This window comes from Oncorhynchus clarkii, chromosome 13 (genome assembly GCF_045791955.1).
Source record: "Oncorhynchus clarkii lewisi isolate Uvic-CL-2024 chromosome 13, UVic_Ocla_1.0, whole genome shotgun sequence".
NCBI classification, from domain to species: Eukaryota; Metazoa; Chordata; class Actinopteri; order Salmoniformes; family Salmonidae; genus Oncorhynchus; species Oncorhynchus clarkii.
The window spans coordinates 50288827-50431679 of NC_092159.1; the positions used below are offsets into that span (position 1 = coordinate 50288827).

At 46.4% G+C, this 142853-nt stretch overlaps 9 protein-coding genes across 11 annotated transcripts; 2 read left to right on the forward strand and 7 right to left on the reverse strand.

The window, feature by feature from the left end:
• The first annotated feature begins 8685 nt into the window (after positions 1-8685).
• On the forward strand, positions 8686-10607 carry LOC139423577 (neurotrophin-4-like). The gene has a single exon (XM_071175168.1). It carries the CDS (start codon positions 8686-8688, stop codon positions 9469-9471), a length of 786 nt encoding a protein of 261 aa, XP_071031269.1. The 3' UTR covers positions 9472-10607.
• A 1207-nt stretch (positions 10608-11814) lies between these two features.
• On the reverse strand, positions 11815-12987 carry LOC139423578 (uncharacterized PE-PGRS family protein PE_PGRS20-like). The gene has a single exon (XM_071175169.1). The coding sequence runs from the start codon at positions 12985-12987 to the stop codon at positions 11815-11817; it is 1173 nt and encodes a 390-aa protein (XP_071031270.1).
• Position 12988: 1 nt separating this feature from the next.
• On the reverse strand, positions 12989-71828 carry LOC139364989 (liprin-alpha-3-like). Its single transcript, XM_071102284.1, has 31 exons — positions 71436-71828; positions 63744-63845; positions 60150-60317; positions 59863-59937; positions 59713-59772; positions 56426-56560; positions 56192-56284; positions 55160-55212; positions 54925-55018; positions 54609-54743; positions 48725-48808; positions 48212-48343; positions 47862-47924; positions 47691-47773; positions 47128-47293; positions 46761-46957; positions 46264-46504; positions 45479-45612; positions 45230-45381; positions 44986-45082; positions 44749-44830; positions 44433-44633; positions 42988-43050; positions 40747-40773; positions 40398-40573; positions 39827-39924; positions 39388-39563; positions 15401-15469; positions 15036-15198; positions 13897-13960; positions 12989-13593 (listed from the first exon to the last, which is right to left on the reverse strand). The coding sequence occupies exons 1-30, from the start codon at positions 71763-71765 to the stop codon at positions 13908-13910; spliced, it is 3702 nt and encodes a 1233-aa protein (XP_070958385.1). The 5' UTR covers positions 71766-71828; the 3' UTR covers positions 12989-13593; positions 13897-13907.
• A 7650-nt stretch (positions 71829-79478) lies between these two features.
• LOC139364990 (nucleobindin-2-like) lies at positions 79479-91920 on the reverse strand. Its single transcript, XM_071102285.1, has 13 exons — positions 91392-91920; positions 90739-90871; positions 89789-89896; positions 89030-89162; positions 88842-88945; positions 83576-83761; positions 83367-83457; positions 83229-83287; positions 83048-83140; positions 81634-81723; positions 81381-81554; positions 81102-81216; positions 79479-80981 (listed from the first exon to the last, which is right to left on the reverse strand). Exons 2-13 carry the CDS (start codon positions 90865-90867, stop codon positions 80893-80895), a joined length of 1371 nt encoding a protein of 456 aa, XP_070958386.1. The 5' UTR covers positions 90868-90871; positions 91392-91920; the 3' UTR covers positions 79479-80892.
• A 735-nt stretch (positions 91921-92655) lies between these two features.
• Positions 92656-94154, reverse strand: LOC139424026 (G1/S-specific cyclin-D2-like). The gene is made up of 4 exons (XM_071175710.1): positions 93909-94154; positions 93579-93794; positions 93066-93386; positions 92656-92805 (listed from the first exon to the last, which is right to left on the reverse strand). Exons 1-4 carry the CDS (start codon positions 94152-94154, stop codon positions 92656-92658), a joined length of 933 nt encoding a protein of 310 aa, XP_071031811.1.
• Positions 94155-96879: 2725 nt separating this feature from the next.
• Positions 96880-106306, reverse strand: LOC139364991 (TBC1 domain family member 17-like). The gene is made up of 17 exons (XM_071102286.1): positions 106173-106306; positions 105003-105098; positions 103194-103271; positions 102996-103113; positions 102720-102903; positions 102346-102457; positions 102092-102262; positions 101252-101377; positions 101022-101125; positions 100808-100902; positions 100592-100708; positions 100351-100451; positions 100146-100245; positions 99820-99917; positions 99570-99686; positions 99385-99471; positions 96880-99267 (listed from the first exon to the last, which is right to left on the reverse strand). Exons 1-17 carry the CDS (start codon positions 106200-106202, stop codon positions 99169-99171), a joined length of 1833 nt encoding a protein of 610 aa, XP_070958387.1. The 5' UTR covers positions 106203-106306; the 3' UTR covers positions 96880-99168.
• A 291-nt stretch (positions 106307-106597) lies between these two features.
• LOC139364992 (proline-rich AKT1 substrate 1-like) lies at positions 106598-112800 on the forward strand. 2 transcript variants are annotated; one of them, XM_071102288.1, is made up of 6 exons: positions 106598-106857; positions 110044-110854; positions 110952-111216; positions 111301-111384; positions 111459-111631; positions 111757-112800. In XM_071102288.1, exons 2-6 carry the CDS (start codon positions 110471-110473, stop codon positions 111892-111894), a joined length of 1044 nt encoding a protein of 347 aa, XP_070958389.1. In that variant the 5' UTR covers positions 106598-106857; positions 110044-110470; the 3' UTR covers positions 111895-112800. The 2 variants fall into 2 exon arrangements, with proteins under 2 accessions (XP_070958389.1, XP_070958388.1); XM_071102287.1 differs by lacking the exon at positions 106598-106857 and adding an exon at positions 109169-109304.
• Positions 112801-114129: 1329 nt separating this feature from the next.
• On the reverse strand, positions 114130-124313 carry LOC139364993 (tripartite motif-containing protein 16-like). The gene is made up of 5 exons (XM_071102289.1): positions 124101-124313; positions 115810-115836; positions 115574-115636; positions 115143-115282; positions 114130-114990 (listed from the first exon to the last, which is right to left on the reverse strand). Exons 1-5 carry the CDS (start codon positions 124159-124161, stop codon positions 114583-114585), a joined length of 699 nt encoding a protein of 232 aa, XP_070958390.1. The 5' UTR covers positions 124162-124313; the 3' UTR covers positions 114130-114582.
• A 3694-nt stretch (positions 124314-128007) lies between these two features.
• On the reverse strand, positions 128008-138687 carry LOC139364995 (ER membrane protein complex subunit 10-like). Of its 2 annotated transcripts, XM_071102291.1 has the most exons (8): positions 138561-138687; positions 136287-136353; positions 136051-136163; positions 135843-135953; positions 135555-135739; positions 135311-135401; positions 131575-131675; positions 130642-130928 (listed from the first exon to the last, which is right to left on the reverse strand). In XM_071102291.1, exons 1-7 carry the CDS (start codon positions 138654-138656, stop codon positions 131586-131588), a joined length of 753 nt encoding a protein of 250 aa, XP_070958392.1. In that variant the 5' UTR covers positions 138657-138687; the 3' UTR covers positions 130642-130928; positions 131575-131585. The 2 variants fall into 2 exon arrangements, with proteins under 2 accessions (XP_070958391.1, XP_070958392.1); XM_071102290.1 differs by lacking the exon at positions 131575-131675 and having other exon boundaries at positions 128008-130928.
• Between the last annotated feature and the right edge of the window lie 4166 nt (positions 138688-142853).

Here is a 142853-nt window from a genome sequence, read left to right on the forward strand (position 1 = left end):
TTGAGTTTTACCACTTCGCCAACTCTCTCGGACCATTAGTCTATAACCAATGTGGTGTCAACTGGAAGGACGCGTGGTCCGGATCTCACCTAAACGGTACACATTTACTTATCGTGTCCATTTTACAAACTGCAGTTCATGTATATGTTCATTTGTTTGCATATGTATTAACACGAGCTATGGACACTTTCGGTTAATACATCTACTGTTGGGTTTGCCACAGCGCATTATTGGATAGCCTAATTTAATTCCCCATCACTGTTTTTTTTTTCTTTCACAAGTATTCAGATATGATAATAGGCTACATATAACCTAATCCTAATCTGCAGGTGTATGCTCGAGATCACAGAAATTGACAGGTCATCAGGCCAATTGATCCATAATCTACTGAAATCTTGCCTATAGTCTACTTTGTGGCAATTTTGGAGATTTAGGTTGTTGTTTACCTCTTGTGTTAAAAGTAATTAATGGCATTAAGTGCATAATGTCCCTGAAAAATTAGACTACTATGATTATGTCCCTTTACCAGTAGCAGAGTGCATTAAAGCCACAATCCTGAGTATGTGTTTCAGCCCAACAGCAGACCCTCACTTGGTTTGGTAGGAAGCTGAGAGATGGGGTTTAGGAAATGTAACCACTCTCGTATTCATAGTAGGGCTTTGAATGCAAGTACTGACAATCTATTGCATGCATGATAGTTTAAAACATTTTGCAGCAATACATTGTTTGTTTACTGAAGTAAATAAGGCCTACAACCCTATATTTTCTGTTGTGAGGCAGTAAGAAGACAGTTATATTAAACTCATGAGGAATAATACATTATATACAAGAATCAATGGTTATATCATTCATTTAAATAAAAATAACCAAAGAACAGCAGAATTTGCCGTGCAAACGTGGCCCTTTGCGCACCTTCAGTTGGTTAAATGCTTAAGGAAAACGTTGTTGGTTTTTCAACGCCGATTAGGTAAGAACATGGTACCATATGGAATGTTTCCTTCATGGAGGCTCCCTTCTGGTAGACAGCTTAATTCACACTGCACTGCTGCTCTCCTTTCTTCCTATGGACAGATTGACTGTCATTTATCCTTTGGATCAGTGCCTGATTAGATTGGACAGGTCCTTGCATATTCATGTTTATGCTGTGTATGTGTGCTTTTTTGTGTGTGGGGTGTGTGTGTCCTAACCAAAAATGTATCAACCCCTACAAAAATGTTTCCATTATTTATAATCCACCTAATAATTCGCATTTTGTGTTTCTACAGCATTATTTTCCTGCTACAGCAAACTGGCTCAAATTAAGATTCTGTGTGTGTGTGTGTGTATGTGTGTGTGTGTGTGTGTGTGTGTGTGTGTGTGTGTGTGTGTGTGTGTGTGTGTGTGTGTGTGTGTGTGTGTGTGTGTGTGTGTGTGTGTGTGTGTGTGTGTGTGTGTGTGTGTGTGTGTGTGTGTGTGTGTGTGTGTGTGTGTGTGCGTGCGTGTGTGTGTGTGTGAACTGAATGTGAACTGTGAACTGAAAAAGCTGTAAACAGAGCCAAGGCCAGAGAGAGCCCAGGGTAGATACCCAGTTAGACTAAAGCGTGGAATGACACAATCATAGAATCCTAATTAATGGGCTGTTTGCACAGAAGGACCGCTAACCACTGTTACGTGTTCAAAACTCATGAGCACAAGGCTTTTACTCCGTCTCAGGCCATACAGAGACAGAGAAAAACAAAGACAAACAACCTGCTGTAGTGTTTCCTCTGCTCTAGGCACAGCAGGTGTCACAGACGTGAAGTTGACCTCTGTCACAGTTAGGCTATGAAGAAGTCCACACATTGCACTGACTAATCTGGTCTATGGACGGATGATTTCAGTACACACACACATGTCCATAAGGTTACGTGTTGACTCCAAAGAGATATGATTATCCCGACTGGTCTGGGCCTTGACATAATGAATCATCTCAGACGGACAAATGGACACCTGGCCCATTACCCACACATGAAGCGGATTAGTTGTTAACAGGATAATTGCACAGTAGCCACTGCCAGGTGTGGAGCCAGCTTAATGGAATTCTCTTCTCACTGTTTCCTAACAGAGCCTCCCAGACTAATTCTAGCTTCCCAGTCTCATTCCTCTCCATCCTCTCTCACTCCTCCTTCTCTGTCATTTCATACCAACAATATACTTCTCAGGTAACCATCTAAAAGATGTCAAACCAACAACCTTAAGGCACCTATCCCTAATCACCAGGTTTATTTGTGAGATTTAGGCCTAGCTGTAAGTTGTACGTGTGACTTTGTTGTAGCAGTGTTATGTTGTGTCTGTTTATTTGAAGATCATTTTAAAAAATGGTGTGTTTTTGAACTGTTGGGCAGTTTGGTTTTCTGTAGGAACTTGGGGGAGTGTTTTGGTTTGGAGTCAGAAGGTTTGTTTTGACAGGGTTTGGATTGTTCGTTTGGATAATGTTTGGAGGTTTTGTAAATTAGTTGGGAAAGTCTTATGTTTTCTTATAGTTTTGAATCTGTGGTTTTGGGATGTTTTTTCTATAGACCGAGTGTGTTCGTTTCGGGGATTGGGTTGTCTATTGATTTGTGAGATTGTTTGAGATTTGCTGGTTGGGACAGTGTTTTGGTCTTATCCATACAGCTGAGGAGTGAGGAGGTCCTTGTCTGGCCATGCAGGGAGTGTAAATGGCGCGTGTCATTGTAGCAAATGGAGCATGATGATGAAAAGCTCCTGTACCACAGAGTACACTGATATGGTCTCCAGCGCGTGTGTCTGCCTGCCTGTCTGGTGTGTGTTCTCAGAAAACCTTACAACCAGCTCTTCCACTAAACACACACACAGCCTTAAAATGTTTTTTTATATACATGATGCCCATTTATAAAAATACATGGGGATCGTAATGCCACTGATTGAATAATTGACTGTTGTTCACCTCTCTCTGTCTCTGTCTTTGTCTTTGTCTCTGTTTGTCTATGTCTCTGTCTCTGTCTCTATCTCTGTCTGTGTTGTCTGTTGCCACGTCTGTTGCCACATGGCACAGTGCATGTTCATCTATAATTGACAGTGCTCTTCTGCAGCTCACCATCTGTCTGGGCTGGAACTAACCAGAACCCAGAATGGCACTACAGGACACTTTATTTGCATACAGCACACAGCACACCTGTGTTTACGAACTTACGGATGGATGGCCCTGTGCCAAAAAGAGAAAACAGGAAACGAGTCCTTTGATGTGATTTGTGTATCACCAGGGAACGAGGCCCACAGCATATGCAAGCATAAATACATGACTGATGTGTCATCTAATGTCCCTGGTTCTTTTACTAATCACTACTGCATTGTGTCCCAGGTGTGGTCAGGTGTAGTGAATCTCCTGTCATTTCTCTTTCTCTCACTGTATCTTTCTTTCTCCCACTCTGTCTTTCTCTCTCAACCTCCTATCTACCAACCTCTATCTATCTATCTATCTATCTATCTATCTATCTATCTATCTATCTATCTATCTATCTATCTATCTATCTATCTATCTATCTATCTATCTATCTATCTATCTATCTATCTATCTATCTGTCTGTCTGTCTGTCTGTCTGTCTGTCTGTCTGTCTGTCTGTCTGTCTGTCTGTCTGTCTGTCTGTCTGTCTGTCTGTCTCTCTATCCGTCTGTCTGTCTGTCTCTCTATCCATCTCTCTATCTATCTCTCTATCTATCTCTCCCTTTCTCAATCTCCCCCTCTCCCTCCCTTTCTCAGTCTCCCTTCCCCTTTCTCAGTCTGTTGTCTGGTCTGGGGACACCTGAAGGTAGCAGTAAACCCAAATCACAGACATTCTGAGCATTCTACCTTTTTAAACTCTTTCTAAATGTCCTCCTCCCCTTTTTCACACAATAACAGATAAATAGAAGTGACACATGACTCAGTCTTGGAAGTGGGTTCATCTTTTTCTGGGTGGCCATATGTTCTCCCAGAGGAATCCTCATAATCATGGTTGACTAGTCCTACATGATGTGTGACACCATCATGATATGCCACATATGTAGCAGGCCTCTTCAGACAAAACGCGAACCAGAGGAAGGCATGTGTTGTTGCTGTACTGATCAGTGTTTCCCTTTATTCCTTTAACAGTGGCGCATAGCCGCTGCTAAATTGTTGGCGCCAAGTTCAGAGTGACAAGTTCAGTGCGACAAGTTATAACAAGTTACATATCTTCCTCAGATTCTCATCAGATCTTCTAAGAAACCTCCCAGGTAACTAGCTAGCTAGTTTGTAATCCTGGAAGTGCAGCCAACCATAGAAATAGAGGACTCTAGTGCCCAAAATTATCAACCCTTACAAAAATGTCCATTAATTATAATCCACATAATAATTTAAATGTCCTGTTGCTGCAGGATAATTAGAATCAACATAATAATTTACATTTCCTGTTGCTGCAGGATTATTTTCCTGCTGTAGCAAATTGGCTCAAATTAAGATTCTACATATGTAGATGTATGTAATAATTATACAGTAACTTTACGCTAGCTAAATTATTTTTAGGGTTCATATATAATTGGCTGGTGATGTCATTGAGGTCATGAGATAAAAGGAAACTGTCCTCGATTTTCAGAAGAGTTCTAAAGGAAGTGAACATAATTACATTTTGGAGTAGAATGTCCTTTCAAAAAATCCTTAATGTTACACTTTTACATGAAACTGCTAATCCAATGCCATAGTTGACATACTGATATGACATTAAAGCTCAGTCAATAGATTATTATTGTACTACCATATTATCTTGAAAACGTATCAAGTTGAATATGATGGTCTGCTTTGCCCTCTGGTGGCAGGTGTGAGTGAGAGGACAGAGGATCAGGCAATTGGTTAAAACCACATTTTATTGGTCACATACACGTGTTCGACAGATGTTATTGCAGGTGTAGCGAAATGCTTGTGTATCTAGCTACAACAGTGCAGTAATATCTAACAAGTAATATCTAACCATTTCGCAACAATACAAACAATACACACAAATCCAAAGAAATGGAATTAATAATAAATAAATATTTGGACAAGCAATGTCAGAGCGGCATCGACTAAGATACAGCAGAGTAGAATAGAATACAGTATATACATATGAGATGAGTAATGCAATATGTAAACATTATTAAAGTGACCAGTGTTCCCGTATTAAAGTGGCCAGGGATTTCAAGTCTATGTATATAGGGCAGCAGCCTCTAAGGTGCTACTGATTGGCTACAGTATTTAACAGTCTGATGGCCTTGAGATAGAAGCTGTTTTTCAGTCTCCCGGTCCCAGCTTTGATGCACATGTACTGACCTCGCCATCTGGATGATAGCAGGGTGAACAGGCAGTGACTCGGGTGGTTGTTGTCTTTGATTATCATCTGGTGCTGTAAGGCAGGTAGTTTGCCCCTGGTGATGCGTTGGGCAGACCGCACCACCCTCTGAAGAGACCTGCGGTTGCATGCGGTGCAGTTGCCGTACCAGGTGATGATACAGCCAGACAGGATGCATCTGTAAAGGTTTGTGAGGGTTTTAGGTATCAAGCCAAATTTGTTCAGCCTCCTGAGGTTGAAGAGGCGCTGTTGTGCCTTCTTCACTACAATGTCTGTGTGGGTGGACCAATTCAGTTTGTCAGTGACGTGTACGCCGAGGAACTTGAAGCTTTCCACCTTCTCCACTGCGGTCCCGTCAATGTGGATAGGGGGTGCTCCCACTGCTGTTTCCTAAATTCCACAATCAGCTTTGTTTTGTAGACGTTACGTGAGAGGTTATTTTCCTGGCACCACCCTCCCAGGGCCAACACCTACTCCCTTTAGGCTGTCTCGTCATTGTTGGTAATCAGTCCTACTACTGTTGTGTTGTCTGCAAACTTGATGATTGAGTTGGAGGTGTGCATGGCCACGCAGTCATGTGTGAACATGGAGTATAAGAGGGGGCTGAGCACACACCCTTTTGGGGCCCCTGTGTTGAGGATCAGCGAAGTGGAGGTGTTGTTTCCTACCTTCAGACCTGGGGCCCCAAGCTTAATGATGAGCTTGGAGGGTACTATGGTGTTGAATGTTGAGCTATAGTTAATGAACAGCATTCTTATGTAGGTATTCCTCTTGTCCAGATGTTATAGGGCAGTGCGATGGCGATTGCATCATCTGTGGATCTATTGTGGCGGTAAGCAAATTTAAGTGGGTCTAGGGTGTCAGGTAAGGTAGAGGTGATATGATCCTTGACTAGTCTCTCAAAGCACTTCATGATGACATAATTGAGTTAGTTCAGTTACCTTTGCTTTCTTGGGTACAGGAACAATGGTGGACATCTTGAAGGAAGTGGGGACAGCCGACTGGGATAGGGAGAGTTTGAATATGTCCGTAAACACTCCAGCCAGCTGGTCTGCACATGCTCTGAGGACACGGCTTGGGATGCGGTCTGGGCCGGCAGCCTTGCAAGGGTTAACATGCTTAAAGGTCTTACTCAAGTTGGCCACGGAGAAGGAGAGCCCACAGTCCTTGGTAGCGGGCCACGTCGGTGGCACTGTGTTATCCTCAAAGTGGGCAAAGAAGGTGTTTAGCTTCTCTGGAAGTACTAGGGAAGCGGTTAAAGGTTTCTCTGGTATCACTCATCATTCATCATTGTGTTCAAAGGAGGTTGTGATGCAAACCTTCAGAGAATTGGCCAAGGGCCAGGATATTCTGGAGCTTTTGAGAAGAAAAACTCTTCTTCAAGTATTTCTGGTTTCACTTTTTTTATGTTTCCAAGTCTAAGTTCAGCATCTGTCACAACAACAATTAAATGATTAGTTCAGTTATTACTGTGAAATGCCTTATTTTCTGCCACAAGGCAAAACATTTATTGGATCAAAGCTTGCGTGTTTACTCGTATGCACATGTATGTTTTTGCAAACTGACATGCACCAAACCAAATCTGTTTATAGAATTGACCAAAGGGACTACTTCGCACACAACCATAGATTGGGCACAGAGGACCAACTGCAACTACAAACATTTGATGTTTTACGCCCTTAAAAGTTGAAAAAAGCCTTTCGAAACCCTAAGGCCTCATTATGACTGCTTGAGTTGTAATTCATTTCCTTTGTGAGATGAATGACCCACAGTCGACACACATAGCAGGATTATAGAGGCTCCATTTGAAGGCCAACAACTGGGCAGCCAACCAGGCAGCCAACCAGGCAGCCAACCGGGCAGGCAGGGGATCTGTTCTGCTGCATGTCCATTGTTCCACAGTCTCCTCACATGGATAAACTGATCTTTCTGCAGTTTTCCCTGTTTTCCATGAGTTCTGCTAAGATTATAAAGCTACCTCTACACTTCTAGAGTTAACAGTTAAGCTACAGGTTAGCACCAGTAAAAAGGCTTGTTTTACCTTTTCATGAGAGTTCCACATTTACTGTATTGAACACTGTTTTAACCCCATTTCTCTTCTCTCTCTCTCTCTCTCTCCATACCCGTCTCTCTCCTCTCTCTCTCTCCCCATACCCGTCTCTCCTCTCTCTCTCTCTCCCCATACCCGTCTCTCCTCTCTCTCTCTCCCCATACCCGTCTCTCCTCTCCTCACTCTCTCCCCATACCCGTCTCTCCTCTCTCCCTATTTCTCTCCCCATACCCGTCTCTCCTCTTTCTCTCTCTCCCCATACCCGTCTCTCCTCTCTCTCTCTCTCCATACCCATCTCTCCTCTCTCTCCATACCCGTCTCTCCTCTCTCTCTCTCTCCCCATACCCCTCTCCTCTCTCTCTCTCTCTCTCTCCCCATACCCGTCTCTCCTCTCTCTCGCTCTCCCCATACCCGTCTCTCCTCTCTCTCTCTCTCTCTCTCTCTCTCTCATACCCGTCTCTCCTCTCTCTCTCTCCATACCCGTCTCTCCTCTCTCTCTCTCTCCCCATACCCGTCTCTCCTCTCTCTCTCTCTCCCCATACCCGTCTCTCCAACCTCAGTTGATACGTGTTGGGAGTGATGCACTGGCTTCCCCTGGTTGCCATGGTGATCGCCTCGGCCCTGCCCTTCCCTCACAGCCCTGTGACCAGTACTGTTGCTGCGATGACGGAGCCTGGCAGTAGCCTGGACGACCACACAGAGGACATTGATGACTCTTCCAGTCACTCCCCCGGATCTTACTCCACACTTCCAGCTCCTGAGGCCTACAATGTGGACTACAAGGACTACAATAACCCCTCCATAATTAAAGAGGAGGTGCAAACTTTGAAAGGGAAGCGAAAACAACAAAGTTATTTGTCAAAAAGCAATTTTCATACAGAAAACACGAACAGCGTTGGTTTAAATAAATATTCTAACACTGATGGAGGAAAACTCAGGAGCACCAATGGCAGCAGTCATCAGGACTACCCCTCCCAGGAGAGCTATGTACTAGGGGACTATAAACCAGACAGCAGCAGAGCTGGTGATGACAGCAGCTTTAGAGACATGGCTCAGAAGGAAAACCATCATCACTCTCTAGACCCCAGGACCGATGAACAGGATCTCAGACCTCCCAACATGTATGTGGTGGAAACTTACAAACCTTCCACTAATGCTGGACACCACAGTAAAACTGGGCCAGATCCCTCCAGTCAGAGGACCCCGCAGAGAGCAGAGGCTAGGACAGAGAGCAGTGATAACAGGGGAGAGGAGGGGAGGGAGGGTGGGCCTGGGGCAGTGGCTGAGAAAGGTCCGGATCTGTCAGAGGAAGGAATGGAAGTAGGACTAGGGTTAGGGCTGGGTCAGGGGCTGGGAGGTGTAAAGGAGAAGCAAGAGCTGCTGTTTTTAGATGCACACCCACGGGTCCTTTTCTCTTCCTCTCCTCCAGAGCACCCGCCCCTCCTTCTCATGCTGGAGTCAGGCATGTTGCCCATAGAAGGAGAGGACAAGGAGGAAGAGGAGGAGGAGGAGGAAGTGTCGGACGCAGACGGACACATGGAGGGTCATGGGGACCGAGAGACGGACGGGAGTGTGCCGCTGAGCTGGGTGGACACTCTAAGGGGGGCCAGGGAGCCCCCTCGCCCCGCCCCCAGGCACAAGCGCTCGCACTTGCCCCACACCGGGCGGGGTGAGATGCCGGTGTGTGAGTCGGAGAGCGTGTGGGTAACGGACAAGACGACGGTATTCGACGATAGGGGTAAAACAGTCAACATCGTGCCAGAGATCAAGACAGTCAAGGGGGCGCTGAAGCAGTACTTCTATGAGACTCGCTGCCGCCAGGAGGGGCAGCAGAGGAGCGGTGGGCCGCAGCGGGAGGCAGGGGGGGCAGGGGCCTCGGCAGCAGGAACAGTGACAGGACCCGTAGGTGTGTCCGGGGCCAGCTGCCGGGGCGTGGACATCAGACAGTGGGTGAGTCAGTGTAAGGCCAAGGACACATATGTCCGAGCCCTCACTGTTGACAACAACGGTCTGCAGGGCTGGAGGTGGGTCCGCATCAACTCGTCCTGCGTGTGTGTCCTACTGTCCAGAGTAACCAGGAAAAACAGAGGAAGGGAGTGAGGGCAGGAGATGGAGGAAAGGTGGAGAGGATAATGTGGAAGAAATGTTAACACAGATAATGCTTGGAACATTGGATGTAATGTCAATTAGACAGTAGGTGTTACTTTATAGGCCAGGGTGCCTCTTATCCAGAGCGACTTACATTAGTGCATTCTTCTTATGATAGCTGCACTCTTACAAAAAAAAGGGTTCCAAACGGGTTCTTTGGCTGTCCCCATAGGATAACCTTTTTGGTTCTAGGTAGAACCCTTTTTGAGGTTCTATGTAGAACCCTCTGTGGAAAGGGTTCTACATGGAAGTCAAAAGTGTTCTACCTGAAACCAAAATGGGTTCTTCAAAGGGTTCTCCTATGGGGATAGCCAAAGAACCCTTAGGTTCTAGATAGCACTTTTTTTTAAAGAGTGTAGGCAAGACAACCCCTCCACCCATCACGGGCTCAGTGAGAGTGACTACACAAAAACAATAAAACCTCAACAATACAACTTAGGGAAAACTATCAAATCAAAACAGTGATTTAAAAAAAGTACTGTTTGTTTCACAATTGTTTCATATCATACATGTTATTGCTGAGTAATACTGTATGTAAGCATGAGTTTTAAATTAATATATTTCTTTATATATGTGTACAATATGTGATCAGTATGCTTTTATGTATGAAAGTATGTATATTTATAGAGAAAGGTATGTGGAATGATAGGTTTGTTGTTGTTACATGATTCCAGCCTCTGGCGTCTGGCCTCTGCTCTGAATGGGAGAGGAAGGGACTGGCAGCACCTAGTGATTTAGCCTGATACTGCTCAACACTCCATACTGAGCACTGACCATCCCCAGTCCTCCTTTGTGAAGTCTCACAGAGAACATTATCACTGAGTGCTTTAATAGTAAGATAGAGAGGAGAATTGAGCCATGTATACTGTGAGCACAATGCTGGGTGTCATCATGATGCCCATACTGTTGTCATGAGAGCAACAGTCCATTTACAGTGTAGCCAGTCATATGTGATCAGAACATTTGAGTGACCAATAGAAACCATGCAGCAGTGTGACAACCACAGAAGCATTTTTATCTCTATCTCTCCCTGTAGTTAGATCATTAGATGATTGAAGAATTCCATTCGCCGCAGTTTGCAGTTTGAACTCTGCACTCAACAGTATATGCAGTACAACATATTTATACATCTGGCTTTTTGTAATACATGTATGTATATTGTAAAGGCCTGTTTCTTATTCCATAAGTAAAAGATAAACTATTATAACTTATTTTATCATGATTTTTATGCATAATGGTCTTTCCCGGCAAGTGTCAATGGTGTGATCTATCGGTGTGTGTTGTCTCTCTTTCTGTCATATACACATACAGTATACACATGCTGAACATTCTTCTCACAAATACACAAACCACTGCCTCTCCTCCCCTTACACACTCTCCTGTTGTCTACACACGTGCCAACCCCAGGTACACAAAGTGAGAACACACACATTGGGATGTGTTGTACAACGAGTCCACTTTATTTTGTCTTTTTATCACCATCATCTTCATCACTGTTTATTTTGCAGGTGTTATTTTCAATTTGTGTTATCATCTTCGTCATTCATATTATTTTTTTTCAATCATAACACAATTTGTTTTCAAAATGTACACATACAGTAGCATATCTTAATGACCATTTTTAATGTTTCATATTTACTTTTCAAATGAGGTCAAATTAAATGAGTAAGAATTAAGTATTAAATGAACATGTACATACAATTATTCAATACATACATACATAATGAAAATAAATATAGTTATCATAAAAACATACAAATAAAAATACACACATTTTACAAATTGTTCCCCAGGCTTTCATCCTCATAGGTTAGATTTCTACAGATATATGTGTATCATCTTCACCCCCCAAAGTTGACTTCATTGTCATCTTGGTTGTTTGACATGCATCGTAACACAGAAGCTAAAGGTTTTTCTTGACTTCCAACAGTCTCTTCTCTCACCTGGATCTCCTAATCATCCTTCCTCTCTTGGTTTCTGTTATGGCTTGCGTGCAGTAAATGAACCGTCTCCATCCTCTTTTCTTCTGGTCACTTTGACTGTTTTATCTCACCTTCGTCACACCTCCATCTTTCCCCTCGTCTTCCAGGGGCACCCAATGAACCTGAGCTGATGATGAGAGCCGTAAAGTTCACCACATCTAGAAAGCCATTACCCTGGGCTTTGTACTAGACCTGCAGTATGTAACCTGGCTTCAACAACATGTCCCCACACTCTAATTTAACTGGCTTTAGTGGATTCCTACAAATGACTAAATGACATCACAGCCATTTAACACAATGCCTGTGTGGCCCCCTATCCCATCGTATCCCCACTGCTGGGTCCGCCCATCCCATCGTATCCTCGCTGCTGTGGCCCCCCATCCCAACGTATCCCCGCTGCTGTGGCCCCCCCATCCCATCGTATCCTTGCTGCTGTGGCCCCCCATCCCATCGTATCCTTGCTGCTGTGGCCCCCCCATCCCATCGTATCCTTGCTGCTGTGGCCCCCCATCCCATCGTATCCTTGCTGCTGTGGCCCCCCATCCCATCGTATCCTTGCTGCTGTGGCCCCCCATCCCATCGTATCCTTGCTGCTGTGGCCCCCCATCCCATCGTATCCTTGCTGCTGTGGCCCCCGCATCCCATCGTATCCTTGCTGCTGTGGCCCCCGCATCCCATCGTATCCTTGCTGCTGTGGCCCCCCATCCCATCGTATCCTTGCTGCTGTGGCCCCCCCATCCCATCGTATCTTTGCTGCTGTGGCCCCCCATCCCATCCTTGCTGCTGTGGCCCCCCCATCCCATCGTATCCTTGCTGCTGTGGCCCCCCCATCCCATCGTATCCTTGCTGCTGTGGCCCCACCATCCCATCGTATCCTTGCTGCTGTGGCCCCCCCATCCCATCGTATCCTTGCTGCTGTGGCCCCCCCATCCCATCGTATCCTTGCTGCTGTGGCCCCCCCATCCCATCGTATCCTTGCTGCTGTGGCCCCCCATCCTATCGTATCCTTGCTGCTGTGGCCCACCATCCCATCGTATCCTTGCTGCTGTGGCCCCCCCATCCCATCGTATCCTTGCTGCTGTGGCCCCCCCATCCCATCGTATCCTTGCTGCTGTGGCCCCCCCATCCCATCGTATCCTTGCTGCTGTGGCCCCCCCATCCCATCGTATCCTTGCTGCTGTGGCCCCCCCATCCCATCGTATCCTTGCTGGTGTGGCCCCCCCATCCCATCGTATCCTTGCTGCTGTGGCCCCCCCATCCCATCGTATCCTTGCTGCTGTGGCCCACCATCCCATCGTATCCTTGCTGCTGTGGCCCCCCCATCCCATCGTATCCTTGCTGCTGTGGCCCCCCATCCCATCGTATCCTTGCTGCTGTGGCCCCCCATCCCATCGTATCCTTGCTGCTGTGGCCCCCCCATCCCATCGTATCCCCGCTGCTGTGGCCCCCCCATCCCATCGTATCCTTGCTGCTGTGGCCCCCCCATCCCATCGTATCCTTGCTGCTGTGGCCCGGCCTTTGATCTCCACAATAGATTCCATTCAAAAGAGATTACACTAGAGCCTCTCAGCTTTCAAGGTGCCAATGGACAAACCATGAGTAGAGGAGCGGCTTGCTGCCACTCTGATGTGGCTGGAGCCAAGATGAAGGCCTAAATGGGGACATGGTTTTACTGCAGCACTCTAACCAACTTAGGAGAACATCTGACAGCACCATAGAAGCTAACAGATAGAGAGCCACAATGGGTGACATTGGATATCAGTCTCCTCCTCCTCAGCACACAACTCCACATCGCACAATCACATATTGAGACAGAACAAAGAGAGATAAAACAGTCGTCCTGCCTCATCCTACCCCTCTATCCATGTACGTACAGTATATATCCTGTCAATATTTCATACATTCTTCATGTTCTTTTCCCTTTGTTGTTTCTCCATCTCCGTCATTTCTTCATTATCTCTGTTATTGCAGAATGGTCAGACCAATAGATTTATATTTAATAAATGTATATATTCATTGCTTCTCTGCTGATTTCCCCTCCTGTGAATGAATGAGAGGAGGGCAGTCCAGTCGTGATCCAGTCACCATGGCCCTGAGGAGAAACACAGGATTACTCTCACGCACACTACAGTCCTCCTGACTTCACTCAAACCAAATCCCCACCAACCAATGAACCAAGCCCACCGCTAAAGACCTCACCCACAAACAATGATATAACCAAAGCTCAGAACACAGCACCACAACAAACAATGTAGCTTGAAAACAAGTCAAACCACTTCAATATGCACACATGCAAGCTATCTGGCATGCCTGAAGGTTTTGTTGCAAATCAAACCATGAGAAAACTCTAACTAGCTACTACATGTGTTTAATGTGTTGATTGAGGGCTTCTCACCTCCGTGTCCTTCAGCAAGAGTATGTCCTGACTGAGGCTGCCTCACCGCGAGGCCCAGAGTTCACTAAGAGAGAAGGAGAGAGAAATATTATCAAAATAACAACTAAATAGCATTGAACTTTTCCATGATGTACTATTATAAAGGTATGGGAGGGGGAATTTGTGGTAGCCTTGCCCTCTGAACCTGCTGTGTCCTGTAGGAACGAGCCACTGGAGGTTCTGCATATGAATATCCAAGCTAATGCCATCAGTGTTGGAACAAGCCCAATAATGGACTGAAGGAGCCTAATGTTACTCCTTATAGTCCTAGGACCTTACATGTTCTGTTTATAGGCAAAATACTTCATCTAAACGTGATTCGACTCTCAATTGTGATAAGATTTTAGAAACACAACGCCCTCTACTTTCATGTCACATCAAAATAATTTCACAAAGGCAAAATATACACTTACTGTAGACTATTTTAACTGGTATTAAAACAGTTGAGCCGACAGTATCTTTCAGTGACAACACATTTGTGGCGTCCGTCTTCCTTTTACACACAGTTGTTCTGAGACGCCGAATGCTAATTAGCACAGGTAGTCTACTCAGTCTTCTCTGTCAAGCGCTGTAACATTGGAAATATGGCCGTGTGGGAACCCTATAAATGTGTGTAGTAATTTAACCTTTTGTTTTTAGAAAATGATTTCTCGCTGATATGAAAGACAAGTTCCTTATGTTTCCAAAACTGTACCGCAAACGATGTTAACGTTTAGAGCAAGCGTCAGGGCTTTTAACAACACTTCCCCAGACAGAAAATACTATCATCAATCGGCGCAAAAGTTAGTAAGCTTCTATGAATGGGGTACATCTGAACATACTCGCATGTGACACTGGTCTTACACTTCTTCTCTAATGTAACATGCAACCCGCTTCTAGACAAATTCAGTTGTTTTTCTCGATGAATAAATCAGTATGACTAGCCCATAGTAAATATGTGTTATCCAGGGTTTTAAGGGGTCATAAATTGTCCAACGCGTGACCTTCTGAGTGATAATAGAAGAACAGCCCTGGAGGTGTAAGAAGCGGAACAAATAGGAATCTGAGAGCGTGGCCAAAGGGAAGGGTCAGAGGTTAGGGGGAGAGGTCATCCTTCTCACCGTCACTCTGAACCTTTCTCAGGGTCACAGAGGGCGTGGAGATAGCGGAGGCACGGAAGTTAGCAGGGAGGTTCTCCGATGAGTCTGAGGTCACCCCCCTAAGGTCCTTCTCCCTGAACATCTTCCTCCAGGAAGGGGAGCGGGTAAACGTCTTAGTCCCATCCTAATGGAGGGGGTGTAGAGAGAAGGGTGGAAATGGGGAGAGAAAATAGGGGGAGGGGAGAGAGAAAGAGAGAGAAAGAAAGAAAAAAAGGTTGTGTCTGTCAACATTGTCAAACTGTCAAGTTAGAAAGAATGACTTGTATGAGGTGGAAAATGCAGTCTTCACATAGTCTCTGAACTAAGCCTACTGTGTTCTTTAATACCTCATCTGGTCTTCTCTCTGTTCCCATAGAGATGAGGGAGTTGTATTCCTTCTCTAGGAGTTGTCTGGCCTAGAGGAGAGATGTGAGAGGAGGGAGTACAGATTAGAATTCATTTGATATACACTACTATCAGTTTCACCTGCATGCCTGAGACACAACTGTCATCTACCAGCCAGCAGTTAGCCTGGGGACGCTGTTACTGAGATACAACTGTCATCCACCCGCCAGCAGTTAGCCTAGGGACGATGTTACTGAGATACAACTGTCATCCACCAGCCAGCAGTTAGCCTGGGGACGATGTTACTGAGATACAACTGTCATCCACCAGCCAGCAGTCAAGCTGGGGACGATGTTACTGAGATACAACTGTCATCCACCAGCCAGCAGTTAGCCTGGGGACGATGTTACTGAGATACAACTTTCATCCACCAGCCAGCAGTTAGCCTGGGGACACTGTTACTGAGATACAACTGTCATCCACCAGCCAGCAGTTAGCCTGGGGACGATGTTACTGAGATACAACGGTCATCCACCAGCCAGCAGTTAGCCTGGGGACGATGTTACTGAGATACAACTGTCATCCACCAGCCAGCAGTCAAGCTGGGGACGATGTTACTGAGATACAACTGTTATCCACCAGCCAGCAGTCAAGCTGGGGACGATGTTACTGAGATACAACGGTCATCTACCAGCCACTGGGGACGTTGTTACTGAGATACAACTGTCATCTACCAGCCAGCAGTTAGCCTGGGGACGCTGTTACTGAGATACAACTGTTATCCACCAGCCAGCAGTCAAGCTGGGGACGATGTTACTGAGATACAACTTTCAACCACCAGCCAGCAGTTAGCCTGGGGACGATGTTACTGAGATACAACTGTCATCCACCAGCCAGCAGTTAGCCTGGGGACGATGTTACTGAGATACAACTGTTATCCACCATCCAGCAGTTAGCCTAGGGACGATGTTACTGAGATACAACGGTCATCTACCAGCCACTGGGGACGATGTTACTGAGATACAACTGTTATCCACCAGCCAGCAGTCAAGCTGGGAACGATGTTACTGAGATACAACTGTTATCCACCAGCCAGCAGTCAAGCTGGGGACGATGTTACTGAGATACAACTTTCATCCACCAGCCAGCAGTTAGCCTGGGGACGATGTTACTGAGATACAACTGTCATCCACCAGCCAGCAGTTAGCCTGGGGACGATGTTACTGAGATACAACTGTCATCCACCAGCCAGCAGTTAGCCTAGGGACGATGTTACTGAGATACAACGGTCATCTACCAGCCACTGGGGACGATGTTACTGAGATACAACTGTTATCCACCAGCCAGCAGTCAAGCTGGGAACGATGTTACTGAGATACAACTGTTATCCACCAGCCAGCAGTCAAGCTGGGAACGATGTTACTGAGATACAACTGTTATCCACCAGCCAGCAGTTAGCCTGGGGACGATGTTACTGAGATACAACGGTCATCCACCAGCCAGCAGTTAGCCTGGGGACGATGTTACTGAGATACAACTGTCATCCACCAGCCAGCAGTTAGCCTGGGGACGATGTTACTGAGATACAACTGTCATCCACCAGCCAGCAGTTAGCCTGGGGACGATGTTACTGAGATACAACTGTCATCCACCAGCCAGCAGTTAGCCTGGGGACACTGTTACTGAGATACAACTGTCATCCACCAGCCAGCAGTCAGCATGGGGACACTGTTACTGAGATACAACTGTCATCCACCAGCCAGCAGTTAGCCTGGGGACACTGTTACTGAGATACAACTGTCATCCACCAGCAGGCAGTCAAGCTGGGGACGATGTTACTGAGATACAACTGTCATCCACCAGCCAGCAGTTAGCCTGGGGACGATGTTACTGAGATACAACTGTCATCCACCAGCCAGCAGTCAAGCTGGGGACGATGTTACTGAGATACAACTTTCATCCACCAGCCAGCAGTTAGCCTAGGGACGATGTTACTGAGATACAACTGTCATCCACCAGCCAGCAGTTAGCCTGGGGACACTGTTACTGAGATACAACTGTCATCTACCAGCCACTGGGGACGATGTTACTGAGATACAACTTTCATCCACCAGCCAGCAGGTAGCCTAGGGACGATGTTACTGAGATACAACTGTCATCCACCAGCCAGCAGTTAGCCTGGGGACGATGTTACTGAGATACAACTGTCATCTACCAGCCACTGGGGACGATGTTACTGAGATACAACTGTCATCCACCAGCCAGCAGTTAGCCTGGGGACGTTGTTACTGAGATACAACTGTCATCTACCAGCCACTGGGGACGATGTTACTGAGATACAACTGTCATCCACCAGCCAGCAGTCAAGCTGGGGACGATGTTACTGAGATACAACTTTCATCCACCAGCCAGCAGTTAGCCTGGGGATGATGTTACTGAGATACAACTGTCATCCACCAGCCAGCAGTTAGCCTGGGGACGCTGTTACTGAGATACAACTGTCATCCACCAGCCAGCAGTCAAGCTGGGAACGATGTTACTGAGATACAACTGTTATCCACCAGCCAGCAGTCAAGCTGGGGACGATGTTACTGAGATACAACTTTCATCCACCAGCCAGCAGTTAGCCTGGGGACGATGTTACTGAGATACAACTGTCATCCACCAGCCAGCAGTTAGCCTGGGGACGATGTTACTGAGATACAACTGTCATCCACCAGCCAGCAGTTAGCCTAGGGACGATGTTACTGAGATACAACGGTCATCTACCAGCCACTGGGGACGATGTTACTGAGATACAACTGTTATCCACCAGCCAGCAGTCAAGCTGGGAACGATGTTACTGAGATACAACTGTTATCCACCAGCCAGCAGTCAAGCTGGGGACGATGTTACTGAGATACAACTTTCATCCACCAGCCAGCAGTTAGCCTGGGGACGATGTTACTGAGATACAACTGTCATCCACCAGCCAGCAGTTAGCCTGGGGACGATGTTACTGAGATACAACTGTCATCCACCAGCCAGCAGTTAGCCTGGGGACGATGTTACTGAGATACAACTGTCATCCACCAGCCAGCAGTTAGCCTGGGGACGATGTTACTGAGATACAACTGTCATCCACCAGCCAGCAGTTAGCCTGGGGACACTGTTACTGAGATACAACTGTCATCCACCAGCCAGCAGTCAGCATGGGGACACTGTTACTGAGATACAACTGTCATCCACCAGCCAGCAGTTAGCCTGGGGACACTGTTACTGAGATACAACTGTCATCCACCAGCCAGCAGTCAAGCTGGGGACGATGTTACTGAGATACAACTTTCATCCACCAGCCAGCAGTTAGCCTAGGGACGATGTTACTGAGATACAACTGTCATCCACCAGCCAGCAGTTAGCCTGGGGACACTGTTACTGAGATACAACTGTCATCTACCAGCCACTGGGGACGATGTTACTGAGATACAACTGTCATCTACCAGCCAGCAGTTAGCCTGGGGACGTTGTTACTGAGATACAACTGTCATCTACCAGCCACTGGGGACGATGTTACTGAGATACAACTGTCATCCACCAGCCAGCAGTCAAGCTGGGGACGATGTTACTGAGATACAACTTTCATCCACCAGCCAGCAGTTAGCCTGGGGATGATGTTACTGAGATACAACTGTCATCCACCAGCCAGCAGTTAGCCTGGGGACGCTGTTACTGAGATACAACTGTCATCCACCAGCCAGCAGTCAAGCTGGGAACGATGTTACTGAGATACAACTGTTATCCACCAGCCAGCAGTCAAGCTGGGGACGATGTTACTGAGATACAACTTTCATCCACCAGCCAGCAGTTAGCCTGGGGACGATGTTACTGAGATACAACTGTCATCCACCAGCCAGCAGTTAGCCTGGGGACGATGTTACTGAGATACAACTGTCATCCACCAGCCAGCAGTTAGCCTAGGGACGATGTTACTGAGATACAACGGTCATCTACCAGCCACTGGGGACGATGTTACTGAGATACAACTGTTATCCACCAGCCAGCAGTCAAGCTGGGAACGATGTTACTGAGATACAACTGTTATCCACCAGCCAGCAGTCAAGCTGGGAACGATGTTACTGAGATACAACTGTTATCCACCAGCCAGCAGTTAGCCTGGGGACGATGTTACTGAGATACAACGGTCATCCACCAGCCAGCAGTTAGCCTGGGGACGATGTTACTGAGATACAACTGTCATCCACCAGCCAGCAGTTAGCCTGGGGACGATGTTACTGAGATACAACTGTCATCCACCAGCCAGCAGTTAGCCTGGGGACGATGTTACTGAGATACAACTGTCATCCACCAGCCAGCAGTTAGCCTGGGGACACTGTTACTGAGATACAACTGTCATCCACCAGCCAGCAGTCAGCATGGGGACACTGTTACTGAGATACAACTGTCATCCACCAGCCAGCAGTTAGCCTGGGGACACTGTTACTGAGATACAACTGTCATCCACCAGCAGGCAGTCAAGCTGGGGACGATGTTACTGAGATACAACTGTCATCCACCAGCCAGCAGTTAGCCTGGGGACGATGTTACTGAGATACAACTGTCATCCACCAGCCAGCAGTCAAGCTGGGGACGATGTTACTGAGATACAACTTTCATCCACCAGCCAGCAGTTAGCCTAGGGACGATGTTACTGAGATACAACTGTCATCCACCAGCCAGCAGTTAGCCTGGGGACACTGTTACTGAGATACAACTGTCATCTACCAGCCACTGGGGACGATGTTACTGAGATACAACTTTCATCCACCAGCCAGCAGGTAGCCTAGGGACGATGTTACTGAGATACAACTGTCATCCACCAGCCAGCAGTTAGCCTGGGGACGATGTTACTGAGATACAACTGTCATCTACCAGCCACTGGGGACGATGTTACTGAGATACAACTGTCATCCACCAGCCAGCAGTTAGCCTGGGGACGTTGTTACTGAGATACAACTGTCATCTACCAGCCACTGGGGACGATGTTACTGAGATACAACTGTCATCCACCAGCCAGCAGTCAAGCTGGGGACGATGTTACTGAGATACAACTTTCATCCACCAGCCAGCAGTTAGCCTGGGGATGATGTTACTGAGATACAACTGTCATCCACCAGCCAGCAGTTAGCCTGGGGACGCTGTTACTGAGATACAACTGTCATCCACCAGCCAGCAGTCAAGCTGGGAACGATGTTACTGAGATACAACTGTTATCCACCAGCCAGCAGTCAAGCTGGGGACGATGTTACTGAGATACAACTTTCATCCACCAGCCAGCAGTTAGCCTGGGGACGATGTTACTGAGATACAACTGTCATCCACCAGCCAGCAGTTAGCCTGGGGACGATGTTACTGAGATACAACTGTCATCCACCAGCCAGCAGTTAGCCTAGGGACGATGTTACTGAGATACAACGGTCATCTACCAGCCACTGGGGACGATGTTACTGAGATACAACTGTTATCCACCAGCCAGCAGTCAAGCTGGGAACGATGTTACTGAGATACAACTGTTATCCACCAGCCAGCAGTCAAGCTGGGGACGATGTTACTGAGATACAACTTTCATCCACCAGCCAGCAGTTAGCCTGGGGACGATGTTACTGAGATACAACTGTCATCCACCAGCCAGCAGTTAGCCTGGGGACGATGTTACTGAGATACAACTGTCATCCACCAGCCAGCAGTTAGCCTGGGGACGATGTTACTGAGATACAACTGTCATCCACCAGCCAGCAGTTAGCCTGGGGACGATGTTACTGAGATACAACTGTCATCCACCAGCCAGCAGTTAGCCTGGGGACACTGTTACTGAGATACAACTGTCATCCACCAGCCAGCAGTCAGCATGGGGACACTGTTACTGAGATACAACTGTCATCCACCAGCCAGCAGTTAGCCTGGGGACACTGTTACTGAGATACAACTGTCATCCACCAGCCAGCAGTCAAGCTGGGGACGATGTTACTGAGATACAACTTTCATCCACCAGCCAGCAGTTAGCCTAGGGACGATGTTACTGAGATACAACTGTCATCCACCAGCCAGCAGTTAGCCTGGGGACACTGTTACTGAGATACAACTGTCATCTACCAGCCACTGGGGACGATGTTACTGAGATACAACTGTCATCTACCAGCCAGCAGTTAGCCTGGGGACGCTGTTAATGAGATACAACTGTTATCCACCAGCCAGCAGTCAAGCTGGGGACGATGTTACTGAGATACAACTGTCATCCACCAGCCAGCAGTCAAGCTTGGGATGATGTTACTGAGATACAACTGTCATCCACCAGCCAGCAGTCAAGCTGGGGACGATGTTACTGAGATACAACTGTCATCCACCAGCCAGCAGTCAAGCTGGGGACGATGTTACTGAGATACAACTGTTATCCACCAGCCAGCAGTCAAGCTGGGGACGATGTTACTGAGATACAACGGTCATCTACCAGCCACTGGGGACGTTGTTACTGAGATACAACTGTCATCTACCAGCCAGCAGTTAGCCTGGGGACGCTGTTACTGAGATACAACTGTTATCCACCAGCCAGCAGTCAAGCTGGGGACGATGTTACTGAGATACAACTTTCATCCACCAGCCAGCAGTAAGCCTGGGGACGATGTTACTGAGATACAACTGTCATCCACCAGCCAGCAGTTAGCCTGGGGACGATGTTACTGAGATACAACTGTTATCCACCAGCCAGCAGTTAGCCTAGGGACGATGTTACTGAGATACAACGGTCCTCTACCAGCCACTGGGGACGATGTTACTGAGATACAACTGTTATCCACCAGCCAGCAGTTATCCTAGGGACGATGTTACTGAGATACAACGGTCATCTACCAGCCACTGGGGACGATGTTACTGAGATACAACTGTTATCCACCAGCCAGCAGTTAGCCTAGGGACGATGTTACTGAGATACAACGGTCATCTACCAGCCAGCAGTCAAGCTGGGAACGATGTTACTGAGATACAACTGTCATCCACCAGCCAGCAGTTAGCCTGGGGACGATGTTACTGAGATACAACTGTCATCCACCAGCCAGCAGTTAGCCTGGGGACGATGTTACTGAGATACAACTGTCATCCACCAGCCAGCAGTTAGCCTGGGGACACTGTTACTGAGATACAACTGTCATCCACCAGCCAGCAGTCAGCATGGGGACACTGTTACTGAGATACAACTGTCATCCACCAGCCAGCAGTTAGCCTGGGGACACTGTTACTGAGATACAACTGTCATCCACCAGCAGGCAGTCAAGCTGGGGACGATGTTACTGAGATACAACTGTCATCCACCAGCCAGCAGTTAGCCTGGGGACGATGTTACTGAGATACAACTGTCATCCACCAGCCAGCAGTCAAGCTGGGGACGATGTTACTGAGATACAACTTTCATCCACCAGCCAGCAGTTAGCCTAGGGACGATGTTACTGAGATACAACTGTCATCCACCAGCCAGCAGTTAGCCTGGGGACACTGTTACTGAGATACAACTGTCATCTACCAGCCACTGGGGACGATGTTACTGAGATACAACTTTCATCCACCAGCCAGCAGGTAGCCTAGGGACGATGTTACTGAGATACAACTGTCATCCACCAGCCAGCAGTTAGCCTGGGGACGATGTTACTGAGATACAACTGTCATCTACCAGCCACTGGGGACGATGTTACTGAGATACAACTGTCATCCACCAGCCAGCAGTTAGCCTGGGGACGTTGTTACTGAGATACAACTGTCATCTACCAGCCACTGGGGACGATGTTACTGAGATACAACTGTCATCCACCAGCCAGCAGTCAAGCTGGGGACGATGTTACTGAGATACAACTTTCATCCACCAGCCAGCAGTTAGCCTGGGGATGATGTTACTGAGATACAACTGTCATCCACCAGCCAGCAGTTAGCCTGGGGACGCTGTTACTGAGATACAACTGTCATCCACCAGCCAGCAGTCAAGCTGGGAACGATGTTACTGAGATACAACTGTTATCCACCAGCCAGCAGTCAAGCTGGGGACGATGTTACTGAGATACAACTTTCATCCACCAGCCAGCAGTTAGCCTGGGGACGATGTTACTGAGATACAACTGTCATCCACCAGCCAGCAGTTAGCCTGGGGACGATGTTACTGAGATACAACTGTCATCCACCAGCCAGCAGTTAGCCTAGGGACGATGTTACTGAGATACAACGGTCATCTACCAGCCACTGGGGACGATGTTACTGAGATACAACTGTTATCCACCAGCCAGCAGTCAAGCTGGGAACGATGTTACTGAGATACAACTGTTATCCACCAGCCAGCAGTCAAGCTGGGGACGATGTTACTGAGATACAACTTTCATCCACCAGCCAGCAGTTAGCCTGGGGACGATGTTACTGAGATACAACTGTCATCCACCAGCCAGCAGTTAGCCTGGGGACGATGTTACTGAGATACAACTGTCATCCACCAGCCAGCAGTTAGCCTGGGGACGATGTTACTGAGATACAACTGTCATCCACCAGCCAGCAGTTAGCCTGGGGACGATGTTACTGAGATACAACTGTCATCCACCAGCCAGCAGTTAGCCTGGGGACACTGTTACTGAGATACAACTGTCATCCACCAGCCAGCAGTCAGCATGGGGACACTGTTACTGAGATACAACTGTCATCCACCAGCCAGCAGTTAGCCTGGGGACACTGTTACTGAGATACAACTGTCATCCACCAGCCAGCAGTCAAGCTGGGGACGATGTTACTGAGATACAACTTTCATCCACCAGCCAGCAGTTAGCCTAGGGACGATGTTACTGAGATACAACTGTCATCCACCAGCCAGCAGTTAGCCTGGGGACACTGTTACTGAGATACAACTGTCATCTACCAGCCACTGGGGACGATGTTACTGAGATACAACTGTCATCTACCAGCCAGCAGTTAGCCTGGGGACGCTGTTAATGAGATACAACTGTTATCCACCAGCCAGCAGTCAAGCTGGGGACGATGTTACTGAGATACAACTGTCATCCACCAGCCAGCAGTCAAGCTTGGGATGATGTTACTGAGATACAACTGTCATCCACCAGCCAGCAGTCAAGCTGGGGACGATGTTACTGAGATACAACTGTCATCCACCAGCCAGCAGTCAAGCTGGGGACGATGTTACTGAGATACAACTGTTATCCACCAGCCAGCAGTCAAGCTGGGGACGATGTTACTGAGATACAACGGTCATCTACCAGCCACTGGGGACGTTGTTACTGAGATACAACTGTCATCTACCAGCCAGCAGTTAGCCTGGGGACGCTGTTACTGAGATACAACTGTTATCCACCAGCCAGCAGTCAAGCTGGGGACGATGTTACTGAGATACAACTTTCATCCACCAGCCAGCAGTAAGCCTGGGGACGATGTTACTGAGATACAACTGTCATCCACCAGCCAGCAGTTAGCCTGGGGACGATGTTACTGAGATACAACTGTTATCCACCAGCCAGCAGTTAGCCTAGGGACGATGTTACTGAGATACAACGGTCCTCTACCAGCCACTGGGGACGATGTTACTGAGATACAACTGTTATCCACCAGCCAGCAGTTATCCTAGGGACGATGTTACTGAGATACAACGGTCATCTACCAGCCACTGGGGACGATGTTACTGAGATACAACTGTTATCCACCAGCCAGCAGTTAGCCTAGGGACGATGTTACTGAGATACAACGGTCATCTACCAGCCAGCAGTCAAGCTGGGAACGATGTTACTGAGATACAACTGTTATCCACCAGCCAGCAGTCAAGCTGGGGACGATGTTACTGAGATACAACTTTCATCCACCAGCCAGCAGTTAGCCTGGGGACGATGTTACTGAGATACAACTGTCATCCACCAGCCAGCAGTTAGCCTGGGGACGATGTTACTGAGATACAACTGTCATCCACCAGCCAGCAGTTAGCCTAGGGACGATGTTACTGAGATACAACGGTCATCTACCAGCCACTGGGGACGATGTTACTGAGATACAACTGTTATCCACCAGCCAGCAGTCAAGCTGGGAACGATGTTACTGAGATACAACTGTTATCCACCAGCCAGCAGTCAAGCTGGGGACGATGTTACTGAGATACAACTTTCATCCACCAGCCAGCAGTTAGCCTGGGGACGATGTTACTGAGATACAACTGTCATCCACCAGCCAGCAGTTAGCCTGGGGACGATGTTACTGAGATACAACTGTCATCCACCAGCCAGCAGTTAGCCTGGGGACGATGTTACTGAGATACAACTGTCATCCACCAGCCAGCAGTTAGCCTGGGGACGATGTTACTGAGATACAACTGTCATCCACCAGCCAGCAGTTAGCCTGGGGACACTGTTACTGAGATACAACTGTCATCCACCAGCCAGCAGTCAGCATGGGGACACTGTTACTGAGATACAACTGTCATCCACCAGCCAGCAGTTAGCCTGGGGACACTGTTACTGAGATACAACTGTCATCCACCAGCCAGCAGTCAAGCTGGGGACGATGTTACTGAGATACAACTTTCATCCACCAGCCAGCAGTTAGCCTAGGGACGATGTTACTGAGATACAACTGTCATCCACCAGCCAGCAGTTAGCCTGGGGACACTGTTACTGAGATACAACTGTCATCTACCAGCCACTGGGGACGATGTTACTGAGATACAACTGTCATCTACCAGCCAGCAGTTAGCCTGGGGACGCTGTTAATGAGATACAACTGTTATCCACCAGCCAGCAGTCAAGCTGGGGACGATGTTACTGAGATACAACTGTCATCCACCAGCCAGCAGTCAAGCTTGGGATGATGTTACTGAGATACAACTGTCATCCACCAGCCAGCAGTCAAGCTGGGGACGATGTTACTGAGATACAACTGTCATCCACCAGCCAGCAGTCAAGCTGGGGACGATGTTACTGAGATACAACTGTTATCCACCAGCCAGCAGTCAAGCTGGGGACGATGTTACTGAGATACAACGGTCATCTACCAGCCACTGGGGACGTTGTTACTGAGATACAACTGTCATCTACCAGCCAGCAGTTAGCCTGGGGACGCTGTTACTGAGATACAACTGTTATCCACCAGCCAGCAGTCAAGCTGGGGACGATGTTACTGAGATACAACTTTCATCCACCAGCCAGCAGTAAGCCTGGGGACGATGTTACTGAGATACAACTGTCATCCACCAGCCAGCAGTTAGCCTGGGGACGATGTTACTGAGATACAACTGTTATCCACCAGCCAGCAGTTAGCCTAGGGACGATGTTACTGAGATACAACGGTCCTCTACCAGCCACTGGGGACGATGTTACTGAGATACAACTGTTATCCACCAGCCAGCAGTTATCCTAGGGACGATGTTACTGAGATACAACGGTCATCTACCAGCCACTGGGGACGATGTTACTGAGATACAACTGTTATCCACCAGCCAGCAGTTAGCCTAGGGACGATGTTACTGAGATACAACGGTCATCTACCAGCCACTGGGGACGATGTTACTGAGATACAACTGTTATCCACCAGCCAGCAGTCAAGCTGGGAACGATGTTACTGAGATACAACTGTTATCCACCAGCCAGCAGTCAAGCTGGGGACGATGTTACTGAGATACAACTTTCATCCACCAGCCAGCAGTTAGCCTGGGGACGATGTTACTGAGATACAACTGTCATCCACCAGCCAGCAGTTAGCCTGGGGACGATGTTACTGAGATACAACTGTTATCCACCAGCCAGCAGTTAGCCTGGGGACGATGTTACTGAGATACAACTTTCATCCACCAGCCAGCAGTTAGCCTGGGGACGATGTTACTGACATACAACTGTCATCCACCAGCCAGCAGTTAGCCTGGGGACGATGTTACTGAGATACAACTGTCATCCACCAGCCAGCAGTTAGCCTGGGGACGATGTTACTGAGATACAACTGTCATCCACCAGCCAGCAGTTAGCCTGGGGACGATGTTACTGAGATACAACTGTCATCCACCAGCCAGCAGTTAGCCTGGGGACACTGTTACTGAGATACAACTGTCATCCACCAGCCAGCAGTCAGCCTGGGGACACTGTTACTGAGATACAACTGTCATCCACCAGCCAGCAGTCAGCCTGGGGACACTGTTACTGAGATACAACTGCCATCCACCAGCCAGCAGTTAGCCTGGGGACACTGTTACTGAGATACAACTGTCATCCACCAGCCAGCAGTCAAGCTGGGGACGATGTTACTGAGATACAACTTTCATCCACCAGCCAGCAGTTAGCCTGGGGACGATGTTACTGAGATACAACTGTCATCCACCAGACAGCAGTCAAGCTGGGGATGATGTTACTGAGATACAACTTTCATCCACCAGCCAGCAGTTAGCCTAGGGACGATGTTACTGAGATACAACTGTCATCCACCAGCCAGCAGTTAGCCTGGGGACACTGTTACTGAGATACAACTGTCATCCACCAGCCAGCAGTCAAGCTGGGGACGATGTTACTGAGATACAACTTTCATCCACCAGCCAGCAGTTAGCCTAGGGACGATGTTACTGAGATACAACTGCCATCCACCAGCCAGCAGTTAGCCTGGGGACACTGTTACTGAGATACAACTGTCATCTACCAGCCACTGGGGACGATGTTACTGAGATACAACTTTCATCCACCAGACAGCAGTTAGCCTAGGGACGATGTTACTGAGATACAACTGTCATCCACCAGCCAGCAGTTAGCCTGGGGACGATGTTACTGAGATACAACTGTCATCTACCAGCCACTGGGGACGATGTTACTGAGATACAACTGTCATCCACCAGCCAGCAGTTAGCCTGGGGACGATGTTACTGAGATACAACTGTCATCTACCAGCCACTGGGGACGATGTTACTGAGATACAACTGTCATCCACCAGCCAGCAGTCAAGCTGGGGACGATGTTACTGAGATACAACTTTCATCCACCAGCCAGCAGTTAGCCTGGGGATGATGTTACTGAGATACAACTGTCATCCACCAGCCAGCAGTTAGCCTGGGGACGCTGTTACTGAGATACAACTGTCATCCACCAGCCAGCAGTCAAGCTGGGGATGATGTTACTGAGATACAACTGTCATCCACCAGCTAGCAGTCAAGCTGGGGACGATGTTACTGAGATACAACTTTCATCCACCAGCCAGCAGTTAGCCTGGGGACGATGTTACTGAGATACAACTGTCATCCACCAGCCAGCAGTTAGCCTGGGGACGATGTTACTGAGATACAACTGTTATCCACCAGCCAGCAGTTAGCCTAGGGACGATGTTACTGAGATACAACGGTCATCTACCAGCCACTGGGGACGATGTTACTGAGATACAACTGTTATCCACCAGCCAGCAGTTAGCCTAGGGACGATGTTACTGAGATACAACGGTCATCTACCAGCCACTGGGGACGATGTTACTGAGATACAACTGTTATCCACCAGCCAGCAGTTAGCCTAGGGACGATGTTACTGAGATACAACGGTCATCTACCAGCCACTGGGGACGATGTTACTGAGATACAACTGTTGTCCACCAGCCAGCAGTCAAGCTGGGAACGATGTTACTGAGATACAACGGTCATCTACCAGCCACTGGGGACGATGTTACTGAGATACAACTGTTGTCCACCAGCCAGCAGTCAAGCTGGGAACGATGTTACTGAGATACAACTGTTATCCACCAGCCAGCAGTCAAGCTGGGGACGATGTTACTGAGATACAACTTTCATCCACCAGCCAGCAGTTAGCCTGGGGACGATGTTACTGAGATACAACTGTCATCCACCAGCCAGCAGTTAGCCTGGGGACGATGTTACTGAGATACAACTGTCATCCACCAGCCAGCAGTTAGCCTGGGGACGATGTTACTGAGATACAACTTTCATCCACCAGCCAGCAGTTAGCCTGGGGACGATGTTACTGAGATACAACTGTCATCCACCAGCCAGCAGTTAGCCTGGGGACGATGTTACTGAGATACAACTGTCATCCACCAGCCAGCAGTTAGCCTGGGGACGATGTTACTGAGATACAACTGTCATCCACCAGCCAGCAGTTAGCCTGGGGACGATGTTACTGAGATACAACTGTCATCCACCAGCCAGCAGTTAGCCTGGGGACACTGTTACTGAGATACAACTGTCATCCACCAGCCAGCAGTCAGCCTGGGGACACTGTTACTGAGATACAACTGTCATCCACCAGCCAGCAGTCAGCCTGGGGACACTGTTACTGAGATACAACTGTCATCCACCAGCCAGCAGTTAGCCTGGGGACACTGTTACTGAGATACAACTGTCATCCACCAGCCAGCAGTCAAGCTGGGGACGATGTTACTGAGATACAACTTTCATCCACCAGCCAGCAGTTAGCCTAGGGACGATGTTACTGAGATACAACTGTCATCCACCAGCCAGCAGTTAGCCTGGGGACGATGTTACTGAGATACAACTGTCATCTACCAGCCACTGGGGACGATGTTACTGAGATACAACTTTCATCCACCAGCCAGCAGTTAGCCTGGGGACACTGTTACTGAGATACAACTGTCATCCACCAGCCAGCAGTTAGCCTGGGGACGTTGTTACTGAGATACAACTGTCATCTACCAGCCACTGGGGACGATGTTACTGAGATACAACTGTCATCCACCAGCCAGCAGTCAAGCTGGGTACGATGTTACTGAGATACAACTTTCATCCACCAGCCAGCAGTTAGCCTGGGGATGATGTTACTGAGATACAACTGTCATCCACCAGCCAGCAGTTAGCCTGGGGACGCTGTTACTGAGATACAACTGTCATCCACCAGCCAGCAGTCAAGCTGGGGATGATGTTACTGAGATACAACTGTCATCCACCAGCCAGCAGTCAAGCTGGGGACGATGTTACTGAGATACAACTGTCATCCACCAGCCAGCAGTCAAGCTCGGGGACGATGTTACTGAGATACAACTGTTATCCACCAGCCAGCAGTCAAGCTGGGGACGATGTTACTGAGATACAACGGTCATCTACCAGCCACTGGGGACGTTGTTACTGAGATACAACTGTCATCTACCAGCCAGCAGTTAGCCTGGGGACGCTGTTACTGAGATACAACTGTTATCCACCAGCCAGCAGTCAAGCTGGGGACGATGTTACTGAGATACAACTTTCATCCACCAGCCAGCAGTTAGCCTGGGGACGATGTTACTGAGATACAACTGTTATCCACCAGCCAGCAGTTAGCCTAGGGACGATGTTACTGAGATACAACGGTCATCTACCAGCCACTGGGGACGATGTTACTGAGATACAACTGTTATCCACCAGCCAGCAGTTAGCCTAGGGACGATGTTACTGAGATACAACGGTCATCTACCAGCCACTGGGGACGATGTTACTGAGATACAACTGTTATCCACCAGCCAGCAGTTAGCCTAGGGACGATGTTACTGAGATACAACGGTCATCTACCAGCCACTGGGGACGATGTTACTGAGATACAACTGTTATCCACCAGCCAGCAGTCAAGCTGGGAACGATGTTACTGAGATACAACTGTTATCCACCAGCCAGCAGTCAAGCTGGGGACGATGTTACTGAGATACAACTTTCATCCACCAGCCAGCAGTTAGCCTGGGGACGATGTTACTGAGATACAACTGTCATCCACCAGCCAGCAGTTAGCCTGGGGACGATGTTACTGAGATACAACTGTCATCCACCAGCCAGCAGTTAGCCTGGGGACGATGTTACTGAGATACAACTGTCATCCACCAGCCAGCAGTTAGCCTGGGGACGATGTTACTGAGATACAACTTTCATCCACCAGCCAGCAGTTAGCCTATGGACGATGTTACTGAGATACAACTGTCATCCACCAGCCAGCAGTTAGCCTGGGGACACTGTTACTGAGATACAACTGTCATCTACCAGCCACTGGGGACGATGTTACTGAGATACAACTTTCATCCACCAGCCAGCAGTTAGCCTAGGGACACTGTTACTGAGATACAACTGTCATCCACCAGCCAGCAGTTAGCCTGGGGACGTTGTTACTGAGATACAACTGTCATCTACCAGCCACTGGGGACGCTGTTACTGAGATACAACTGTCATCCACCAGCCAGCAGTCAAGCTGGGGATGATGTTACTGAGATACAACTGTCATCCACCAGCCAGCAGTCAAGCTGGGGACGATGTTACTGAGATACAACTGTCATCCACCAGCCAGCAGTCAAGCTGGGGACGATGTTACTGAGATACAACTGTTATCCACCAGCCAGCAGTCAAGCTGGGGATGATGTTACTGAGATACAACGGTCATCTACCAGCCACTGGGGACGTTGTTACTGAGATACAACTGTCATCTACCAGCCAGCAGTTAGCCTGGGGACGCTGTTACTGAGATACAACTGTTATCCACCAGCCAGCAGTCAAGCTGGGGACGATGTTACTGAGATACAACTTTCATCCACCAGCCAGCAGTTAGCCTGGGGACGATGTTACTGAGATACAACTGTCATCCACCAGCCAGCAGTTAGCCTGGGGACGATGTTACTGAGATACAACTGTTATCCACCAGCCAGCAGTTAGCCTAGGGACGATGTTACTGAGATACAACGGTCATCTACCAGCCACTGGGGACGATGTTACTGAGATACAACTGTTATCCACCAGCCAGCAGTTAGCCTAGGGACGATGTTACTGAGATACAACGGTCATCTACCAGCCACTGGGGACGATGTTACTGAGATACAACTGTTATCCACCAGCAAGCAGTTAGCCTAGGGACGATGTTACTGAGATACAACGGTCATCTACCAGCCACTGGGGACGATGTTACTGAGATACAACTGTTATCCACCAGCCAGCAGTCAAGCTGGGAACGATGTTACTGAGATACAACTGTTATCCACCAGCCAGCAGTCAAGCTGGGGACGATGTTACTGAGATACAACTTTCATCCACCAGCCAGCAGTTAGCCTGGGGACGATGTTACTGAGATACAACTGTCATCCACCAGCCAGCAGTTAGCCTGGGGACGATGTTACTGAGATACAACTGTCATCCACCAGCCAGCAGTTAGCCTGGGGACGATGTTACTGAGATACAACTTTCATCCACCAGCCAGCAGTTAGCCTGGGGACGATGTTACTGAGATACAACTGTCATCCACCAGCCAGCAGTTAGCCTGGGGACGATGTTACTGAGATACAACTGTCATCCACCAGCCAGCAGTTAGCCTGGGGACGATGTTACTGAGATACAACTGTCATCCACCAGCCAGCAGTTAGCCGCCTGGGGACGATGTTACTGAGATACAACTGTCATCCACCAGCCAGCAGTTAGCCTGAGGACACTGTTACTGAGATACAACTGTCATCCACCAGCCAGCAGTCAGCCTGGGGACACTGTTACTGAGATACAACTGTCATCCACCAGCCAGCAGTTAGCCTGGGGACACTGTTACTGAGATACAACTGTCATCTACCAGCCACTGGGGACGATGTTACTGAGATACAACTTTCATCCACCAGCCAGCAGTTAGCCTAGGGACGATGTTACTGAGATACAACTGTCATCCACCAGCCAGCAGTTAGCCTGGGGACGATGTTACTGAGATACAACTGTCATCTACCAGCCACTGGGGACGATGTTACTGAGATACAACTTTCATCCACCAGCCAGCAGTTAGCCTGGGGACACTGTTACTGAGATACAACTGTCATCCACCAGCCAGCAGTTAGCCTGGGGACACTGTTACTGAGATACAACTGTCATCTACCAGCCACTGGGGACGATGTTACTGAGATACAACTGTCATCCACCAGCCAGCAGTCAAGCTGGGGACGATGTTACTGAGATACAACTTTCATCCACCAGCCAGCAGTTAGCCTGGGGATGATGTTACTGAGATACAACTGTCATCCACCAGCCAGCAGTTAGCCTGGGGACGCTGTTACTGAGATACAACTGTCATCCACCAGCCAGCAGTCAAGCTGGGGACGATGTTACTGAGATACAACTTTCATCCACGAGCCAGCAGTTAGCCTGGGGACGATGTTACTGAGATACAACTGTCATCCACCAGCCAGCAGTCAAGCTGGGGACGATGTTACTGAGATACAACTTTCATCCACCAGCCAGCAGTTAGCCTAGGGACGATGTTACTGAGATACAACTGTCATCCACCAGCCAGCAGTTAGCCTGGGGACGATGTTACTGAGATACAACTGTCATCTACCAGCCACTGGGGACGATGTTACTGAGATACAACTGTCATCCACCAGCCAGCAGTTAGCCTGGGGACACTGTTACTGAGATACAACTGTCATCCACCAGCCAGCAGTTAGCCTGGGGACGTTGTTACTGAGATACAACTGTCATCTACCAGCCACTGGGGACGATGTTACTGAGATACAACTGTCATCCACCAGCCAGCAGTCAAGCTGGGTACGATGTTACTGAGATACAACTTTCATCCACCAGCCAGCAGTTAGCCTGGGGATGATGTTACTGAGATACAACTGTCATCCACCAGCCAGCAGTTAGCCTGGGGACGCTGTTACTGAGATACAACTGTCATCCACCAGCCAGCAGTCAAGCTGGGGATGATGTTACTGAGATACAACTGTCATCCACCAGCCAGCAGTCAAGCTGGGGACGATGTTACTGAGATACAACTGTCATCCACCAGCCAGCAGTCAAGCTCGGGGACGATGTTACTGAGATACAACTGTTATCCACCAGCCAGCAGTCAAGCTGGGGACGATGTTACTGAGATACAACGGTCATCTACCAGCCACTGGGGACGTTGTTACTGAGATACAACTGTCATCTACCAGCCAGCAGTTAGCCTGGGGACGCTGTTACTGAGATACAACTGTTATCCACCAGCCAGCAGTCAAGCTGGGGACGATGTTACTGAGATACAACTTTCATCCACCAGCCAGCAGTTAGCCTGGGGACGATGTTACTGAGATACAACTGTTATCCACCAGCCAGCAGTTAGCCTAGGGACGATGTTACTGAGATACAACGGTCATCTACCAGCCACTGGGGACGATGTTACTGAGATACAACTGTTATCCACCAGCCAGCAGTTAGCCTAGGGACGATGTTACTGAGATACAACGGTCATCTACCAGCCACTGGGGACGATGTTACTGAGATACAACTGTTATCCACCAGCCAGCAGTTAGCCTAGGGACGATGTTACTGAGATACAACGGTCATCTACCAGCCACTGGGGACGATGTTACTGAGATACAACTGTTATCCACCAGCCAGCAGTCAAGCTGGGAACGATGTTACTGAGAAACAACTGTTATCCACCAGCCAGCAGTCAAGCTGGGGACGATGTTACTGAGATACAACTTTCATCCACCAGCCAGCAGTTAGCCTGGGGACGATGTTACTGAGATACAACTGTCATCCACCAGCCAGCAGTTAGCCTGGGGACGATGTTACTGATATACAACTGTCATCCACCAGCCAGCAGTTAGCCTGGGGACGATGTTACTGAGATACAACTGTCATCCACCAGCCAGCAGTTAGCCTGGGGACGATGTTACTGAGATACAACTGTCATCCACCAGCCAGCAGTTAGCCTGGGGACGATGTTACTGAGATACAACTTTCATCCACCAGCCAGCAGTTAGCCTATGGACGATGTTACTGAGATACAACTGTCATCCACCAGCCAGCAGTTAGCCTGGGGACACTGTTACTGAGATACAACTGTCATCTACCAGCCACTGGGGACGATGTTACTGAGATACAACTTTCATCCACCAGCCAGCAGTTAGCCTAGGGACACTGTTACTGAGATACAACTGTCATCCACCAGCCAGCAGTTAGCCTGGGGACGTTGTTACTGAGATACAACTGTCATCTACCAGCCACTGGGGACGCTGTTACTGAGATACAACTGTCATCCACCAGCCAGCAGTCAAGCTGGGGATGATGTTACTGAGATACAACTGTCATCCACCAGCCAGCAGTCAAGCTGGGGACGATGTTACTGAGATACAACTGTCATCCACCAGCCAGCAGTCAAGCTGGGGACGATGTTACTGAGATACAACTGTTATCCACCAGCCAGCAGTCAAGCTGGGGATGATGTTACTGAGATACAACGGTCATCTACCAGCCACTGGGGACGTTGTTACTGAGATACAACTGTCATCTACCAGCCAGCAGTTAGCCTGGGGACGCTGTTACTGAGATACAACTGTTATCCACCAGCCAGCAGTCAAGCTGGGGACGATGTTACTGAGATACAACTTTCATCCACCAGCCAGCAGTTAGCCTGGGGACGATGTTACTGAGATACAACTGTCATCCACCAGCCAGCAGTTAGCCTGGGGACGATGTTACTGAGATACAACTGTTATCCACCAGCCAGCAGTTAGCCTAGGGACGATGTTACTGAGATACAACGGTCATCTACCAGCCACTGGGGACGATGTTACTGAGATACAACTGTTATCCACCAGCCAGCAGTTAGCCTAGGGACGATGTTACTGAGATACAACGGTCATCTACCAGCCACTGGGGACGATGTTACTGAGATACAACTGTTATCCACCAGCAAGCAGTTAGCCTAGGGACGATGTTACTGAGATACAACGGTCATCTACCAGCCACTGGGGACGATGTTACTGAGATACAACTGTTATCCACCAGCCAGCAGTCAAGCTGGGAACGATGTTACTGAGATACAACTGTTATCCACCAGCCAGCAGTCAAGCTGGGGACGATGTTACTGAGATACAACTTTCATCCACCAGCCAGCAGTTAGCCTGGGGACGATGTTACTGAGATACAACTGTCATCCACCAGCCAGCAGTTAGCCTGGGGACGATGTTACTGAGATACAACTGTCATCCACCAGCCAGCAGTTAGCCTGGGGACGATGTTACTGAGATACAACTTTCATCCACCAGCCAGCAGTTAGCCTGGGGACGATGTTACTGAGATACAACTGTCATCCACCAGCCAGCAGTTAGCCTGGGGACGATGTTACTGAGATACAACTGTCATCCACCAGCCAGCAGTTAGCCTGGGGACGATGTTACTGAGATACAACTGTCATCCACCAGCCAGCAGTTAGCCTGGGGACGATGTTACTGAGATACAACTGTCATCCACCAGCCAGCAGTTAGCCTGAGGACACTGTTACTGAGATACAACTGTCATCTACCAGCCACTGGGGACGATGTTACTGAGATACAACTTTCATCCACCAGCCAGCAGTTAGCCTAGGGACGATGTTACTGAGATACAACTGTCATCCACCAGCCAGCAGTTAGCCTGGGGACGATGTTACTGAGATACAACTGTCATCTACCAGCCACTGGGGACGATGTTACTGAGATACAACTTTCATCCACCAGCCAGCAGTTAGCCTGGGGACACTGTTACTGAGATACAACTGTCATCCACCAGCCAGCAGTTAGCCTGGGGACACTGTTACTGAGATACAACTGTCATCTACCAGCCACTGGGGACGATGTTACTGAGATACAACTGTCATCCACCAGCCAGCAGTCAAGCTGGGGACGATGTTACTGAGATACAACTTTCATCCACCAGCCAGCAGTTAACCTGGGGATGATGTTACTGAGATACAACTGTCATCCACCAGCCAGCAGTTAGCCTGGGGACGCTGTTACTGAGATACAACTGTCATCCACCAGCCAGCAGTCAAGCTGGGGATGATGTTACTGAGATACAACTGTCATCCACCAGCCAGCAGTCAAGCTGGGGACGATGTTACTGAGATACAACTGTCATCCACCAGCCAGCAGTCAAGCTGGGGACGATGTTACTGAGATACAACTGTTATCCACCAGCCAGCAGTCAAGCTGGGGACGATGTTACTGAGATACAACGGTCATCTACCAGCCACTGGGGACGTTGTTACTGAGATACAACTGTCATCTACCAGCCAGCAGTTAGCCTGGGGACGATGTTACTGAGATACAACGGTCATCTACCAGCCACTGGGGACGATGTTACTGAGATACAACTGTCATCTACCAGCCAGCAGTTAGCCTGGGGACGATGTTACTGAGATACAACGGTCATCTACCAGCCACTGGGGACGATGTTACTGAGATACAACTGTCATCTACCAGCCAGCAGTTAGCCTGGGGACGATGTTACTGAGATACAACTGTCATCCACCAGCCAGCAGTTAGCCTGGGGACGATGTTACTGAGATACAACTGTCATCTACCAGCCAGCAGTTAGCCTGGGGACGATGTTACTGAGATACAACTGTCATCCACCAGCCAGCAGTCAAGCTGGGGACGATGTTACTGAGATACAACTGTCATCCACCAGCCAGCAGTTAGCCTGGGGACGATGTTACTGAGATACAACGGTCATCTACCAGCCACTGGGGACGCTGTTACTGAGATACAACTGTCATCTACCAGCCAGCAGTTAGCCTGGGGACGATGTTACTGAGATACTACTGTCATCTACCAGCCACTGGGGACGTTGTTACTGAGATACAACTGTCATCTACCAGCCACTGGGGACGTTGTTACTGAGATACAACTGTCATCTACCAGCCACTGGGGACGATGTTACTGAGATACAACTGTCATCTACCAGCCAGCAGTTAGCCTGGGGACGATGTTACTGAGATACAACTGTCATCCCCCAGCCACTGGGGACGCTGTTACTGAGATACAACTGTCATCTACCAGCCACTGGGGACGCTGTTACTGAGATACAACTGTCATCTACCAGCCACTGGGGACGTTGTTACTGAGATACAACTGTCATCCACCAGCCACTGGGGACGATGTTACTGAGATACAACTGTCATCCACCAGCCACTGGGGACGCTGTTACTGAGATACAACTGTCATCCACCAACCACTGGGGACGATGTTACTGAGATACAACTGTCATCTACCAGCCAGCAGTTAGCCTGGGGACGATGTTACTGAGATACAACTGTCATCCACCAGCCACTGGGGACGCTGTTACTGAGATACAACTGTCATCTACCAGCCAGCAGTTAGCCTGGGGACGATGTTACTGAGATACAACTGTCATCCACCAGCCAGCAGTTAGCCTGGGGACACTGTTACTGAGATACAACTGTCATCTACCAGCCAGCAGTTAGCCTGGGGACACTGTTACTGAGATACAACTGTCATCCACCAGCCAGCAGTTAGCCTGGGGACGATGTTACTGAGATACAACTGTCATCTACCAGCCAGTAGTTAGCCTGGGGACGATGTTACTGAGATACAACTGTCATCTACCAGCCAGCAGTTAGCCTGGGGATGATGTTACTGAGATACAACTGTCATCCACCAGCCAGCAGTTAGCCTGGGGACACTGTTACTGAGATACAACTGTCATCCACCAGCCAGCAGTTAGCCTGGGGATGATGTTACTGAGATACAACTGTCATCCACCAGCCAGCAGTTAGCCTGGGGACACTGTTACTGAGATACAACTGTCATCCACCAGCCAGCAGTTAGCCTGGGGATGATTATACTGAGATACAGGTGCAGTAAGAATCCAGTTCATGGGCGCGTTTCTCTGTCCAGGCGTTGCTGACGCATGACATATATTACAATGCCTGGATAGGTATTTGAAGTGTGAAAAGCATTTCGCTGCACCTGCGATAACATCTGCAAATCTGTGTATGTGATCAATAAACTTTTATTTTGAAGTATCTGCTAACCACATCATATGTTATAGTAATCAGGTCCCGACGACACAGTCGATGACGTGGCACACGTGGGTGGGGTGAGACTTGTGCATGCCTGTGTATTCTGATTGGTTAGATGGGTGAGTACCTTGGGGTTCTGATTGGTTAGATGGGTGAGTACCTGTGTTCTGATTGGTTAGATGGGTTAGTACCTGTGTGTTCTGATTGGTTAGATGGGTGAGTACCTGTGTGTTCTGATTGGGTATCTGCAGCAGCAGGGCCAAGTCTGTGTAGTCGAAGGTGTCGTCCAGAGCCAGGAGGGCCCCATGGACCCCGCTCTCTGTCAGGTTGTCAGCGTACTCCTTCAGCCCGATGTTCTGCACCCAGCACATCACACGCTCGTTGGACCACACCATCACATCTACGCAGAGGAGTAGTGGGACGAAGACATCTGTCAGAAAATTCTCACTCAAAGAAACCCACAGGGTGACTGGATCTTACACTGACAGGGCCAATGTGGGTGCAGACTTTTGCTCAAGCTAAGCAGTGAAACACCTTCTACTAACCATCAATTGAGGCTTTGATTGTTACTGAATGGAGGATTGGTTGGATGGATGGTTGGATGGATGGATGAGAAGCACTAAATTGGAACAAAGGATTTAATGTCAGAGAGGAAGAACACACCTTTGTTCTGGTGCTGGCTGTCTTCTCTCCTCCTCTCTAGCTCTTTGCGGTCGTAGTTCAAGCGCTTCAGGCACATTATGCCATAATGCAAACTAACTCTGAGAAAGGTCAAGAGAGGTCAAAAGGTCAGGCGGTTATTAGAGGGCATGGCGACTGACTCTCACCTGTACTCAGAGAAAGTATTAGAGCACTCCAGTGTCTTTGACCCCGAGAAGGCCTGGAGACACACCTGCAGAGTGAGAGTGTCACAACAGCAGGAAATCTTTCAACACCTGCACGTTTCCCATGCCACGAACACACACAGTCACACACCAGAGAGAGAGCTAGAGTGTCAACAGAGGGAGAGAAAGAATGACGGACAGAAAAGGAAAGGCACTGAGTGAAGTGGGAGTGGGAAACAGTTGCAGAAGAAGAATTCATTGTTCATTTGCAGAAACTGGAATTTTGTCTGTTTGCTTTTCACCACCCCCTCGAGGCAGAAAAACGCCTCCCCACCCAGGTGCCGAGGTTAATAACAGCAACAGAAAGAGAAAGAGCGAGAGACAGACAGCCGAGAGCAGGCCATACGTACCTATGGAAGCTGTCCACCATTTTGAGCTGTCCCCTCAGCTCCTTCTTGGTCAGGTGGTCCAGCATGCGGGCGTCCACCAGGGACTCCATGAAGTAGGAGCGGTACTGGGGCAGACCCAGGCTGGGCAGCCAGTCATTACCCACCCACTCATGGTTCATATCCCCATAGGCCAGGATCTGAGATGCAGAAAATGACTCCTTCACTAGTGTCTCATTTGTTTCAGTTGTAGTTTGATTATTACTTATAGTACTTTTCTGTATGAATCATTTGTTTTTCAATGGCCACATACAATAGTGTAATTAGTGTGTTATATGCTGATGCCATTTAATACAGTGCTTCCATTCCTTACCTGATCCCAGCTAATCTCTTTCAGCTCCTTAGATGCAGCAGATGGACAGGAGAGAGAGAGACATGGGCAGAAAGAGCGAGAGAACAGAGGCAGAGCAGGATAGGGGGAGCAGGCAAGACAGATGGATGGAGGAAAAGCAGAGGGAGGAGGGGAGAAGACAGTAAACAGGAAGGAGAAGACAAAGGGAGGAACAGTGTGTTAGTGAACGGGTCATTAGTGTGAAGCGGTTTAGTGAACGGGTCATTAGTGTGAAGCAGTTTACACAGAAACTAGAGGGAGAGAAGAAGATGCTCAACACCAAGACCTAGTAGTCCCACAAACTCAGAAAGAGAGAGAGAGAGAGAGAGAGAGAGAGAGAGAGAGAGAAGAGAGAGAGAGAGAGAGAGAGAGAGAAAGAGAGAAAGAGAGAGAGAGAGAGAGAGAGAGAGAGAGAGAGAGAGAGAGAGAGAGAGAGAGAGAGAGAGAGAGAGAGAGAAAAAAAGAGAGAGAGAGGGTCAGAAGGAGAGAGAAAGAGTTTAACTCCTGACTGAGCAGTATAAGTTATAACTGTAGAGCAATATATATGTACAGTGCATTCGGAAAGTAGTCAGACCCCTTGACCTTTTCCACATTTTGTTACGTTACAGAGTTGTTATAAAATGTATTAAATATTTTTTTTCCCTCATCAATCTACACACAGTACCCCATAATGACAAATCAAAACAGGTTTTTAGATATGTTTGCAAATTTATTACAAATAAAAAACAAATATCACATTTACATACGTATTCAGACACTTTTGGCAGCGATTACAGCCTCAAGTCTTCATGGGTATGACGCTACAAGCTTGGCACACCTGTATTTGGGGAGTTTCTCACATTCTTCTCTGGCTGGGCCACTCAAAGACATTCAGAGACTTGTCTCGAAGCCACTCCCTGCATTGTCTTAGCTGTGTGCTTAGGGTTGTTATTCTGTTGAAAGGTGAACCTTCACCCCAGTCTGAGGTCCTGAGCGCTCTGGTGCAGGTCTTCATCAAGGATCTCTCTGTACTTTGCTCTGTTCATCTTTCCCTCGATCCTGACTAGTCTCCCAGTCCCTGCTGCTGAAAAACATCCCCACAGCATGATGCTGCCACCACCATGCTTCACCGTAGGGATGGTGCCAGGTTTTATCCAGACGCGACGCTTGGCATTCAGACCAAAGAGTTCAATCTTGGTTTCATCAGACCAGATAATCTTGTTTCTCATGGTCTGAAAGTCCTTTAGGTGCCTTTTGGCAATCTCCAAGCGGGCTATCATGTGCCTTTTACTGAGGATTGGCTTCTGTCTGGCCACTCTACCATAAAGGCCTGATTGGTGGAGTTCTGCAGAGATGGTTGTCCTTCTGGAAGGTTCTCCCATCTCCACAGAGGAACTCTGGAGCTCTGTCAGAGTGACCATTGCACAGTTTGGCCGAGCAGCCAACTCTAGGAAGAGTAGAAGAAGTTTGGAACTACCAAGATTTAATAATGATGGAGGCCACTGTGGTCTTGGGAACCTTCAACGCTGTATAAATGTTTCGGTACCCTTCCCCAGATCTGTACCTTGACACAATCCTGTCTCGGAGCTCTACAGACAATTCCTTCGACCTCATGGCTTGGTTTTTACTCTCACATGCACTGTCAAATGTGGGACCTTATATAGACAGGTGTGCCCTTCCAAATCATGTCCAATCAATTGAATTTACCACAGGCGGACTCCAATCAAGTTGTAGAAACATCTCAAGGATGATCAATTTCGAGTCTCACAGCAAAGGGTCTGAATACTTATGTAAATAAGGTATTTCAGTTTTTTATTTTTAATACATTTGCAAACATTTCTAATAGCTTGTTTTCGCTTTGTCATTATGGGGTATTTATTGTGTGTAGATTGATGAGGAAAAATAATAATTGAATCAATTTTAGAATAAGGTTGTAATTTAACAAAACGTGGAAAAAGTGAAGAGGTCTGAATACTTTCCGATTGCACTGTAGATCACAGGAGGCTGCTGAGGGGAGGACGTCTCATAATAATGTCTGGAATGGAGTGAATGGAATGTTATCAACCACCTGGAAACATGATGTGTTCGATACCATTCCACTCATTCCTTTCCAGCCAATACTATGAGCCCGCCCTCCTCAATTAAGGTGCCACCAACCTCCTTTGATATACGTCAATGTTAGATGAACGTCAGTGTTAAATGTCTAGAGAATGTTGAGACATTAACATAACAGGACATACTTACCGGTTTGGTGGCTGCGTTTAATGACTCCATTTCAGCATGGGTCATCCACACGTTACTGGTCGACTGTGGTCACAAGACAGGAGAGAAAGAAAACATGATCGTCAGAAAAACTCAATTGTTTGTGTGTTGATGAGTCTGCTGTGAATGCATGTAACATTTTAATGTTAATCTCTACACATAATGTAAATGTGCATATACAGGTAACTGCCAAAATAATGGAACCACTTCAGTAAATGAGGGACACAAAGTATATTGAAAGCAGGTGCTACCACACAGGTGTGGTTCCTGAGTTAATTAAACAATCACCATCCCATCATGCTTAGGGTCATGTATAAAAATGTTGGGCAGGCCATTATTTTGGCTACCATGGCTATGGCCCAATAGGATGACAATGCACCCATCCACAGGGCACGAGTGGTCACTGAATAGTTTGATGAGCATGAAAACGATGTAAACCATATGCCATGGCCGTCTCAGTCACCAGATCTCAACCCAGTTGAACACTTATGGGAGATACTGGAGTGGTGCCTGAAACAGTGTTTTCCACCACCATCAACAAAACACCAAATAATGGAATTCCTCGTGGAAGAATAATGTTGCATCCCTACATTAGAGTTCCAGACACTTGTAGAATCTATGTCAAGGCACATTGAAGCTGTTCTGGCTCGTGGTGACCCAACACCCTATTAAGACACTTGTAGACTGTGTCAAGGTGCATTGAAGCTGTTCTGGCTCGTGGTGACCCAACGCCCTATTAAGACACTTGTAGAATCTATGACAAGGCACATTGAAGCTGTTCTGGCTCGTGGTGGCCCAACACCCTATTAAGACACTTGTAGACTGTGTCAAGGTGCATTGAAGCTGTTCTGGCTCGTGGTGACCCAACACCCTATTAAGACACTTGTAGACTGTGTCAAGGTGCATTGAAGCTGTTCTGGCTCGTGGTGACCCAACACCCTATTAAGACACTTGTAGACTGTGTCAAGGTGCATTGAAGCTGTTCTGGCTCGTGGTGACCCAACACCCTATTAAGACACTTGTAGACTGTGTCAAGGTGCATTGGAGCTGTTCTGGCTCGTGGTGACCCAACACCCTATTAAGACACTTGTAGACTGTGTCAAGGCACATTGAAGCTGTTCTGGCTCGTTGTGGCCCAACACCCTATTAAGACACTTGTAGACTGTGTCAAGGTGCATTGAAGCTGTTCTGGCTCGTGGTGACCCAACACCCTATTAAGACACTTGTAGACTGTGTCAAGGCACATTGAAGCTGTTCTGGCTCGTTGTGGCCCAACACCCTGTTAAGACACTTTATGTTGGTGTTTCCTTCATTTTGGCAGTTACCTGTACGTATATGTGTGTATATCAATATAGTATCATGTGTACCTCTATAATTGTGTCTACATGGTTTGTGTTCTGTGAGTGTGTACTAGTGAGACTACTAACAGAGCGATTGCTGGCCGGGGCAGATGGGCTGGTGAGGGACACCATCTCCTGGATGGCCAGTCTCAGTTTGAGGCGGTGCAGGGGGTTACTGATGCCAATCTCCCTCTGGATCTCTGTGTCAGACAGGTTGGCCATGATGGCGCCACTCTTCACGTTGGCACGACAGGCTGCCACGTACCATGCTGGCATTCCCACCCACAGCTGGAGTAGAGAGGGAAAGAGGTGAGCTAGAAACAGATTGGCTAGAATGTAGTGATTGTGAGGGTTTATATGGCTATAAAGGTTTCCCATCTATCTATCAAACATCTATGATTACCTCTAGCCAGGAGACCACAGTGGGTCCATCCCAGGATGCAAAGGGCAGACCCTGACGACACGCCTCCTCCAGCAGCTCATGTCTGGGAGAGAGAGACCGGGGAAAACAGAGGTTGAATAAGCATAAAACGAAAAGTTCTTTCTGAAAGATTGGAAGAAAAGCAGTGGAACAGAGAGTGGAAAGAGAAATGACTTCAGGAGAGAAATGAATCGGAGGGTGATATTCCCTGAGACCCACTTCCTTTTGCTGCGGCGGTTGTCAACAGTTCCTGTCATGCTTCCTTTGGTCAGTCCCATAGAATCCCCAGTACCCAGGTCCTCAGAAGGCGTAGAGGCTGAGAGACAAAGGGGGTCATGGGTTACAAAGACTACAAATATGGGTGTCAACACCAGGTGGACTTTGACCTGTTGCAGTTAAAACACATTTAAAGCAAAGTCATGGGATATGTCGTTTTTCGAGTATAATTTCAATTCTCTCTCACCCAGAGAGGCAGACTCTCGCCCAGCCGGGCCCATCCTTCCCTTTTCCTTCTTCCCAAAAAGGCGGCCGATGGAAGACTTGATGCTTTTCTTTTTACTGGCTTTGTGGAGAGAGTCCTGACTGCTGTTGGAACTGCTGCCGTCTGCTGACAGACTGAGAGACAGAAGAGACAGATGGAATAAGAGAAACAGGGAAGGAACGAACCATATGAGCACTACAGGGTTTCCTCGATGATGATTGGCTGTCATACCTGCGGAATTCCCTGGGGTCGTCCATCATGGCCCCTGGGTGGGTGAGGGTCATCCTGTCTAGTCGCAGCGCTCGGGGGGTGGGTGGAGGGGTGGAGTCAAGAAGGGCAAGGGATCGATCATCCTCTTTGTTGTTCTGGAGGGTAAAGTTGGAACACATTTAAGGGCTTATACAGGTTGGTGACCCCTTAATTGGGGAGGATGAGCTTGTGGTAATGGCTGGAGTGGAATGAGTGGAATGATATCAAATACTTCCAAGCATGGTTTTCATGTAGAAAAAGGAGGAAGGGTACAGGTACACAATAGTAGATTTTGGTAGACAGAAGGTGCTCTTTGGTAAAACGTGTAAATGGGTCATCAAAAAAGAAAGGAGGACCAAGACACTCTTCATACAATTCATTAAAATGCCTTTATTTGTATGGCAAGTTCAATGGAAACAAAGTTTAAAAACTCTGGCGTGTTTCGGCTGCATGGCCTTCGTCAGGGAGTACAAAGAAATGATAATACAATGTCCTCTTTTCAACAGCTTTTTCCAATAAACCCTGATTTAAAGAGGGAGTAGTTACAGCATTTATTAGACAACACCTAGAAAGCAATACTATACACATTAAAAAGTGAAATACTGTAAATATGTTATCAAAAATGTGCTTGTTTAATGCCATTTCATTCACTCTGTTCCAGACATTATTATGAGCCGTCCTCCCCTCAGCAGCCTCCACTGACACACACACAAAGACTCACACATTCCCAACACACCCACACAGATACACAGACAGAGCAGCTGTACCTGTCTATCTGTCTCGCGGTGAGGGGAGTGGGACAGGCGAGGGGTGGAGACCCCAGAACTGGGGGGAGAAGGGGAGGCCAGGGTGGAGGAGGTGAGGGATTGAGGGATGAAGCCGCGTCCCATACTGTCCCTCCCCAGGGAGGAGGGTGGGATGGGGGAACCATCCAGAGCCACACTGCTAACCCTGCTCTCGATCTCCTCCGCCCGCAACTCTGTACTCTCCTTCTCTTCCTGGATCAGCCTGACAGGGGGGGGGGGGGGGGGAGCGGGACAGACAAACGGGTCAGAAAGAGAGAGGGTAAACAGAGTGAAAAGGGGAGAAGAGGGAAAGACGGGAGATTTAGGAGCATGTCAGACGGAAGACCAATGAATGTTGGTCTTGAATGAGAAAATGAAAAGAAACCTCAGATGAATCTTCTCCACCTGCATTTGACCTAAACTGCTTGTACACAATCACAGCTTCTCGCTACCTGCATCCCTTCCTCCACCTCCCTTACTTGATCTCCTTGTTGATTGCCTCTAGTTGTTCCTGCAGCATGATGGCCAGTGTCTGGACATCAGTCTGTCCGCTGGGAGACAGCAGCTCCGAGCCAAACAGTGTCTCTCTGTCGTCCTCATCGTCAGAGCAACCGTGGTCCACACCCACCTCAAACCCGGTCCTCAGCAGCGCTGACCCACTGTCCCAGTCCCCGTACTGCACACATACACATACGCACAAACACACATGCAAGCATGCACACACACATACACACAGAGAAGGCTCAGTTTGTTGGGTTGTGATGCTTATGACTATATCAACTATATCAATGTGACTATATCATTATCAATATTAGACACATCAAAGGTGATCATGTGACCTCTGACCTTGCTGGTGTCCTCCCGGGCTGTGCTCCAGCGCCCGCGATGCGTCCGCCTGACCACGGCCACGGTGTTGGAGTTACCGTAGTGATCCAGGTGAGCGGTGGAGCCCGTGGGGAGGGAGCCGCCCCCGTGGGAGTACCTCAGCTCCAGAGCACTGCCAGGGAGAGACCTGAGAGAGAGAGAGAGAGAGAGAGAGAGAGAGAGAGGGCGGGAGGGAGGGAGGGAGGGCGGGAGAGAGGGAGAGAGAGAGAGGGCGGTTGAAGAGAAAGTGTCACGACTTCCGCCGAAGTTCCTGCCTGTTCGGCGGTCGTCGTCACCGGCCTACTAGCCGCCACCTATCCCTTTTTCGTTGTCTGTTTGTTTTGTCTTATTAGTTGCACCTGTGTCTATTTGTGTGTGCTTGATGGGCTTCCTTATTTAAAGTAGGTTTACCCGCCCTTGTTTTGTGCGGGATTCATTTTGTGTTACGTGTGTGCGTTAGTTAGGTGTGTACGAGTTCTGGACCTGCTACCCTGTGTTTTTGGGAGGTGTGGAGGTTGATGTGTAGTTGAGGAAGGGAGGGAGACCTGGAATAGCAGGACCCGCCGGGTCTCAGTCTGAGCTGGTCCAACTCCAGCTGAATCCTCTCCAGCTCGGCTATCAGCTGGTCCTGAAACAGGGAAAGAAATAGAGAATAAGTTAATACAATTTAAATATTTAATTAGAGTATGTAAAAATTGAATTATCTCTTGATATACCTTGTTTGCTAGAAGGTCGTCCTGGATCTTCTTCATGTTAGAAAGTTCCTCAGAGAGAGCATTCTGAAAGGTTCACCATTAAAAAAAACTTTATTAGGTCTACTGCATAACAACAACATCTGTAATTACACATTATCAATGCCATTAGGCCCGAACTGTATTCCATAGTAGCTGTTAGAGCCAGAGTGGGTTTAATATTGAATAGAAACTGGGTGAAGAGGATTGTGTAGACTGTTTTGAGTGGGAACTCAGGTGTGTGTGAAATTAAGGGGTATGGGTTTTAGTTGAAGTGTTGACTGTTTTGAGTGGGAAGAGGTGTGAGAGGGTGTGAGTGGGCCGGTAAGTAGTACCTTGTCCTCCAGAGCAGCCATCCTCTCCTTGAGATGGAGCTGAAGCCTTTCGTTAGACTCAGACAGCAGCTTGTCCACCGTGTCAGACAGACGCTTGTTGTGTTCATCATTCATTCTCTCCCTTTGCCTCGCCTAGGGAAAGGAGAGAAGGAGAGAGAGAGAGAGAGATAGAGAGAGATTATGTCTGTCATTTATGTCTGTCATTGTTTCTACTGTTGATCCTGTTGCCATCTTGGACAAGGCCTCTCCAGTTGGGAAACTCTGTGTGCCTCCCTTGCCCTGAGGCAGGGAGAGAGTAAAATAGAAAAATGGAAGGACAGAGGGTGGGCGGATAGTTAACAGCGACCTTTCTGCTTGACTGAGTGAGAGAGAAGGAGATTGGGATCTGAATACAGACTGACAAATAGAGGGTTTAGAAAATTAGTATGCCATTGTAGAGTAAAGAGTGATAAAGGAATGGTATGAGAGGGGGTGGAAGGGAGAAAAGGAAAAGGGAGAGCGAGCATGACTCACCCTCTGTAACTCCTGATTCTTCTCCTCTAGTTGCGCCTCCATCTGTCGCAGTCGCTCCTCAAAGTTACCATGACGCTCCTCAGCCTGTGATGCAAGAGGAGGAGGGTGGGGAGTCAAAACAGGCAGCATGTCAGAATGTTGATAGAACATAATTATGACTGCGCAACCTTGGGTTGGGTAAAACGTTTGATTTAAGTGATCTCCTGTCTGTGCAGATCATAGTCAATCACAGTAGGATGTTTTCTAGCATACACATTCACTTCTGATCTGTTTGCAGATGTCAGACAGTGGCGGTCTAAGCTGTTTAAGATTTTGTTTTTCATGAGCATGGCCTTATTTCTATTACAGCATATTGGATGACTGTCATTCATATTACATTCACCCAGTTCAATGTAACAGCGATAGGTTTAGGCTACTACAGGATACTCAAATTTGACCTATAACCTCATAAGGTTGCTACAACTTAGCCTATGAATGAAAGTTTACAACGTAGGTGTACACAGGTCGAGAGAATATTTTGAGGTGACAGACAGTGACACATGGACAGACAGTGACACATTCAATACCGCCTTCCACACTCTTGCCTGCATCTAGCTGATATAGGGTGTAATTATTAGTCCAACAGTTGCAAACAATAGTTTCTATTGAACAAATTCAGGATTGTTCATACCCGTTTTGTTCGATTTACTTCCGTTTAAGAAACATTTTCCAACAGAATCGGCGGAATGAATACACCCCTGATCACGCGTAAACACAGTTCACTTTCATAGCAGCCACTTTGTATTCCTTCTTGCATCCATGCGCTCTCCTCCTCTCACCTTGTCCCCCTATGTGACCAGGCGAAAAAACCTTTCCAAGCCAAACCATATCATAACCACTACTCATAGCCTACATGTTGTCACCCTATTAGCTAAAGTAACGTCATAGTTAACATAGCTAATACAACTAACACAATAGTAAACCCGCTACAGTCACGAAGTAACATTATACTGGCGGGCCCCGATGGCAATAAATTAGTAAAAGTTTACCTTGACTTGGAAGAGTTCCAGTGTTATGTTGGATAGTCATAGCCAGCTAGCTAACATAGCATCCCTCTGTTTGAGCAGGGAGTTTGAGTAGGCTAAACTAGTTAGCTGCATTTGCTAGCTAAGTAAGTGAAACTGAAAGTGGAATAAATTAATTTGTTCAAAACTGTTCAACTATTGTCTTTCTCTCTCTTTGAGTCAGCTATCATGCAGTATTTTTCTGTTACCAAAAATAAATTACTCACCACATGTATGCACTGCAGTGCTAGCTAGATGTAGCTTATGCTTTCAGTACTAGATTAATTCTCTGATCCTTTGATTGGGTGGACAACATGTCAGTTCTTGCTGCAAGAGCTCTGATAGGTTGGAGGACGTCCTCCGGAAGTTGACATAATTACTGTGTAGGTCTATGGAAGGGGGTGAGAACCATTTTGGGGGTTTTGTATTGAAGTCAATGTACCCAGAGGAGAATAGCTGTCCCCCAGCTACACCATGGTGCTACATTGGTATTACATTACCATGGTGCTACATTACAGAGTGATGTTATTGCAAAATAGTGTGTTTTAATCAATTATTTGGTGACATGTGATTATATTTAGTATAGTTTTATCTAAAAAGGGTAACTTAAATGTTTTACAATTTTTATTTTTTATGAAATTCACTGAGGAGGATGGTCCTCCTGTCACGACTTCCGCCGAAGTTGGCTCCCCTGCCTGTTCGGGCGGTGCTCGGCGGTCGTCGTCACCGTCCTACTAGCCGCCACCAATCCCTTTTTCGTTTGTCTGTTTGTATTGTCTTATTAGTTTCACCTTTGTTCTTTTGTATGGCTTAATGAGCTTCCCTATTTTAAGTACGTGTACCCGCCCTTGTTTTGTGCGGGATTGTCTTTATGTTATGTGTGTGCGTTTTAGGTAGAGGTGGTTTTAGGTAGTCACTTATTTGTCCGCCCCTGTGTTGTTGGGCTTGTCATTTTTGTGTGCCGTATTAAAGAGCACTTTTCCCCAGTGGAACTCTCTGTGCCTGATTCCTTCACCCACCTAGTCCCGCGTGACAGAATCCCGCACCTAAACAACATGGAATCAGCAGGAGCAGCCGCACCTCCTCTCCCATCGATGGAGGAAAGGGTCCTCCATCATACCAGTGTTCTCCACAGGACTGGTTCAGCGATGGATCTAATGATGGAGAGGATGGATCGATGGGAGAGGAGTGGCCTTCCCACCTCATCTCCAGCACCCCCTCCTCCAGCACCTCCTGCCCCTGCTACCGCATCCGGCTCCGGGGCTCTTCGTCTGGCGCTCCCACGGGAGTATGATGGAACGGCGGCTGGGTGTCAGGGGTTCCTCCTACAACTTGAACTTTACCTGGCTACTTTACCTCCTACTCCCTCCGGGGAAGAGAGCGTGAGCGCCCTCGTCTCCTGTCTGACTGGACGAGCCCTAGAGTGGGAAAACACAGTGTGGAATGGCCCAGACTCGGCGAGGGATCACTAACCCGAATTCACCCGCCGATTCCGAGCTGTATTTGATCATCCACCAGAGGGTCGTGCCGCGGGTGAACGGCTGTTCCACCTGCATCAGGAGACGAGGAGCGCACAGGACTTTGCCCTGGAGTTCAGGACCTTGGCTGCAGGAGCGGGGTGGAACGGCAGGGCTTTGCCCTGGAGTTCAGGACCTTGGCTGCAGGAGCGGGGTGGAACGGCAGGGCTTTGCCCTGGAGTTCAGGACCTTGGCTGCAGGAGCGGGGTGGAACGGCAGGGCTTTGCCCTGGAGTTCAGGACCTTGGCTGCAGGAGCGGGGTGGAACGACAGGGCCTTGATAGACCATTTCCGATGTAGCCTCAGGGAGGACGTCTAGAGGGAGCTAGCGTGTTGGTACACCACCCTCACGCTGGATGAGCTCATCGACATGTCCATCCGTCTTGACAACCTGCTGGCTGCCCGCGGGCATTCGGAACAGGTCCTGTCGTTTCCACCTCCCGGCCCTCCTGCTCCTATCCTTATGGAGTTAGGGGGGGCGGCTTCGAGGAGGACTGGAGGAGGAGTTTCCTCCTGCACCAGTTGTGGTCGGCGAGGACACACGGCCGACCGGTGCTGGAGGAACTCGTCTGGGAGTCGGGAGGGCAGGCGGAGTACTACTCGATCACCCCAGGTGAGTCAGCACCAGACTCACCCAGAGCTTCCTGTCGGTCATATGTATGTGTTAACCTCTTTCCCTGGGTTTTTTCCCTCTCTACAGCATAAGGCGCTAGTCGATTCAGGCGCAGCTGGGAATTTCATGGATCGGGGGCTCGTGTTAAGGCTAGGGATTCCCCTTGTGTCGCTACCTTTCCCCGTGCACTCCTTAGATAGCCGACCATTAGGGTCAGGAGTGGTCAGGGAGGCCACGGTGCCGCTGGACATGGTAACGCAGGGGAGTCATAAGGAGCAGATTAGTCTGTTCCTTATAGATTCACCTGCGTTTCCAGTGGTGTTGGGAATTCCCTGGCTAGCTCAGCACAACCAGGTGATTTTCTGGCGACATGGGGCTCTTAAGGTCAAGAGGAGTGTTCAGGCAGGTGTATAGGAGTTGTCGTTGGTGCGACTACAGTGGAGAGTCCAGACCAGGTTTCCACCATGCGCATTCCCTCTAAATATGCCGATTTGGCTATCGCCTTCAGTAAAAGGAAGGCGACCCAATTACCACCCTATCGTCGAGGGGACTGCGCGATAGACCTCCTGGAGAACGCTGCACTTCCTAGGACTCACGTGTACCCCTTGTCCCAGGAGGAGACAGTAGCTATGGAGACATATGTTGCTGAATTGCTGGGACAGGGGTACATTCGGCCCTCAGCATCACCCGTCTCCTCGAGCTTCTTTTGTGTGAAGAAGAAGTAGGGAGGTCCCCGTCCGTGCATTGATTATAGAGGTCTAAATTCCATCACAGTGGGGTTTAGTTACCCACTACCTCTCATCGCTACGGCGGTGGAATCACTTCACGGGGCGCGCTTCTTCACAAAACTGGCCCTGAGGAGTGCGTATAATCTGGTGAGTATCCGGGGAGGAGATGAGAGGAAAGCCGCATTTAGTACTACACCTGGCCATTATGAGTACCGCGTCATGCCATATGGGTTGAAAAATGCTCCAGCCGTCTTCCAATCCTTCGTAGATGAGATTCTCCGAGACCTGCTCGGGCAGGGAGTGGTAGTGTACATCGATGACATCTTGATCTATTCTGCCACACGCGCGGCGCACGTGTCTCTGGTGCGTAAGGTACTCAGGCGACTGCTGGAGCATGACCTTTATTGCAAGGCGGAGAAATGTGTGTTCTTCAAACAGGCCGTTTCCTTTCTGGGTTATCGTATTTCCACCTCCAGGGTGGTGATGGAGTGTGACCGCGTTACAGCCGTGCGTAATTGGCCGACTCCGACCATGGTGAAAGAGGTGCAGCAGTTTTTAGGGTTTGCCAATTACTACCGGAGGTTTATCCAGGGTTTTGGTCAGGTGGCTGCTCCCATTACCTCACTGCTGAAGGGAGGACCGGTGCGCTTGCGTTGGTCAGCAGAGGCAGCAGAGCTTTCAGTCGTCTGAAGGAGCTGTTCACCAATGTGCCCGTGTTGGCGCATCCGGACCTCTCTTTAGCGTTCATAGTGGAGGTGGACACGTCCGAGGATGGGGTCGGGGCCGTGCTGTCCCTGCGCTCGGGCGTGCCACCCAAGCTCCGCCCTTGTGCCTTCTTTTCGAGGAAGCTCGGTCTGGCGGAGCGGAACTATGGGGGACCGGGAGTTGTTAGCTGTCATCAAGGCTCTGAAGGTGTGGAGACATTGGCTTGAGGGGGCGAAACACCCTTTTCTCATATGGACTGACCATTGTAATCTCAAGTATATCCGGGCAGCGAGGAGACTAAATCCACGTCAAGCTAGATGGGCCATGTTTTTTTACTCGGTTTCGGTTCACCATCTCGTACCGGAAAGGCTTCCAAAACACCAAAGCCAACGCGCTGTCCCGCCTCTATGATACCGAGAAGCGGTCCGTTAAGCTAACTCCCATCATTCCACCTTAATGTCTCGTGGCACCGGTAGTATGGGAGGTGGACGCGGAGATAGAGAGGGCCTCACGGTTAGTGCGGTTAGTGTTTTCGTTCGTCTGTTTGTATTGTCTTATTAGTTTCACCTTTGTTCTTTTGTATGGCTTAATGAGCTTCCCTATTTTAAGTACGTGTACCTGCCCTTGTTTTGTGCGGGATTGTCTTTATGTTACGTGTGTGCGTTTTAGGTAGAGGTGGTTATATTTTCTGGACTTGGCACCCTGTGTTTTTGGGTAGTCACTTTGTTGTCCGCGCCCTGTGTTGTTAGGCTTGTCATTTTTGTGTGCCGTATTAAAGAGCACTTTTCCCCAGTGGAACTCTCTGTGCCTGATTCCTTCACCCACCTAGTCCCGCGTGACACCTCCCCTTCCTCCTCTGAGGAGCCTCCACTGAGGTCAGTGTACATGAATCTTATTTGGAGTGACATTTCAGCCAACTTGCCTCAACAAGTACTACATAATTGGTTCTTTAGGGTTATGCTGATGATTGAGACATTTACATCTCCTTGACAATCATGTTTGTTATAAATTACAGTTTTATGATACAAGCAATCAATTATCATAGAGCTCTTGACATGTTCTGCACCTGAGGCTGAACTACAATGTGAACAATATGATGAATAGTGTGATGAAGCAGCATCCATTATCATGCAGGGCTCGTAGCAACTATTGATTTATTTCAGATTTTGATTTGATATTTATTTGATTTGAGCGTGCTGTCAATTTTACACTTGGATGGATGCACGCACACACACACACACACACACACACACACACACACCTAGTGGAGGTGGTGTACCTTGTTGAGTGCAGCCACTCTCTGGGCGAGCTGGGCCTCTATCTCAGGCAGCGTCTCGGCCCTCTGCAGGGTCTGCTGCAGCTTCTGCTTGGCATCGTCTAGACGCTCCTGGAGCTGCCTGTTCTTCTCCTCACTCTGCAGGAGTGGAGGAGGATGAGGAGGAGGAAGAGAAGGAGGAGAAGGAATTTAACCTCACAGTCAGTAACAAAAATAATTCTTAACCCTGAACGCAAAATGCAGAGCTTTTATCATTGCTAAACTACCAATCCTCTCCACTAGCAGAAACAACCAGGAGAAAGCAGGTCGCTTCACCCACCTGCCTGTAGAGGGAGTCTTTACTGGCCAGGTCATTCTCCAGCCTGTCTTTAATGTCGTGGAGAGACGTCGCCTCCCTCTGGGCACTTAGGTACCTGCAGGCACACAGCACAATGACATACAGCAGACACATCTTGAAGGCAATGTCGTACAACTGAACACAACAGACACAATTGCCTATGGCAAAAGACATTCCCTGGTGTATTCAGGGGGGGTGGATAGACAGTTGTATTTACCTGCGTTCTAAAGTAGTTATTCTCTCCTCCATGTCCTCTCTCTGACAAAGAGCCTGATAGAGAGGAGAAAGGGGGAGGGACAGACAGAGGAAAAGAGAGAAATAGAAAGAGGGAGAAAAACATAAAAGTCAGCCATGATCAAAGACACTTGGCGCTGCTGGCTAAACCACTAGAACTGTAGCTGAAGTATGATAATGGTTAGTAGAAGGAAGTTGTTGACAGAGGAAACACGTCTCTGCCAAGTGACAGATGTTATTGCACAAGTCCTGGAGGAGGAGGAGGAGGGAGAGAAGGGGGAGGAGGAAGGAGAGGAGGAGGAGGAGAAGGAGGGGTAGGAGGAGGAGGAGGAGGGAGAGGAGGGAGAGGAGGAGGGAGAGGAGGGGGGAGAGGGAGAGGAGGAGGGAGAGGAGGGGGATAGAGAGGAGGAAGGAGAGGAGGATGAGGAGGAGGGAGAGGAGGAAGGAGAGGAGGAGGAGGGAGAGGAGGAGGAGGAGGGAGAGGAGGGAGAGGGGGGAGGACGAGGAGGACGAGGAGGAGGGAGAGGGAGAGGTGGAGGAGGAGGAGGAGGAAGGAGAGGAAGAGGGAGAGGAGGGGGAGGAGGAGGGAGAGTGAGAGGGAGAGGAGGAGGGAGAGGAGGGAGGGGAGGAGGACGAGGAGGGGGAGGAGGAGGGAGGAGGGAGAGGAGGGGGAGGAGGAGGGAGGAGGAGGAGGAGGGGGAGGGAAGAAGGAGGAGGAGGAATGGGAGGGAGAGGAGGAGGAGGAGGAGGTGGCTGTGTGAGTGACAGCGCTAGCTTCTATCCACACGCTTGCCTGTTTACTAGTGATACTGTTGCCATGGCTACAGGGTAAGTCTCACACATACAGTATAGTACAGTAGCAGTTATTGCTGCCAAGTAGGAAAATGGCTCTGTTGCCACAGGAAACTGTTACATTTCGCTAATAGAGTAGGGAAAACAGACAAACATTTTTCTCTATCGCAATGAGATGCTGACACACACATGTATTTTCAACCAATTGGGAAGTAGAGCTCACCTCCTTCACATCCCTCTGCAGTTTCTGATTGGCTTCCTCTGACTTGGTCACCTCCCTCCTAGCTGCAGTCAACTGTTCCTCGATCTCCCCAACCTGGAGAGTGACATAATATTTACACACAAGAACGCACCATCTGGGTCAGTATCACATCTATGAAAGTCATATTCCTTAAAACACATGTATGTCTGGTGTATGTATGACTCAAACTGTTAGTTATCTCTATTTGTCACTCACCTGTCTGCACATGAGGGCCAGTCTTTCTTTCAGCTGGGCCAGCTCTGCTCTCTGCCGCTCTATCTCTGTTTCTCTCTGTCTCTCTCTGTCAATCTCTCCATCCTCCAGGATGGAGGAGGGTCCATTGGGCAGCCGCTGTGAGAGGAAGAAGGAGAGGAAAACGACAAGGGAAAGACAAGATCATGTAAAGATGGAAATGTGTGTCACACCCTGGTCAAAGTATTTTGTGTTTATCTTTATTTATTTGGTCAGGCCAGGGTGTGGCATGGGTTTTTGTATGTGGTGTGTATGTATGGGGATTGTAGCTAGTGGGGTGTTCTAGTTAAGTCTATGGCTGTCTGAAGTGGTTCTCAATCAGAGGCAGGTGTTTATCGTTGTCTCTGATTGGGAACCATATTTAGGCAGCCATATTCTTTGAGTTTGTCGTGGGTGATTGTCCTTAGTGTTAGTTTGCACCAGTTTAGGCTGTTTCGGTTTTCATTACGTTTATTATTTTGTAGTGTTTGTATTTTGATTCGTGTTTTACGTTTGTTTAATAAACATGGATCGCAATCTACACGCCGCATTTTGGTCCGACTCTCCTTCTCACCAAGAAAACCGTTACAGAATCACCCACCACCAACGGACCAAGCAGCGTGTCAACAGGCAGGAACAGCCCAAAGTGGAGTACAGTATGGACTATACTTCTTGGGAGGAGATAGACAGGTGGGCGGTCGACCCAGGGAGAGTGCCGGAGCCCGCCTGGGATTCGATGGAGCAGTGCGCGGAAGGATATAGGAGAATGGAGTTTGCGAAGCAAGCAAGGCGGCGCGGACGGAGGCCCCATAGTCAGCCCCAAAAATTTATTGGGGGGGGGCTCAGGGAGAGTGTGGCAGAGTCAGGAGCCAGACCTGAGCCAACTCTCCCTGTTTATCGTGAGGAGCCAAGGAGGAGACCAGAGCCGGTGTTGGAGGTGAGCGAAACAGAGACTGTGAAGGAGTTAATGGGGAAATTGGAGGAGAGAGAAATGAGGGAGTTGCTGTGTTGGTGTTTTAAACATGGAATTCGCCCGACGGAGCGTGTCAGGGATTTGATGGCACCTGGGTCAGCGCTCCATACTCGTCCTGAGGTGCGTGTTAGTCGGCTGGTGAAGATGGTGCCAGTCTCACGTACCAGGCCTCCTGTGCACCTCCCTAGCCTTGCACGTCCTGTGCCAGCACCGCTCTCAAGATCTCCAGTACGCCTTCACGGTCTAACCCATCCTGTGCCACCTCCACACCCCAGCCCTCCGGTAGCAGCTCCCCGCACCAGGCTTCCTGTGCGTGTCCTCGGCCCAGTACCACCAGTGCCAGCACCACGCATCAGGCCTACAGTGCGCCTCGCCTGTCCAGCGCTGTCGGAGCCCTCCTCCTCTCCAGCGCTGTCGGAGTCTCCCGCCTGTTTAGCGCTGTTAGAGCCTTCCTTCTCTACAGCGCTGCCGGAGTCTCCCGCCTGTTCAGAACTGCCAGTTAGCATAGAGCTGCCAGTTAGCATAGAGCTGCCAGTTAGCATAGAGCTGCCAGTTAGCATAGAGCTGCCAGTTAGCATAGAGCTGCCAGTCTGCATAGAGCTGCCAGTTAGCATAGAGCTGCCAGTCTGCAAGGAGCTGCCAGTCTGCAAGGAGCTGCCAGTCTGCAAGGAGCCGCCAGAGCTGCCTGTCTGCAGGATGCCGCCAAAGCTGCCAGTCTGCAAGGAGCCGCCAGAGCTGCCAGTCTGCAAGGAGCCGCCAGAGCTGCCAGTCTGCAAGGAGCCGCCAGAGCCGCCAGTTAGCATGGAGCAGCCAGGGCCGCCAGTCAGCATGGAGCAGCCAGGGCCGCCAGTCAGCATGGAGCAGCCAGGGCCGCCAGTCAGCATGGAGCAGCCAGGGCCGCCAGTCAGCATGGAGCAGCCAGTCAGCATGGAGCAGCCAGTCAGCATGGAGCAGCCAGTCAGCATGGAGCAGCCAGAGCTGCCAGTCAGCATGGAGCAGCCAGTCAGCATGGAGCAGCCAGAGCTGCCAGTCAGCATGGAGCATCCAGTCAGCATGGAGCAGCCAGAGCTGCCAGTCAGCATGGAGCAGCCAGAGCTGTCAGTCAGCATGGAGCAGCCAGTCAGCATGGAGCAGCCAGAGCTGCCAGTCGACCAGACTCTTCCAGATCTGCCAGTCGACCAGACTCTTCCAGATCTGCCAGTCGACCAGACTCTTCCAGATCTGCCAGTCGACCAGACTCTTCCAGATCTGCCAGTCGACCAGACTCTTCCAGATCTGCCAGTCGACCAGACTCTTCCAGATCTGCCAGTCGACCAGGATCTTCCAGATCTGCCAGTCGACCAGGATCTTCCAGATCTGCCAGTCGACCAGGATCTTCCAGATCTGCCAGTCGACCAGGATCTGCCAGTCAGCCAGGATCTGCCGAAACCACCAGCCAGCCAGGATCTGGTAGATTCATCAACCTGCCTGAGCTTCCTCTCACTCCTGAGCTTCCTCTCACTCCTGAGCTTCCTCTCACTCCTGAGCTTCCCCTCAGTCCCGAGCTGCCTCAGTCCCAATCTGCTCCTCAGTCCAGTGGGGTTCTGGGTGAGGACTACTAGGCCATGGTCGGCGGCGAGGGTGGACTATCCAGGGACGCGAGGAGAAGGGGCTAAGACATTGATTGAGTGGGGTCCACGTCCCGCGCCGGAGCCGCCACCATGGACAGACGCCCACCCGGACCCTCCCTATTGTTTTGAGGTGCGTTCGGGAGTCCGCACCTTAGGGGGGGGGTTCTGTCACACCCTGGTCAAAGTATTTTGTGTTTATCTTTATTTATTTGGTCAGGCCAGGGTGTGGGATGGGTTTTTGTATGTGGTGTGTATGTATGGGGATTGTAGCTAGTGGGGTGTTCTAGTTAAGTCTATGGCTGTCTGAAGTGGTTCTCAATCAGAGGCAGGTGTTTATCGTTGTCTCTGATTGGGAACCATATTTAGGCAGCCATATTCTTTGAGTTTGTCGTGGGTGATTGTCCTTAGTGTTAGTTTGCACCAGTTTAGGCTGTTTCGGTTTTCATTACGTTTATTATTTTGTAGTGTTTGTATTTTGATTCGTGTTTTACGTTTGTTTAATAAACATGGATCGCAATCTACACGCCGCATTTTGGTCCGATCCTTGTTCTACCTCTTCATCAGAAGAGGAGATAGAAGAAAACCGTTACAATGTGATGCGACTCCTTAAACTCCAAGCAAACTATGCAGCACATGAGACACTAATACTTCAACATTTACTTCAGCCAATACAGCATAAATCCCCTCACCTCTTTCCCATTTTCTAAGCCTTGTTGGCGTCTTTTGATTTGGTCTCGTAGAGAATGGCACTAGGTAGAGATGGAGAACAGGAAGGTTTAGAAAATATGCTTTATCTGCGGACAGAGGAAAAGGAGAACGAGCAGAGGAGGATAACTCACCTCATTTGAGGAGGACTCCAGCTCTTCCTCTAAAACAGTCACTCGCTCCAGAGCCACACGTAACCTCTCTCGCACCTAAGGAGGTCCAAGACAGACAGAGGGGGAGAGAAAGACGAGATAGTGGAAAGGGAGAAAGAGAGTGGGAGTGAAGGGGAGAGAGAGAGGTGAATGTTAGTACAGAAACTGAAATCCTGTGGAGCCAGCCCACTCACTCCTCCATTTAGCACCCAGACTGACCTTCTTGTCCAGCCCTTTACCCACACACACACACACACACACACACACACACACTTCTCATCCAGGGCTTTGTGGTGTTCGAACAGGGACTTGAGGGCCTTGAGGACCTCCACCTCGCTGGAGACCCCGGCAGGAGACTGGGCCTGCCTCTTCACCACTGTCATCCTCAGACTGCGCTCATGACGAGACACCAGGCACTCCAGATGCTCCAGCAGCAGCTAGACACACAGAGAGCAGGGGCCACTTGGAATAAGGATCTGATCTACATGACAACAGAATTTCAGCATGCTTATAGGGAAGGACACTCAACACGCACAGCACTTACACAAATGACTGATGACTGGCTGAGAGAAATTGATGATAAAATTATTGTGGGGGCTGTCTTGTTAGACTTCAGTGCAGCTTTTGACATTATCGATCATAGTCTGCTGCTGGAAAAACGTATGTGTTATGGCTTTACACCCCAAGCTATAACGTGGATAAAGAGTTACTTGTCTAACACAACACAAGAGGATGTTCTTTAATGGAAGCCTCTCAAATATAATCCAGTTAGAATCAGGAATTCCCCAGGGTATTCCATTTTTACTAACGACATGCCACTGACTTTGAGTAAAGCCAGAGTGTCTATGTATGCAGATGACTCAACACTCAACACGTCAGCTACTACAGCTACTGAAATGACTGCAACACTTATTAACAAAGAGCTGCAGTTAGTTTCAGAGTGTGTGGCAAGGAATAAGTTTGCCCTAAATATTTCTAAAACTAAATGCATTGTATTTGGAACAAAACACTCACTAAACCCTAAACCTCAACTAAATCTTGTAATAAATAATGTGAAAATTGAGCAAGTTGAGATGACTAAACTGCTTGGAGTAACCCTAGATTGTAAACGGTCATGGTCAAAACAAATTGATGCAACAGTAGCTAAATTGGAGAGAAGTCCATCTGTAATAAAGCAATGCTCTGCCTTCTTAACAACACTATCAACAAGGCAGGACCTACAGGCCCTAGTTTCTACCTTCTTAACAACACTATCAACAAGGCAGGTCCTACAGGCCCTAGTTTCTACCTTCTTAACAACACTATCAACAAGGCAGGTCCTACAGGCCCTAGTTTCTACCTTCTTAACAACACTATCAACAAGGCAGGTCCTACAGGCCCTAGTTTCTACCTTCTTAACAACACTATCAACAAGGCAGGTCCTACAGGCCCTAGTTTCTACCTTCTTAACAACACTATCAACAAGGCAGGTCCTACAGGCCCTAGTTTCTACCTTCTTAACAACACTATCAACAAGGCAGGTCCTACAGGCCCTAGTTTCTACCTTCTTAACAACACTATCAACAAGGCAGGTCCTACAGGCCCTAGTTTCTACCTTCTTAACAACACTATCAACAAGGCAGGTCCTACAGGCCCCAGTTTCTACCTTAACAACACTATCAACAAGGCAGGTCCTACAGGCCCTAGTTTCTACCTTCTTAACAACACTATCAACAAGGCAGGTCCTACAGGCCCAAGTTTCTACCTTCTTAACAACACTATCAACAAGGCAGGTCCTACAGGCCCTAGTTTCTACCTTCTTAACAACACTATCAACAAGGCAGGTCCTACAGGCCCTAGTTTCTACCGTCTTAACAACACTATCAACAAGGCAGGTCCTACAGGCCCTAGTTTCTACCTTCTTAACAACACTATCAACAAGGCAGGTCCTACAGGCCCTAGTTTCTACCTTCTTAACAACACTATCAACAAGGCAGGTTCTACAGGCCCTAGTTTCTACCTTCTTAACAACACTATCAACAAGGCAGGTCCTACAGGCCCTAGTTTCTACCTTCTTAACAACACTATCAACAGGGCAGGTTCTACAGGCCCTAGTTTCTACCTTCTTAACAACACTATCAACAAGGCAGGTCCTACAGGCCCTAGTTTCTACCTTCTTAACAACACTATCAACAAGGCAGGTCCTACAGGCCCTAGTTTCTACCTTCTTAACAACACTATCAACAAGGCAGGTCCTACAGGCCCTAGTTTCTACCTTCTTAACAACACTATCAACAAGGCAGGTTCTACAGGCCCTAGTTTCTACCTTCTTAACAACACTATCAACAAGGCAGGTTCTACAGGCCCTAGTTTCTACCTTCTTAACAACACTATCAACAAGGCAGGTTCTACAGGCCCTAGTTTCTACCTTCTTAACAACACTATCAACAAGGCAGATCCTACAGGCCCTAGTTTCTACCTTCTTAACAACACTATCAACAAGGCAGGTCCTACAGGCCCTAGTTTCTACCTTCTTAACAACACTATCAACAAGGCAGGTCCTACAGGCCCTAGTTTCTACCTTCTTAACAACACTATCAACAAGGTAGGTCCTACAGGCCCTAGTTTCTACCTTCTTAACAACACTATCAACAAGGCAGGACCTACAGGCCCTAGTTTCTACCTTCTTAACAACACTATCAACAAGGCAGGACCTACAGGCCCTAGTTTCTACCTTCTTAACAACACTATCAACAAGGCAGGTTCTACAGGCCCTAGTTTCTACCTTCTTAACAACACTATCAACAAGGCAGGTCCTACAGGCCCTAGTTTCTACCTTCTTATCAACACTATCAACAAGGCAGGTTCTACAGGCCCTAGTTTCTACCTTCTTATCAACACTATCAACAAGTCAGGTCCTACAGGCCCTAGTTTTGTCGCACCTTGACTATTGTTCAGTCGTGTGGTCAGCTGCCACAAAAAAAGGACTTAGGAAAATTGCAATTGGCTCAGAACAGGGCAGCACGGCTGACCCTTGGATGTACACAGTGAGCTAATATTAATAATACCCATGTCAATCTCTACTGGCAGAAAGTGGAGGAGAGATGGACTCCATCACTACTTTTATTTATGAGAGGTATTGAGGTATGTTGAATGCACTGAGCTGTCTGTCTCGGACACCCATGCATACCCCACAAGACAAGCCACAAGAAGTCTCTTCACAGTCCCCAAGTCCAGAACAGACTATGGGAGGCACACAGCTCGGACACCCATGCATACCCCACAAGACATGTCACAAGAGGTCTCTTCACGGTCCCCAAGTCCAGAACAGACTATGGGAGGCACACAGCTCGGACACCCATGCATACCCCACAAGACATGTCACAAGAGGTCTCTTCACAGTCCCCAAGTCCAGAACAGACAACGGAAGGCGTACAGTACTACATAGAGCCATGACTACATGGAACTCTGTTCCACATCAAGTAACTGACACAGGCAGTAAAATTAGATTTGAAAAACAGATTAAAAAAAACACCTTATGGAACAACGGGGACTGTGACACAACAAACATTGGCACAGACACTTACACACACAAAAACATACGCACTATACACACACATGGATTTAGTACTGTCGATGTGGTAGTGGTGGAGTAGGGGGGCTGAGGGCACACAGTGTGTTTTGAAATCTGTGAATGTATTGTACAAATACAGACTGAACTGTATAACATATAGGTATACAGACATACTCAAGCGTAAACATATGCGTGCATGAATAGACATGCACACATCAATAGACACAAAGACGTACACTTAAGCCCACAATTCAACACGCACACGTGCACGCGCACACGCACACGCGCACACACACACACACACACTAACCCGTGTGTTGTTCCTCTCTGCCTTGAGTTCTGCTATCTCCTCCTCTCTCTCCAACAGCTGCTCCCGGCAGACATTCAGCTCTTTGGTCAGCACTGCAAACTCCTGCAGAGACACAAGGGGGCGACGTTACTCACAATACACTGTATGTAGCCATAATCATATACAGTACATTAGCACACATACATACAGCACAATTACAAACAGTTCAACAAGACACAATTAAGCACAAAAACATTTCAACAAGAAAAAAATTAACATTTAAATTACAGACCTGTGACACACTGGTGTGACATACACACACAGTGGAGGCTGGTGGGAGGAGCTATAGGAGGACGAGCTCATTGTAATGTCTAAAATGGGATAAATAGAAGGGGATCACACACAAAGATATGGAAACCACATTTGACCCCATTCCATGCATTCCATTCCAGCCATTACAATGAGCCCGTCCTCCTATAGCTCCTCCCACCAGCCTCCACTGATCACTGAGTCGACTATAGTATGACGTTGAGTTTCCAACTACGTATATCTGGGAGCAGATAATGTCTATGTTCCTGACCTGGGTTGCTCATAACACTCCAGTGAACACCTCATGGCCATTCCTCATGGCCATGGCAGGGCCAGCCATGTTGTGTAGGCTAGGCTGACATATGGCCACATATGACACTGTACCATCCTCTGTCCTGACGGCCATCTTGGCTCAGATGGACTTTACCCGTGCGTGACCAAGCCGTGACACACATTCACTATCAGTGTCACAGTAAGGAAAGGCATGCAACCTCCCGTGTCCTGGAGCATGTGAAGACTGAATCATGGGCGTTTCCACAAGCCACTGGGAGACATTGGTGCTCAGTCCAGCTCTTCCAGTATATGGTGTAATTCTACATGCCCTGGAGCATTATAACATAACACTGTTGATTATTGTGTTCAGTGGACTGGTAGGAAGATTAGGGACTGGGCTGTCAGTGTGCACATCAGTGGTAACTACTGATTGAGGAGAAAAGAGAAAAAGAAGACAGGGGAAAAAGGGAAAAAGACGACAGGGGAAAAAGAAGACTTGGGAAAAAGACGACAGGGGAAAAAGGGAAAAAGAAGACAGGGGAAAAAGGGAAAAAGACGACAGGGGAAAAAGAAGACTTGGGAAAAAGACGACAGGGGAAAAAGGGAAAAAGAAGACAGGGGAAAAAGAAGACTTGGGAAAAAGGGAAAAAGAAGACAGGGGAAAAAGACGACAGGGGAAAAAGACGACAGGGGAAAAAGGGAAAAAGAAGACGGGAAAAAGACGACAGGGGAAAAAGGGAAAAAGACGACAGGGGAAAAAGGGAAAAAGAAGACAGGGGAAAAAGACGACAGGGGAAAAAGGGGAAAAAGACGACAGGGGAAAAAGACGACAGGGGAAAAAGGGGAAAAGAAGACAGGGGAAAAGGGGGAAAAGAAGACAGGGGAAAAAGAAGACAGGGGAAAAAGACGACAGGGGAAAAAGGGAAAAAGACGACAGGGGAAAAAGAGAAAAAGACGACAGGGGAAAAAGAGAAAAAGACGACAGGGGAAAAGAAGGCAGGGGAAAAGAAGACAGGGGAAAAAGGGAAAAAGACAGGGGAAAAGACGACAGGGGAAAAGAAGGCAAGGGAAAAAGGGAAAAAGACGACAGGGGAAAAGACGACAGGGGAAAAAGGGAAAAGAAGACAGGGGAAAAGTTAGGGGTGATGTACAGATGGTACACAGCAGACCCATAGGAATTTGGAATTCTGGGATTGATTCTAGCTGAAAAGACAGCTTTTGGCACCAATATCCCACAATTATATGCGTTCTCTCTCTAGTTCTCTCTTTCTACTATCCTTGTCTCACTCCCCCTCCACAGTCCAAGACACAATGTGATCATAAACTACCTCAAGGTGTCGCGACTGTACCGAGCCTCCATCTCTCCCTCTCATCCTCTCACTCAGCCTTCTCCGCTCTCATCCTCACAATCCTTCATCCATCTCTATCTCTCCATGTGATAACCCAGAACACCTAAGAATAGATGCCAGAAGCTCCATCATTAGTATGCAGCAATATGCAAATTGGCCTGATTCGTTAGTCTGTGTGTGTGTTTCACACCACCAGTTCTCTCTCTGTGCCATGCTCTTATTCTCACTCTGCAGCCCTCTCTCTCTATCAATCTGTCTCTCTCTCCACTCTCCCTCTCTCTTTCTCAGCAGTGGCGGCACACTCTGAGCAGACGCACTCAATGAACCCTGCTAGTGTTGAATCTATCACAGCGCTCTGTGCTGCTAGTCCTAGTGTTGAATCTATCACAGCGCTCTGTGCTGCTAGCGCTAGTGTTGAATCTATCACAGCGCTCTGTGCTGCTAGCGCTAGTGTTGCATCTATCACAGCGCTCTGTGCTGCTAGCGCTAGTGTTGAATCTATCACAGCGCCCTGTGCTGCTAGCGCTAGTGTTGAATCTATCACAGCGCTCTGTGCTGCTAGCGCTAGTGTTGAATCTATCACAGCGCTCTGTGCTGCTAGCGCTAGTGTTGAACCTATCACAGCGCTCTGTGCTGCTAGCGCTAGTGTTGCATCTATCACAGCGCTCTGTGCTGCTAGCGCTAGTGTTGAATCTATCACAGCGCCCTGTGCTGCTAGCGCTAGTGTTGAATCTATCACAGCGCTCTGTGCGGCTAGTCCTAGTGTTGAATCTATCACAGCGCTCTGTGCTGCTAGCGCTAGTGTTGAATCTATCACAGCGCTCTGTGCTGCTAGCGCTAGTGTTGAATCTATCACAGCGCTCTGTGCTGCTAGCGCTAGTGTTGAATCTATCACAGCGCCCTGTGCTGCTAGCGCTAGTGTTGAATCTATCACAGCGCTCTGTGCTGCTAGCGCTAGTGTTGAATCTATCACAGCGCTCTGTGCTGCTAGCGCTAGTGTTGAATCTATCACAGCGCTCTGTGCTGCTAGCGCTAGTGTTGAATCTATCACAGAGCTCTGTGCTGCTAGCGCTAGTGTTGAATCTATCACAGCGCTCTGTGCTGCTAGCGCTAGTGTTGAATCTATCACAGCGCTCTGTGCTGCTAGCCCTAGTGTTGAATCTATCACAGCGCTCTGTGCTGCTAGCGCTAGTGTTGAATCTTTCACAGCGCTCTGTGCTGCTAGCGCTAGTGTTGAATCTATCACAGCGCTCTGTGCTGCTAGCCCTAGTGTTGAATCTATCACAGCGCTCTGTGCTGCTAGCCCTAGTGTTGAATCTATCACAGCGCTCTGTGCTGCTAGCGCTAGTGTTGAATCTATCACAGCGCTCTGTGCTGCTAGCCCTAGTGTTGAATCTATCACAGCGCTCTGTGCTGCTAGCGCTAGTGTTGAATCTATCACAGCGCTCTGTGCTGCTAGCGCTAGTGTTGAACCTATCACAGCGCTCTGTGCTGCTAGCGCTAGTGTTGAATCTATCACAGCGCTCTGTGCTGCTAGCGCTAGTGTTGAATCTATCACAGCGCTCTGTGCTGCTAGCCCTAGTGTTGAATCTATCACAGCGCTCTGTGCTGCTAGTCCTAGTGTTGAATCTATCACAGCGCTCTGTGCTGCTAGTCCTAGTGTTGAATCTATCACAGCGCTCTGTGCTGCTAGCGCTAGTGTTGAATCTATCGCAGCGCTCTGTGCTGCTAGCGCTAGTGTTGAATCTATCGCAGCGCTCTGTGCTGCTAGCGCTAGTGTTGAATCTATCACAGAGCTCTGTGCTGCTAGCGCTAGTGTTGAATCTATCACAGCGCTCTGTGCTGCTAGCGCTAGTGTTGAATCTATCACAGCGCTCTGTGCTGCTAGCGCTAGTGTTGAATCTATCACAGCGCTCTGTGCTGCTAGCCCTAGTGTTGAATCTATCACAGCACTCTGTGCTGCTAGCGCTAGTGTTGAATCTATCACAGCGCTCTGTGCTGCTAGCGCTAGTGTTGAATCTATCACAGCGCTCTGTGCTGCTAGCCCTAGTGTTGAATCTATCACAGCGCTCTGTGCTGCTAGCGCTAGTGTTGAATCTATCACAGCGCTCTGTGCTGCTAGCGCTAGTGTTGAACCTATCACAGCGCTCTGTGCTGCTAGCGCTAGTGTTGAATCTATCACAGCGCTCTGTGCTGCTAGCGCTAGTGTTGAATCTATCACAGCGCTCTGTGCTGCTAGCCCTAGTGTTGAATCTATCACAGCGCTCTGTGCTGCTAGCGCAAGTGTTGAACCTATCACAGCGCTCTGTGCTGCTAGCGCTAGTGTTGAATCTATCACAGCGCTCTGTGCTGCTAGCGCTAGTGTTGAATCTATCACAGCGCTCTGTGCTGCTAGCCCTAGTGTTGAATCTATCACAGCGCTCTGTGCTGCTAGCCCTAGTGTTGAATCTATCACAGCGCTCTGTGCTGCTAGCCCTAGTGTTGAATCTATCACAGCGCTCTGTGCTGCTAGCCCTAGTGTTGAATCTATCACAGCGCTCTGTGCTGCTAGCGCTAGTGTTGAATCTATCACAGCGCTCTGTGCTGCTAGCCCTAGTGTTGAATCTATCACAGCGCTCTGTGCTGCTAGCCCTAGTGTTGAATCTATCACAGCGCTCTGTGCTGCTAGCCCTAGTGTTGAATCTATCACAGCGCTCTGTGCTGCTAGCGCTAGTGTTGAATCTATCACAGCGCTCTGTGCTGCTAGCCCTAGTGTTGAATCTATCACAGCGCTCTGTGCTGCTAGCGCTAGTGTTGAATCTATCACAGCGCTCTGTGCTGCTAGCGCTAGTGTTGAATCTATCACAGCGCTCTGTGCTGCTAGCGCTAGTGTTGAATCTATCACAGCGCTCTGTGCTGCTAGCGCTAGTGTTGAATCTATCACAGCGCTCTGTGCTGCTAGCGCTAGTGTTGAATCTATCACAGCGCTCTGTGCTGCTAGCGCTAGTGTTGAATCTATCACAGCGCTCTGTGCTGCTAGCGCTAGTGTTGAATCTATCACAGCGCTCTGTGCTGCTAGCCCTAGTGTTGAATCTATCACAGCGCTCTGTGCTGCTAGCGCTAGTGTTGAATCTATCACAGCGCTCTGTGCTGCTAGCCCTAGTGTTGAATCTATCACAGCGCTCTGTGCTGCTAGCGCTAGTGTTGAATCTATCACAGCGCTCTGTGCTGCTAGCGCTAGTGTTGAATCTATCACAGCGCTCTGTGCTGCTAGCGCTAGTGTTGAATCTATCACAGCGCTCTGTGCTGCTAGCCCTAGTGTTGAATCTATCACAGCGCTCTGTGCTGCTAGCCCTAGTGTTGAATCTATCACAGCGCTCTGTGCTGCTAGCCCTAGTGTTGAATCTATCACAGCGCTCTGTGCTGCTAGCGCTAGTGTTGAATCTATCACAGCGCTCTGTGCTGCTAGCGCTAGTGTTGAATCTATCACAGCGCTCTGTGCTGCTAGCGCTAGTGTTGAATCTATCACAGCGCTCTGTGCTGCTAGCGCTAGTGTTGAATCTATCACAGCGCTCTGTGCTGCTAGCGCTAGTGTTGAATCTATCACAGCGCTCTGTGCTGCTAGCGCTAGTGTTGAATCTATCACAGCGCTCTGTGCTGCTAGCGCTAGTGTTGAATCTATCACAGCGCTCTGTGCTGCTCGCATCATGTATGTGTCCATAGATGTGTGCACCATATTGATCCCCCTCTCAGTGAGGTAATATGACCCTTTAATGTCCAGTCATTCTCAGTAAGAACACATTGTCCTATCACATCTGTTATTGCTTTCAATAGTTCAGAGAACATATGGGTTCTAACAAAATAAACCGCATCACTCCACTTAGGCATCCAGGGAGACTGCCTGTCTGAAATCCAAGATGGAGTCATTTTCGCATGTTCAGTGGTGTCAGTCACACTAGAATGATTACTCCACGGGCATAAGGATGTGGGCTAATATTGGCCTGGGTATTATAGAAGTCTGGGTATTATAGAGGTCTTTACTCAATCGAATGGAACCGCCAATAATATGTAACAGTCTGTCATGAAGTCTAAGTCATGATTCAGCCACAGCCCTGCTCAGTATGCACCAGAAGTGGTCCGTAGGAGCAGGAACCACCACATACCAACAAGAACAGACGGAACAGCTAAGTACAGATGGAACAACTCAGTAAAAAACTGAACAGCTCATTGGTGAGTCCAGTAGACAGCAGGATAGCTCAGTATGGATAAGAGAAGCAACATAAAACCAGAACCCATGATAACGTCTGAGCATAAAAAACTGAAATATAACATTTACATAAGTATTCAGACCCTTTACTCAGTATTTTGTTGAAGCACCTTTGGCAGCGATTACAGCCTCGCGTTTTCTTGGGTATGACGCTACAAGCTTGGCACACCTGTATTTGGGGAGTTTCTCCCATTCTTCTCTGCAGATCCTCTCAAGTTCTGTCAGGTTGGATGGGAAGCGTCGCTGCACAGCTATTTTCAGGTCTCTACAGAGATGTTCGATCAGGTTCAAGTCCGGGCTCTGGCTGGGCCACTCAAGGACATTCAGAGAGTTGTCCCGAAGCCACTCCTGCGTAGTCTTGGCTGTGGGCTTAGGGTCATTGTCCTGTTGGAAGGTGAACCTTTTCCCCAGTCTGAAGTCCTGAGCGTTCTGGAGCAGGTTTTCTGTACTTTGCTCTGTTCATCTTTCCCTCGATCCTGACTAGTCTCCCAGTCCATGTCACTGAAAAACATTCCCACAGCATGATGCTGCAACCACCATGCTTTACCGTAGGGATGGTGCCAGGTTTCCTCCAGACGTAACACTTGACATTCAGGCCAAAGAGTTCAATCTTGGTTTCATCAGACCAGAGAATCTTGTTTCTCATGGTCTGAGAGTCCTTTAGGTGCCTTTTGGCAAACTCCAAGCGGGCTGTCATGTGCCTTTTACTGAGGAGTGTCTTCCATCTGGCCACTCTACCATAAAGGTCTGATTGGCGGTGCTGCAGAGATTGTTGTCCTTCTGGAAGGTCCTCCCTTCTCCACAGAGGTACTTTTGAGCTCTGTCAGAGTGACCATCGGGTTCTTGAGGCCCTTCTCCCACGATTGCTCAGTTTGGCCTGGCTCTAGGAAGAGTCTTGATGGTTCCAAACTTCTTCCATTTAATAATGATGGAGGCCACTGTCAACTTTGGGACCTTATATAGACAGGTGTGTGCCTTTCCAAATCATGTCCAATCAATTAAATTTACCACAGGTGGATTCCAATCAAGTTGTAGAAACACCTCAAGGATGATCAATGGAAACAGGATGCACCTGATCCCAAACAAACAGGATGGAGTCTCATAGCAAAGGGTCTGAATACTTATGTAAATAAGGTATTTTAGTTTATTTTTTATTCTAAAAATTTGTTTTCACTTTGTCATTATGGGATATTGTGTGTAGATTGATGAGGGAAATATTTAATTTAATCAATTTTAGAATAAGGCTGTAAGTAACATAATGTGAAAAAAGTCAAGGGGCCTGAATACTTTCCGAATGCACAGTATACACTCACTCTCTCTTTTTCACACTTACAATGTGTTTGCAGCGAGGCAACAGAAAGGTCTCTATAGATTATTTCTCCAGATCTCACACTTAGTATGTAAACACACATACGACACACACTCATGCACACAGAAACACACACACACAGGCAGCCACATACGCAAGTGCACACGCAAACACGGACGCACAAATGTACACACACACACAGACACACACCCCCTCCCCGTGTGTACCTGTGGTAGGGCGATAGACAGCTGTCTTGAGAGGGAGTCCTTCTCATGGCCCAGGTCTCGGAGTCGAAGCTGGGCTGTCCCCAGACTGTCCTGGGTCTCCCTCAGGCTGTCCAGCAGCCTCTCCCTCTCCGTCAGCATGTTCACCATCAGAGATTCCAGATTCCCTGTGCTGCCCCCCTCGTCACCTCCGCCCCGGGGCTCCCCTCTGCCCCCGTACCCACCCCCCATACCGCCTCCCATTCCCCCGCCACTCCCTCCCGGAGAGGAAGGCCCTCCCCCACTCCCGCCACGCCCATCCTCAGAGATGGTGGGCATCACCTCGCACATCATCTTGAGGCCGGAGAGTGTATGGGGTGTTAGCTGAAAGTTGGTGGGTGTCGGTGGAGAGTGTGGGATTGTTCTGGGAGAATTTGCTTCAAGGAGCCCACAGAATTTAGTTTCAAGTGTGTATGCTTGTATGAGGTAAGGTGTGAAGGGCACTCTATTCTCTTTTGTCTCTCTCTCTCTATTTCTCTCTGCCTAGCTTTGGCCCTTGGTCTCTCTCTTATGTTTGTGTCCTTGTCCTTTTCTCCTGTCACTATGTGAGAGAGGTTGGTTGACAGGCAAGCAGAATGGTGGCACTCTGTTACCCTTCTCTCTCCTCTGTACCTCACCTCCCTATGAATAAGACGTCACAGTCATCACTAACAAGCCTGTGTTTGGTTGGTTAACGGCTTGTCACTCTGTACCTTGCTACTTCCTCATCTCTACTTCCTGGCTTCACCGAATTAGCTCCTTTGGATGTATTGCTACAATAGGAATAGCTCTGCTGCGTCTAGCAAACACCTGATTGGCTCTCTGCTTGTGGTGATAACAACTGATTGGTTGTCTCATTGAGTCTGGCTGAGTGACAGGGCCCAGGTAATTGTGAGGTACCTTTAGGGTGCGGCAAGGCAAGGTCTAGAGTAGTAGGACGAGATAGGAGGAGTCCATGGGGGTGTCTAGGAGTTTAGGGAGGGGGCAAGAGGGAGGGCAGGTGTAGTGGAGGGCCTTGGACACCCCAGGGTGGTCTTCAGACAGATGAGAGAAGCAGCTGGAAAATAGAGAACAAGATGATTGGAAACTGGGGAAAAGAAGAGAGAAACGGGGGAAAGGAAGAGAGAAACGGGGGAAAGGAGGAGAGAAACAGGGGAAAGGAAGAGAGAAACAGGGGAAAGGAAGAGAGAAACAGGGGAAAGGAAGAGAGAAACAGGGGAAAGGAAGAAGAAACAGGGGAAAGGAAGAGAGAAACAGGGGAAAGGAAGAGAGAAACAGGGGAAAAGAAGAGAGAAACAGGGGAAAGGAAGAGAGAAACAGGGGAAAGGAAGAGAGAAACAGGGGAAAGGAAGAGAGAAACAGGGGAAAGGAAGAGAGAAACAGGGGAAAGGAAGAGAGAAACAGGGGAAAAGAAGAGAGAAACAGGGGAAAGGAAGAGAGAAACAGGGGAAAGGAAGAGAGAAACAGGGGAAAAGAAGAGAGAAACGGGGGAAAGAAGAGAGAAACAGGGGAAAGGAAGAGAGTAACAGGGGAAAGGAAGAGAGAAACGGGGGGAAAGAAGGAGAGAAACGGGGGGAGGAGAGAAACAGGGGAAAAGAGAAAGAGAGAAACAGGGGAAAAGGAGAAACAGAAGAGAGAAACAGGGGAAAAGAACAGAGAGAAACAGGGGAAAGGAAGTGAGTAACAGGGGAAAGGAAGAGAGAAACAGGGGAAAGGAAGAGAGTAACAGGGGAAAGGAAGAGAGAAACGGGGGAAAGGAAGAGAGAAACGGGGAAGAAGAAACGGGGGAAAGGAAGAGAGAAACGGGGGAAAAGAAGAGAGAAACAGGGGAAAGGAAGTGAGTAACAGGGGAAAGGAAGAGAGAAACAGGGGAAAGGAAGAGAGTAACAGGGGAAAGGAAGAGAGAAACGGGGGAAAGGAAGAGAGAAACGGGGGAAAGGAAGAGAGAAACGGGGGAAAGAAGGAGAGAAACGGGGGAAAGGAAGAGAGAAACGGGGGAAAGGAAGAGAGAAACAGGGGAAAGGAAGAGAGAAACAGGGGAAAGGAAGAGAGAAACAGGGGAAATTAAGAGAGAAATTATAGTGTTTTTCCATTAAACTCTCAAGGCTCTCAATCAACTTATATAATTGTAATTGACAAGTTGAAAGAGCCTCATCCTTGGATCTAATAATGCAACAGATTTTAGAGAACAGTTTGTTAGTAACCAACATCATAAAGACAATCCAGGCCGGAAGAGGAGGAAGTGGAGAACCCCTTTTCTGAGATGTGGGTGGACCAGGTGAGATGATTGGGTGGCCAGCACAGACACAAAACCATTATGATAATGACTAAATCAAATATGTCATAGCCAGTTGGAAGAAGCTGTTTACAGAGCAGGCCAGACAATTAAGACACCTACTGTAGCTTATGTATTGCACAATGAAAGCATTTGACTTGATGAAAAAAAAATATGTCTAATCAACCTCCATTGGCATGCACACAAACACACGTTCTCTCTCATCTCTCTCGCACACACACACTTCACATATTCATTGAACATCAAACACACACACACCTATCTCTGTTCCACCACAATGACTAATCAGGAGAATACATAGTTGGAGCCTATTGCATTACTTCTGTCCAGCATCCACGGCAACCTACTCCGTTGCACACGTCTGTCTGAAGCTATGTATCCATCGGTCTCTGCTCTTATCTGTCCATACAGCCGATTAGTCATAATGCTAATCATGGATGCGCGTTATACACGGAAATGAGAGTCATGGAGGGTTACGCTGTAGCCTTAGGCTGGCCATCTCGTTCAGTAGGGGGATCATGGGTAAAATAAACGAGCCGGATGTATCCCTTAATAGTCTACAGAGATAGACAGACAGACATGTATTTATGCGGGGCAGTCTCATAACGTATTTGAATTGAAATGGTCATCATTGTAATTATGGACTATGTGTAGTCTGTAGAAGGGAATATATCTCCGTCTCATAATAACCTCTGTCTCACATCGTCATGTATGTTACAATCTGAAAATATATTTAGCGAGAAGGGTCTATGTTAGGCCTAATAAATTAAATCCACAGTCACAACAGAAAAGCGACGCGAATAAAATAAAACAGAAGATGTAATGTATTTAGGCTATGTAGCCTATAGCCTCTTCCCGTCCGATTTCCTTCCAATGGCCTCTATGCAAATAATTCTGCAAACGAAATAAAGGCTATACGCACAAATTAAAGAATATGCATCCTTATATTCATAAATGCCCCAATTATATTGTAGGCAATGAAGCATCCCGTTACACCCAATGTTAGGCGTTAAACCCCACCGCCTCGCCCCCTCTCCATCCTCCTCAAAAACAGCTGGCAGATCATGCACAGCTCCATCTCACAACATTAATTACATGTCAGATGTTGTATTCATAATCTTATCTCACCCTTGTCATCGTCGAAAGCAAAAAATACATAATTCCCATTTACCCCATCCGGGCATCTCGCGGTTAAAAGTCGTATCGCCGTGAAACCCCAGTTGCCAGCAAGCAATCCCCTCCCCTCTCCCTTCTCACACATGTAAACGATGGCACTGGGCGCGAGGCGACGTTACACCTCACCATAGACAACCCCCGTCTTTCTCTCTCTCCTCATTCTCCATCCATCCTTCTCTCCCTCGGATAAAAAGGTGCTGGGTCTTAAAGAAACAAACTCGCTGCTCTCACGCGCCCGCTCACGCACGCGGGGCTATACAATTAATTGATCATGCATGTGAACGCGCGCGCACACACTCATAAAGGCACAGTCGTGATTTCATTTTACATTGACACACATTAAAATTACACTCACATTCAATGTTAGACCCAACATGTATGGAAATCAGAGAATGGCTAATAACTTCTACAGCCTCATATTGTAGGCTACAGTGAAACATTCTCCCCCTCTTGTGTCTAGTATGAGAACTGCGTCATTCACAGCTCAAAACTCACCTATTGCTCACACTGGCTTTTTGACTGTGACCCCCCCCCCCCCCCCATAATAAACTATGTATATCACAAATATAAATTTTTGTCTTCAACATATTTCACCATTTAATGTTTTGTTGTGCAGAGTGGGTCGTTAAATGTTGAGGCCTAAATATGGTTTATGATAAAAGAATGTGTTATTTTCATGGATTTTGAACCTATTTCTACAGAAATGCAAATCGTCTATAAATGTCAAAACCAAATTACCCGCTAGTCATCTCCACCTCTGTATTCTTCTCATGGTCGGACGCACAGACAGATGTGCAGTTGACACCAATCACCACAGGGCATCGGTTACACTTCAACCAACCGAAAGCAAGAGAAGGCGTTTCCTGGAACTGGCAGGGCCAATAGAAAAAAATGAAATTGGTTTCAGCTCAATTGGTTGGGGCGGTAAGAAGGGTCCCGGAAGGGATGACGTAATTTTCTCTGAGAGGATGATGTCATTGTAATGCACAGAGAGAGCATTCAAATAGGCAATAATCTTTCCTTTGGAGAAGAGACAGAAAGCTATTGCATCATCGAGACACTTAGTAGAATGAATGTGTCAATAGTCTGAGTAAGTCTGCGGGTCCCCACTTCAGATAAGTACAGATGTGATGTCAAGAACAATAATTGTCAGACAGAAAAGTGTGTCCATTGCATAGTTTATCATATAAAACACACACACCCCTCTCTCTCCCTCTCTCCTTCCCAGGTCAGACTAAGGTCAGGGTCAGACCAGAGGTGGCAGCAGTCTGACCTCATAGAGAGCCAAACAGATCCTCAGTCCCTGTCTCCCATGATGCCCTTTCTCTTCTTTCCTTAAGATACATTTGTAATCCACCACTCTTTGGCCAAAGACCTTATTGAAAAGACACTTGATCTGCCCATTATCAACATTTAAATCCCTCGTCCAACTCATGCCAAATCACAAATACTGTTATTATTCCAGAGACTTGCTCTCTGAGATTCCACAGTGTGAAGATAGTGACAATGGATAGGACACATATGACATAACAGGTTTCAGCAACTCTCTGTCCTATACCTTGCTGTTGCAGGGAGAGGACTGGCTGACACTGATGCCTCCTCTCAGAAGACACCAGACCAGATGAGAAGTTCACCCACACACTGTGAATTGGAAAATGTATGTGCTTTTTAAACTACCTTTATCTGAATAAGGTCTATTAGTGAAAGCTCAGCACAATGTCTAACAGCCCATCTGCAGGATTAAAGTGAAGAACTGGACAGAATTACATTGTATAGATCTGTAGGCATATTGGTTTGGTAAACAGCCCAAAGGTATGGGTGTTTTTCTACAAAGCTCTCAATAGGAGAGTGAGACTAATGACAGAAAGAACTCTGTGTCCATATCTTTCCACATTTGTGCTGTTTCTGCACTGACTCAATGTTTCCCTCTGCAGGTAAATATGGATACTGCACCATGGCCTAATTACAAATAAAAATACATTTAAAAAACATGCGCCAAATACAACAGGTGTTACAGTGAAATGCTTACTTACAAGCCCTTAACCAACAATGCAGTTTTAAGAAAATACCTTTAAAAAAGTAAACGATAAGAATAACAACTAATTGAAGAGCAGCAGTAAATAACAGTAGCGAGGCTATATACAGGGGGTACAGAGTCAATGTGCGGGACACCGGTGTCGAGATAATTGAGGTAATATGTACATGTAGGTAGAGTTATTAAAGTGACTATACATAAATAATAACAGAGAGTAGCAGCAGCGTATAAGAGGGGGGGGGGGGGGGGGGGGGGGGGGGGGCAATGCAAATAGTCTGGGTAGCCATTTAATTAGCTGTTCAGGAGTCTTATGGCTTGGAGGTAGAAACTGTTTAGAAGCCTCTTGAACCTAGACTTGCCGCTCCGGTACCACTTGCCGTGCGATGGCAGAGAGAACAGTCTATGACTAGGGTGGCTGGAGTATTTGACAATTTTAGGCCCTTCCTCTGACATCACTTGGTATAGAGGTCCTGGATGGCAAGAAGCTTGGCCTCGATGATGTACTGGGCGTGCTCGGTCTTGCTCGGTCTTCCTTTTCCTGTAGTCCACAATCATCTCCTTTGTCTTGATCACGTTGAGGGAGAGGTTGTTGTCCTTGCACCACACAGTCAGGTCTCTGACCTCCTCCCTATAGGCTGTCTCATCGTTGTCGTTGATCAGACCTACCACTGTTGTGTCATCAGTAAACTTAATGATGGTGTTGGAGTCGGGCCTGGCCGTGCAGTCATGAGTGTACAGGGAGTACAGGAGGGGACTGAGCAGGCACCCCTGAGGGGCCCCAGTTTTGAGGATCAGCATGGCGGATGTGTTGTTACCTACCCTTACCCCCTGGGGGCGGCCCGACAGGAAGTCCAGGATCCAGTTGCAGAGGAAGGTGTTCAGTACCAGGGTCCTTAGCTTAGTGATGAGCTTTGTGGGCACTATGGTGTTGAACGCTGAGCTGTAGTCAATGAATAGCATTCTCACATAGGTGTTCCTTTTGTCCAGGTGGGAAAGGGCAGTGTGGAGCGCAATAGTGATCACATCATCTATGGATCTGTTGGGGAGGTATGCAAATTGGAGTGGGTCTAGGGTTTCTGGGATAATGGTGTTGATGTGAGCCATGAAAAGCCTTTTAAAGCATTTCATGGCTACAGATGTGAGTGCTACAGGTTGGTAGTCATTTAGGCAGGTTACCTTAGTGTTCTTGGGCACAGGGACTATGGTGGTCTGCTTGAAACATGTTGGTATTACAGACTCAGACAGGGAGAGGTTGAAAATGTGAGTCTCTCTGATCTGGAGATGATGGTGAAGAAGACGTGTCAGCAGCATCAGCACTATATCTAATACTAGGATCATTCCATAATGGTATCATTTCCTATTATTATCTGGTGATTCCTTCAGGTTCCAGTGGGGTTCATTGGGGTTTCCAAAGATCACAGGCAGAGAGACAGTCAGTTGTTCTATCCAGAGAACTAACACGTGGGAACAGAGGCTGTGCTGTGCCTCAGGCTATGGACATTGGACACATAAGAACAAGGTAACACAGGTCACTTCCATAACCAACTCATGAAGTAACCCCCCCCAAACTCCAAGATGGAGGCGAGGTGCTGTAAATATCAAAGCTGAAAGATGATTCCTTTATAGATAAAAAGGAAAGACAGTTACATAAATCTGTGTGAGGGACACTCAGTTTGATCCGTGTCCACCATCATCTGCTGTGTTGCTCTGGTACTGCATGTTTTCCAACCATATAGATGTTCAAAATGGACACATATAGATCTTATGTTGCTCATAACTTGAGATTACATCCAGCTGTCTCTCCTTCATGTTGTCACATACTTGTCTCACCTACTACCAGACTGAGAATAAAAAATATAACATTTTGAAGAAAAATGACATTGCAGATGTTGCTAAACACACAGTGCAGATGTTGCTCATCCCTGAGCAGTGACATCACCAGCAGCGGAGTGATTGACAGCTAACAGCAGAAAGAAGGGGCAGTGAGGTCATCATTGAGGTCACCGGGGGTCAGGGGGTGAGTGGAATGCAGGGTAGGAATGCACTGTGTGCCAGGGGACCCATTCCATGGGAGACAACAACGATGAGTACATACTCCCCGGGGAACCATACCACTGGACAACAGCAGAGGAAAAGAGAGAGCACAGTACAGAGACACTGAAGGGATTCATTACTACAACAATGTTTAAAACACATTTAAAATAAGAAGGGTGATGACAGAAGGGACAAGGCTGGAATAACAACAATGTACAGAAGCATTCAAGATCCCAGTGACCAATATACAAATTAGTTACTGGCAGGAGAGGTCAAAGGTCAACTAGAGGAGTGTGATGGCAGAAGGAATTGGGAATTAAATATTCAAACAATGTACCTCATCTGGGAAAGGGTTAGTGGTCAGATATGAGGAAAACAGTGGAAATAGTAAGCTAGGTATACACCACAGACAGACAACGTAAGGGCAGAATATCTATAGAGTCATTTCACAGGCATGACAGAGAATTTAAAAATGAAGGCGGCTAGGTCCAGTGAGTTGAATAATTTATTGAGATCAAATGTAAACCACAGAGATAGGTGAACACCGGGACTGTGCCAGGGGACGATACGATGTGCTTGACTGACTGGGGTTGTGCGCTTGTGCTGTATGATGTCATCTGCTGTACCCATCTGGATATGTGTGTCAGTGAAAGAGATGTGTTCCTGCGAGAGCGTGTGTGTATTTAGGGTTGCACAGCTAACACTATTTTACCAAAGTTACTGGAATCCTCCGTAATTTTGGTAAATAACAGGTAATCTATGGTAACTTTGATGATTTATACTTGAACTAAAAAAATGTTATTCATATATATAGTAAAACATTTTGTATATCTGTGACCATAATGTCCATGAGTTTCTAGTGGATAGACTATATGGTTCAAGAGAAAAAATAACCTAAATAATTTTGGAAAAGCATCTAATCAACAATTGCATTGTTTTCAATTCACTCCACAAACCTTTCAAACTATTGTATTTTTTCACAACTGCCACCAGTTTGACCCCAAAATATTTACAACAAAGACATATTGACATAGTAAAATAAAAAAAAAGTGTGTGTAAAATAAACAAAGGGTATTTTATTCGGAAACTCTCATATTAAACATCAATGACATTCACTACGTTGAAGGTTTATATTTAGGATCTTTTACAGCTTTGTCATCTCATTGAATTATTGTATAGATTTTACATCTGATAAGGCCACACAGAGGGCCAGAGATAATTCATGAGTATGTTTACATGCACACTAATAATTCGATATTAAACTGATTATGGCAGTAGGCCAGGTATGGAAATAGTCATGTAAACACCTTACTCTGCTTATCTTAAATCGGCGTACGGTCAAAATCTAAGTAAGCATACACCGATTAAAACACCTGGTTTTCGGAGCAATCTTTCGAATTACTGCATTCTAGCTGTGTATTTGATTTGCGCCAGCACAGGTAGCGCAAGACTCCCTCTTAGGCGTGAATTTGGAAAAACAAAGTATGCATCTTAGAAATAGTTTTCACATACAAACTTTATATGTCCCAACTCAGAATCAAAAAGGTTTTGCAAAAAAGTTTGGCCAATGTGGTCGAACATTTATAGATGGCTGATTTTCTGAATTTATCTGAAGTCTCATCAGTAGCCTGATTTCAGACGTAAACAGGATTATTAGGGAAATCGTTCTTCTTGCAAAGCATGTAAATGTATTAAACAAAATCAAATTATGGTACGCATGTAACCGTGCTCACAAACACCTGTGATAATCTGAAGTACCAAAAAAAGACACTAGATGTCATCTGATAAAATTCCATACATTCCTTGAAAGTTACAAAAATTCTGGTAGTTTACTGGTAAACTTAGAACGTTTCCAGTAATATACCCTCCCATTGCAACACTATGTGTATCAGGGTGCTGCATTAGGTGTGTATGGGCAGGTTCTGTGGTGGTTCTGCAGGCAGGTTATTCTGGGCCTCTTGGACTTCTTGTTCAACAGGAGCTTTAGCACCTGAATGAGAGCGCCAGAGAGAACATTCCATTACTGAAAGAACCCCTCAGAGGAGACAAAAGCCAAAATGTCCCCAACTCACTCCATCCCCGCCCTTTTTATCTTGTCTATCCCGTTTACCTTGATCTTCCAGTTTCTGCATCTCTTGGTGGAACTGTAGTTCTCCGTTAGGACCCGTAGGAGGCTGCCCCTCCACTGCCTGTTTCTCCTTCCTCTGAGACATCTCTAGCACTGCCTGACAGAATCAGATAAACATTTCATCATATGGCTACTCATAGTTTCATATTTCATTGAAGATATAATCGCTATAGTGACAGTATGGCTTATTCTGCAGTATTTGGCTGTTCATAGTATGGCTATCCTCCATACCACTGTGCAGAGTAAGTGGTGGTTGTCTACCTGTTGGTACTCTCGTCTCTGGGCCTCCAGGGCCTTGCCCCTCTCCTTCAGCAGATCCTGCTCCTGACGAAGAGACTCCGCCCTCCTACCCAGCTCCTCCTCCTTGGTGTGCAGTTCCGCCTCAAACCGCTGGAGCTCAGCCTCTGTAAACACCGGCTTGGTGTCATCTAAAGTCTGGAGGGATGGGGAAGATGAGCCTGACATTACTCAACACACAAACTATAAAACGACCCAACGTCCATCACTCACTTACATCCCATTCTTTAGGGTTGTTGAACTCTTTCTTGTCTGTTGATTTAAGGAACTCTTCCAGGCTGACGAGTCGATCTTGATTGATGTCCACCTGTCAAAACAGAAAATAGTAATAGGTAACAGACCGAGAGTGAACGGATGAGAGGTGAACCGACAGAGAGTGAAACGACAGAGAGTGAACGGATGAGAGGTGAACCGACAGAGAGTGAAACGACAGAGAGTGAACGGATGAGAGGTGAACCAACAGAGAGTGAAACGACAGAGAGTGAACGGATGAGAGGTGAACCAACAGAGAGTGAACGGATGAGAGGTGAACCAACAGAGAGTGAATGGATGAGAGGTGAACCGACAGAGTGAACGGATGAGAGGTGAACCGACAGAGAGTGAACGGATGAGAGGTGAACCAACAGAGTGAACTGATGATAGGTGAACCGACAGAGTGAACGGATGATAGGTGAACCGACAGAGTGAACGGATGATAGGTGAACCGACAGAGTGAACGGATGAGAGGTGAACCGACAGAGAGTGAACTGATGAGAGGTGAACCGACAGAGTGAACTGATGAGAGGTGAACCGACAGAGTGAACGGATGAGAGGTGAACCGACAGAGTGAACGGATGAGAGGTGAACCGACAGAGAGTGAATGGATGAGAGGTGAACCGACAGAGAGTGAATGGATGAGAGGTGAACCAACAGAGTGAACTGATGAGAGGTGAACCGACAGAGTGAACTGATGAGAGGTGAACCGACAGAGTGAACGGATGATAGGTGAACCGACAGAGTAAAACGACAGAGAGTGAACAGATGAGAGGTGAACCGACAGAGAGTGAACGGATGAGAGGTGAACCGACAGAGAGTGAACCGACGGAGAGGTGAACCGACGGAGAGGTGAACCGACAGAGTGAACGGATGAGAGGTGAACCGACAGAGAGTGAACGGATGAGAGGTGAACCGACAGAGAGTGAACGGATGAGGTGAACCGACAGAGAGTGAACGGATGAGGTGAACCGACAGAGAGTGAACGGATGAGAGGTGAACCGACAGAGAGTGAACAGATGAGAGGTGAACCGACAGAGAGTGAACCGACGGAGAGGTGAACCGACGGAGAGGTGAACCGACAGAGAGTGAACGGATGAGAGGTGAACCGATAGGGAGTGAACGGATGAGAGGTGAACCGACAGAGTGAACGGATGAGAGGTGAACCGATAGGGAGTGAACGGATGAGAGGTGAACCGACAGAGAGTGAACGGATGAGAGGTGAACCGACAGACCGTGAACGGATGAGAGGTGAACAGACAGAGAGTGAACGGATGAGAGGTAAACAGAGAGAGAGGAGAGAGGAATAAAGACACAGAAACAAGGAAAAACAGGAATGGAGGGTTAAAACAGAGGATAGAAATCCAAACAATACTAACGTTCTTCATGACATGCTCCCTCATCCTCAGTCTCTCTTCCTCCATCTCCATCATATCATCCTCCTCATTCTTTGGGTCGTAGACCTTCTCCAGCTGGTGGTAGAGGGCAGGAGAGAGCTGTTACTATACCACACGGACACACACACGGACACACACACACACGTGTGAGGGCGTGCGTTACCTCTTTGGCAAAGAGGGCCTCTAGTTCCTGCTCATCTAAAACACCATCTCCATTCGCATCTACAAGGAGGAAAATGAACATTATTTGAACACATACAAACATCATCATCATGTAATAGTAGAGTGCAGCTTAACTGACCATGCAGTTTGAAGAAGGTCTTTGGGTTAAACTCTGTTGGGTCCAGTCCATCAGTCTCCTCCCATACCTCACGCAGTTGAGCTACACTGCCCTGTGCGAGAGATAGAAAGGAGAGGGAGAGAGAAAAGAGAAGAGATTCCATTCTACTGGTCTCGCATACAAAAAGCATTCCCTCCATCTTACTCGCTCTCTCCGTCTTTCTCTCTCACCGGAGCGTTGACCTTGGGGTGCTTGCGGTGTTTATCCTTCAGCTCCTCCATCCTCTTCTCCTCCTTCTCTCTTTTCTCCTGGTCCAGACCCTTGAGGTACTCCCGTCTCTCGTGCTCCTTCAGCATCTCATAGCGCTTGAACTCATCATGTCTCTCTGCATCGTAGTTCTCTAGGTCTTTAGTGGCCTAGCAGGGAGACAGCGGACAAGGATGAGGGAGATACTGATGTACATTGGCCTATCAGGGAGACAGAGGACAAGGGGAAAACTGATGTACAGTACCAATCAAAATTTTGGATACACCTACTCCTTACTTTTTTTTCTACAATGTACAATAATAGTGAAGACAAACTATGAAATAACACATATGGAATCATGTAATAACCACAAAGTGTTAAACAAATCAAAATGTATTTGAGATTTTTCAAAGTAGCCACCCTTTTCCTTGATGACAGCTTTGCACACTCTTGGCATTCTCTCAACCAGCTTCATGAGGTAGCCACCTGGAATGCATTTCAATTAACTGGTGTGCCTTGTTAAAAGTTAATTTGTGGAATTTCTTTCCTCCTCAATGCATTTGAGCAAAGAGAAAACAACAGTCCATCATTACCTTAAGACATGAAGGTCAGTCAATCCTGAACATCTCAAGAACTATGAACGTTTCTTCAAGTGCAGTCGGAAAACCCATCAAGTACTATGATGAAACCGGCTCCCATGAGGACCGCCACAGGAAAGGAAGACCCAGAGTTACCTCTGCTGCAGAGGATAAATTCATTAGCATTAATTGCACCTCAGATTGCAGCCCAAATAAATGCTTCACAGAGTTCAAGTAACAGACACATCAACATCAACTGTTCAGAGGAGACTGCGTGAATTAGGCCTAAATGGTTGAATTGCTGCAAAGAAACCACTACCAAAGGACACCAAAAAGAAGAGACTTGCTTGGGCCAAGAAACATGAGCAATGGACATTAGATCAGTGGAAATCTGCCCTTTGGTCTGATGAGTCCAAATTTGAGATATTTGGTTCCAACCGCTATGTCTTTGTGAGACGCAGAGTAGGTGAACAGATGATCTCCGCATGTGTGGTTCCCACTGTGAAGCATGGAGGAGGTGGTGTGATGGTGCATTGCTGGTGACACTGTCTGTGATTTATTTAGAATTCAAGGCACACTTAACCAGCATGGCTACCACAGCATTCTGCAGCGACACGCCCTCCCATTTGGTCTGCGCTTAGTGGGACTATTATTTGTTTTTCAACAGGACAATGGCCCGAAACACACCTCCAGGCTGTGTAAGGGCTATTTTACCAAGAAGGAGTGATGGAGTGCTGCATCAGATGACCTGGCCTCCACAATCACCTGACCTCAACCCAATTGAGATGGTTTGGGATGAGTTGGACCACAGAGTGAAGCGAAAGCAGCCAACAAATGCTTAGCATATGTGGGAACTCCTTCAAGACTGTTGGAAAACCATTCCTCGTGAAGCTGGTTGAGAGAATGCCAAGAGTGTGCAAAGCTGTCATCAAGGAAAAGGGTGGCTACTTTTAAGAATCTAAAATATTTAGATATTTTTAACAGTTTTTTGGTGACGACATGATTCCATATGTGCTATTTCATAGTTTTGATGTCTTCACTATTATTCCACAATGCAGAAAATAGTAAAAAAATAAATAAAGAAAAACCCTTGAATGAGTAAGTGTGTACAAACTTTTGACTGGTACTGTACATTGGCCTAGCAGGGAGACAGAGGACAAGGATGAGGGGGATACTGATGTACATCGGCCTAGCAGGGAGGCAGAGGACAAGGATGAGGGGGATACTGATGTACATCGGCCTAGCAGGGAGGCAGAGGACAAGGATGAGGGGGATACTGATGTACATCGGCCTAGCAGGGAGGCAGAGGACAAGGATGAGGGGGATACTGATGTACATCGGCCTAGCAGGGAGGCAGAGGACAAGGATGAGGGGGATACTGATGTACATCGGCCTAGCAGGGAGGCAGAGGACAAGGATGAGGGGGATACTGATGTACATCGGCCTAGCAGGGAGACAGAGATCAAGGGGGATACTGATGTACATCGGCCTAGCAGGGAGACAGAGAATCATCGGCCTAGCAGGGAGACAGAGATCAAACTGATGTACATCGGCCTAGCAGGGAGACAGAGGTCAAGGGGAAAACTGATGTACATCGGCCTAGCAGGGAGACAGAGATCAAGGGGAAAACTGATGTACATCGGCCTAGCAGGGAGACAGAGATCAAGGGGATACTGATGTACATCGGCCTAGCAGGGAGACAGAGATCAAGGGGAAAACTGATGTACATCGGCCTAGCAGGGAGACAGAGGACAAGGGGGAAACTGATGTACATCGGCCTAGCAGGGAGGTGGAGGACAAGGATGAGGGGGGACTGAAGTACCTTGGCCTAGCAGGGAGGCAGAGGACAAGGACGAGGGGATAATGAAGTACATCAACACCAGTGTTATGATACAAGTAGAGAAGAACAAGGGCCCGTATTCATAACGCATTCCAGAGTAGGAATACTGATCTAGGATTAGCACCCAATATAATAGCATTAATTATGATAAAAGGTGGCAAGATGGCGCCGACAGACATACATGGCAGCTCTGCTTCTAGCGCTTAAGCAACTTTGCAGTATTTAGTTGTTCTTTGTGTTATTTCTTACATTATTAGCCCAGCACGTTTGTGTTATTACATACAGCCGGAAATCATTTTGGAAATCGGAGAGGCGGTAACTCACCAGCATTTACAACCAGGAATACAACTCTCCCGAATACTCAGGAGGCTTGCACACCCTCCACCGCTTCCAAGTATATTACTCGCTAATATTCAGTCTCTGGACAATAAAGTAGATGAGCTCAGGGCAAGGATCCCCCTCCAGAGAGTCATCAGGGACTGTAACATACTCTGTTTCCCAGAATCATGGCTCTCTCGGGATATACTGTCCCCGTCCATACAACCAGTTGGGTTCTCGGTACATTGCGCAGACAGGAATAAAGAACTCCCAGGGAAGAAGGGAGGTGGTGTATGTTTCATGATTAACTACTCATGGTGTGATTGTGATAACATACAGAAACTCAAGTCCTTTTGTTCACCTGACCTAGAATACCTCAAATTCAAATGCAGACCGTATTACCTCCCAAGAGAATTCTCTCCGGTTCTAGTCACAGCTGTGTATATTCCCCCTCAAGCCAATACCACAACAGCCCTCAAGGAACTACACTGGACTTTATGCAAACTGGAAACCACATATCCTGAGACCGCATTTATTGTATCTTGGGATTTTAACAAAGCAAATTTGAGGAAAACGCTACCGAAGTTCTATCAAGACATTGACTGTAGTACTCGCTCTGAATAAAACACTCGACCACCTCTTTCGAAATGCCTACAAGGCCCTCCCCCACCCTCCCTTCGGCAAATGAGATCATGACTACATTTTGCTCCTCCCTTCCTATAAGCAGAAACTCAAACAGGAAGTACCCATGCTAAGGTCTAGTCAACGCTGGTCTGACCAATCGGAATCCATGCTTCAAGATTGTTTTGTTCAAGCGGACTGGGATATGTTCTGGGTAACCTCAGAATAACATTGACGTATACAAAGACATGATGACTGAGTTCATCAGGAAGTGAATAGAGGATGTTATTCCCACTGACTATTAAAATCTACCCAAACCAGAAACCGTGGATAGATGGCAGCAGTCGCACAAAACTGAAAGCGCGAACCACTGCATTAACCATGGCAAGGTGACTGGGAATATAGTCGAATACAAACAGTAGTTTGTAGTTATTTTCTCCGTAAGGCAATCAAACAGGCAAAAAACGTCCGTACAGAGACAAAGTGGAGTCACAATTCAACGGAGACATATGTGGCCGGGTCTACAGACAATCACAGATTACAAAGGGAAAACCAGCCACGTCACGGACACTGACGTCTTGCTCCCGGACAAACTAAACACCTTCTTCGTCCGCTTTGAGGATAACACAGTGCCACCGACGTGGCCCGCTACCAAGGACTGTACTCTCTCGTTCTCCGTGGCTGATGTGAGTAAGACATTTAAGCGTGGTAACCCTCACAAAAATGTCAGCCCAGACGGCATCCCTAGAAGCGTCCTCAGAGCATGTGCAGACCAGCTGTCTGGAGTGTTTACAGACATATTCCATCTCTCCCTATCCCAGTCTGCTGATCCCACTTCCTTCAAGATGTCCACCATTGTTCCTGTACCCAAGAAAGCAAAGGTAACTGAACTAAATGACTATTTCCCCGTAGCACTCACTTCTGTCATCATGAAGTGCTTTGAGAGGCTAGTTAAGGATAATATCACCGCTACCTTACAACCTAGACACACTTCAATTTGCATACCACCCCAATAGATCCCCAGATGATGCAATCGCCATCGCACTGCCCTATCCCATGTGGACAAGAGGAATACCTACGGAAGAATGCTTTCAACACCATAGTACCCTCAAGTTCCTCGGCGTACACATCACTGACAATCTGAAATGATCCATCCACACAGTGTGGTGAAGAAGGAGCAACAACTACTCTTCAACCTCAGGAGGCTGAAGAAATTCAGCTTGGCCCCTAAGACACTCAAACTTTTACAGATGGACACTGCCTGCCCTCCAGGACACCTACAGCACCCGATGTCACATGAAGGCCAAAAAGGACATCAACCACCCGAGCCACAGCATGTTCACCCCGCTATCATCCAGAAGGCGAGGTCAGTACAGGTGCATCAAAGCTGGGACTGAGAGACTGAAAAACAGCTTCTATCTCAAGGCCATCAGACTGTTAAATAGCCATCACTAGCGGGTTACTCAACCCTGCACATTAGAGGCTGCTGCCCTATATACATACACATGGAATCACTGGCCACTTTAATAATGGAACACTAGTCACTTTAATAATGTTTACATACTGCTTTACTCATCTCATATGTATATACTGTATTCTATTCTATGGTATTTTAGTCAATGTCACTCCGACATTACTCGTCCTAATATTTATATATTTCTTCATTCCCTTCTTTTAGATTTGTGTGTATTGTTGTGTATTGTTAGATACTACTGCACTGTTGGAGCTAGGAACACAAGTATTTCGCTACACCCGCAATAACATCTGATAAAAATGTGTATGTGTACCCATAAAAATTTATTTTAAAAGGCTAAACTGTTCCTAGATCTGCACCTACTCTTAGATGTTCTATGAATACAAATACAAGCCTGGACTCTATGCTCACTGCATTACCGTTGAGATGAGCAGCTCAAGGTCTTTGGCCTCAAAGGTGTTCTGATTGTGTGGATCCAGGTGTTCAAACTGCTTCAACAGAGAGGCATGGTCCATCTGTAAACCTTGGGGATAAACAGAGGGGTTTTAACAAGTGACTGAGAAAACATATATAATCTTGGTCTTCCAGGCCTTTAAAAAACCCTCACTCTGTGTGTTGGTGCTGTCCAGTTTGGCTTTGAGCAGCATCCTGAGGCGAGACACCTCCTGTCTCTTCAGCTCATCCAGACGAGTTCTAACATGGTGCCCCACAAGGTCCAGCTCCTTACTGAGACGACCATTCTGAAGAAGATGGACAGTCAGTCAGACACATAGATTCACCTTTATTCGCCAGGACATTTACTTTACATGTACCAGGAACTTGACCCAGTGACTTGATGCTACTCCTTCTCATTTAGCCAACTTATTTCCGTAATTTGTATTATATTTTGCATCGATTAGAAATCTCCCACTTCCTTTGCTACACATTGAGCCTCCGACTGTAACACCACTTTGATTGACCAACAATAACAACAAGCTCCACGTGTGAAGGCTACCGGAGCATCTTTTTTATGGGCATAAAAACGGTCGTAAAACTGTTGTGTTATTAAAATGTTTAATGTAATGGTCTATCCTTGTAGGCTATGTAGCAATGTCACATAGACACTTTTATGACATTTTAGACCAAGCATTTTCATTGTTAAACTAGACCATTAAGTAATCGAATACTAACGTCCATTCAGATATTCGAATAACCTGTGCCAATCCCTACTATAGATGACTTGTGTAACATCATAGGTTACTACACAAGGAGGTGAGGGGGTACTTAGTGAGTTAATACTTTAAAAAACGAATAAAAAACTACTAAGGTCAGAAAATATAAGACAAGGGGAAAAACAACAGAGAGCGAGAGAGAGAGAGCGAGAGACCTTGATGTCCTCTGTATTGGCAGTCTGGAGTTTCTCTCTGAAGTGGGGATCTGTCTCCAGCACCTCAATCACCTCTCTCAGATACCGGTCATAGTATAGGCCTGTGTCCTGCAATGGACAGGCAACCACACACACAGACAAACATCACACATGGATACAGATACCGGTCATAGTATAGGCCTGTGTCCTGCAACGGACAGGCAACCACACACACAAACATCACACATGGATACAGATACCGGTCATAGTATAGGCCTGTGTCCTGCAACGGACAGACAACCACACACACACACAAACATCACACATGGATACAGATACCGTTCATAGTATAGGCCTGTGTCCTGCAACGGACAGGCAACCACACACACAAGCATCACACATGGATGGTTACAGACAGACAGGCAACCACACACACACATGGATGGTTACAGACAGACAGGCAACCACACACACACATGGATGGTTACAGACAGACAGGCAACCACACACACACATGGATGGTTACAGACAGACAGGCAACCACACACACACATGGATGGTTACAGACAGACAGGCAACCACACACACACATGGATGGTTACAGACAGACAGGCAACCACACACACACATGGATGGTTACAGACAGACAGGCAACCACACACACACATGGATGGTTACAGACAGACAGGCAACCACACACACACACACATGGATGGTTACAGACAGACAGGCAACCACACACACAAACATCACACATTGATGGATACAGACAGACAGGCAACCACACACACATGGATGGACACAGACAGACAGGCAACCACACACACAAACATCACACATGGATGGATACAGACAGACGGGCAAACACACACACAAACATCACACATGGATGGATACAGACGGACAGACGGACGGACAACCAACCACACAAACGGATGGATAGACGAACGACAGACACAACAAAGGCGTACCACATTATCCTCCTGTTTGTCCTCCTGGGGAGAATGTGCTTCCTGGGGGGTTGCATTGCGGTCGAGGGGCACTGACCAAACCTCCAGAGACATGGATAGGAGCAGCAGCCAGCCAGGATCTAGGTTCATCCTCCTGCAAGAGAAGTATGAACATATAAGATCTGTCTATGTCAATTGTGTATTCAGACATTATTCAGCTATCTGTCATTTGGTACTGAACACCAACTGAATGATGTTTGACGGCTGACATCTGACAGACAGAGGCACATCACAGGAGGCGTATCCTGTTGCATGGACATTATATGGGAACTGGCAGACTGACCATCAGATACTGTGGGCTAGTGACGCACTATGGGCTAACGCGAAACCTCACTGAATGAAAGGTCTACGCTCCGAATTCGTGTGACAATATACAGCTTTTCAGTAGAAAGCGCAACAACACGCAACAGCAAAGACACTACCGCCCTCTGAACAACAGCAAGCTATCTAGCCAACGTTAGCAAGCTACGGATGAGAGAGAGAGAGGCTTCCATCCATCTTGCATCCCCCATTCATATTAAATGCGCGAATCCCACTAGAAAACGTCTGGCAACGCCAACAGGCCAAATGTTGTATTATGTACACTCGGTGTGACATGAGGGATTCTCGCTTACCGTTACTTGTTGATCGGTGGCTAATTCTTGCCCGTTGTATTAGCCAGCTAACGTTACTTCCTTTACCGAAAGCTTTCCGAAATGATTTTTTTTAATTTTGCGTCGCAGTCGAAAATGACGTCAAAAAGAAGCGACTATGTGTGACCGATTGTATGGGTACGGTCCGTTCTTATAACGCGTTCAACTACTATTCGGAACTAGGAAATTCGTATATTTCCGAGTTTGCTAGTTTTGAGGTTCCCAGTTCCGACTATCACATGAACGCGGCATTATTATACCTAAGCGTCTCCATCCGGTCCGTTCTTAATAAACTGTAGTTCAGTGGTCTCGTCAGAGAGGAAGGGGCGAAGCGAGAGGATTTACTGCGCCCAAAATATGTCCGCGTGAGATAAGCCCTTTTTTGCATGGAGGGCTATGAGAGGGTGTCGAAATCGAATAGAAGTTTTGTAATGTTTAGGCTGTTACACATGTACTTATAGAAGCGGATTCATGTGGCATTCCGGCAACTTTGATAAAAAACAACTTAGTTGTGCCTGTTGGTCACACGCCTATCTGCCCTCTCATTGGCTAAAATGGTTTCACCTGATTTCTCCTGCCTTCCATCGTTGATGACATTTGTTTCCGTTGTTAGAATTAGAATTGTCAATATAATAGATCATCTTTGGTCTCGTTCCAATACAAAAAACGAACATTTCCTTTACGTCTTCCTTATCGTATGAAAAACACCCACATATGCGAAGTACAGTTATTGTTTTGAAGTTAAATAAGGTAATTGTATTTCATTTACATTGTAAGGGTGTTTTATTTCCATAAGGGTGTTTGTCCATCACACACATCACATATAAAGAGAAAATAAATAAAATATCAAATTCCAACAGGTAAAAAGTATGTATTTATTTAATTAAAATAGATAGCTATGTATATTATTTCATCAATTACCTTGTCACTTCACATACAAACACAAACAATGGTGAATTGAAATAAATTAACATTATGTAATTGCACATAATAAATAAATGGATAAATAATAGATTAAGGACATAGTATCAACAACATAATGACAAAGAATCACGGTCATGAAATAGATAATAAATATGGCACAATAATTTTTTTTTATAAATAAACAATATTAAATTAAAGTAATTTCAAAATATGATAATAAATTGTAGAGCATTTGAGGTCATAAAGAGTTTATATCAGTTTCACTGATGAGCTAAATGCAGGACTTTGATTGATTTGCACTTTGTCTCACACAATTTAGTGTTTAGAAATCAATCTCTCTCATATCAGTAGGAGTGCCTGCTCTTTCATCCTCTATTTCTCCATCCTTCTCCATGGCACTGTCTTGGAGTCCACCTCTGAGCCGTTGTTTGAGGGCAGCTTCTATCAATTCACTGTAACACTGCAACACCATCTGTGATCAAAGAAGAAAGATAAACACAGATTAGGATTAAAACCAGCACCCTTCCAGTCACACTAACCATATCACAACCAATCTGTAACTCAAACACTTAGTTCTGTGGTCCTTTCTTTCCAGTCCCATTTTCACCTCTAAATCAGTCTTTCATTCAGCATTGCTATTGAATAGAGTTGAACTGCAGCTCCTGGCTGTAATACAACCAATATGTTGAGATATTCTATGTAGAGATATTAGAGATACTGCTAGGCACTCACCAGGTCAGTCTGACACAGTTCTGCCAGCGTAGCACTCATATGACCCAGATGACCTGGACCCTTGTTGCCCAAACCCCGGAGGGCAGAGTTCAGTGCTGCCGCAGCAACCAGGGATGGAGGGGCTCCCAGGAAACGGTAGTCGCAGACACACATGGCAACCAGGGTGTCACTATGCCGACGCAGTGTGGAGAAGAACTCCTCTGTGTCTGTCTTTCCATCCTTCCTCTCCCCTACAGGGGGAAGGAAATGTGGAATGAAGTCCTGAGCGGTTACCGCAGCAACGTCCCATCGAAGAGTCGCAAGGATGACACGTTCCATCTCCTTATGATGAAAGGGCAAGAACATCAATATACATGTGTTTATGTGTAAAAACATTTTCATTTAGTGTATATATAGCCCACTGAATACAATGCATATAATAATACAGAGATGGTTTGCATTCACAAGGTCCACCATATTGTCACATACAGAGTTTTGAAAGTGTCTCTCCTCTATATCAAAATGGTGACCTACCCGTATGTTGGAGGGCAGGAAGCTGTACTCAGCTGCAGCACAAAGAGAGTCAGCAGAGATTGTGTCACACTCTGTTAGTTTGGAGGCGATGAGGATGCAGGCTGCAGCCAGGCAGTAGGGTGAGACAGGGAGAGACAGGGAGGCAGACAGGAAGCAGTCCAACATAGAGACAGACAGGGGAAACACTGTTTCGTCACAGCCGCGCTCACAGCATACCTAGTAGAGAGACCAACAGGTGATAATCAATTAGTGCCTCATCACAGTATACCAAAGACATTAATGTGGGGAAAAAAGAGATGAAAATGGAATCCAGAGAATGAAAGTTCATACTTCCATAGCCCACTTGGCGAGCTCCTCTCTGCGCTCCGGCTCTCTCTGAATGAGGGCGACGTAGAGGGCGGAGGGCAGATATCTCTCCTCCACCTGTAGCAGCCTTTGGATGATCCGCTGCCCAGACACACTGGGGTCCCAGGGGGCCCGGAGCTGTGACTGGCCCCTGGCCTGGCCCTGCTGGGCTCCCTGACCTTGCTGGCCTCGGACTTCCTCCTCACACCACAGAGACACAGACACAGACATCCCTCAGCTCAGCCCACACACAACTACCTAGGTGGGTTTGTGTTCCTCTCGGTCCAGAAAGTGGGATACAACAAGTCAATGTTACTCTGTCAGTGTAAGGAGAGAGAATGTAGGACCAATATGTGTGCTGAAAATCTGCAACTAATCCAACTCAATTGAACCCTCTTCTTGTCACTGCTATGTTGGATGTCCTTTTATTTCCTCGCCCCTCTGTATGTGTGTGTTCCTGTGTGGCGCTGGTGTGAATCTTAGCCCGAACCTCCTCTGGCTGGGTTTTATACCCCTCGGAGAAAGAGGGTGACAGAGAGGGTGTGGTGAAGAGGGAATGAAAGAGAAAGAGGTTGGTAACATAGTGACTGACATAAAATAATAAAAAGACAACAATGCTGTCTGTACAACAATGGCATCAACAGGTGGAGAGAGGGAGGGGAGGAGAGAGGGTGCAGACAAGAGAGGGAGGGGCCCGCAGGGACAGGGCAACAGCTTGTCCCCAACAGTGAAAAAGAGAAGGGGAGAAAGGGAGAGAAGGGAGGAGAGAAAAGGTCATCTCCAAACTCTGACAATGGGAATGGATAACATGAGGAGTAGGTTGTTTGTTGACAATATTAAAGGGGAAAGAGAAAAGATGGAAATATATCTTCTCAAACTGAAAGTTCCAAATTCTTTCCCATTAAATAATATAAACTGCATAGAGAAATTAGAGATTATAATTGCGGTTAATTGGAAAAGCAACTTGAGGGTTTATGCTGTGTTGAATGGTTGCATTTTTACAAAATCCTTTTATAAACCTTTTTGCCCTGTCCTGTTTGTAGCTATACAGTACTTATTGTGCTACGAACTAATATCTATGTACAAAGATTTCCGGCCTCTAAATGTCTAACTTCTGGCATGAAACTCTCTCTCTCTAGTGCCCAGAACTCTCTGAGGAATCTCATTGTCAAAGCAACCTGTGTCCCGTCACTCTACTCCCCATTACCCCCCCCCCCCCCCCCACACCACACCCCCCCAGCCTGTGGCAATCTGCTCGCCCTGTTTAAAGAGCAGTGAATCCACTGGGGAGGACAGGGTGAGGTATGAGCAACAGACAGTAGAGCAGGCAGGTCAATGAGCCGTATTGTCTCCTTTACAAATCAGTGTCAGACACCAGCCCCTGGCCTTCTGCTGGGTCCCCTCTCTCTCTGGCACACACATACACCCTTCACACATTCACTGGACAGCAGACACACTCTCGCATGCTCCTCAGGGACTCGCCTGACGGTCACAATGGGGTCACACTTACAAGTAGTGAATTCAGATTCTATTTGACACAGTGAGTCACTACAGGTGGTTTAAGGGACACACGAGGGCTTATGTTTCACAGAGACATTTGGGAAGCACTGAAAATGAAACAATTACGCACCTCTTGAATCAGCCTTAAAATATCATAAGACAAAAGCATAAATTAAGGTTAGCTTGCATTTTTACTTGATTAAAGGGGAAATCTGCACATCAGAACCCAAAATACTAGCTTGTTTTATCCCAATGGTTGTAAACAAACATGTTAAATGCAAACAAACAAGTAAATGCAAACAAACATGGTTAAAACTATCATATTGATATCATGGATGGTCAGTCCTTGCATACATAGCTCTGTCTTTGAATTTGAGAGTTGTTACATTTCTACAGCCCCATCCCTTAGCTTTTTACCAAAACAGGGGCGGGGAGTCACTTATTGTTTCAACTGCTGATTGCCGCTTTAAATCAATCACTATAATCAGACCTTCAAATAGATATGTTGTAATACAGTTGTTTTCCTTTAAAATAGTATCTGTTTTATGCAAATGTTTAGCTGGAATGTATTTTGTGTTTCTTACTAACATTTACTGTGGAAAGTCAAAGCATCATTTCTGAGTCCTTTTGTTGAATCTCTTCGAAGTCAAGAGATTTCATTGCTGAAATATTCCTCTATCACCCTTAATCATTAGTCATCTGTGTGTGTTATTCATGGCTGCACATTTGCTGGATAACCCCAAGAATGCAAAAGGCATTCTTCTTTAGTAAGAGCACACTTATCTGGGACTTGAGATTTAAACAAACAGACTTTATCTCCTCTGAGGTCTCAAACACTCCAGATAAAACCCCTTCCAAGCAGTAACACAATCACAACAAGATAGATTAATCACCCCAACACACTGGGACCATTGTAGAATTAGAGGGGATGATGGCTGTTGAGAGACATCATCCATAAACAGGGATTGGATTAGCACTGAAAACAGATTGAGTTTGAATGAGAGCCAGAGTGAGTTTGGCTGTGGGAGTCAGAAGAGGTCAGGTCAGAAGAGAGAGAGGGCAGAGAGGGGCGTGGGGAAGAGAAACAGAGTGACAAATCGCACGCCTGTTTAAGTACCCTGCTAAATTCATACATTGCAGCTGTATTCAAACTGAGACAGAGAGGGAAGGAGGGAGAGAGGGGGACGGAGAGACATGGACGACCCAGTCGGTCTTGAGAGGGGGGGGGGGGGGGGGGGGGGTGTTTCTCCGCCCCTCATTTTCCACCTCATTGCCCGGGACAGTGGAGGACAGAGATCCCTTTTCACCTCACAGACACCTGCTGACGGGGAGGGGAAGGGGGTCTGCTCACTCAGTCAACACACTGCATAAACCATCCTACAGAACTGATAAACACTTTATCACTCAGAACTAAGTCAACCAACTAAGTGCTTTTGACACATTTCTGGCAAATGAGTGGTGTTTTACACGTAACTTTATTAGTTTACAACAATAACTACAGTGTAAACAGCAAGAGCATCAAAACTCACAGACCATCTGACAAGACAATATTTGAATGAACCTTTATTTCAACAGGAAGTCATTAAGATCCAGGCCTCTTTTCCAAATGAGCGCTGCAGAACACATAAAATACCATTATTAAAATACAAAATGCAATCAATAAATAGTAATACAATCAAACAGTTACCCCAACAGTTTCCGCACTTCAAATACATACTTGTATTTTAGGTTTCCGGTAAATCTTTCATTGTTCGCAATTCGATCTCTCTCTTACACGTACTAGCATTACCATGTCTAAAACTTCATATGGAACTGAGATGAGGGAGAGGGCATGGACCAGTCACACATTAAGATTCATGGGAGTGTTAGGATGAATAGTTTGGGAGGGTAGTGGAGGGTTAACATAATTGGGGGGGGGGGGGGTCTCACAGTCTGGTGGGAACATATGGCTAGTAAACAACATCTATAAAAAATAAAATATTATTATTTTTAAAAGAGTCACTTTCACCAGTAATTGATTGTTATTGTACCCTTTATTTGGTAAGATTCAGCAATTTCAGATAAATTAAAATATTGTTATGACATAATACCAGTAGTTAAAAACCTTAAACATTATAGTACTGCATGTATAACACTCTACAAGGCAGGCATTTTATAGTACTTGTAATGCTCTGTCAGTAAGATTATTCTTCATATTATATTTAGAATTACTTCGAGTGAGAAGGACAGCAATAGAGAGGAGAGCATGGATAGAAGGAACAACAGGAGAACAACAGGGTGGAACTAATGCAGACCACAATGATACACCATTAAAAAAGGGACAAATGGGCTGAGATAAAGACAGGGATAAAACAATTTAACAGACAGTTTTAAAATAGAAGCATTTCACAAAGAAGAATTTGGAAGAAAAAAATGAAAAAAAGAAATTGTCACGAGACAGGTACACAAATGGAAATATAAATGACTGGACATGACTTGGATTCACACAAAATACTTAAGGGAAACAAAAAAATGTATTGCGGTATTTATATAAAGACAAAGCACTGCATATGTAGATCATTTCAATATTTTGGGATAGTTACATTCATGAAAAAACAGCCTCTCACCGTTCACTCTAATGCCCCGTCTGTCAGAGATGGTAACAGTCTGCAACCCTCATCATGTACTACAGTACATTATCAAACACTCTCTCCTATGCCCCATATCATCCAATATACAATACATGGCCAGTTTATTAGGTACACCTCACCATTCACAAAAATGGTTAGCTCCTACAGGCAGTGAGTGTCATGGCCTATATAAAAGCAGGCAGACAGGCATTCAGTTACTGTTCCATTGAATGTTAGAATGTGCAAAACAAGTGCCCTAAGCGACATTGAGTGCAGTATGATCGTTGGTGCCAGGCGCGCCGGTTCCAGTATCTCAGAAACGACCACCCTCCTGGGCTTTTCACGCACGACAGTGTCTAGGGTTTACAGAGAATGGTGTGACAAACAAAAAACATCCAGTCAGCAGCAGTCCTGTGGGCGAAAACAGCTCGTTGATGAGAGGTCGAAGGAGAATGGCAAGAATCATGCAAGCTAACAGGCAAATAACGGCGCAATACAACAGCGGTGTGCAGAACGCCATCTTGAACCGCTGAACTCTGTCCTTTTCATGGATGGGCTATTGCAGCAGACGAGCACACCGGGTTCCATTCCTATCAGTTAAAAACAAAGTGGCTCCAGTGGGCACGCGATCACCAACACTGGACAATTGAGGAGTGGAAAAACATTGCCTGGTCCGACAAATCACGATTCCTGTTGCATCATGCTGACGACAGAGTCAGGATTTGGTGTAAGCAGCGTGAGTCCATGGACCCATCCTGCCTGGTGTCAACGGTACAGACTGGTGGAGGGTAAAGTAATGGCATGGAAATGTTTTCCTTCGCACATGTTAGGTCCCTTGATATCAATTGAGCAACGTGTCCATGTCCCGAAGAATTCAAGCTGTTATGGAGGCAAAAGGGTGTCCGACCCAGTACCTAGATGGGTGTACCTAAAAAAATAAAAGCAAATAACTGGCCATTGAGCGTATATATTCCTATATGGAACACCTCATATCGGTTAATGGCTTTCTCTCCTCATGTCAATCACCCTGTCCTTCAGAGTTACGGGTAGGTAGGGCGAGGGCGTGCTGCTGCAGCAGCAGTGCTGTTACTTGACTGCCTCGTTTCCATAGCTGCTGCCTGTGATTGGCTGAGAAGCTACTGCGTCTCATGTGACTCTGATTCTGGGCTCGTCTCGTCATCAGGGCTGGGGGGAACGTACAGACCAATGACCTCCTGCACCTTCACCGGCAGCTCCTGAGAGACAGAAGGAATGGAGAGAGGAGAAGAGGTTAGATCAGTTAGATGACAATACACAATATGTTAACTAGATCATGTCCAAATGAATGTATCCTCCTCTAAGATATTTCCTACTTTGCAGCAGGCCAGCTGTAGGTAGTTAGCTTCTGCTCCTCGTAGGACTGTCTGCAGATCCAGCTTCATGGTCAGTTCATTGATGTGCTGCACATAGAGACACATACACAGTCCTTAGTACTGTACACACAAACAAAAAGACAACATCATTAAGAAAAATTACTTCAAACACATTTCCAACAAACCTTCAGAATAGTGTTGAAGTCGTGGTCAGAGCCGATGAACTCCCCCCTCTGTGATTCCAGAATGGAAGCAGCCATCAGCAGATGGAAGTTTTCACAGGGCAGACGAGTCCAAAGAACCTAGCACAGAACAGTGCGCTCACTGTGTGTTTACTTACATATATTGTAAAACTATTTTTTTTTTTTTCCCATATAGTGTGTAGAGCCTAGGCTACATGCGAGTGTTTCTAATGAGTAGTATCCACCCACTCACCTCCCAAAGGGACAGGATGTCCTCGAAGGAGAACTCTCTCTTAAACCAGATCAGTAACCAACGGAAACAGAAGCACAGAGAGCCACTGTCCTGGGAGTCTGAAAGAGGGACAACATAATAACATAACAATGTGAAGAATTTACTATGTCAATCGATTACGCATCCAGGTAGTTACATAACACACCTTGAGTTAAGGTCAAATATAATCAATTGGCTGATTAGAGAATTGACTGCCTGATGAATGTCTACCTCACTGAGTAATAACAAGTTTGAGTTATGGTGAAGTGTGAGAGAAACACAGTAACTAAGTGATAGTCATTGTTTACCCAGGTAGTCAAGGAGCTCAGGGTCCAGAGCCTTCATCAGCAGGCTGAGCTGAAGGAGCTGTTGCTTCATGGCCTCCTGAGACTCCTCAAAGTTCTGGTGCTGAGGGCCCGAGAGAGAGAGAACATTAAAATAGTGTATAATGCTATGTTTTAACACTCTTATGTGGTAATATAGGAGTATTTAACAAGAAAGTAAGGTGCTTACCACCATCTCCATAAAACCTGTCAGACACCAGAAGGACTCCACTTCGTTCTGAGTGACAAAAAGGAGAGGAGCCAAGAGGTCACTCATCCCCTGGACATAGCCTGCAGGGAGAGAAAGAGATAGACAACAGGAACCACAAGGAGAGAGGAGAGTCAGGTGTGAGATATTGATAATAAATACAGTTGAAATGTGATACAATGGCTTTGAACTTTCAAGTGTAAGGACAAGGGAAGTGGCTTACCCAGATCAAAGTTAAACATGCAGTATGTCATCAGCACGTCATTGAGAAGAGTCAGGCCTGGGTTGTCGTTGCCAGAGAAGAAGGTGTTGTGTCTGTCCGTCCGACTCACGTCCCTTTCTGTCCAATCAAAACAACATGAACAGATAAGTAACAAATCATAAAATGTGTGTCAACCAATGAGGCGTGAGATCATGTTTAACAGACAGCAACACCAACCTATCAGGCTGCGGTATCCTCTGAGGAGGGAGTTCCTCATCTCCTGCTCTTCACTGACTGACTTCCACTGAACCTTCATTCTGAAATACTCATCTCTGAAGACAGAGAAACACAGAGGGGTTGAGGAGATGAATTTACTCACTCCCGTTTAGACAACAGTCCCAGTCTGTGATAAGAGAGCCATAACAAGCAAGGAAGATAATAAGAGACTAACGTTTTCATCCTCAGAATGTCCTCCCTCTCTTTCACAGTACTATTCCAGGGATAGAAACCCAGCAGAAACTTCCACACATCCTTCCTCAGGGATGGTGTGATACCCTAGGAGAGGGAAAGGAAGGATGGTTTGAATGACAAGGTGCAGACAATGTACAGCAAAACCCATTTGGATGGAAGATGGTGTCAGGTGTTTTTTTACAAGAGAGGAATTATACTGTACGCTCTTACCCCCCTGAAGACCAGCTCTTTGATTTGCTGTGGGTCCTTCACACGCCCCTCTGGGTCCAGGAACTCCTCCCATTTGTCGAGAGGCTGTCCCCTGGTTACGTCTGGTTTAGGGCCAAGCTCCACCCCCTGGTACCATCAAAAAGAAAACTCTCACCATTGATATCGCCACCGGTATGTTACAGCCAACGCCTGGATGACATCGCCACCGGTATGTTACAGCCAACGCCTGGATGACATCGCCACCGGTATGTTACAGCCAACGCCTGGATGACATCGCCACCGGTATGTTACAGCCAACGCCTGGATGACATCGCCACCGGTATGTTACAGCCAACGCCTGGATGACATCGCCACCCGTATGTTACAGCCAACGCCTGGATGACATCGCCACCCGTATGTTACAGCGAACGCCTGGATGATATCGCCACCCGTATGTTACAGCCAACGTCTGGATGACATCGCCACCGGTATGTTACAGCGAACGCCTGGATGATATCGCCACCGGTATGTTACAGCCAACGCCTGGATGACATCGCCACCGGTATGTTACAGCCAACGCCTGGATGACATCGCCACCGGTATGTTACAGCCAACGCCTGGATGACATCGCCACCCGTATGTTACAGCCAACGCCTGGATGACATCGCCACCCGTATGTTACAGCGAACGCCTGGATGATATCGCCACCCATATGTTACAGCCAACGTCTGGATGACGTCGCCATCCGTATATTATAGCCAACATCTGGATGATATAAAGTGAGGTCCTCTTCTCCATCTACTCCACAGATGTCAGGGCTAGTGATGAGTTTATATCTCCAACCCCACCCCCCCCACTTACACAGGTGATGAGCTCAAAGCCTGGTTCGTCATCAGCTGAGGGGGGCCCATGGTGGTCCTGAGGGCCACGAGGGTGGAAGGGGGAATCTGGTGGTCGTAGAGCCCCTCTGAAGAAATTGGTGACCTTGGAGAATCCCCCAAAGGTGGTGGCATAAGGGTCCTGGATAAACCTCTGGAAACAAAGAGATTAATATCATTATTAACACACACATTACATCTTCTCAAAGAATAGCGCACACAAAACAGAAGACTTACAGAGACGAGGTCAGAGCTTCCATCGTCAAAGAGGTGCAGCTCATCAAAGGACTGAGAGAGAGCCCCAGAGTCATGGGGATACGCTAGGAAGAGACGACCATCTACAGGTGATCTAAAACAACAGAAAAACACAGTCAGGCAGATAGTAAGAGACACAGACAGCGACTGCTCAGAATAAAAGAAAACACTAGCAAGAAAGAGAGAGAAAGTATGAAAAAGACGCTTCAAAATGTATGTAGAAAGGGGGTTGGGTACAACAGCTGCTAAACTCTACTGTTCAGAGTCAAGTTATATGCCAGTGAAATGCCTTGAATACCTCTGAGGCATTGATCTGAGAGAGAGAGAGGGAGAGCTGGCTGTCTGCTGCTACTCACGGGGCCAGGATGATGTAACGGTGCAGGGCCCTCAACAGCTCCCTGGTGCCCCCCCTGTGGAAGTGCAGAGGAGGGAGGGGATGGCCACCCCTGCTAGTAAAAACCAGGAAGTTACGGCCCAGGGAGAAACGGGACCGTCGCAGAGAGTACAGCTCCGACAGAGGCAGGGAGAACGACCACTGGCCTGGGAACAGAGGGGGAGACATCAACATCTTGTGAGTATAGCCTAGTATGAGAACTACAAACGCAGAAGGCAAGTTATAAAAGTCTACGTACTTGTCTCTTTGACAGGGGGGTGCTCTCTGACTCGGTCTCTCTTCACTGTGCTGATGACTGCCCAGTCTGGCTCGTAGCCAGGGTCAAAGTTGGTGTCCTCCACCCCTCCTTCTCCATCCTAACAGGAAGACAGGCCGTATATAAAGAACATGAAGAAAACGGTGATTCGTGTCACTAGTGTACTAAACAAGCGCTCACCTTTTTAGTGTAGAATACAGCTGCCGCATTGCGGCCCTCGTCCTCTAGTGCGCTCCACTCCAAAGCTGGCTCCCCACCCTGTAAACATAGACAAACACCTTAGTCTAGTCCAGAATAATGTGTGATAGCCTAACACTGTATATGGTCTATAGGCCTATGTGTTTGACTAAAGGAAGCAAAACAAAGTTACTGATGACAAAGTCTTCCACCACAGGGATGAGTACACTTTGAATATGACTAGAATTTGTTTTCAATCAACCAATAGTCATATTTTAATTTTATTTGTACTTTTTACCCCTTTTTCGTGATATACACTTACAGTCTTGTCCCATCGCTGTAACTCCCGTACGGACTCGGGAGAGGCGAAGGTCGAGAGCCATGCGTCCTCCGAAACATGACCCTGCCAAGCCGTACTGCTTCTTGACACACTGCTCTCTTAACCCAGAAGCCAGCCTCACCAACGTGTCGGAGGAAACACCATCCAGCTGGAGACAGATGTCAGCGCGCATGTGCCCGGCCGGTCACAAGGAGTCACTAGAGCGCAATAGGACAAGGACATCCCAGCCATCCAAACCCTCCCCTAACCCAGACGACGCTGGGCCAATTGTGCACCGCCTCATGGGTCTCCAGGTCACGGCTGGCTGCGACACAGCCTGGCATCGAACCCGGGTCTGCAGTGACGCCACTAGCACTGCAGTGCCTTAGATCGCTGTGCCACTCGGGGAGGCAATATTTTCATATACAGTGAGCTCCAAAAGTATTGGGACAGTGACAATTTGTTGTTGTTTTGGCTTTCTACTCCAGCACCTTATACAATGATGAGTTAGAAAGTTATCATGCCCCCAAGACATGCTAACCTCTCACCATTACAGTAACAGGAGATGTTAGCATTTGAGGGGATATGACATTCATGCCTCTAACTTTCTCACAACTCATTAAGGATTATCCTTGAGCATAGTAGCATCCACAATAATGTGAGGTGTTTAGAAACATATTGTATTCTTATTTACAATAAAAGTGACTCCAAAATGACAAAATACATTATTTACCATTAATTTATATTGGGCACAAAATCTGAATCTAATCTGAAACACAACCAAAACAAACAGCAAATGCATCCAATAAATGTGTAGGTTCACACGCTTAATGTAATGATTGCATGCTAAGAATATGGGACCAAATACTAAAATGTTGACTACTTTAATACACATAAGTGAATTTGTCCCAATACTTTTGGTCCCCTAAAAAAACTCCTGCTGTAACTCCTAAGCGGGCGAAAATACCCTAAAATTAAAGCTGACAGTCTGCACCTTAACCTCATATTCAATGTATCATTTCAAATCCAAAGAGCTGGAGTACAGAGCCAAAACAACAATAAATGTGTCACTGTCCCAATACTTTTGGATGGGTGGGTATAATTTATGGAAGGTTCCAACAGGAATCTGTCCCAAAAACATTGTAAATAACAAAGTTGCCAACAAACAATGCATACAAAGTTGTATAGTGGCTGAATAAGATACCGGGTAGGGAGTGGGCTATTTCATTAAGTTTTTCACAAAAAATGTCTGTCCTCACTCTGGTAGTCTAGGGTCAAACATTAAGTATAAGCTACGTGGTGAGCTGATGCCTATTCGGCAGATAGTTAGCTAGGTGAATTGATCATGCTACTTTGTATGCATTGTTTGTTGGCAACCTCCTTGTACTTTACTTAGTTTTTGGACAGACTCATTTTGGAACGTTCCACAAATTATACCCACCCCTTTTGGAGCTCACTGTAAATATGGTGTCTATGGGAGAAGCCCAACTTACCCGTTCCACTATACGGATGAATCCTGGGATTGTGGTGTCCTGGTTGCTCCTCTTGGCATTGGTGTGAAGGTAAACCCCCTCCTTCTCAAACACCAGCTGTGTGACAAAACAACATATGCTATTAATATAATATGCTGTGAAAACTAATGGCAAAATGTCATGTCATGGATTCCAGTGCAATGAATCAAAAAGTGTGATCGAGTGGGAATAGGGTGGTGAATGACAATCATATGACATCCCAAAGAGGATGAGTTAGCGGACTTTACTGTAGCCTACAAAATAGAGTCACATGAACTCTGAGTCACTCGCACAGTGACCTGCCAGGGGTGCCTGCCTGGTAGTGTTTGGTACTGGTACTCCCTGTCTATAGCTCCATTCCTGTGCATTTTATTCCTCTTGTGTTTTTTTTTTTAACTCGGCATTGTTGGAAGGGTTTGTAAGCAAGCGTTTCACGGTAAAGTCTACACCAATTGTATTCGGCGCATGTGACAAATAACACTTGATTTGTGTCTTAAACTGACTGAACCCAATTGGATAGATCTAGCTAGCTTCCATACAAATACAATATACCATCATATCTATCCTGTATATTACCCGAAATGTATAATCAATAATAATTTGCCAGCTGCGACATCAATTCAGGTGAAATATTACATAAGCCATCCTCCACCAACGAACTGCTCAAACGTTTAGTTAGTTAGATACCGTAATCACATTCACAGGGAAGTTTACGATGCTAATTCTATGGAATGGGATCCTCGGTCTCTGGACCCTTTCTTCACTGTAAACAGGTCTAACTACTATTAGTAGCTGTTAGAGAACCAGCAGTGCTTATTGCTTTACATATTGAAGTCTGCCGTGGAAAATAGCACAGCTATGATGATATTTCTCGTGACCAATTTATTGAACAAGTAATATATTACAACAGCAAATATCAATTGAATCTGGAAATAATTATGAAGTTAGCTTGTTTGTTGTTATAACCTTAGCTAGCTAACTGTTACTGTAGTTACGTCAGCGTCCCCAAATATCACACGACTTTGTTGTGAAGGTGATAGTCTATCTACAATGGTGATAACCGAGTTTGTTTAGTTGGTGGCCTTTTAATACAGACCGAATCAATCAGACGAAGACGAAATCTAAACTTCAATGTCAATACATTGCGCTTACCTTGTGACTAGTCTCAGCCTTTGGCTCCATTTTTCTTCCACTAGCCTTTTTTTTTCTCAAAACAAATGTCGTCAGAAGAAGACTTCCGCTTTCATAGACTGCACCGTCTACGTTATACGTCAGTCAGGAACAACAACCAATCATAGGTGGTGTCACGTCTAAATTGGAAAAGATGCCGCGTTCAAAACAACTGGGAAATCGGAAATCTCCGACTTCCGAGCGTTCAAATCAACAGGAAACTCGGAAAAAACGAGCTCCGACTCGGAAAAATCGATTAGAACAGTTATCCAACTCGGAATTCCAACTCGGGAAGTCGGGCCTCTTTCTAGAGCTCCGACTTTCCGACATGGAGATCAATGATGTCAAGATTTGACGTATTTCCCAGTTGTTGTTAACGTGGCAAGAGTATCACCATCATAATACCCATAAACCCTAGTGTTCAAAGCGGGAAATGATTCCAATCTGTTTTTCCACCATTGACAAGTCACCTTAAAACAAGGCCTGTATTTAATTTAGGATTACTCTGGTGTGACGTTTTGATAACTGTGTGAATCTCTCTAGGACAAGGTGACTTATCAATATTTTCGCCTGTATTTACCCCCCAAAAAGGAAACGCTAATGAGGCTATTATAAAGAACTACAAATGCCATGATGATCTGGATGAGACTGCTGAATTGAGGCAAAGGTAAGAATCTCTGGATTAACTATATAAATGTAGTAATTAATAAATTGGCTAAATTTCTTTAAATGGACAATTCTGTGAACTGTCTTGTGCAAGTTTTAAATTGACACAATACCTGTTAACAAGGGTGTCAGCAAGCGATGATGTGCAGGAGCTTTCAGGGATTTGTAGTTTTGCATGATGTCCACCTTGATGGTAATTAGAATTTTCGAATCCGAGAGTAAATAGAGCCGAATATACTGATAAATCCTTGTCCGAGATTTGCATGATTATCAAAACGTCACGCCAGGGTAAAGGCTACACGAACAGTCCTTATGTGTTTCTAAAATCCCAAATGGGAAAAATTGTATGGTGGAAAAACGATTGGAACCATTTCTCTGTTTGACAACTAGGTTTTATGGGTATTCAAATCAAATTGTATTGGTCACATACATATATTTAGCAGATGTTATTGCGGGTGTAGCGAAATGCTGGTGTCCATAGCTCCAACAGTGCAGAAGTATCGAACAATACACACATGTCAAAGTAAAATAATGGAATGAAGAAAAATATAAATATAACGACGAGAAATGTCGGAGTGGCATTGACTAGAATATTTTTTTTTTTCTTTAACCTTTATTTAACTAGGCAAGTCAGTTAAAAACAAATTCTTATTTACAATGACGGCCAAACCCAGGCGACGCTTGGCCAATTGTGCACCGCCCTATGGGACTCCCATTCACAGCCGGTTGTGATACAGCCTGGATTTGAACCAGGCGTCTGTAGTGACACCTCAAGCACCGATATGCAGTGCCTTAAACCGCTGGAATACAGTATATACATATGACATTAATAAAACAGCATGTAAAAATTATTAAAGTGACCAGGGTTCCATTATTAAAGTGACATGTGATTCCTTGTACATAGAGCAGCAGCCTCTAAGGTGCAGGGTACTGGGTGGAGGCAAGCTATTGATGGCTATTTAACAGTCTGATGGCCTTGAGATATAAGCTGTTTTTCAGTCTCACAGTCCCAGCTTTGATGAACCTGTACTGACCTCGCCTTCTGGATGATAGCGGTTGAACAGGCCGTGGCTCGGGTGGTGTATGCCCCTGATGTCCTTTTTGGCCTTCCTGTGCCATCGTGTTCTGTAGGTTTTCTGGAGGGCAGGCAGCGTGCCACTGGTGATGCGTTGGGCAGACCGCAGCACCCACTGGAGAACCCTGTAGTTGCAGGCGGTGTAGTTTCCATACCAGGCAGTTATACAGCCGACAGGATGCTCTCAAATGTGCTTCTGTAAAAGTTTGTGAGCGTCTTAGGAGCCTAGACAAATTTCTTCAGCCTCCTGAAGTTGAAGAGCTGCTGTTGCGTCTTCTTGGGTGGACCATTTCAGATTATCAGTGATGTGTACATCAAGTAACTTGAAGCTTTTCACCTTCTCCACTGTGGTCCCGTGGATGCCTCTGCTTCTCCTGAAGTCCATGATCAACTCCTTTGTTTTGTTGATGTTGAGGGAGAGGTTATTTTCTTGGCACCACTCCGCCAGGGCCCTCACCTCCTCCCTCCCTGTAGGCTGTCTCCTTATTGTGGGTAATCAGGCCTACTACTGTTATGACACCTCCACTGTGCGGCTCTATTCTTACAAAATTTGTCAGTTTCATGTAATTATGAAAATGGCAGTTTATTAGGCATCAGTGGTGGTAATGAAAATCCCAATGTGAATAGTGAAACACTTCTAACAAATGTATGAGTGACAGTGAGTATCCTGGTGCTGCCACCAGTGTAGCAAAGAACAGAAGGACAGAGAAAATTTAGACAGGGAGGCTGATGAAGGCGGCAAGTGGTTGTTGTTGTCTGTCTTCTCAAAGTTGCATCCCAGTTTTAGGACTCCCGAGTGGCACATGGGGTCTAAGGCACTGCATCTCAGGGCTAGAGGTGCCATTACAGACTCTGGTTTGATTCCAGGCTGTATCACAACCGGTTGTGATTGGGAGTCCCATAGGGCGGTGCACAATTGGCCCAGCGTCGTTAGGGTTTGGCCGGGGTAGGCTGTCATTGTAAATAAGAGTTTGTTCTTAACTGACTTGCCTAGTTAAATAAAAATGTAACGTTTAACTCTCCTCTCTTTTCCTTCATCTGCACTGCAAAATTAGAAGACAGTTTAGGTAGGAATAATATAGAGATTGAAAAGCCTACCAGAAGCATTTGCTTCCATCATGTCAGATCAGTGAGGATGAAGTAAATTATACCAGTAGAAGAAACCATGACAAGCTATTGAGATGCAGCCTCGTCCAAGTGCGCGTTCAAAACAAGACGAGTACGAGCCCGCCCACAGTTACGTGTAAAACGTGCGTCTCGTCTAGCGTCTCTAAACAGCAACGTCGGAGTCTAGGGGAGACCATTCTTGAGAGATAAAGAAACAGTTAGAACTAGAAAAACGCTTGCAACAGACGAAATAAGGAACTGAATGTGTAAGCTGACTTCTGTTCTTGCTGTTTATTTGTGTCTGTGTGTGCTAGTGTCTCTGCAAAGGCGATAAATGAAATGTGTTCATGTTGGGAGGAGTGTGCACAGGAGACCAGTTGGCTAGCATGTTAGCAAACAAACAAGCACAAACAATCCGCAGTCATGACATTTTCATTGAAGTGCTTTCCTGGTAGTAATAATCACAGGAATGACATTTAGAAACGAGCTGGGTAAGTCTAGAGCAGGCAGTCACCCCACAAGGTTTTGGCAGAGCCAGTTCGTATGCTAACGAATGCATGAGACTGTGGGGGGAGGAAGGGACGACGACGCTGAACTGCGACAGTTCGCGAGACGTAACGACAGGTGGACAACGTCTTCCCACGGTTAGCATAGGTCTATTTTGGAACATCCTCAAACTGCCACTGAGATATTGACCATTGAGATACTGACCATGAACTCAGACTTCTACAAGGCAGTCTGACGTCAGAAAAGTTATATGGCATTGAAATGTATGTACAGTATTTGGATCATGTGAATTTTACAAATTCCATGCTTGAGTTGAGTGTAGTCTAATTTCATGAAGTTTCATCATGCATAATTTTATGAGATTATTATCTGAATTCTGGTTTAGTGATAATCTAAATAGTGCCTAGCTAGTGACATCAGCTAATATTGCTATAATGACTAACAATGCAAACTTTTTTTTTTGAGCAACTCAAGCTTTCTCCATTTTGTTTTTTCCAGGTAACACCAGCAACATTTTCATTTATCTCTCCCCTAGTTCTCTCAGGCACACTGACATTAATAATATTAAACAATCACCTTGTGCCTCTGAAACCTGCTTTATAACAACTAAGGATAGTTTTATTCTTAGCTTAAACCAAACCAGCAATAGTAAAAGGATCCTAACGTTTCCTCAGATTAGCCAAAAGCAGATTCCAAAAACACATCAACACTACAGCCTACAATCCAGTGAGAAAAAGGTACATTTATCACAAAACTTGTTAACAAAAATATATAGTATTTAATATCAAACTGCTGGCTGAGTCCTACAGGTGCCTGATTACACTAACCTAAACCATTTTAGCTATTGATCAATAAAAACAGTTACAAAGCATCTATACATTCCATAAAAGCTAGCCCTAATAAATTAAACACCTGTTTACCCACCATGGCCTTCATCACCCAATCATCTGACCCTGAGATCCCAGACAACCACAAAGAGAGCTGGCTGGCACTACTTGCCGCAGCAGAGGGATATTGTCAGAAGTCAGGCTGCGACCTGGCTATTCTTACAGCCTGTAAGAAGTTCTGGCCATATGTAGTGGAGGGAGATGAGAGGAAAAAGGAGAGTGGCTTGCCTGCCGGAGGCCGGAAGTGGGATTTCTCCTATCACGTGTGGGGTCAGGGGGCTTTGGCTGAGTCTTCGCGGCGCTACATGGACGACATTGCGGTGCTGCACTCCACATCTATGGTAACGGCACATAGATATACACGTCTGAGTGCAGGAGACGGAGGAGCTAAACTGGTAGTGGACATACCCTCTGACAGGGCGGTGAGTAGACTGACTGTCAGTCATTGTGTGCCATTCAATGTTGCTGTCATTCATAGTGCTGTGTGTGATCGTAAAGTTCTTAACTTCTCTTCCACAGGACCTAACAGGTGAGGGTGGTGTGGGAACCATCAGCCCCAGTACCACACTCTATTCGCAAAGCTACCCATCAATCTACCACTCAGGGGCTGTCATTGGCCAAGCTGCTGGGCAGCATGGGAATGGAGAGAGGGAGCGAGAGATGGCTGTGATGATAGAGGAGGCTGGACGAGGGAGAGACATTCCCGGAATTGGGGACTTAGAGGAAGAGTGTGAGGAAGAGGAGGACATGGACGAAAGGAGCCGTAATCTGAATGAGACTGCAGGTGAACACAGCTCTGTGGGACAATTTTTTTTTTAAATCTCCTGGTCTGAATGACTTCGTAAATATTCATCTCTCTCTGCTTCAGGAGTGTTTTCCATGGATGAGGACTCGCTGTCTCGTGACTGTGAACCATTCTTTGAGTCCGATGGAGAGGAGGAGAGCACTGATGGTGAGTGTATGTGTGTCGTAATATTAGTTAATGATGATCTAATGCTCTTAATATGTGCCTCCTCTCTGCTCCAGGCTCGTTAAGTGAGGACTGTCCTCCTCCCCCGCGCAGCATGGCCATGGGGCAGTCATTCTCATCCCGTCACCCCAACCCCATGAACATGGCCCGCTCTCTCCCCGTGTCTGTTCCTGTGTGGGGCTTCAAGGGCAACAGACCCCACCAGGGAGAAGGCCACAGTGGGGAACGGGTCAGTCAACCTTTGTTTAAAAACATAGAGCTCACTTTCTCTCTGTCAATCAGTCATTCTGACACACATACCCACTAACTTAAATAAAGGTAAAATAAATAAATAAAAAACTGTCTGTGTTGCAGGCTGGTGTAGCTGACCTGGATCATATTGCTGCCAGCATGAAGGCCCTGTTGGCCCCAGGAGCCAACGACGGAACAGAAATGTTTGGAGGACTACCTCGCCCTCGCCTCAACACGGGAGACTTCTCCCTCAAACACTGAGCCAAAGAAAGTGAGGGGATGAAGGAGTGAGAGAGAGAGAGAGTGTGTGGATGAAAGAGAGCTAATTGATTGGCTGGCAGGTGGAAAAGTACCCCAGTGTATTAGCTAATCACTAACCCCAAATGTGGTAGTAACAACGGTGAACCCAGAGAGGATTAACTGACATAACATATGCTCGTATACACACTAAGATCATTTTCAACACATTACATTACACCCATACACACTTAAACACTACAAGACAACTCACTACACACAACTTCACTTCAAATGTGCTCATAGTGACCCACTGTACTGACCAACATGGACACTAACATATTGAAATGTTTCTAACTGACACAGGTGTTGACTCTGTTGTGGGACTTTGCCAAGTAGGTTCGTGGAGGATGGGTCACCCTTCTAGAAATGGTTGGCTCTAGGGGGCTTTTTAACATGAAGCCTGTAGCTTTTCAAATTGTGAGTGAAGGGCACCATGTCTCCATGAAACATGGCTTTTTGTACTTCTACCTTGCCAATGAATGAATGACTGACTGGTAGAATGATTGTACACGTACTATCTCTGATATTGACACTATTATAATAATAATGTCCTCCAAATGTGTTGACTGTGAGAGCGAGAGAAAGCGGAGGAGGCAAACAGATGTATCTATCATCTCCCAACTTTTCAAAAGCAGATGAATGTTTTAATTTGAGTACCTGTATGGTTTAAATTTAGGAGCAACATCGGTGAAGCAGGCTGTTGGTTCTGACACTGAATATTATTTGGATGCAGTATAATGGCTGTCCTAGAGAGGGCAGTATCAGATTAAGAAATATCCTGAACAGAAATAAACACAACATGTAAAGTGTTGGTCCCATGTTAATGAGCTGAAATAAAAGGTCCCAAAATGTTCCAAATGGCACAAACAGCTTCTCTCATTTTGTGTACACATTTCTTTACATCCCTGTTAGTGATCATTTCTCCTTTACCAAGATAATCCATCCACAGGTGTGACATAACAAGATAATTAAACAGCAATATCATTTAACAGGTGCACATTGTGCTGGGGACAGTGAAAGGCAACTCTAAAATGTTTAGTTTTGTCACACAACACAATGCCACAGATGTCTCAAGTTGAGGGAGCATGCAATTGGCATGCTGACTGCAGGAATGTCCACCAGAGCTGTTGCCAGAGAATTGAATCGTCATTTCCCTACCATAAGCCGCCACCAACATCATTTTAGAGAATTTGATAGTACGTCCAACCGGCCTCACAACTGCAGACCACATGTAACCATGCCAGCCCATGACCTCCACATCTGGCTCCTTCACCTGCGGGATCGTCGGAGACCGGCTACCCAGACAACTGATGAAACTGTGGCTTGCACAGCCGAATAATTTATGTCAGAAACCGTCTCAGGGAAGCTCATCTGCGTGATTGTCATTCTCACCAGGGCCTTGACTGACTAAAGTAGGTAAATGCTAACCTTCAACGGCCACTGGCACGCAGGAGAAGTATGCTCTTCACGGATTAATCCCGGTATCGAAGATGGCAGACCGTGTGTATGGCGTCGTGTGGATGAGCTGATGGCAACGTTGTGAACAGAGTGCCCCATGGTGGGGATATTGTATGGGCAGGCATAAGCTATGGACAACGAACACAATTGCATTTTATCTAGGGCAATTTGAATGCATAGAGATACTGTGATGAAACCCTGAGGTCCATTGTCGTGCCATTCATCCACAGCCATGTTTCAGCATGAAAGTGCATGGCCCCATGTCACAAGGATCTGTAAACAATTCCTGGAAGCTGAAAATGTCCCAGTTTTTCCATGGTCTGCATACTCACCAGACATGTCACCCATTGATTATGTTTGGGATGCTCTGGATCGTGTACGACAGCGTGTTCCAGTTCCTGCCAATATCCAGCAACTTTGCACAGACATTGGAGAGGATTGGGACAACATTCCACAGGCCACAATCAACAGCCTGATCAACTCTATGCGAAGGAGATGTGTCGCGCTGCATGAGGCAAATGGTGGACACACCAGATACTGTCTGATACACTCCCCTAACTTTTTTTAAGGTATCTGTGACCAACGGATGCATATCTGTTTTCCCAGTCATGTGAAATCCATAGATTAGGGCCTAATGAGTTTATTTCAATTGAATGATTTCCTTATATGAACTGTAACTCTGTCATTGTTGCATGTTGCGTTTATATATATTTTGTCAGTGTAAATAGTTGAACTCTATTGTTTACACAGTTGTATTTATTCATCACATTCATACATGACCATGGTTCAATCAGATATAAAATGATACAAGCTATGAATTTAAACTACACACCCTACTTTAACACTAACAAACTAGTGCTGTAACAAAAACAACTGGCGGCACAAATAAATAGTAATAGTCAATATAATTGTCATTCTAAATATTATAATATAACCTAGCAATTCACATGTATGTTGTCCTCATGCAACAGAGGGATAACAGCAACACTTAAAACCATAGACATGATGTGAACAGATTACAACTGATTTCATGTTGTGAAGATTCCATTATTCTCTGCTTCAATTCTGCATTCTGACACCAGTGCTTGTGCTCCAAATATTAGAAACATATATCTTCTCGTTCACTTTACCTCCCTCTCTTACAAATTCCCTGACCCGTTATTCCATCTCTCCTTTCCTACACCCTTCTTGTTACTGTCCCTCTTTCTTCCGGATCCAACAGAAGGATTTACTGCCAACCCAGAAACAAGGCAGAATCTTCTCTTTGAGGTCAGTTTTGAACTTGTGTATCAGTCGCACCGCCTTCTCCGCCTCCTCTTCTCCTTCCACGATGAAGAACTTGATGATGCCAGCGGGCTGGTCCAGGTATATGCTCATGGTGTTGCACAAAGGGAGCCCGACCTCCACGTTCTCCCCGTTGTGCCAGACTTGGTAGCAGGAGCCGGCCCAGCCCGCACCCCATGAGCTTTCGTTCTCCCCCAGCCCACATGGCCCATCCTTCCGGCCCATGCTCTCGTACACTGCCCCAATCACCACCCAGCCGCCATAGTCCACCTCCCAGTACCCTCTCTGCCCCAACAGACCCTCCTTACACAGCACCTGCACAGAGTAGAGAGTGGATAGTAGAAAGGGTAGATTAGAGATGTCTTAGAGCCAGGCATGCACTGATGGCATGTCCAAAACAGTGGGCACACTTTAGTTACACAATGGCACTATGATGTGTGCCCTGTAACTGAGGATGGCAGACCAACCTGTGGTGAATGCTCATATCTCTCCGGTCTCATGGGGTATGGACACACCTCCTCTGACATACGCGACACCTTGAGGTTGCTCTCGGATATCCACAGCAGCTTCTGGGCCGTTTTGTCATCCAGGGAAAGGGGGATCCAGTCTGAGGGGAGAAAGAGAAACGATGAGGTAAAGAGAGAGGAATTGAGTTGAGTGGTTGGATGAATATGGATGAGATGAAAGGGTCGGAGAACAGATAAGGTCAGATGAGTACTGTGATATTATTGTGATATGTACAATCTCTTGTGTGTAGGCAGTAAAGTGGATATAATGTAAGCCAGGTCCTAATTGTGCATTTCAACATTGTATAGGCTGTGTGCAAGCGGAATTTAGCATCACATGCATTACAGAGAGTGAGGCCCAAAGTGATAAAGAGCCAATTACATGGCCTTACATTTCATGAGGTCAGCCCTGGTGGTGGGATCATGAATATTGGGCTCGTACACCGGCGGCACCTCTGTTATGTGGAGAGAGAGAGAGATAAAGTGTGAAATCCATTAACGGTATACTGATGAGATAATCCAGTTTGAATTACACCACCGGTCTAATGTAATTCCTGGGATGCCATTGTTAGTCAGGATTTACAAAGGCTTTTCAGTACTTATACATGCAGTATTACAGAAATCATACCTGCAGGAGCTGCCTGGGATTTTCTTCCTACAGACAAAAAGGCAAAAATGAATTATCTTTCCCAAGTAGAACATTATCTTGTGTCAGATTGTTATGTATTTATTTACTGTGCATTTGCAGAGGTTGTGCTTGTTGCAGTATGTAGAGGTTGTGCTTGTTGCAGTTTGTAGAGGTTGTGCTAGCTGCAGTTTGTGGAGGTTGTGCTAGCTGCAGTTTGTAGAGGTTGTGCTAGCTGCAGTTTGTAGAGGTTGTGCTAGCTGCAGTTTGTGGAGGTTGTGCTAGCTGCAGTTTGTAGAGGTTGTGCTAGCTGCAGTTTGTAGAGGTTGTGCTAGCTGCAGTTTGTAGAGGTTGTGCTAGCTGCAGTTTGTGGAGGTTGTGCTAGCTGCAGTTTGTAGAGGTTGTGCTAGCTGCAGTTTGTAGAGGTTGTGCTAGCTGCAGATTGTAGAGGTTGTGCTAGGTGCAGTTTACTGTCCATGATTCCTTCTCTCCCTTCCTTCTCTTCATCTCTCCTTCCCTTGCTTCTATCTCCCTGCTCCTGTCACTCTCTGCCTTCATCCCCCCTCCCTCCCACTATTTGCCTTTATGCCATATATCACTTTGGAAAGTGTGTGCTATTCGGAGTCTTTTTTCTTAGCACTGATTAATGTAGTTTACCCATACCAGCCCAGGTTTGGGTTACGGCTTTACATCCACTAAGGACACACATCACAGCCACTGACACCAGGGGTCAGGCCGTTATAAGATTACAAGTTGTGTGTGATGGACATTATTTCACGCCACTGACAGCATGTTTGTCTCTGCTGCTGAAGTACTCTAGATGTTGTTTAATCTCCAGTTCTCCCTCCTGTCCATTCATTTGTTATCCCACTTTCTCAGAAAACTGGGTGCTATTGCTGTTTCCACTCAGACTGTCATCGTCCGTCAGTCTCCTTTCATCTATGGGCGACATTAGCTCAAATTACGTGATTTTTCACAGGGTCATCCATCTCGTTTCAGATCACCCCTATTACTAGCCTGTTCAACCTCTCTTTCGTATCGTCTGAGATTCCCAAAGATTGGAAAGCTGACGCGGTCATCCCCCTCTTCAAAGGGGGTGACACTCTAGACCCAAACTGCTACAGACCTATTTCTAAGGTCTTCGAAAGCCAAGTTAACAAACAGATTACTGACCATTTCGAATCCCACCATACCTTCTCCGCTATGCAATCTGGTTTCAGAGCCGGTCATGGGTGCACCATGGGTGCACATTTTTTTTCTCATTTTGTCTGTCATAGTTGAAGTGTACCTATGATGAAAATTACAGGCCTCTCTCATCTTTTTAAGTGGGAGAACTTGCACAATTGGTGGCTGACTAAATACTTTTTTGCCCCACTGTATATAGGTCCTGGATGTCAGGAAGCTTAGCCCCAGTGATGTACTGGGCCGTACGCACTACCTTCTGTAGCACCTTACGGTCAGATGCCGAGCAGTTGCCATACCAGGCGGTGATGCAACCCGTCAGGATGCTCTCGTTGGTGCAGCTGTAGAACTTTTTGAGGATCTGGGGACCCATGACAAATCTCCTGAGGGGGAAAAGGTGTTGTCATGCCCTCTTCCCAACTGCCTTGATGTTTTTAGACCATGACCAGGAACTTGAAACTCTCGACCTGCTCCACTTCAGCCCGTCGATGTTAATGGAGGCCTGTTCGGCCCTCCTTTTCCTATAGTCCATGATCAGCTCCTTTGTCTTGCTCACATTGAGGGAGAGGGTGTTGTCCTGACACCACACTGCCAGGTCTCTGACCTCTTCCCTATAGACTGTCTCATCGTTGGGGGCGGCCCGTCAGGAAGTCCAGGATCCAGTTGCAGAGGGAGGTGTTTAGTCCCAGGGTCCTTAGCTTAGTGATGAGCTTTGTGGGCACTATGGTGTTGAATGCTGAGCTGTTGTCAATGAACAGCATTCTCACATAGATGTTCCTTTTGTCCAGGTGAGAAAGGGCAGTGTGGAGTGTGATTGCGTCATCTGTGGATCTGTTGGGGCGGTATGTGGATTGGAGTGGGTTTAGGGTTTCCGACATGATGGTGTTGATGTGAGCCATGACCAGCTTTTCAAAGCACTAGCTACCTACATGAGTGCTACGGGGCGGTAATAATTTAGGCAGGTTACCTTCGCTTTCTTGGGCACAGGGACTATAGTGATCTGTTTGAAACATGTAGGTATTACAGACTCAGTCAGGGAGAGGTTGAAGATGTCAGTGAAGACACTTGCCAGTTGGTCCGCGCATGCCTTGAGTACATGTTCTGGTAATCCGTCTGGCCACCTGTTTAAAGGTCTTGCTCACATCGGCTACAGAGAGCGTGATCACAGTCGTCTAGAACAGCTGGTGCTCTCATGCATGCTTCAGTGTTGCTTGCCTCGATGCGAGCATAAAAGTCCTGTATTGACGCTTTGCCTGTTTGATGGTTCGTCTGAGGGCATAGCGGAATTTGTTATGTGGCTTGATTGAACCATTGTTTGTGGTAAAAGTGTTGGGATTGGTAAGAATTTCGAGCCTTCTTTTTGTAGTGTGGTCATTGAACAGTTTTATGCAGTAATATTGCTGTGATTTGACTGGTTTATACAGTAATAGTGTGGTGATTTGTCAAATTTACAACCCCTCGCATAATATGCAGAATCGCAGAATTCCAAAATCCTGGAGGGACTGATATGGGTATTTTCTCCTTTACATAACACACACATGCACACATAGGATACCGGTACGCACGTGTACCCCTACACACCCACCCACGTGAGAACTAGGTACAGAGTGAGCGTTTCCATTTATTTTCTACATCCATTGCAATGCCAACATGCTCTCAAATGCCCTAAACGCGTTTTTGAGGATGTCGCTGGATAGCAAGCTTTCAGTGATGGAGGGGATAGCAGAGAGCGTGCGCGATATGTCTTAATGGTTCTTCCTGACAGTCTGCACCATTGCAGGAAGCCAACGCCTTTGCTAACACCAAAGGATTACTTTTTAGAGGACAGGTGATCAACTGCCAACACATTGCTGGAAGGATTGGCCAGTCTGTCCGTTTAGCCCAGCTCTTTTGCGCAGGACAGTCCATGCTGGCACCTGTCTGAGGGAAACCTAACTCTCCAGCTTTCGCGATGTGTCTGCCCAGTGGCGGAGAGGGAGCCGACAGGATGATGACCATGAGGAAAAATGTGAGCTTGTTACAACATCAGCAGAGGCCAAGCGAAACTGGGAGGATGAGCAAAGGAAGAATAAGGCTGAGAACCTCACTGTCTTCCTTGCTTGAAGCATATGTACCAAAGAAGCTGCCACATTACTGTATGCCCAGTTTAGAGGTTAAGATGTATTTCAACAACTTCCCATCGTGGTTGGCTGAACTCTGATCACTGGTCTTTCCAATAAAGCTTCCATGTTTGTGACTTACACTCCACTGTATGTGTCCTGAAGACTGAACAGCTGCACACTGCCCCAAAGAGATTAAAATGACTCTGACAGAAAGGCATGCATATAATGTATACTGTGCTGAACAACAAGTAGAAGTAATGATCAGGCAAGAGAGAAAGGGAGAAGGACATCTGATCTCTGGAGTCGGGACGTGGGTAGTAGGAAGGAAAGGGGTTGATGACAGGTCACTTAATCCGTCATCCCTCCCCATACTCTCCCAGAATCCTCCCTTATAGGGACAGAGTGATGGGAGAGGGAGGGACACAGAGAAAGATAGCAAGAGTCGGCTAATGGGATAACAAAGGATAGTTAGTAGATGGCAAAAGTAAGACATTGATGGAGGGTGTCACCAAGGGATTCAGGAGAATCATTGCGAGGGTAGAGAGATTTAAATATACATTTGAAAGCGGGGATGTGCAATTGGCGGCTCCCCAAAAAAATGTAATAAGCCTTACTGTTGCAAGTTAGAATAGTAGAATACACAAGGTGTATTTGGTTGTGCATCAGCAGTTTTTCTCTTGTTATGTCAGACCCTGATAGTCACTCAATTAGCCCATGTCAGCAAAACATTTGTATATTGGCAAATTAGTCTAGCGGTCAGCTAGCTACTTAGTAATCACGGTCGAATTATCGGCTGGGGGGCCCCCATTGATTTTGTTAGTAAGTGATTTTGTTAGTCAGTCTCACTTAGATATCATAAAACCTGCAAACATTTCTCTCCACCCTATGGAAAAATGTATAGAATTGCAGGAAATTAGCTGTCAAACAGCCAATTGTTTCTCTCCGCCATCTTGGCAAAATTAGTACAATTACATGAAATTAGTTCTAAAATTGCTAAATCGTCTCTCTGCCACATGGTCAAATGTGTAGATTTGCAGCAAACTTGCTTTAAATCGTTTGTGTCTGTGCCCCGTGGCAAAATGTGTGGAATTGCGCGAACTTAACTCTAAAATGCTGTCAAGAGGGGCTGCTAAAATGTTTTGCTCGCACAGTAATGTGATGGAGCATTTGACAGGCAATCTTGCTATTTGAAAGTGTCTGATCCTCATTTGAAGATACAGAGGCAGTATACATTGCATTCTGAAAGTATTCACACCCCTTGACTTTTTCCACATTTTATTACATTACAGCCTTATTCTAAAATGGATTAAAGTTGTTTTCCCTCATCAATCTACACAGAATACCCCGTAATGACAAAGCAAAAACTGTTTGTTTTTTTATTCAAAAAGGGAAAGGTTCTGAATACTTAATGACAACCAGAAAACATCCAGAGTCACCATGGAGTGAGATATCACCCTGGCTGGTTATTATGAGCGGGGCCCGGCGGGGGTGGGGGGGATATGAGTGGGCTCTGGCTCCCCTGTGGAGGATAAGCCCAGCCAGATACCCTGCTGCTCTCAGTGGGGTCACCAGCAAAGCCCTGGACAGATTGACAGATGGATAAACAGATACTCAGAGAGATTGATGAGTTGACACAGAGAGAGACATTTAAAGAAAGAGAAAACGGGTGGATGAATGTTCAGGCACATAGAGACAGTGGCAGAAAATGACAAACAAGGGAGGTTGCTACCTCAGGTCAAACATACGGGTCAAATGCATTGGAATCCATTGAACCATAAATCTAATTGTGAAATCATAGGATTGAATTGGCAGGGGAAGGATTGGAATGGAAGTCCAACAGTATTGGGGACAGCATTTGATTTCTTCTGATCTTGGAAAAGTTTGTCCATTTAACCAACATTTGTCAATTTCTAGAGATGTTTTTGAAGATGAGTATGATTTTTATTCACAGTAACAACGATTTTCAGGACATATGATAGGTGTGCTGCGGATGGACAGAAGCTAATCTGAGAATGAAATGAAGACTCCTCCCTGGTAATTGGAGGAAAGCCAGTCGGCCATGTCTAGGACATCTGCAGATGCCTTTCAGAGGCCAGGACGATGACCCCTCTGACATGGTAGAAAAGAAGCTGCTTATGTTGGACGTGCTCGTCGGTGGTCTGTGCAACCCCCCTGGATGAGATGGAGCTCTCTGCCCGGATCGGGTTCGGGAACAGTGGGATCCCCACTGATAGGGAGATCACGAGATGTGACGGAGATAGGTGAAGGGAGCTGGCCAAAGCTCAGAACCATCCCTTTGCCCTCTGTTATGAAGTGTCTAAAAAAACCCTGCTGTGTTCCATGCTGATGATGAAATGGAGATGGATGGAAAAAGCATGGACTGAAAAATGAAAGACCAGTCTTCACTGGTCTCAAAAGTTGGACCAGGACCGGAATGGACCCAAGGACAACTCGACCTAGACCCAACCCGTATCCTAACTGGTCCGAGTGACAAAAAAAATCTGTTTGTCTGCCAAGTTGTTCTTCTGGTTAACAAATAGGTCTTTACAGTATTTGTTTTCTAGGCCTTCTATAAGTCATTAAATTATCCTTATTAGCGTGAAATAAATATGCTAGAGGCTATGCAGAGCCTTGGCTGGGTCCGACCCAACCCGGACCTGAGGGACAAGTTAGAATTTCAGACCCGAACCCGATCAGGCCCTGGTCCGAAAGCGGGTATATCGGGTCCACCTGGACCCGTGAAGACCTAGCTCCAATAGACTTTGTAATAATCAATGTTTAGCAGTACATTGTCATGAAAAGCAATGCAACTGTCTACATTTAAATCTGGCAATCTGAAGAAATATAATTATTCATGAGTCAGAACTGAAGCAACTTTCACAGAATCAAACAGCCATGAATAAAACGTAGTGTTTCACAGCCAGGTACTTTAGTTACTGTCCATGACTTCACACTTCATTACCATGGGAGCCAGAGGATGGCAGTGATAGGGAGTGATGGGACATTGAGGCCACACTGGGCTGGATACATGTGAAGGATCCTTAGCAGGGTTGGATGGACAGAGGGATATATGGAGAAGCACAGAGTGGAAACTGGAGAGGGAGAAAGAGGATGAGAAATATAGAAAAAAAGTGGACGGAATCCTTGGCAGCATTCAGAGAGGTTAGTTTCATGGAGCAAAGTGACAGACAGAGATGAGGCGTGAGACCTGACATGGACAACGGGCCAGTGAGGCTGTGTGAGAGCTGACTGCTGAAAGAATGGATTTGATCCGGTGGGAACATCGTGGTCTGGAGAGGTGATGTCAGAAGAGGGGGAAACACTTTGATGAGCTGATTGATGAGATGGGGGAGAGATTTGGCAGCAAGACAGGCGGAGAGAGGTACTTGGCAAAGTGGGCCTGTCAAAGGAACATGATAGAGCGTGTAACTAACTGGTGGTCAATAAACAACATGTTATCAACATAATACATTCATAATAAACACCCAGTGATGAGCTCTGTCTGTCTGTCTGTCTGCCTGCCTGCCTGCCTGCCTGCCTGCCTGCCTGCCTGCCTGCCTGCCTGCCTGTCTGCCTGTCTGTCTGTCTGTCTGTCTGTCTGTCTGCCTGCCTGCCTGCCTGCCTGTCTGTCTGTCTGTCTGTCTCTCTCTCTCTCTCTCTCTCTCTCTCTCTCTCTCTCTCTCTCTCTCTCTCTCTCTCTCTCTCTCGTTTTTTGTCTGTCTCTCTCCTTAGCTAGCCTTATAATAAGTCCATATGCCAAAACAGTAGTTAACACTTAAGATTCCAAGTAGTTTAACCGTAACTGAACAGCACTCTTATAAAACGGAACCTGCGCAGAAATGCTACTGTAAAAAGTAGGGTGTGAATATCAGAGTACACACAGTAGCCTACATATAGACTCCACCATGCCCCATAGCCTACATATAGACTCCACCATGCCCCATAGCCTACATATAGACTCCACCATGCCCCATAGCCTACATATAGACTCCCGCATGCCCCATAGCCTACACATAGACTCCACCATGCCCCATAGCCTACATATAGACTCCACCATGCCCCATAGCCTACATATAGACTCCACCATGCCCCCTAGCCTACATATAGACTCCACCATGCCCCATAGCCTACATATAGACTCCACCATGCCCCATACACCAGTGCTAAAACGTGTGTTTGAGTATGACACAGTGAAATGGCTGTCGGTTCCTTTGTTAACTTAAAACAACGACTCGTTTCTTAATCCTGCGGACCAGAAAAGCCTGGAGGCACTGGCCTTTTGCAACTGAGGTTGTCAGGAAAAACAACACTGGCATCATTGCACAATACGACACTGGACTTACTCCATATTTGGATATAGTTTTCAGTGAGAGGAAGGCATAGGAACTTGAATAACTTGATTTTCAGAAATACATCAGCCACAATAATCCTAATTTCCCTATTCACTAGGTGCAATTTAATCTCAAAAGTATTATAAAAAATGACCCAATGGTAATGAAATTATTTCCTATTTATTATTTAGTTGAGTTACTGACAAACTACGATTAATCATTTGAGACATAACAATACAACGTCCATAAAGTAAAGCAATCCAAAATGATTCATTATTTGCCTGGTGTTTGATAAAGTAAAACCATTTATAACACAACAAAACACAAAACATGTATTCATGAGAATGTGAGTATTAAAAATGAATGCTAATTTCTGAAAATGTGAAATATACATTAAATCAAATCAAATCAAATGTATTTATATAGCCCTTCGTACATCAGCTGATATCTCAAAGTGCTGTACAGAAACCCAGCCTAAAACCCCAAGCAGCAAGCAATGGTCATTTCTATAATTTATTGGGAAATCCAATAAAATGTTATATTAATGTAATACTGATTGAATGATTATTACATTTGCTTTAAAAATCTGTTCAACTGAGGAAGAGAGGGTTTTGGTCCGCTTTCAATTACATAATGTATTGACACATGCAAGCTCACAGAGTAGATCATGAACCCTTACCTGCTTTCTTTGGCACAGGCATGATTTCGTTACTGCTTGGAGCGTAGTTTGGCAATGGCATGGTACCCTATGGTCTTCAGCAGAGATAGTGGCTGATCCTCTCTCCATGAACACTTTTATTTCCTCGGGGAGAATGGGGAGGGGGTGGTGGGTCAGGGCAGGAGGTGCCCAGGTTGGGAGATGAGGGGTGTCTGGTGAAGTTTAGTTGGATGTAAGGGGTTACCGAAGGGTTGGTCCTGTCATCTGAAACTTCTGCAAACCTAGTGAACCTTTCTAGAGCGCAAAAAAACACAAGCAAACACACACTGTACAGTATGTCACAAACACTATACGCCTTTTACATACAGTACCAGTCAAAATGTTGGACACACCTACTCATTGAAGAGTTATTCTTCATTTGTTCTATTTTCTACGTTGTAGAATAATAGTGAAGACATCAAAACTATAAAATAACACATAATATATTTTTGATTTTACTCTTCAAAGTAGCCACCCTTTGCCTTGATGACAGCTTTGCACACTCTTGGTATTCTCTCAACCAGCTTCACGGGGAATGGTCTTTAAGGAGTTCCCACATATGCTGAGCACTTGTTGGCTGCTGTTCCTTCACTCTATGGTCCAACTCATCCCAAACCATCCCAATTGGGTGGAGTTCGGGTGATTGTGGAGGCCAGGTCATCTGATGCAGCCCTCCATCACTCTCCTTCTTGGTCAAATAGCCCTTACACAGCCTGGAGGTGTGTTTTGGGTAATTTTCCTATTTTCCTATCCACAAAGCCCAAACCAGATGGGATGGTGTATCGCTGCAGAATACTGTGGTAGCCATGCTGGTTAAGTGTGCCTTGAATTCTAAATAAATCACAGACAGTGTCAACATTAAAGCACCCACACACCGTCACACCTCCTCCTCCATGCTTTCGGCGGGAACCACATGTGGATATCATCTGTTCACCTACTCTGCGTCTCACAAAGACACAGCGGTTGGAACCAAAAATCTCAAATTTGGACTCATCAGACCAAAGGACAGATTTCCACCGGTCTAATGTCCATTGCTCATGTTTCTTGGCCCAAGCAAGTCTCTTCTTCTTATTGGTGTCCTTTAGTCGTAGTTTCTTTGCAGCAATTCGACCATGAAGGCCTGATTCACACAGTCTCCTCTGAACAGTTGATGTTGAGATGTGTCTGTTACTTGAACTCTGTGAAGCATTTATTTGGGCTGCAATCTGTGGCTGGTAACTCTAATGAACGTATCCTCTGCAGCAGAGGTAACTTCCTTTCCTGTGGCGGTTCTCATGAGAGCCAGTTTCATCATAGCGCTTGATGGTTTTTGTGATTGCACTTGAAGAAACTTTCAAAGTTCTTGAGATTTTCTTGAGATTTTCCGCATTGACTGACCTTCATGTCCTGAAGTAATGATAGACTGTCATTTCTCTTTGCTTATTTGAGCTGTTCTTGCCATAATATGGACTCTGTTTTTTACCAAATAGGGCTATCTTCTGTTTACCACCCCTACCTTGTCACAACACAACTGATTGGCTCAAATGCATTAAGAAAGAAAGATATTCCACAAATTAACTTTTAACAAGGCACACCTGTTAAGTGAAATGCATTCCAGGTGACTACCTCATGAAGCTGGTTGAGGGAATGCCAAGAGTGTGCAAAGCTGTCATCAAGGCAAATGGTGGCTACATTGAATAATTTCAAATCTCAAATATATTTAGATTTTTTTTAACACATTTTTGGTTACTACATGATTATGTGTTATTTCATATATGTTATTCATAGGTTTGATGTCTTCGCTATTATTCTACAATGTAGAAAATAGTTTTTAAAAAACAAAAAAACAACCTTGAATAAAGTAGGTGTTCTAAACGTTTTGACCGGTAGTGTATATGTGTGAAATTGGTTTTGATTTAGAATGGACCAATATCATGGACCTCTCTCTCGAAACTGTGGTTCATTTTCATGCCAGCCAGGTAGGCTAATCTCCTGCTGTAAAGATAAGCAATGTGCTTAATATTAGGAAAGTTGAGAAATAAATATAGTAGGCCTAGCCTATAGAAAGGTGATGGAATATTGTGAATGTGAGGTGTGGAGCAAAGTGCGGAGCTATTGAATGACGATTGCATTGCCCTTGCAGATACTGTATGATTCTTGGGCTGCGGGCTTGTGTTGAAGAGTTCTAGCTTGTAATGCCAAAAGACATGCTGTCAGCATCCTCAGATACTGCCTGGGAAGGTGCACCTTACCTGCCTCCTATCTCCAAATCATTTCAAACAGGAGGATTTCTGTATTTCTGTAACAAAATAACTTCCTGACAGGACACAGTGTTTCATTGGGTCACTGTGTTCAGGGACATCTAGCTATTAGAAGAGGCATTTTAATGAAGTGAAAGAGCCTGCTTCGTGCTGGCCACTAGAAGACCAGATATGTTGAGTGTGTGGTATGCTAATAAACATCAGCATTCAACACCCACAGCGTAGTGCTGTCAGTGTGTGGACTTAAAGAGTATTACACTAAGATCTTTCAGCACTCCCCAGGTTGCTATGCATCATTATTATATAGACTAATACCACCACGGTATATTCCATACAGGAACATATCCACTCACTGACTTATCTGATAGCTAGTGTTTTATTCCATTTGTTACGAGTTCTGATAATGTTATAGTGGTATGGTGAAATGACTCAAATAATGGCACACTACGCATACTGTACCATATAGATTTAGAAGCATAATTGTATGTGGGACTGTAATGCTTTATATGCCCTTGCGATCATGTCACTTTTTTGACGCCCTGTTAGGAGCCTGTTACCAGCTGATTGAAAAGCCAGGTGCTTTCCTCCTCTCACGTTTCTCATGGTGGCTGTTTTTCTATGTGTGCTTTTGGGTCAGTACGAACTTCGCAACCTTTCCAGCAACTCTGCTTAAACTGGCAACCCAGGACCCGCAAATGCAATGAAGCTCGTACATGAACTTTACCAAGCTTGTTAATGCTGAATTTAAGCAATGGCTAATACACTTCTTGTAAAAATTATTACATAGTTTGCTACATGTACTAATGTAATGTATAAGAATTGCTGTTCATGACTTATAAATGATAACGTGTTCTCATAAATACACGGAGGCGGTTTTCGCGACATAGGTTAAGCCTAGTCCTGGACTAAAAAGCACTTTCAATGGAGATTCACTGTCTGGGAAACCGCACCATGGTGTACCATGTATACATACATGAGTTACAAACAGTTTACTAAGTAGGCCCTCGAAGGAATAGGACTTGGTAACCTACATTGTGCTTACAGAGCAGGGGTACAGACAAGGTAAACATTAAGCAGCATTAAAGATATTAAAGATGTTTGCACTAAATATGATTTTCCCATTAGCTGTGCCAGAGCAACATAAACCCCATAATACTCCTTAATCACAGGATATCCAAAGCCGGGGGTCCCTGCCCACGCACGGTGTCATGGTGACATTGTTGGTTTCTTAGCGACAGGGAACCCAGAGATTTATGTGGCACCACCGGCATGCAGGCAGCAGCCCAATTGGTCTGTAAGATTTATCTTACTCTCTTCACCCTTCACTCACTCTATCCTCTACCTTCTTTCTCATCCTTTAATTTCTTATCCTTCGATTTGTCTATTATCCCCCCTTTCATCTATCCCATGTGGCCATCCTCACTTTTCCAAATTTATTTTGGTTTCTCTTGCTTAGCTATCTGTGGCCTGTGATGTATGCTCTGTCCTTGACACCATACATCACTCCATAGTGCGATGCAGAGACTTATATATTGGTATATTGATATATATGGGTAGGCCGTCATTGTAAATAAGAATTTGTTATTAACTGACTTGCCTGGTTAAATAAAGGTTAAATAAATACGTAGAAAATATTGAGAGGCTTTGGTGCTATGAACATGGCTGTATGCTTATGATATACACACCTCCATGGGACCCTGTATTACCCCCTACCCAACGTGTGTGAGAGTGGGGAAGTTAAAGCATATGAGCTGGACAGGAAACATTTGAACTTCAACACATAAAACATCAATATACCGCTCACTTTTGCTGGTAGACATGTTCTGTAACAGAATTATCCAATTTGATCACACATCAAACAGTGTTTCATCTAGAGTATGGACTTGTTTATGCATTTTCTTAAATCCCTTTTTAAAGCTAAGCAACAAACTCATAGGATTCCATTCTTGAAGATTCCAACTCTCATGTGCACCAGTGTCATCTTCCCCCAGCTTCCTGGTAGACAGGCATTCATCAGGGCTGGTGCTGATAGGCTCCTCTGGATGCAACCTGGACTCATGGGTAGATGTAACATAGTAAATGTAAATCCTGACACTCCAATTAGTATATGTTACGTTTCCTATGGTATGTATTAATTTGTGGATGTCCATCATCCATTTCATATGATATGCTATGAATTACAATTCGTATATGTTACAAATTGCAATTCGTAAAATGTTACAAATTCATACAATATGTAAAGCATTTGTTAAACTTATGACATGTTATGAATTCCAATTTGTTATGGCTAATGTTAGCTAGATGGCTAATGCTAACATTAGCTAGTCTAGAAGTTAGGGTAAATTGTTAAGGTTAGGCGAAGGGTTAGCTAACATGCTAAGCAGTTGCAAAGTTTCTAATTAGCTAAAATGCTAAAGTTGTCCTTGATGAGAATCAAACACGAAACCTTTGGGTTGCTAGACGTTCACGGTATACCCCCGACCAACCACCCAACTTTCGTTTTTGCCTTAAGTAATCTTCTGTCTTATGTAACCATACCGAACATAACATATCATACTAATTTGAGTGTCCTGGATTTACATTTACTATGTTACATCTGGTCTATGAGACCAGGCTGCTGGATGAGAGCTATTTGTGGAGAAAGTAAAAGGTGACCAACTACCTAATGCTGATGGACAGGCTGGTGTTACGAATCATTTATGAATAAGGATGATTTTTCATTCAACAAAACATCCGTGGTTAGTTTGAGAGAGATTGGAGAGCTGCAATGACGTAGATATAGGTCAGGTGTAACATTCAAAATCATATTCATTCAGATATATTCATACATATAAAATATAAATATAACAATGCACCTGTCGGCTGCCACTAGAAAGACACTAGAAAGACAATCAGACATATTTTTCTGATATAACTTTCCCCACATTGCTTAAATGTGTTTTCTACTGTCATATGCCTTCCCACCTGACACAGTGGCATATCTTTTAACTAACAAATTACTTTGTCGCTCTCTCCCTTCTTCCATTCAAGCTCTCCTTTTTCCTTCAGCTGTCCTCGTCACCTCATCCCTTCCTTTCTCAAGTTAACAGAGCGAGGTGGGAGGAACATGGGGATAAGGTTGAGGTTAAAGGTTTCAGGGCAGAGCCTAACATAATGCTGTGTTTGTAGGACCAACGTGGTAGCTGGTAATGTGGGGTGGGGGGGCAGAGGACACTAAAGCGAGGGAGCTCAACACTGAGCTTCTGAAAATAAGGGGCTACACCTCACAGCTGTGTACATAGACTAAAAACAGACAAGTGAACGTTGAGGCTGACTAACGAGGGGTGGCCATGTTGACACAGGGGTTCCAGAACATTCTGTCTCTAAAGCTATACTGCTGGCATTTTACAATCCACCCTAGCCTGACTCATTCTTATAAATATGAAGGAGAGGACAAGTGTAATTGGAAGACAGAGAGAGTGAGAAGGGTAGAGACCAACTGGGAGATGGGTAGAGACCGAGAGGGGGAAGGGTGGTAGAGACAGAAGGAGAAGGGTAGAATCAGAGGGAGAAGGGCAGTAGAGACACGGGGATAAGGGTGGTAGAGACAGACAGAAGGGTGGTAAAGACACAGAAACTATGGCTTAGAATTCAGCAAAGATGAGATGGGAGTAAAGGCAGTACCAGAGAGCCAGGCAGAGAATTGAATAGAAGCAGAAGGATTTTCACAAGGAGGGACAGAGTAAGAGATCAGAGAAGAAATTTGAGGAGAGGGGTTGGACTTAACCAGTGACTCAATAGTGTCCTGGCAACACTGTATTATTGGACTGTGAAGCATGACTGCTTTGATGTGGTTTTATGTGCCCGCTTGAATATGCATGCCAGTCAAGCCGTGCAATAAAATAGAGATTAATGGCAGGACAGGGTATGAGATCTGAATGACAGTTCTCTGACACTGCAATAGCTAAACACATAATAAACACACCTTATTACACTGTACTATTACACAAAGTACTTTTAAGAATTACCACAAACAAAACGCTGCTAATATTGTCCATGGTGACATGTTCACGAAAGCGACAATTTCCCTTTGTCATCCTCCATTGAATTGCGTTAACGTTGAACGAATCTTCAATAAGGCATCGTTCTGGATGGGCAGAGAAAGAGGACATCTAGTGGAGTAGAGAAGACTGAAAACAACTCCCATTTCCCTCTTTACTCAGCGTCCCCCACCCACCCCACTCTTGAATATGTATCCAGCGTCATCATACTGGCTATCAATACCAGTCAGACAGACACAGTTATCAGGTAGTAATAAATATTTTATTTTTCCCATCAGTTCAATATTAAAAATTAAGTTCATGACATACGTTCTCAAGTTTGGCTCATCTGTCCATATTAGTTTATGTGTAACAGTGTGTTGAATGGTGTGCATTTCTCTATATAATTATTTACAAGTAGAAGAAACTGCTCCACATAAATCATGTTGGCATGGCGATCATCGGCCTCCTCCATTAGCTGCTCCACCCCCGGACTGATCCTGAGCTCCTGACATCATCAGGAAGAGAACGAGGGGAACAATGTACATCCACTGGAGAGAGGGAGGCAGATGTTCATGTTATTATCAAATGATACAAGATGTTAATCTAACTCAGGGTAAGACTACAAGCTGTGATTAGTGATGCTTCTCCTGCACAACAGTCCCACAGTTTCATCCCGTTCAATGTCCACCTCACTCAGCAAACGAGAGAATTTACAAAGAGTGTCTGAGAGAGTGAGGTGAACAGTGAAGTGAGACACATCTCAGGGTCAATGCCAATGACAAGTGTGTAAAAGGAGGCACAAAATGACTGTGGTGACTTTGGCTACTTAAACTGTGATAATCTAATCCACTTTAGCAACAAAGGTGTGTATGTTGTCCAATCATATTTTACCAGAGTGCTTCAGCTTATTACTAATCAATGGGACACACCTGGATTAATTAAAGGTCTGCAGTGACACAAAAAAACTGATCATTAGCACTGGATCATTAGCATTGACCTTGAATGACAAGGACAGGAGAGGAGGGACAAACAGGAAAAATGATTAGTGAAAAATGTTAGCGTTAATCAAATCAGTGAACAGTATAACACATATATACATAAGCTTGCAAGAAGCAGAAGAGACATGGAGCGCGGCACAGACATAGGCTGACAGCCCAGAGTGAGTTGCTGAATGAGCCAAAGTGAGAACAGTACTTGAGTGGGAATCAGCTCTGCTGCTCTTCGGCTCCCCCTGCTGAGGGTTGTGCCGAACTGCTGGCCATGAGGAAGATTGCACCTCCCAGAATCAAATACCACTGGAACACAGCACAGCATAGCACTAAGTCAACAAACGGCACAGCACAGCACTGAGTCAACAAATGACACAGTCACACTCAGCGACACAGACTCAGACAACAGCACTGATTAAATCAAACACAGCAATGGAAGCACAGCACATAAAACACAGCACAGAGCCCTATACTATGAACGCGGTTTGAGCAGTTAGTGAGGTAACGTTGGTCAACCGAGTTAAACTCGGTATAACTGATACCACGGAAGTGGCTCACCTTTTAGCCAGGTACATTTCTATGGCAACAAATCCTTCAGAACTACCCTGCTCTCATTCAAGGTTAACTCAGGGCTAACTCAATTTATCCTGAATGAAGTGTCTGAGCTGCGAGTCGAGGACCAACGCAATCAGACTCCCTCCCTCTTGCAAAGATTGCGTCACCATCCCCTTAATTTGAGGAAGACGACTTTGTGTGTTAAAATACGTAGAGTTAGCGGCAGGCGGACAACCAATATCAACCGTTGTAGTACGGATAAAGCCTGAGCTGGAATGTGAAGCTAACTGAAGCTGGCTAGCTAGAAAACCCAGAGTAGCTTCAAATCGTAGCATACCCCTCAGGACAGGACATATCCGGATTGGTTAGACAAAACAAAGACACCTAACAACATGCAGATATACACTGAGTATACCAAACTTAAGAACACCTTCCTAATATTCAGTTGCACCCCCCTCTTTGCCCTCAGAACAGCCTCAATTCATCGGGACATGGACTCTACAAGTAGGGCTGTTACAGTGACCGCATTACTGCCACACCGGCGATCATGAGTCATGATTACAGTCAAATTCCACATGACCGTTTAGTCACAGTAATTAGGCTTCTCCAAGCTCTTATGCTGCTGCTGATCATTAGTAGCCTACAAAACTTGCTATCTGCCTGGTACTCAGCTCTCTATTGTCCCTCTAATCACTTTGACATCAATGCAAATGTAATTGAAAATCAAAACACTAAATGAGAGCCCATGCGTGTGATGGCCTCTATTAAAAAGAGGAGGATCCCGTCAGCTTTCTATGGGCTAGGCCTACTATATTTATTTCTCAACTTTTCTCTTTACAAAGGGAGTATAGCCGACCTGGCTGGCAAGAAAATGAACCACGTGAAAGTCGTCCTCTATTCGCTGTTTAAGTGCATAGATGACATGTATTTTCTCCCCCTGCCCGTTCCGACACGTGGATAATGGTACATTCTAAATCAAATACTAAATAATGTGTGAAATTTAGTTATGTAAAGACAAGAATAAATCAAGAATAGTCTGATGGGTGATAATATTAGTCTATCACTTGTGAATGATGTGTTATCACTTGTGAATGATGCCCAGCTTGTGTGCAGTAAGGCAAGAAACAGCGCATGCCTTTTTTTGGCGACATTTTTCAAATCATAGTCGCACACGTCATGTAGCCTGGCCTATATGTTTAGTTGTGATACAAACCATATCAAAAGTGGCCAAATAACTTCTTAAAATGAGGCATATTAAATCAGCTTTACAACGGGTTCAGAGCCTAACTGGCATACATACGCAGCATGTGAGTCAAGAAGACCATTTTCACCATATAAATACACCTTTATTTATTTATATATATATATATATAAAAGCATTACATGTATAATTGCATTTGCGGTCACCTTTGAGAATTATGTTTTCCCACTAATGGACATCCGCACTTTTAGCCTACTGCCAGGTGCACATTGCTGCGGTTATAATGTGAAGAAATGCCTAATAGTTTAGCAACATTTTAAACTAAACGTTCTGATCTGTTGTGTCAGCTTCATTGCTTAAAATATGTTTTTTGATGCTAGTGGTGGTATTCATTTGGGATCTATCCCATCCCACAACTGTCCCAGACTATTTTTGGAATATTTATATTTCGCACAGAATGTCAATTTTTGTACTATGGAGGATGGTAGATTGACATAGTCGAGTGCTTTTGTTATTTGTTAGGCCTTCTCATCTTGTTGGCTGACGAAAAGTAAATGTGGACAGTTCTTTCAATATCTTCAATATGCGCCTCGGAATTGAATAAGGACGCGCGCAGTGGCGTCCCTGAAGTGTCTGTCTTCACTTGTAGCCTGTGAGAAAGACATGACCACGTGACGGAGAGCCATTTGAGTGAGAGGTGCTTTATATTCAGCCCAAGGGCATAACGGCCACTGGTGGCAATGGCATGGATTTTTTTAGGAGCAATACGGCCACACAAAGGGGATGCCGCCAGGAAATTCAAGGCATTATCAAGTGCTTGTCAAATTGTGAATGAGAGACTGATGTGTACAACCTGCGCAAGAAACAAAGCAGAGCTCATGCCTTTCATGCGACTTTTTTCAAATCATCATTACAGTCGCATCATGCAGCCATAGAATGTATTACAAAACATATAGCCCAACATTTGTATCACAACTAAAGTTACATAAATCTCTAAACTAAGCGTACCTGTTTCTTTGTTAATTGCTCAACACAGAATGTGCGCCCTCCCTCAAATCAAAATATCCTTTCTATTTTATTCAACCATGTTCAATTCTATTCTTCATATTATAAAATAATGCCACGGAATTCTAAGCAAATCTTGTCTGCTAAATGAACTAGTGCAGCCCACAGCCGTATGGCATAGCCAGATCAGGGCCTAACACTCAGAGTATGCTACCCTGTTCTGAAATAGACCACACTTTCTTCATATCATGTTTCTTTAGACCTGTCTAAAATAAATAATGGATTTATTGTGATGGTGTAGGCTATATTACATGGATTTATTAGACTTGATGTAGATGTTCCAAAGATCTCCATCAGTGGAGTTTCGCAGTTTCACTGTACCGGCCGTGTGTACTTAGACTTGCATGGCTTAATCTTTGAGACAAGCATATGCTACTGGCAGGATCAACCAGGTAGCCACTCACAACATAGAGGTTGTACCTAGGCACACTAAGCAAAGAACAACCAGGGACCGGTCCTATCCCGTAGGCTATGCGTGGAAGACAGGAGATGCTAAATTTGTTTATGTTAATTAACGGTAAATTACTGTGAGACCGGCAGTTATTTGCTTGACAATCACCAGCGTATGAAATTTCATTACTGCCACAGCCCTATCTACAAGGTGTTGAAAGCATTGATGTCCTTTGGGTGGTGGACCATTCTTGATACACACGGGAAAGTGTTGAGAGCGGACAAATCCAGCAGCGTTGCATTTCTTGACACAAACCGGTGCGCCTGGCACCTATATACCCTGTTCAAAAGGCACTTAAATCTTTTGTCTTGCCCATATACCCTCTGAACGGCACACATACACAATCCATGTCTCAATTGTCTCGAGGCTTAAAAATCCTTCTTTAACCTGTCTCCTCCCCTTCATCTACACCAATTAAAGTGGATTTAACAAGTGACATCAATAAGGGATCAAAGCTTTCACCTGGATTCACCTGGTCAGTCTGTCATGGAAAGAGCAGGTGTTCCTAATGTTTCGTACACTTAGTGTATATATATAATGGAACAGAGCAGCTCAAGACTGAACAGCAGAGCAGAGTTTAAAAGACTTGAAGAGCCCAGGGATAGACCCAATAGACGGCCATAATGACACAGTGCAGGACACAAACCACAGATGTCTATGCACACTTACATATTTGGCAAAGAAGGATTTCTGCTCCTGTGGCTTGCCTCTCTTTTCATGTTCTATGTCCATGCGCTCAATAAACAGAGCCGTCTCCGGCCTGGGGGAGAGGATGATGAAGAATATTGTTAGTCAGAGAAAGAGAAAGGTTGAAGTCGACCCAAAAGAGTTAGAAAATAAAATCAAATTAAGATTTGATAGAGCCAGAACCATATTTCTGTGACCAGAACATCAATAAGGACTGATGACTCACTGGGGTGCATTGGTAGGCGGTATGATGGTCAGCGTAGTATTAAAGGCCTCCAGATCAACTTCGTCCTCCACCTCTGTCCCCCGACACGCGCCTGGAATGGTCACTATGGAAACGCCGATGAGGTAGCCAGAGACATCAGTGTGGAGGGTGATGACATCGCTGAGGTGGGACTCAACTAAAGAGCACTGAGGGAGCCAGAAAAGAAACAGATATGTTTACAAAAGAAAATGCCAATGAGGTGTGTTGTCTTTTTAATTTCAGCTTGCTATGAGGGTGAGACACACATACCGCTCTGACGAATGCCGTCAGGTAGCCATCCATCTGGCGCTCTGTCTGCCTGTCTGTCAAAGACACTCTGGGCACTCGGATTTTGTACAGACCATCCACAGCAGCCACTTCCTGTGTCAGAGGGAGAGGAGGGATACAGATTCAGAACAAAATCCTGACTGCTGACAGTAAACTCCAAACCACATCTGCCTCTACCTTCCTCTCCCACCTTCAGAGTGTTCCTGTCCTCCTCTGATAGCTGGCTCTGGGAGAGGGACACACTGGTCTCCCTCCCACCCCTTAACTGCAGAGCCCCACGCATACGGAACCGAGACACATCATCTGAAAGAAATAAATGGTATAACAACACATGATGAGCACCAAAATCGTGACCTCGATATCTCCTTCATTTGGTAAATGGAACCTTGAAGAATAACATATCACAGTTAGACAATACATACTCACCAACTTCAAAGGAATGCTCAAGAGGGACAGAGAATCCACTGAAGTCTGTGTCCAGCCCATCACCAGTCTGTGGAGAAGGAAATAGATGCAGTTTTACTAGAAAGAATAGATTCCGACTCTTGCTTACAGGTACACTGTGGTTGGACAAGCTTCCTGTTTAGATTAAGACACCGTGGAGCTGGAGCGAGATATGGCTTGGAAAACGTACCTCAATCCACAGAATTGTGTTGTACTACAAATTGTCCAATTATCCCAAATGTTAGATCGATAATTTATTTTTTAATGGCAGTGTCTGTCAGCCAATCATCTCCTTTGTTGTGTCCCCGACTAAAAAAAATATTGGTCGACCAAAAGTTGTCTGTTCTTTCGACCAATCGATTGACATATCCTATAGGGTTTCAACTATATGCACAGAGCCTGTCTGATGCTTTAAGCGAACTGTTTGATTAATTAGTTAAGACACAAATGACTAGAGGGAATCCGACCGCAATTGATTTGATTGTGCTGCCTGGCTCAGATTTGCTGCTCAGTGTTACAAAAAAAAAAAAAGAGACAGCGAATGACTGTGTGATTAGCACCCGTTGTCTCTCTCTCCTCCCTGCTGCAGAGACCACCACAGAACATCAGTGTGTATAGTGTTGTCTCTCTCTCCTCCCTGCTGCAGAGACCACCACAGAACATCAGTGTGTATAGTGTTGTCTCTCTCTCCTCCCTGCTGCAGAGACCACCACAGAACATCAGTGTGTATAGTGTTGTCTCTCTCTCCTCCCTGCTGCAGAGACCACCACAGAACATCAGTGTGTATAGCACCGTCTGTGTTGCTGAAGCTGCAACATAATTACAGCCATTTCTGACTGAAAAGTTCTGTTACCAAAATTACTCATTTGTTTAGGAAAAACTATCCCTATTCCCTCAACCTGTGCTCTCTTTATGTGACACATGTATGCTTCACATGCACGTGACCAATAGGGCCTGACCTATAGAATATCATAATCACATCAATAAATTGGTTAGAACAAACTCTGTACACCTTTACACATGTGACAGCAAAATTAATGCAGAGGACGTGACAAATAAACTTGAAGCAGGGGAACGTTTACTGGTTGCGCAGGAGGTAAAGGGGAAGCCAGATGTGTGGAATAAATGTAGCTAGTTGTGGAAATAACGTTACATTTTTAGTAGCACATGTCTTAGACTGATGAACTGTGCCATTTCAACGGCCTCCACAATGGATCAGTTCATTCAGACAGGTGTCTTGTACACCATTATTATTATTTTTTTACTAAAGAAATCTCAGTCGACCAACAACCTATCAACCAAACAATCGACCAATTGACTAAATGGGGTCAGCCCTATATTCAACACGACCTGTCATTCCATAATGGCTGCTGTGGCTACTGCTATCTAGCATTAGGACTAAAAACGGCAGTTTTCCCCCAAAAAAACTAGCAGTCCTTCATTCTTCTCGGTGTAACAGTTGGGATAATGGGACATGTTTTAAGTGTAACGCATTTTCTCATCCCCCGTGGTGTATTAACCCAAACAAGAATCGAAACTATCCGACCCCAACGCAGATGTAAACAAGCGTAGGATCGGAATCTATTCTGGCTAGCAGTTTTACTTACTGCATTGGCAGTTCCCAGGGCAAAACTAATTTGATTGGCTTTTGAAAGTTGGGGTAGAACATTTTTCAACAGAAGTGCTGCAGCAAGAAGGATCAAAAAGTGCAGTTAGCTAGCTAGGGCCCCAATGGATGCTGTAATAGAGATATCTACCCTGGGAACACTTTACAATGAGCAGTTCAGATGTAAGATGACATTTCCACAAATTGGTCCTGCCATTCAAACATAGTGGTATTGATCCGAATTCTTCTTGGCTTGATTTACAGTGCATATGTGTTGAACACATCCGTGCAATATTACAAATGACTACCATAGCGTGACAAATTGTGCACCACCACCAAGGCTGTCAAAGCCACCTACCTAGATAACGTTAGTTAGCTAACTAACTACGGCTAGCTAAACAACATAATATCAATCTAGCTAGCGTTACTATAACGCTAATTTTGCTGCCAATACACGTTGATACACGTTGGTGAAAACATTATCTGCACAGTAAGTAACGTTGTATTGCATTCATGCGTTGTATTCATTAACTCATTTGGCTAGTTAGCTAAGGTCGGACGGTTAGCAAGAGCTAACAGCAAGTACCCTAGTTATCTAAGTTAATGGAATTAGATATTGGCAAATAAAATTAAAAGTGGTTTTGACATACCTTTCTGCCAGTGTTGCAACACGCAAAATCAGCACACAATATAAGTATTGTGGGAATAATTGACAGTAACAAAAAGGACCGTGGAACTGAAGCCATTTTGTCGGACCGTGCATCAAAGTAAACATGGAACTACAATGTTACGCGTTGACGTAACACACTGGAGAACGAGCACCGACCTATAGTAAACTGCAGGTGGCGATAGAGTAGCGTTGATAGCAAACTTCATGCAGGACTGTTGAAATGTCTAGATAGGAGATTGAAAAACGAAAGTTGGCGGAGTGGCGTGGAGGGGGGTTGGGCACGGGGATGGAGCATTGGAAGTTAAGACCAGGTTTAGCCATTGTTCTCTATCTTACTTCTGGCCTTCACAAGAGAAGGTCACAGTTGTTTTTATAGGTTGTTCTTCATTTATTTGGCGTGGGCTACGGACAAACAGTAGCCTGTGTGAAGTTAGGTTAATGAACCGTAAACTTGTAAACTCAAACCTCTGTCTGGTGTTAGTGTTCAAATACTGGAGAGTTGAGACCAAATCACGGACGCTGGACAGAGTGGATTTCAGTTGTAACGAAAGACAGTTTTAATGAGTCAGGGATATCTTGTCCCGCAGTTTTACGTGCACGGACCTAGTTCACATAACTCGGCAAGGAGCCAGGTGAAAAAGAGGCCTATACAATGGTTACATACATTTTTATACATAGAATAAAGTAGGTGGAGTCTTGTCGTTTCGGTCTTCTTGACTGGTCGGAGGGTTGGAGGCGGGCCTTGCTCTAGCCAGAGCGGGCCCCATTGGTGCACAGCAAAAGTTCTTTGCTCTTGGGACCGGCCAGTTAGAGGGAGATGAGATGTGTGTTTATATAAGGAAGAGGGGGTCAGTCTTCTGGCTGGGTGTATGTGTTCTTACGACGGAATGTCTTTGTTTATATGAGCTATGTGTATGAATATTTATATAACAAATCCCCCTCTTCACATCTATTAGACGTGAAAACTATAGCAGAAAGGTGGCGGTTGCAATCGTGGGTATACATAAGGTGGTGCTCCTAACCTTGTCTGATTTGCATGGTGGGTCTGTAGGTGTAGTGCTACGTTTGGGACGGGAGTGATTGGAGGGAGTGATATCAGGAAAGGAGTTAGGGACATGTGTAGGGGTTGGTGTATGTGATGTGGCAGGGTGAAATAGTTGTTCAATTAACCATGTGAAAGTCCTAGGGTTACTCCAAATATCAGTATGAATATCACAAATAAGGGACCAGATATCCCCAGCCTCACCCAGAGAGGGAGAAATTTCCCTCTAACTGGGCGAGGTTCCCTTCTCAGGGGAGGCGGAGTTTGATGCCGCATCACCTGAGGAAGGAGTGTCTTCATTTGGAATCGAATTTAGGCCGCTCAAATCAGCTCTGACTTCAGTCAGTGTTCTAGAAGGAATTGGGGCTGGGGTGCAATGTGTAAGGCGGTGTCAAGGTGTGCCTGATTTACCTTTGACCTGGACTGAGTGTGAAGTAACCTCCTTCACTTCGTACGGTCCAGTCCACCTGGGTTCCAGCCACTTTCTCTTGTGGACTGTAACCCTCACCCCGTCACCAACCTTTACCTTCAGTAGTGGCGTGTCCCCCGGCAGCTCCCCCTCCTGGACCTTGTGAACCTGGGTAGAGAGTGCTGCAGAGAGAACCGTCAGTTTTTTCACATAATTAGACATTACAATTTGTTGTACATCAAGGGCGGGCATATGACCTCCCTCCCTTGGTGGACCATGCATGACTCTACCAGTCATTATTCCAAAGCTATCTTAGCTTTTGGTTTGACGTTCCACCAGATTTTGGGATTGGGGCCTGTACACAGATCCAAATCTGTGGGTTATGCCAAATCTTTCTTCCACCTGTCTCAGGTGTTTGTTAAATGTGAGCCATTTGTCAAATTTGATTTGTCTTGGGATGCCATACCTGGGTATTAGTTTGGTTTGTAGCCACTTAAAGACTGACCTAGCATCCTCCCCTTTTGTTATTATTGCCTCTACCCATTTGGAGAACCTATCTACTATGACTAGGAGATAGAGTTTGCCTTTAGATAAATTTTCGGGGCCCATGTCGGTGTAGTCTATACTAATATCCTGAAAACATGCATTAGGTATTACGTATGAGCCCATTGGTGTTTGATATGGTTTCTTTGGGTTGTGTCTGTCACAACCATTGCATTCGTCACAAAATAAATCATCGTCATAAAATAAGTCAGTCATATTTTTTATGTGAGGGTGCCACCAGATGTGCGAGGCCTTTTTGGAGGGTCTTTAGTTTGCCTTCGTGTGTGTGGGGCCATGTGTTTCTCATAAAAGTTCTGGGTCCATCAGTGTGGCCTGCTTCATGGGCATGGGCTGAGTCTGTATAGATATTCAGTCTTTCCTTTTCCTCTGATGAGGACCTGCGTCAATCCGATGATTTCAGCTAATTTGGCCGATGCTGGTTGAGGGTTGATGGCTGATTGAAGGGTGACATGTGAACCGTCTGGGAGTTGCTGTTTCCTTCTTCTGCCGTGGGTGGTGGGCATTTTTATGACCAGGGGATGGTGCTCCCAGTCATTCCCTGGAACTGCGGTTGGTTGTATGCGGGTTGCTGATGCATGGGTGTGGGTCCTGGTTGCTGATGTTCGTACTGTTGAGGTCTATTTCCACCCCTTTCCTTCCCATATGGACCTCTCGTAGAGTTCCACTGGCGTTGTTGTGGTGTGAGTGGGTATGGACACTCTCGTGAGTAGTGCCCTGGAGTTCTACAGTTGAAACAAACCCCTCTTTTTGGATGGCCTGGTATCCATTGCGGCTGGTATGCAAATTGTGGTTGCGGGGGATACCAAGGCCCCGGGTTGGCTGGTTGAGGACCGGCCTGCTGTTGAATCATCTGGGAGATAGTCTGGGCCACTATTTGAGAGATGTCTGTTTTGGTGCCCGTCTCCTTCGTTTCTTCCGCCACCATCTGTTTCTTAGGTTTTTCTCCTTGTTGTGCTTCCTTCAATTGGAGTTTCAGGAGTTGTACCTGGAGGGACTGCACCTGGCTCTCAGCACCCCCTCTTTCCTTGTTGTGCTGGGTCACATGGTGGTGCACATGAGTGTTGAATTGGGTCAGAGGAAGTGCAAACAACCCTACCGTTCCTCTGAGTTTGGTTTTAACATCTCCGGGACACCCGTTGACCACCATTTCCTTCCACATGCTGAGTGTGGTATCAGTGTGATCGAATGGTTCTTCGTGGACCGATCTCCATGTGGTCTTAGCCCTGTCCAGGTATGCTGCAGGTTGCTCACCTGGGTTGATTGTAAAGGAGGATAAGGTGGCATGGTTTCTTTCTGTAGGGTATGCTCTCCGTAGAACTTCCCATAATCTGGTACGGAAGTGGTCTATGGGCAGTGTTGGGGCCCGCCATCCAAGGTCAGCTGCTGTCATGAGGGCCTCCATGGTTCCGTGGTCGGTGGCTCTTGCTAGAAGTGCTTTCATATCTCCTAGGCAGAGTTGCAGGCCTGACGTAAGTGTCTGCAGTTGAAGTAGCCACGCTGAAGCTCCTCCATGTAGGCTAGGCATCTGTCCCATCAGTGTTGTTAAATCAGTCATTTTCCAGGGCTGGTACTCCACAGTGTGTGCATCACCTGGTGTCGGTCGCAGGGGGTACTGTCCTGCCATCTCCTGCTCTCGCTCTCTTCTATCAGCAATTCTGGAGGACCGACGGAGTGTTTCGGACCCCATTGATTCGGTAACTTTGGTTACTGTTCCTCTCATTATGCCTTCCACACGGTAGGCTCCCTCTCTGTTGTTATCTTGGTTAGCTATTAGCTCCCTGAGTTCCTTAGCTCGAGCTATTGATGATTTCAGCAGCTCCTGCATCTTAGTCACGTTTGGAGCTCCCATCGGAGCTGGGGTGAGCACCATGTCAATTTCTTCTTCGTTTTCGATATCCATGTTCTGATGACAGTCCTCCCTATCCGTCTGATAGAAGTGGTTTGAATCTAATCTTGTTTGTAGGTGTCCTCTGGTTTCAGAGGTGAGAGAGTTCACAGAGGAGCATTGCGGCCTCCGTTCCTGGGGGAGGTCTCCTGCTCCTGGAATCCCAGTTTCGAACTGTTCACATACCATATGGCCAGCCGTTATCCCCAGGGTAATTTCCCCTTTTAACTCCCCTTGGTCTATTCTCAGAACTGGAGCCTGTATTGTGGGAGGTGCCCTGGGCAGGAATGGGTTGTGTGACGGGCTCCGGTGATTTTGTCCCTTTGAGTATGGCGGGGGCTGAACTGCCTCCATTGTCAATTGTGGATATAGT

Excerpts from the sequence above, each read along its gene's own strand:
- LOC139423577 (XM_071175168.1), top strand. The coding sequence starts at position 8,686 with ATGGAAGTAGGACTAGGGTTAGGGCTGGGTCAGGGGCTGGGAGGTGTA.
- LOC139423578 (XM_071175169.1), bottom strand. The coding sequence starts at position 12,987 with ATGGGGGGGCCACAGCAGCAAGGATACGATGGGATGGGGGGGCCACAG.
- LOC139364989 (XM_071102284.1), bottom strand. The coding sequence starts at position 71,765 with ATGATGTGCGAGGTGATGCCCACCATCTCTGAGGATGGGCGTGGCGGG. Across the intron at positions 54,744-54,924 it reads AAGACTCCCTCTACAGGCAG|AGTGAGGAGAAGAACAGGCA; the intron begins GTGGGTGAAGCG and ends CCACTCCTGCAG. Across the intron at positions 47,925-48,211 it reads TGGCTGCTCTGGAGGACAAG|AATGCTCTCTCTGAGGAACT; the intron begins GTACTACTTACC and ends TGAACCTTTCAG.
- LOC139364990 (XM_071102285.1), bottom strand. The coding sequence starts at position 90,867 with ATGAACCTAGATCCTGGCTGGCTGCTGCTCCTATCCATGTCTCTGGAG. Across the intron at positions 83,762-88,841 it reads TTGAGCTGCTCATCTCAACG|GCCACTAAAGACCTAGAGAA; the intron begins GTAATGCAGTGA and ends TCTCCCTGCTAG. Across the intron at positions 80,982-81,101 it reads GCAGAAACTGGAAGATCAAG|GTGCTAAAGCTCCTGTTGAA; the intron begins GTAAACGGGATA and ends GCTCTCATTCAG.
- LOC139424026 (XM_071175710.1), bottom strand. The coding sequence starts at position 94,154 with ATGTCTGTGTCTGTGTCTCTGTGGTGTGAGGAGGAAGTCCGAGGCCAG. Across the intron at positions 93,387-93,578 it reads TCCTGCCCTCCAACATACGG|GAGATGGAACGTGTCATCCT; the intron begins GTAGGTCACCAT and ends TTTCATCATAAG. Across the intron at positions 92,806-93,065 it reads AACTGTGTCAGACTGACCTG|ATGGTGTTGCAGTGTTACAG; the intron begins GTGAGTGCCTAG and ends CTTTGATCACAG.
- LOC139364991 (XM_071102286.1), bottom strand. The coding sequence starts at position 106,202 with ATGGAGCCAAAGGCTGAGACTAGTCACAAG. Across the intron at positions 101,378-102,091 it reads GCTTTGAGCTCATCACCTGT|GGGGTGGAGCTTGGCCCTAA; the intron begins GTAAGTGGGGGG and ends TGATGGTACCAG. Across the intron at positions 99,472-99,569 it reads ACTTCAACACTATTCTGAAG|CACATCAATGAACTGACCAT; the intron begins GTTTGTTGGAAA and ends CTCTATGTGCAG.
- LOC139364992 (XM_071102288.1), top strand. The coding sequence starts at position 110,471 with ATGGCCTTCATCACCCAATCATCTGACCCTGAGATCCCAGACAACCAC. Across the intron at positions 110,855-110,951 it reads ACATACCCTCTGACAGGGCG|GACCTAACAGGTGAGGGTGG; the intron begins GTGAGTAGACTG and ends TCTCTTCCACAG. Across the intron at positions 111,632-111,756 it reads AAGGCCACAGTGGGGAACGG|GCTGGTGTAGCTGACCTGGA; the intron begins GTCAGTCAACCT and ends TCTGTGTTGCAG.
- LOC139364993 (XM_071102289.1), bottom strand. The coding sequence starts at position 124,161 with ATGCCATTGCCAAACTACGCTCCAAGCAGTAACGAAATCATGCCTGTG. Across the intron at positions 115,283-115,573 it reads CAGGGCTGACCTCATGAAAT|ACTGGATCCCCCTTTCCCTG; the intron begins GTAAGGCCATGT and ends TTCTCCCCTCAG. Across the intron at positions 114,991-115,142 it reads GATATGAGCATTCACCACAG|GTGCTGTGTAAGGAGGGTCT; the intron begins GTTGGTCTGCCA and ends TACTCTGTGCAG.
- LOC139364995 (XM_071102290.1), bottom strand. The coding sequence starts at position 138,656 with ATGGCTTCAGTTCCACGGTCCTTTTTGTTACTGTCAATTATTCCCACA. Across the intron at positions 136,354-138,560 it reads GTTGCAACACTGGCAGAAAG|ACTGGTGATGGGCTGGACAC; the intron begins GTATGTCAAAAC and ends CCTTCTCCACAG. Across the intron at positions 136,164-136,286 it reads TGAGCATTCCTTTGAAGTTG|ATGATGTGTCTCGGTTCCGT; the intron begins GTGAGTATGTAT and ends TATTTCTTTCAG.